The sequence below is a fragment of the Eublepharis macularius genome, chromosome 19, assembly GCF_028583425.1.
Source record: "Eublepharis macularius isolate TG4126 chromosome 19, MPM_Emac_v1.0, whole genome shotgun sequence".
NCBI lineage: Eukaryota > Metazoa > Chordata > Lepidosauria > Squamata > Eublepharidae > Eublepharis > Eublepharis macularius.
Window position 1 is genome coordinate 5,168,635 of NC_072808.1, and position 144,179 is coordinate 5,312,813.

Below are 144,179 nucleotides of genomic sequence, written 5' to 3' on the forward strand. Positions count from 1 at the left end.
TGGAGTTGGTGGCAAGTGGCCGCTCAACAAGGAATAAGTGGCCCTTTGAGAAGATAAAAACCACTCTGCTGATTCCAAGTCTCTCTAATACTAAGTGGAATACACACGGTCCTTAAAAGGTTGAGATCGGAGGGAAAAAATAGAGTGGTTATTGTATAAATAAAACCGGAAGACAACTGAGAAATTTGGTTGTTGTGGGTTTTCCGGGCTGTATTGCCGTGGTCTTGGCATTGTAGTTCCTGACGTTTCGCCAGCAGCTGTGGCTGGCATCTTCAGAGGTGTAGCACCAGAGGTGTACTGTGACACTGAGAGATCTCTGTCTTTTGGTGCTACACCTCTGAAGATGCCAGCCACAGCTGCTGGCGAAACGTCAGGAACTACAATGCCAAGACCATGGCAATACAGCCCGGAAAACCCACAACAACCATTGTTCTCCGGCCGTGAAAGCCTTCGACAATACAACTTAGAAATTGCACTAGGTAAAGAGTTGAAAGAAGTCAAATTAGGTAGTATTGGATGGGTGGACAAGAAACCTCTGAAGCACAGCCGCGGATGCCAAGAGCCCCTATAGGGTCTCCAAAGACCCAACATCACAGGAAGAGAAATCACTTGACTTGCCCAGTTCCAGGGAGCCCCTTCCTCAGAGTATTGTCCCCATCTGGGCACCCCTGAGAGCAAAGTCTCTTTCCAGGCCATCTTTCTCCACTAAAGAGAATCCCTCTCTTTAGTGGCTAAATTTGGGTCTCTTTGGAATGGATCGAGGTTGCAGGGAGCCACACTGGAAACCCGCAAAACTGTTTCACTGTTGAATTCTCAGACGGTAGTGGTGGCTCACAGTGCCTTTTTCTTGCACCGGCTACTTCACCCGCTACTAGAAGACAGCAGGGATAGGCAAGCAGACCCTTTTCTCATCGAGATTTGGACTCCGGCCCACACCCATTCGTGAAACAACACAAATGCTTTGCATTTGGACGGAACGATTCCTGGCATTTGTGGTCACAACCTCCAGGTTCCAGGTGGGCTCTGACGGCGCATTGGATTCCTCCAGGATCTGCCCCCGAGCCGCCAAGTTCTAGCTCCTCAGAGAGACGGTCCATTTTAAAGCACAATGTGTGTGGGGTGGGTGGGTGGGAAGGGGGTTAATGAAGCAACTATGCAAGGGAGGGTCCAGATGGCTGCTCCCTTTGCAATAAGGCACCAGGCCTGCCTCTGGGGAAAGAGGATACTGAACTGGCAAGACTCTTTCTTTTAAGGCCTTAGAGCTCTAGTGAGGGGCAAAGAACCAGCCACAGAGGGGCTTTGGTGCATTATCCCAGGCGGCTGCTTTGGTCGGTCCCTGTCCGAGGAGCAGCCCATGAATAGCGTGGTGAATCGGCAGGACACCTGAGGGAAAAAACAAGCCTTCAAGGTTGAAGCAGTTAAGGCTGATTCATTTGATTAGTCAGCCCTTCATGCACATCGAGTCCCTCGTGGGAATGAGCAGCTTGAAGGAGCAGAGGAGGAAGTCGTGCTGCAGGGAGTCAAAACCGGAGGAGACAAAGCAGACATCCCAGCAGAAGGGGGGGCCGGAAACCTGTGGGGTCTGCAGGGACACCAAGACAGAGGCAGCAGCAAGTCGACATCTGGAACCCCATCAGCAGTTGGAACAGGACGAGGTGGATCACGGAAAACCGGAGCTGAGATCTGGAGGAGCCAAAGCTGGCTGGAGCGGGTTCACATATTTCCCCTAGCTTTGGAAGCTCGCTAAGCTTTCTAACGTCCTTCTCTTGACTCAAGGGAAGGGCCAGGGAACAAAAACCAGAGGCAAGGATGTAATGGAAAATATGCAGAATGGGGTGGGTGGGTGTTGGGCAAACACCAGTCTGATGTAGCAGTCTGGGAGACCGAGGTTCGAATCCCCACTTTGCCATGGAGGAATGCTGGACGGCCTTGGGCAAGTCACACACGCACAGCCAAAACGCATCATAGGGTTGTGGTAAGGATAAAATGGAGGTGCGTTCTCCCACTGGGGATAAATGAAGCAAGTGAACATGCAGTAATAGAGGGTTTGGCGGGCAGGGAGCTTGCGCTGGTTATGGAAATGAAGGGGCATCTGTGCAAAGCTCTTGGGGAGGGACTTCGCAGGGAGAGGAAAGTTGCAACAGCCCAAGAGGGAAGACACAACCACACTGGGAACCAGAGCACTGGTGGAAATTTTTAGCACCGGATCCTACAGAGCTCCACCTACGAAGGGCGTGGGTGTTGTTGCTATTCCTAGGGGCAGCAGCTGCCAGAGCTGGGGGTAGAGATGCCAACCTCCAGATGAGGCCTGGCAATCTCCCAGAATTGCAACTGGTCTCCAGACCACAGGAGAAAATGGCTACTTTGGAGGGTGGACTCTGTAGCATTAGGCCCCCTCTCCCCAAACCCCACCCTCTGCTCCCAAATCTCCACGAAATAACCCTAGCAGGGGCCATGGTAGAGCTGCTGCTTTGTATCCCAAAGGTTCCAGGTTCAATCCCCAGCATCTCATGTTAGAAGGTATTGTGAAACACCTCCGCCGGAGACGCTGGAAAGCCACCGGCAGGCACAACAGACAATACTGACTTCGAGAGACCAATCCCGAATAAGGCAGTTTCTCTTATTCTCTGCATTGAGTTTTAGCTTCTAGCTATTGAGCACGCACGCCGTTTGGAGGGAAGGCAGCTTTTAAATCTTCAATTCTGCAATACTTTTGGGGTACGTCGGAGGAAAGAGAACATCAGTAAGCCATGGTGTGCGCTTACTCGGTTGGTTATGGGTCCCTGCGCTCAAAAAGGCAGAGAAAAGCTCTACGGGTCCTGGACAATCCGGTTTGGATATTGATGGAGCAACACTGCCATCGTGTGGCTAGCTATAGAAAATGCAGGTTATTGTACATTGCTACAGAAAACATGCGAGAGCTTCATGCATTTTAACGAAGAGGACTCTAGCCGGCGAAAGTTCATGCTAACAGTAAACCTTTGTCTTTTTAAAAGTACTGTATTATTGCTTGATGATTTTATATTTTAAGCTGCCGAGTTTTATTATTGTAATTATTATATTGTTGTGCTCTAAGCTCGCTTGCGGGAAGACTGGAATATAAATTGAATTAAATAAATAGAATAAATGTAAGGAGTCCCATAAGACTTATTTAGAGTTCGCTGCAAGCTTAAAGAATCTGATTTCCGAAAGCAAGGAATATGCTGAAATTCCACGCGTTCCCACCAGGGGTCCTTCAAACTGTCAATCATCTCAGACTATACAGCAAATATAAAAAAATTGTTTGGTGGTTGCGTGTTCCTGCAAATCAAAGAGATACCATCTGGAGTTTTCTATCAATATGTTTAATCAGTTCCCGGCTTCACTGATTTAAATACATTTGCGTGTTATCAGAAACCTCATCACGAGTGCCTTAAGATTAACTGTAATTTAGCAAAAACTACAGTGGTTAGAAGGAAAAGATCTTCTTTAATATTGACTTTCTCATTCCTTATTTAAGGAACAACCCACAATCCAAATACCGCCCCCTTACACTATAAAACTCTTCCTTAAATTGCAGCATAACCAAAATTGCCACCAACTAAACAATACAAACTTATTAAAATTATTTCATCCCAAGAGAAGGGCCTCCAAAGATATCTTGGTGAATGGGAAGGGCTGTATGGGGTCAGTTGGTCCCTTCACAGTCCTTTGGCCTAAACCATCAAGGGGCTTTTCTAAAGGTAAAAACCAGCACTTTGAATTGCATTCACAAACCAGAAAGAGGCCAATGTGGTTCTTGCAATACATAAGCCCACTGTTTAGTGTGAGTTTGTCAGGGATCTCGCTGTAGGATTTTGGTCCAGCTGAAGTTTCTAACAAATGCTACAAAAGCAGCCATGCACAGAGGGCAATACAGCAACCAAACCCTGATGTGGCTCCAGGAGGAGAATAACTATGCCAAGATCATTACTTTCCAATAGGAGGAAGCCGGCGTACCAGCCCAAAGTGGTGCAAAATGCGGTCCAGAGTGGTGCAGAAATCCACTTGAGCCTCTAGAGATGAGGCTAGATTCCAAAGGACCCCCTTTGGGATTGATCAACGTTGCGACTGCAACCTTGTTTGCTGGCGATGAAGGTAGGGTGGAGAACAACTCGGGAGGGATTACCTTTGGATGTGAAGGTCGCACCCATTCGGGAACAGCTATTTCCATCTTACAAAGATGCTTGGCTTGGAATTGTCCACCATTCTGTGATCAGCCCCTTGGCAGTCATTTTGTGGTTATCCTCTCACATAATTCCAGAAGAGCCACAGGGGTCTTGTGAACCTAGAGAAAAGCCCTTACAATACATCCATTCTCACCGGCAGCTGTGCATTCCTGGCTCCATCACTACTGACCTGTTTCACGAACTCTTGCAAAGCCTCTGAAGCAGCTTGGGCTGCCCTAGCAAATGGGCCTGACAACCAACGACTCAGGCTTCACCGGAGCTCAGTGGCAGACGGGCAGAGTCTTCCCGCTCAGCCACTGGGCAGCAGGCCTTGCATGTGAGCTTCTCTACGGCAGCTGACTAGCCATTGTTGGAAACAAAAGGCCAGACTAGATGGGGTAGTGGTTTGACCCAGCCTGGATACTCTTATGGTTATAGATCCAGAGGAGTTAGCCGTGTTAGTCTGTTGCTGCAAAATAGTAAAGAGTCCAGTAGCTCCTTTAAGAATAACCAACTTTACTGTAGCATAAGCTTTCGAGAACCACAGCTCTCTTTGTCAGATGCATCTTAACCAAGTTTATTGTAGCATAAGCTTTTGAAAACCACAGCTCTCTTCGTCAGATGCATCGAAAACCACAGCTCTCTTCGTCAGACGAAGAGAGCTGTGATTCTCAAAAGCTTATGCTACAATAAACTTGGTTAAGATGCATTTGATGAAGAGCTGCAGTTCTCAAAAGCTTATGCCTCAATAAAGTCAGTTTTAAAAGTGCTACTGGACTCTTTTCTATTTTGCAGCAACAGACTAACACTGGACTCTTTACTATTTTGCAGCAACAGACTAACACAGACTAACATCTGATGAAGAGAGCTGTGGTTCTCGAAAGCTTATGCTACAATAAAGTTGGTTAGTCTTAAAGGTGCTACTGGACTCTTTACTCTTATGGTTATAGGGCCTTGAAACATAGTACTAATATGAACCACCGCCTGGGTTGGAAGCTGTAAGGCAGTACAGACCATGACAACAGTCACCCTGGAGGGAATAAAAAAAGAGCAATCTCCTTGAGTTTAGGAAGCTGTAATCTCTAAAAGGGTTTTAAGAGCTGCTGTAGCACAGTGGTTAAGTGATTAGGCTGCGAATCAGCACTCTATTGGTTTGAATCCCACTACTGCCATCTGGGCATCTGATGAAGAGAACTATGATTCTCAAAAGCTTATGCTACCAGTAAAGTTGGTTAGTCTTAAAGGTGCTAGTGGACTCTTTTCTATTTTGCTACTACTGCCATGAGCTCAGTAGGTGGCCTTGGGTAAGCCACTCCTCAGCCCCAGCTGTACTGTGGGGATAATAATAACACTAACTTGTTCACCACTCTGGGTGAGCACTAATCTGTCTAGAAGAGTGGTATATAAGCAGTTATCATCATCATCATCATCAACAAGCCCATTGGAAAAACACCAACCACAAGTCCCAAGGAGGAAAATTTGCAATTTGCAATCACATCAAGCAGAAAGGGAAAGCGTAATTCAGCAATGCTCCAGCATTCCGTAGATGCATTCTAAGAACCACACCAAAGCAAAGAGAGAGAGAAAGAAGAAGAAAAAGAACCGCTTGTTTTTGTTAATATTTTAATGTTACATTTTTGCAGCATAAATAAAAGGCACATTATATGTTTGGTAAGAACAGTGGCTGAAAGAACAAGTTGGTAAGTGCCAGGAATTTTTTTTTATGGTATTTAATTTTATTTTTTTTAAAATTGCAGAATACAAAGATGAAATGCCACAGCTCGCTCAGGCCTGTGGTAACAAACACAGGTCCACGGGAACCACGGGACAGGCAAAATGCTAGCGTGTGAGGACCTGCTCACAGACAGAAGCACTTGGGTGAATCATTAGGTCGGCTTGCCGGTTTCAACAGACACATCTCTTCGCCTTCTCCCCACAACACTCAGCTACCAAAGGCAGAAGAATCCACCGCCCCAGCTCCGTATACATTTCAGGAAGTGATACGTAAATGTCATTGCATAAAGAATCGCAGCCATTGAGGAGGAAAGAGCCGATATATGCCTCTATATTTCTATATATATATTCATAGATACGTATTTCATTTTATGAGATACTAAACCCACTTTTGTGGAAGCATTCAGGGATCTTTTTTTCCTCTCTCCCCCACCCTCCTAACCCTCAATTTATTGATCGTAAAAGCTCTCCATATATTTATTTTTTAAAAAAGAAAAACACACCAGACAGCTATTTATGGAAAAGGAAGGTGGTTGTATGGAGTCTTGCATCACTAGGGTTTTGTGGCGACAACAGAAGGGTGTGGGGACATTGGGTGGCATCTGCAACGGGGCTGTGTACTGGAGCGCCTTTGTAAACTAAGAACGCATCTATGTGCTCTGTACAACCGAGGACAATTTCCAGACACAGAGGGCTTGGAGAGAAGAGGTGGATTTGCAAGGCGCCTCATAAATGCATGAAGCTTCTTTATAACCGTGCCAGAGCGCTCCTTTGTCAACATCAGTACAGTCTACTTAAAGGGTTCAGATAGAGATCTTCCACATCACCTACTGGGGACTGAGCATGTTTGATGTAAAGCAGGTGCTCTCCCACGGAGCCATACCCCTCCACAGAAAAGGCAACATCATTACGTTTGCACACGATTTCTCAAACTGCTACCCCTTTTGCTTCCCTGACAAAGTCCATTGGAATTCCTAGCTAAGGCAAAGCGGCAAAAGAACACAAAACATTCTCTTCCGGCAAGAGACGGAAAAGGAAAATGGGTCGGACCCAGCAATCCGTCAAGCGGAAGGCAACAACATTTGCAGATCTTCCAATTCCCCCTCCCTACTCCGATCCACCTCGACCTCAGGAAGGCGACGGGACCGATGGACTGCTAGCCACTGGCAGAAGACGCCAAGGGAGTCCCCCTGGCCCCAAGAATAAATTTATCCGGGGTTGGAAAGGGATGCTAGAAGGAAGATTTCTAATCCTTGCGTGGCTACAACCCAGTGCAACTGGAAACATTTCTCAATGATGTCTGTTTCAGAGGAGACACAAAGACCGGCTTGAACTATGGGATAAAAATCAGCACAATTTCCCAGTTGCTGCACTGGCTAGTTCGACAGGACTCAAACCCCGAACAATAGTTAAGCATAGTCCAAAACAAGAGGGGGAATGAATGCCTCTCCCCCATTTGGTCGTTCCATTATTGCCTTCCACTTTTAGTTTTTCAGAGTGGGCTGGCTCTCCTTGTCACTCACAATGAAAAGGTTTTCTTCCAATATTTCTGGAGAAGTGCATTGTACCCCAAGGGAATCTGGCACAGTTACGTAGCTTGTAATCGTCCAACACACAGTCTCCTGGTATATGTCCAACTATTACCAAAATTCTCTAGTTGCCCATCACACTACAAGCTTTCCCTTGCACAATTGGAGAAGAAAGGGGGCCGCCTTAACGCCATCTGAAACAAAAGTTTTAGTCCTGCAAGACTGCAACCTCCCTCCAGCACAAAACAGAGTGCCGAGCAAGGCCTTCAGCAACAGTTGGAAGTCAAGAAATCGGCAGGAATGGCTGGGACATTACTGCCTGCCGCCATGATGTCCAGCAGAACCCGTTTCATCCCTCAAAAAGGACAGCCAGCCTGGGGCATTCCATACCTGGCCCCCATCTCAGAGCTGCGATGTGGTCTTGCCCGTTGCCCCAAGGCAGCCGTGCAATTTCTGCAATTCCATTCAGGAAACAGCGCTGCTGGCAGAACAGGGCCTGGGATTCCCAGTGCGCTTTCTGCGACACGCTTCACCCCTCTGCCCTTACCCTTCAGAGTCAGTCCCTACTCCCCCAGAGGACACACCCCTTTAAAAGTGGTTTTTAAACACAGGTCCCACAGTCTTTTTGGCTGGAAAGTGTTGTTCTCACCGTTTGTACAAAGAGAATATGCAGAACAAATCGAGCCTCAAAATTGGGAGGATCATTTCAAAGCAAAGTTGGGAGAGGCGCACTGTTTTGCTGCAGCTTGGGAATTATTTGAAATATGCTAGTGATGGGAAAAAATGTAACATCTGAAACTGCTCTGAGGATCTATCTGTAAGTGCATGCACACACGCACACAATAAAAAAAACCCTACATTTCAGCATAAGAGGCATTCAAATTTTGACCTGAATAAAGGGGCTACGAGTGATGCTTACTGGATCCTTGCTTGCTGCAATCGAGAAAGCTACCTGCTTCAGAATACAATGTGGAGTGCCACATGAATGCTATGCCTTTTAAAGTAAGTACACAGCACTGAAACTTAAGTGACCATTAAACCTGTTCTCTGGATGCCTCTTTGCAGGTGGACAGCAAGTTTTGGAGCAACGCAAGGAGATTAAAATGTTGGCCCATCAGAATAATTTTTTAAAAAAACCCACAAAGGTAGTGGAATACCTTTTATCAGAACTAATTATCACCGGTGTTTATATTTTCAAAGGGACAGATGCCAGTGTGGTGTGTGCCACAAGCGTGGTGCAACCAGAAGCACTGGGAAACCTAATTAAGAAGGCTGCATCATTCTTTTTCAGCCTTCTATCTGGAGACGGTTGCAACCTCAGGATTAGATACTGAGAGTTTCTTTGCACTAGCCAAGGGTACTTCTGCTAGTGGACACTTGATTTTTGCAAATTCCCCTCTTGTGTTGTGGAGCCTATGTCACACACAGCACTGTTCCTGGAGTCCCCTAAACACCAGGGTCACTGTGTTGTGTAGATCCAGAGGAGTTAGCTGTGTTAGTCTGCGGTAGCGAAATAGAAAAGAGTCCGGTAGCACCTTGAAGACTAACCAACTTTACTGTAGCATAAGCTTTCGAGAACCACAGTTATCTTCGGAGAAAAGAACTGCCTCTGACAAAGAGAACTGTGGTTCTTGAAAGCTTATGCTACAGTAAAGTTGGTTAGTTTTCAAGGTGCTACCGGACTCTTTTCTGTGTTGTGTAGGTAGCAGTAAAGAGGAGCAGGCAGGAAAATTGTAAAGCAGAGTTTTTCTTGCAGGTCATAAGAACCAAGATGAGACGGAAGGTCTTTATCCAATATCCCAACACCATTATTTTCTTACCATGCCCCCCCCCACCCGCTGCCTCATCCTGTTTGGTCCAGCATTCAGCCTGGGGAACTTTTTGCTTACTAAATTATGACATCTTTGCTGATCCTAATAAAAGGTATTAGACTGCAGTTGCCAAGGAAGGAGAGTTTGTTCAGTTCAGACATGGGCTCTATTTTAAGTGACTGGAACTTGGATTCAGAACGAAGGCTCAACTCCTGCGCCCAAATTATGGCCTGAATGCTGCCCCTTTACATACAAACCAGAGGCAGAATTGGGGGACAAACCTTTAGCACCAAAGGGTCGCTTATGTCGTTCTGGCACTTTTCAGCACTGAAAAGAAAATCCCAGTATGACACAGAGAAAGCCTCTTGTCATGCAAACTGCTTTCCACTTGGCCCACGTTCCATTTCAAACTGCAACTGCACCGCAGTTCGGAACTGACAAATGGACCAGGGGTTCAAAATCCAGCCTGACAAAACAGCTGTTGTGCTAGTAGTAGTGGTGAGAACAAAGCATTCCTTGTGCCTGCGTGTTTGTGTGTGGGAGGGACGACGACATCAAGATGCAGTGTTATGCATCAATTTCACCTGCTTCAAGTATGGCTGCTGACGGGAAGAAACGGGAAAAACAGAAAAAACAGAAGCAGCCCTACATCTTTTATGATTACTACTGTATCTGTGCAGCTTACACCTGGTCACATCCAAATGATGCATCTACAGGGTGCAACCAAATGGTTGGTTGACCTAAACCACTGAAGCCCAACATTTCCCCCCCCCCCCCGAACATGCAAAACTGCACTAGAGGCATCCGAATGGAAGAAGAAACATTAGTCCCCCCCCCAGGAGTGGAGCAGCCCTTTCACCTCCTGGCAAAGTTCTTGATGGGACATTATAGAGGGTGACTGGCAGCCAGGAGGACTTTGAGCCACACGGGCTCCTTCATTTGAGCAACTCTGACTACAGATGTCGTTTTTCTTGGTCGGGAACTGTTTTAACATCCACCCTTAGTTCTCACGCTGGGTTCAGTTCCAGTTGTTCACTCAAATAACATCAAAAACATTTACTATCTCTCTGCAGTATCGCCCACTTCACATTTTAAAACTTCTGCTTCTTTTTGGTGTATGCATACCATACGGGAGGGAGGAGGGGCAGAAAGTGAAACTAAAAAACCAAGAAGGATGAGAACACCAAACGGGTACTGTGCAAACTCAACAGCAGGACGTGCGTTCTGAGTCTTAGTGCCAAAGGAAATGCAAACCGTGTAGGATTTGGGTCTGAAATAAAAGCTTCAAGTCAACTTTCACATGGATCGAGGATAAAACTGACACCCCCACCCCCCGGCGAAGTTCTCCACTTTATTGGGCCCATCTGCCTCTCACCCCTTAATGCACTTACTTTTAATGCAGTCAATCCACATACCACAAAGTCCAAGGCACTGTGAACCCAATTCAGTGAACTCTAAGAAGGTGGCTAGACATTTCGCAACCCAGCCCAGGGCAGCTATGGAGCTTCCTGCCGATAAAGTGACTGGTTCCTGGGTAGTAAAAAGCAAAAACCACGAACGGCAAAAGCAGCATCCAGGAATTAAGGAGTGATTACTGAGGCCTTGGAACAGGGGCAAGGCAGTGGGTCCTGGGCTGAGACCCACATTGAAGCAGTAAAGGCAAGGAGGAGGGCCTCATTCTGCTTGGGCATTTTAGAAAGGCTGAGAGCAGAACCACAAGTGACAAAAGGCACAGATTGGACACTTGTCAGCTTCCCTCAAGTTTTGATGGGAAATGTAGGCGTCCTGGTCTTGCAGCTTGGCTCTCCGACTGCTGTCCAATGGACTTTTCAACTGTCACTTGTCCAACACTCCGCCAAGCTGCCTACATTTCCCATCAAAACTTGAGGGAAGCTGACAAGTGTCCAATCTGTGCCTTTTGTCACTTGTGGTTCTGCTCTGAGACTTCCAATTATTTGAGTTCTTTTTTTCCCCCAGTCTAAACTGAACCTGAAGTTGTGAAAAGTCTGGAGTCGTGGATTAGGGCTGGAGCGGCCAGGTTCAAATCCCTGTTCAGCAATGGAACTCACGAGGTGACCTTGGGCCAGTCACTCTTATCTCATCTTTTCTTGCAGGAGGATTGGGAGAACAGCAACTGTGGGGCTTATGTACACCCCCCCACCCGAGTTTCTTCAAAGGATGAAAACGAGATCTAGAAAATGGAGCTGGATTTTACTGCTCTAAACACATTATCAAGCTAGCTCAGAACGTAATACATTATTTGCGTTAGGTATTTACATTATTTCCAAGTCGTAATACATTATTTGCAGTCAGAAGTGCCTAGCAGTTTTCCCAATGAAATGCAGATCGAAGGCCAACCCCCCCCCCCCCGGCCCCCAGCCAAAACTTCCTATCAAGGAAAAAAGCCTTGTGGAAAGGGTGTGTGCCTGTAAATTAGCAAATGGAACAAGCCACCAAGAGGGGGCTCGGAGTTTCTTCCAGGACCTTGTGCAGAGGTTGCAATGGGACAGACGGGAGTGGGAGTTTGGCAGGCAGCCGAGATGGGGGTGGCAAAGCGTGGAGAAGGATTTATTGTTCAATAGAAGCAGAACGATCTGCAGATTTCACTGGCGGGGGGGGGGGGGGGAGGAAAACTCCAAGGAATGGAAAGGGAGTAAAAATATTTTAGAAAGTACCTAGAATTTCTTTAAGTTGGGAAAGTACCTTTCACAGAGAGGACAAAGAGACGCAAAGGGAACCGGGGGGGGGTGGGGGGGAGGGATGATGGAGTCTCCAGTTGGACACTTGAAATGGGAGCTCCAAATCGGCACAGAGACCATCCAGAGGATGGACCCGAGAGTCTGTCTTCTCAAAAGTATGCACAGCACACAAAAGCAAAAAAGAGAAAGAGGCCCCTTTGAGGCTGTAGTTTCAAACTACGTATTTAATTTCAAAAATATCTCTCCAGGGGGCAAAAAAAGAGCATTAGTTAAGATTTTACACTTTTAAAATCTGTGGCCTTACCTGAAGATTTCATGTGCTACAAAATGAGGCTGAGGAGGGGGTATAGCGCTTGCTGCACCAATGCAAAACAAGCCCAAAAGCTGTACCACGGGCCTATTTACAAACGGGTCCACCACGTGCCGTAAGCTTTGAAGGCTGGTGCTCTGGAACCTTTCCTCATTTTGTGTTGTACCATCCTAGGAATCGTCTTTCTACTCTACTTATACTGCAATATCTTCTCGCATGTATGTTCTTCTCAACATAAGCATGCAGCCTGGCAGAGCTAAGGCAGTTATGGCATTGGGAATACAGACACATGACATTTCGGGAAGGAGACAAACAGCTCCCACAGTAAGGGGCAGCCTGACTTGGTAGGCTGCTCAGCGCCACAGAATGGACACTTCCTCTTACAAAGAAATGGTTTTATCTCTATCCCTGGCTGTGACAAAGTGCACTCAGGTCTTTGGTAGAAAACATCACCCATAGCAGCCCCGCACCCTTGCAAAGTACGTGGAGAAGTCCTGGCTGTGCTGTGCTTAAAGCCACTGATTTAAACGCACACTGGAGAAAGAGTTTGCTTAGCTAGAGTTCACTAAGGAACTACTAGCAGCGTTTTCAGAAATGAAATGCAAAGATCGGTGTCTCTTGGGATGCCGTAGGGACCCTCTTGTCTCTGTACAGTACACACATGAACACACAACTGGATCCTGAAAATCTCAATGGGCCAAGTTCTGTGAACCCAAAGGAACTTTAATTCATTTTTCTTCAACAGAAACTTCCATCCACTACATGCCATATGGTCAACTGAGAGGCGTTTCAAAAACACCTGGGTATGTGTGGGAGAGTGTGAGAAAAGTAAAAAACTCTACCAAGCCCCTCACCACAACCCTTACGCAGTTCTTTGGATCCCTGGCATAAATCCTAGGATTGCTTTCTGTAAAGGTTGGAATAGATCTCCCCCAAGGGTGAGGCTACTTGCCCACTGAAATGATTTGAGAAGGAGTTGAGTTTCATCATCAATTAAAGCCCGTCTACAAGTTAAAATGCAACAACATGACAAACACCTAGCCTCCACAATTTAGGCAGAAGATCAAATGTTGATGCTCCTGCCGCAATAAGCTTCTTAATTGCAGAATGCTCACACACTGAGAAGCCCAGAATACTTTCCCAACAACCTAACATTCCATAAGAAAGGAATTTGGGGGTATTTGGGGTGAGGGGAAGCAAGCACCACCCTCTGAACACTTCGAAGTGGCACACATGCTTTGAGCAGAAACTCCATTTCCACCGTCTAAAGCAATTTTTATTACAGTCGGAGAACGGTTTGGTGGGCAACTGTTAGCGGCACCCGAATTCACCAATCTGTCGTGGCGCCTCTGCACATGACGCAGTGTCAAGACGGCACTCATTGCTAGACCTCTCTGACGCGAGAGCTGTAATCTTGCAGTCAATTCATGGTAGACCCTTGCTTAGTGCAAAGGGATTATTTTTAGAAGACGACTGGCAGCTCAGCAGTGTAAATCTGTGGGCCAGTCAGAACAGCAACCAAGGATACTGTGAGAAAGGCCCTCGGCCATCTTAAGTCCCTCCTGTAGACAGCCTGAGATAGGCTTTTGTCAGCTGGCTTTAGGAGCAGGAGGCGCAGCGTGAATTACTCTCCCCTGCTTACAAACTCGGCTTAATATTGGCAAAACCAAATGGTCTGGGCTGTTACCACATCTTCAGAATCTAGTATGGCAACCTTCGTACACACCTGTAGCAGTGTGTGAGTTACTCCCCCTTGGGGCAATCCCATTCTGTCATTTTGTGCGCGTAAATCCTGGAACTGTATGAGTGAAGGAAAGAGCATGGGTTCCCGCCACGGACTGTGACTTCTTCATCCTGGTAGGACAACGGTAGGGTGGCGAATATTGATCCAATCGCCCCTGTCTCCCTGTTGCTTCATTCACACATTCCCTTAGTGTGAAACTGTGCCTAGGAAAACAGATTCCCACACTGCTACAAGTGCATGCGAAGGGGGAACACAACAGCAAAATTCAAGTTAAGCGGATTGGCAAAACTACTTCTTGCAAACTTACGAGAGACTGAGTTTTACTCACATCCCAAGTCTTATTGTAATTGGGAAGCACAAATGATTCTAAACACGGTGGATGGTAAGCAAGAGGTAGAGGATGGTAAATAATATCCCCCCAAAATACTTCTATATAAAGATGTATAGCATCTGACAAAGAGAGCTGTGGTTCTCAAAAGCTTATGCTACAATAAAGTGGGTTAGTCTTCAAGGTGCTACTGGACTCTTTACTATTTCGCTAGTAACTATGAAAGCACAACGCAGAGCCAAGTTTTTCGAAGTGGCACTCAAAGCTCACAGGGTCCATAAAAGTGTCTTAAGACCCACTGGTTGCCAAAACATAGGCTGCTTTCACACATGCTGCTTGCAAGTGGATTTTGCCACTTCACGCAGTAAAATCCAATCGCAAAGTGTGTGTGAAAACAGCCTTACTCTAGCACGCCACACAAATGCATAATGGGCACTATACAATATTTTGTAAGGTTATGATCCAACTTCTCCCCAACTCGTGCTGGGCAACATGACAGTCTAGTCATAGGAAACTGGTTATATCTAGCCAGTACCAACTCTGCATTTATCGTCTTCTCCCTACAATGTATACTTTTATATTTAGAAGCCAAATCTCCTTGTCAACTCAACAACAACAACAACAACAACAAAACACAGCGATTTGTGTCACGGCCCTGTGTCAAGCTACTGTTTATACACAGCTGGACTGCACTAACCTTACAATCAAGATGGACTGACAGGATCAGGAGCTCATATGCTACTGTAAAAAAGCTGGGACATACCAAGTAACTCTGTTTCCCGACCAACAATGTTTGTCCTTAAACTGCCCTCACAAGCAACGGCTTGTGGACCACATCAAACCCCGCCAAACCTCTCCAATGGCATCAACCAAGCCAGCCTCTTCTCCTCCAACAGCTATTGACTCTATGGCTTTTCCCATTTATGTGGCAATCAATACCTCAAGTCCCAGCTGTCGTACTACCTTACGACTTTCCACGTACTCACTGCAAAAGCACAAAGGCACATGGCAACCAGGATTCCCAGAGCCAGAAAGATGAGGGACAAGCAGTGGCAGTAACTACCCAGAAATGGGCAGTGCTGTCCTAAAATTATTTTTTAAAAACAACTCTTGACACATTTGTTACAGCAAGTGTTCCGATGGGCACAGCATACAGGGACTGAACCCAGGCAAATTTGCAAATTGAAATCTGATATACAAACTGACAGCTACAGGGGCTATAATTCAGAGGTGTTGGGCGCACGCTCTGCATTCAGAATTTTCCAAGACGAGTCCCTGGAATCTCCTGTTAAACTATTCTCAGGCAGCAGGACTGGGAAAGAGCCTGGAGAGTCTTTCTAAGGCACAACTGTTTGACTCAGACTGGTCCGACTCAGTATAAGATAGGTTAATACATTCTCCTCTTACGATCATTGCAAATTCAGCACCAACTCAAATTCCCAGGTTAGCCCCATCGCAATCCTCTTTTTCTCTGGATGCTTCAACCCGAACAACCAAACTCTCTCTGCTTGCTCTCCGTCCCCCATTGCGGCAGCCACCCAACAACAAAAAGGATTATAAAGCGTTTTGAATTAAAAGCAAACAATACGATCAGGCTTTGGAAGGTATAAGAAGAGCAGAATCCTTAGACGCTGAAAGGTAAAGAGAGAAAGAGAAACAGACAGAAAGATGCCCGCTGTTGAAATCTCTAGGGCTGCTTCCGTACAAGTTGGATAATGCGGAAAACCCAGTTGCAAACGTAATCATGAATACAAGTCGAATAATGTGGAAAACCCAGTTGCAAACAATTGCTAAAGCGCACCGGAAGTGCATTATCCAACATGAGTGGCAGCAGTTTAGAAATCAAGCTGCTTCCCCCGTTTTATTATCCTTAGAGGATTCAGACTGCACCTGCTATGTGTTGTTATTGAAGCTGTCACTAAGGAAACAGATACTCTGTTGGGAGAAGTTATATTCACAGCACTCGCCTATGTGCTTTTTCATCCTATCAAATGAGCAAGGGCAGGGGGGGGGGACAAGTGATAGGAAACCTGAAGATGTTTAGAATAAAGTTTCTTGCTGGTTTTAAAGAAAGGGGAAAGGCTCCGAAGAATAGAAGGGAAGGGTGGGGGGAGTCACAAAAGAAAATGGCGAGATAATGCAAAGGAAAGGAAACAGGTCAAGAAACAATGACGCCGATGCCCTGAGATCCCCAGAACAGTGGTAGGAAGAGATTCCATCCCCCCTCCACAACCACCGGGTAAACCTGTACAAGTTTTTAACATGTCCACACCATCCTGTCGACAATGCCTAGCCCTGAATAGACTGGAGAGGGAGTGTGTTTGCAGACACCCGTATGCCAATAAATAAAAAGCGAATAGTGAACGTCACATGGTTTGGCTGCATGGATAAACAAAATCCCTCAAATGGAAATGGGTATGAGGAGGAAGAAACGGCATTTGATGGGCTCCAAAAGGGCTAACAGCGACGATACAAAATAAGAGAATCTCTCCCACCCGTGGCCCACTCACTGATTGAGATTCAAGCTGAAAAGCCAGCACACTAACCCAGCAAGGAAGAGGGCAAGACATACCTTAAGGACACACACACACACACAGAGGCTTTGGCAATAAGAAGCAACAATTCCAAATGCCTTTTAAAATGTCAAGGTTGTTTTTAAACCTCCCTTGAGACACCGAAGCTCTGAGCATCCTAGTTTTGTTCTGAAAGGGGTACATGGGAAAATAGGCAAGAGAAACACTAGAAAGGAAGAAACGAGATAAGAGGGAAGGATTGTCCGAGCCTCTTGTCCTGGGAAACAGACAGTCTGTGATTTAAGGCCACCGTCTCGATAAATTCATTGGGCTCGATGTGACTGATGATTCCTTGAAATGTGCAGGGTTTTAAAAAGGGGTTTCAAAGGCCTTTCAGATCCGTGACTCACAGAGAGGCTTTTTGCAGCAAACCAGTTTCCGTATCGTCTCGGCTCAAATTTGTATGAGCCGTAAGCACAGTAGCCAGGTGCCTGGCCAAGGCAATGTTCTGAGTAGGATGCTTTATATTCTGCACATAATGCATGCAACTGAGCACATACACACAAATTTTGCAGCCTGCTGGGTGTGGGGTGCAAGGAACTCTGCAGGATGCTCTAGGTCTATCCTCTCCCCACCGGAAATACTGCTCACCCCTCCTCCTCCTCTTGCATCTGGGAGAGCTCCCTAGCCACAAGGACTAGAGCCTTTATTGAAGAAAGCAGCGGTTCTCAGGATGCGGTGCCAGACAAAGGGCGATCAAGGAAGGAGAACACACTCAGCCCTGATAACATGCATTGCTACAGGCGATGCAATCAGAGACACATGCAAAAGGTTTGCCATTTTTACCACAGCCACTGCAAACACCCACATATTGCAGCAGCTAAAGATGAAATCTCTTACTTGGTTCGCAAAATAATTTGGAGAACTTTTTTTTTTTGGGGAGGCGAGGGGGTAAGAAATTAGAAGAGGAGATCAAACCCACACAAACATGGCGCTTACCACCTTCAGAGCCATGGAGTCCTGTGTAAAAGTGCAGAACTGAAGGCCAGCTACAGCGGCGACGGACACACCAGAGAGGGCTGAAAGCGGTGGGATGCCAAAAAAAAAAAATTAAAACGGACAGCACCAGCAAAAAATTCGCAGCCTCTCCAAAAGGCTTTCGTTTTGCTTTGCTTTAGGGGGCCAACTCAAGAAAGCACCACGAGTAACTAAGCTAAGGGAGGCTTAGTGTTGACATAACTTATACTTGAACCATAACCGTTTAAGACGACACTGAGCACTCTGGATTCTACCCGACGGATCCTCCCTGAAGGAAGGTGACGTTGCTCAGTCCGAAGCCATCCTTTAGAAACAGATGGTCATGTGACAACAGCTTGGGGGCCAGATCCCCCCCAGCTTGGGGGACCTGCATGGGATATGTTGCGTTAGAAGCTCCATAGCTGCCCGTAACTCACTTTAACAAAAAAACAAAAGCAAAAAAAACAAAAACAAAATGGTATCCACCCCATATTGATCGAGGGGCTTAGTTATGACCAGTCTCTCCGGCTGCAAGTTCTTAATGGTTAGTTCTATGTCGCATGATTTGAGACATCATCTGCCAGCAGACTGGGACTGGGGAGCCATAATGACGTGCGGCTGCAGCGGCACGTTCAGTTCTGTCCTTTGGCTTGCCATCTGAGTGAGCACCGAAGTGGCGACGGCTTCGGCTGCAGAGCGGACGTTCAGCCCGTTGGAGGAGGTGGTCAGTGAACTGTGCTGGATGACGGGAGCTGGGGAACCTGTAGGCTCGGAGCTCTCCTTCGGGCTTTCTGAAAGAAAGAAAAGAAGTCAGAGTCAGAAGGCTGCCCACCATACGCTAACATGGTAGAATTCTACAGGTCGTGATTCCTAGGCAAGCGTTCTGTTCCCTCCCACCACACATATTCTCCTGCAACTTTTAATTTTTTTTTTTAAATTATTAATAAGATTAAAAGCCCAATAAAGGGGCAGAGAAAAGATGTTTTTTAACAAAAAGGGAATAAAAGAAAGAGAAAAAAAGAGAAAAAAATGAAATTAAAAGAAAAACAAAGAAAAATAATACATATTTCATTTTCCATTTTCCTCTACAACACCTATTTTATCTTTACACACATTATACTTGTAGTTTTAATACCTCTAAAATTTACCTATCCAATATTGCGCCCCTTCTGTTTATTTTTCCCAAGTTTATCTTCTTAGAAATCAAATCCACAAATCATCAATTCATTTTTTTCTCGACTCACGCAGGAAGTCAACCATGAAAGCAGACCGTGTTTTATCTTTGTAAAGCTCCTGCAATTTTAGATGAACCCCAAACAACAAATTCTTTACAATTTTTTCTTTAAAAGGAGCTCCCCCAGCTGCTGACTTGACCTAAAACATGGTATGCTTTGATATTGTTTAATTAAACTCATCTAGACCAACAGTTTGGGTACAATCTTCCAGAACAGCAATTCTCAAACTTCAGCAGCCTGGAGACTGCTTTTCTGATGGTTCTGGAATCCATGGCTGCTCTTTATGGGTGTGGAATTGGACCTGTGGAATACTCGTGAACAGATCTATTAATGAGAGGACGCCAGCGGACTCGGGTGAAACAGCTTGCCTTAACTGGCAGGCTGTTTTGTTGCTTGAAATGTGGTTCCCATCAACGGGCAAATCTGAAATCTGCTTCAAGAGGAAGACTGGACCTTATTCAGCCTGCAGAATAATGTGGTATTTGATCAGACGTTGTCCAGAACGTGTGGTGCGGAAATGTGCTTCTTTCTAAAGAGAAACGTACTTATGCTAGAACTGACCTGTAAGTGGGAGTACGGATTGACTACTCCACTGGGGATCTGATGTTATAAGCAGCAACTTATTCATGGGATACATCAGAAAACGCAAGCGGGAGAAAACGCTTCCTTAATAACACAATCACAATCAACAGCAAAACTACTACTGAGTCTTTGTTTTACTTCAAGAACGCACACGTGCAACCAAAAACCAAGATGAAAAAGCCCAGCTTTGAAAAAAAGATAATGTTATAGTTCTATTTTGAACCAATACTCAAAAGTCATATTGTACTATTCCCCTCCAAATTGTAAGTGAATCTCTGGCTTAGCTTTTTAGAAACAACTTTGGGGGGGGGGGGGAATCCTCTAGCATGGTAGACGGCGACAACCGTGTTCGTCATTCTCTCCTTACAGAATGAGACACCCTGACATCACTCTTTCCCCTTCACACCCCCCTGCCCCTGGCAAATGATTTACAAGGTATTATAAATAAAACAACCCAACTGCGAATGAAGAACCTGTAATTCCATCCATGAGCTCTGGCATTTTTGGTTTAAAAAATTGTTCAGTCACAAATCTCCGTAATAACAACATAAAAGTCTCTCTGTGTGTGCGCGCGCATGCACACACACACAATTCCTCACTCAGAGAAAAGGAAGAATCTCTTTATTTTTCAGACGTTAAAACCAATTTCTACTACTGCCGCTAGCAGGCTCAAGGACTAGCAGCGTGATACATAAACCCCCAAAGTTAAGAGCGGGGGAAATATGCCTTTCTGCATTGTGCACAAAGGAACAGCGTTTGGAGGAGCCGAGAGGGAGGAGATTCGGTTTCATTGCCCCATTTCTCACACTGCAAGTCGCTGTCGTGAATCAAAAGAAACTGCAAATGCCGAGAGCTCCGTAAAGCGCGTACTTGTGTTCATTACATGCAACTGACGTATCCGAACACTCACAACAGTAATGCCACCTGCAACATGAATGATCCTTCCGGTTCTTCGGGGATATTTTTTTTTTGGCGTCTCTAACAGCTACCCTGCAGTATTATGAGATGAAAGGAAACAGCCGGTCCCGAGTACAAAAGGATCACACAGATTTCAGATCTTACTAACAGAACTGAGATGTGGGAGACCCGAGCTGAGAATAGGGCAGGGCAGGGTGGTTATGATAAAGGGAGAGCAACAATTTAAATTAGAGGAATGGGAGATGAGGAAGAAGAGGGAGTCTTGGCTGTCCCGGCAGCTGTCCTGTGCTTTCCTTCAAATTGCTGCTATTTCTAGAAAATGGGAAGACAGCAGCTTATGTTTGAGCTGTAAACCCATTCCGATGCGAACCCTGTTTTTGCTCTCCCCACTTTCAGACCTAACCCCATGGAACAGTCCGGAGGCCTCCAATGACTTGCTAGCAACAAAGCACTTTTGGGTCTTGCCGTGAGGACAGAGCACAAGGTGCCGTTGAACATGTACATGTCTCTGGCAAAGGATGCTGCAGCCTCTGTGGTTACTTACATGCCACTCTAGTACGTGTAAAGACTCTTCTAGACAGCGTTTTTAAGTAACTTAGCGTCGCCCAGCTCCTTGGGAAGGGATGTGCTATAAAAAACATGCTGCCAGGACAAACCAGATGGGTGGAAATTTTTACACATACCACGAATGGCATAACAGCAAATACATGGATGCGAGAGCAGAGGAGGGGGACAGATTTATTTAGTTTCATTTATATCTCGCTTTTCTCCTCAGTGGAGATACAAAGGAGCCGGCATTCTCCCTCTTGCCTCCATTTTATGCTAACAATCCTGTAAAGTAAGCTCGGTTGAAAGAATGCGTGACCGGCTCAAGGCCACTCAAGCAAGCTTCCCTGGAAGAGTGGAGATCTGAACTCGGGTCTCCCAGATTCTGTTCCGGCACTCCATCCATTACAGCATGTTGGCACTGCATCGTCCAGGACTACTACCATTTTTCTACCCATATTGAAACCGAAAACGTATGCCGTCCCATAAGCAGTTTTGCTCTGAGCAAACTGTACAGCATGGCTGCGTAGCACCATTAATGCATGCCCTGCAGAGGATGAGATGAGATCTCCCATGAGCAGGAGAGCAACTAAGGGAGGGGAGGATAAGGAGAAGAGTGGGTGCTTGTTCCAATCACATATGCTTTTGCTCAGTTTTGGTAGGGAAGAGGTGTGTTGTGCCAAAGACTTCACAGAGAAAAAAAGAGTTTGCGAGGAGGAGGGGTTTGAAGGAAATGAGCAAGGCAGCATCACGCAGGTGGCTCAAGAATTCTAGCGTTCTGGGAGTAAGGGTAGCGTTGGCCTGTGTTTACATCCCAATATATCACTGAAAGATGAGCCCGCACGATTCTTTCCAATTGCTCAGACCAATGAGATCACCTTCCGTTGTATGCAGCAGCACACACAGTTGTCCCCACGTGGCAGAGGGGACTGATCAGGTTTGGTTTTCTGACATATGTACCTGGGAGTCAAGTACGGTGAGGAAATACGTATTTGCACATGGTACGGTTTTGCAGATACAAAACACTTTTGATCACTGGAAAAGAAATATTATATGACGACCTTTGTTAGCAGGGTCAAGTAGGAGTTTAGGTCTCAAACCCAATCCCAGATGCCAGTGCAGCAAAGGGTTTGCACGAGAGATGAGCACCAACAGAAATATGAACCAAAGCTCGTCACGAACCGGGCTTTTTTGGGGGGGCGGGGTGTTCATGAACCGGCGGTTTGTCGGGGCACATTTTTGATGAACCGCGACGAGCCGCTACGATGTTTAGGCAGGTTCATTTGGTTTGTTTTTCAGGTTCGTCACTGCAGGCAGCCTGGTGCTGATCAATCAGTTTCCTAGGCAACGAGGATGGGCTTTCTGCAGACCTTCTGCTGCCCTGGAAGTGAGGTATTCACGAACCAAACGAACTGGTTCATGAACCCGGCAATTTCATGCCAGTTCGTGAAACACAATGAACTGCAACAAACTGTCATTTCCCCGGTTCGTGCCCATCTCTAGTCTGCACTGGTCACAGGTGCACTTTTAGGTTGGATGTCGAACATCTATTTCACTAATGGATTCAGCTGAAGAACCTCAAACCATGAAGGGAAAGCTCCTTGTGCCAGAGGAACGTGGATATGTTAGGGGAAAGGACTTGCAGGATCTAACACGTTGTGCTGAGGAATGTTACAAGGTAAATATCTACAGATGGCAATGGTGGGTTGGATCCTGCTATTCTATTGTAGAAGAAGTTTTATTTAACTTAGTCCCACTTGCATATAAAATTGTGCAAGAGCTACTGTAAGATAAAGGGTTGATTTTTTTTCCCCATCTACAATCAGTGTTACTGTGTACAAAAATCAAAAAGCTGTTTAATGCAGTCATCACAGCTCAGTTTGGATATGTGATATGATCTGATCAAAAGAGGTCACTGAGAGAGAAGTGGCTGAAATACACCTTGCACTATGTTTTGTGCAAATACGTCGCTGACTCACCACTAAGACTACTTCTGAGGATTATGCGCTTCTGCTTGTGCAACAGCTTTTGTGTGAGTGGAAGTGTTGCGTGGACCCCAGCCCAGGGATATGTATAGGACTTTACAGAAACGCTTATTTCATACACAGGGACACACAGTAATCTTTAGAACAAGCCTATAAAAGTAAGGCGGCATTTTTATCCGTGTATTGCTGGAAGTGAATGGGGCTTAGGCTGAAAAGACAGTGGCTGGCCTGGGGCCACGGTGTGAATTCATGGCAGAGACAAGATTCGAATCAGGGACTTTCCCAGCAGATACTCTTAGCAGCTACCACCAGAGCTATGTTCTAAGGTAAACGGATATCCATCCAATACAGTCATCATGGGACTTACATGAGTGCTCAATTACTCTAAAATCCTATCTCATGCAATACTTAGATTCAAGATTGACAAGCTTTAGCCACCTTGACCCCTTTGCACGTTATGTTCAAAGTCTGCACCTTACCGAGATAACCTTGTGTTTTCTTCTGTAATGCGGTGACTGGGCAGTCCTTGTGAGCCAACAGTAGCTGTTTGAGTTGAGCAACTTCGTTCCTTAATAGCGTAACTTCATTCTGTGGGGAAGGAAACATTTACTTTTCCTGCATGTGTTTGCACATCCAGTTCTGTTTCAGACAGAGGAAGCATTTGGAACGGGCCAAATGACAACTGATGCACATAGCTGAGGCTCTGTGGATTGCAGGTGACTGCCTGCCCGAAAGACTTTTACAGGTTACTGAAGGCTTCATTTCTCTCTCTCTCTCTCTCTCTCTCTCTCTGGTATTTAAACTGTTCTGATCACGATGACTTAACACTTAGATGAAGCTTTGAGCCACTGACATTTTATCTCGGCTGACTTTTAATGACAAGGGTCAAGCTCCAAAAACAAAACGGATGGGATTTTTATGTAATTAAATTATGCTGGAAGGGAAAAAAATGAAGTACAAAAATGCCCTCGATTTTCAAACGTACTTGTTATCTACATGTGCTTTTATTTATAATACTTTTGTTTTAAATTCTTAGCTGCCTTTGTGGTCCTTATTGGGAAGAAAGGCGGGATATAAATTTTGGAAGTGATAATAAGAACAACAGTACTTCAGCCCATTGGACAGATGCATTGAAAATTAAGTGCCTCCCATGGCTTGGTGGAAGATTTAGGATTCAAATATATTTCTCGCTGAAATACAGTGAAGGTCAAAATTCACTTAAGCCATGCGGCAGAGGAAAAGCAACGTAAGGGGATGTCGAATGCAGCCACTGAAGAGTCACTGTACCAGCTGGGAAGGGTCCAAAAATGCCTCCTGCTATTCTTAGCTTCTAACAAGCAGGAGAGGTAACCAGCAGGGGTTACGGGCCACGGCCTGTTAAAACAAATGAGCAGAACCTGCTTGGACTTGTAACTCTGCCACAGCGGGTCTGCGGGAAGCATTCCAAAGTTTAACTCCCTTTAAAAAAAGGATGAGGAAATTTAAGTCAACGCACACAGGGAATTCTTTTAAGAAGAGGGACTTTGAGTGGCCACAGAAGCAGCTGCCTTCACGCCTGCAATGACATCCTCGGGAAATGCACAGAAACTCTATGAGGAGAAGGATATATTCTCATTCTACTCCGTTTCTTGACTGTGATTTTAAAGGAAAGGGACAAAGAGTCCCACTGCTGGCGCTGGAGAGGGAAAAAAACATCAGGTCTACTTCAGCCTCTAACCTAAAAGGACTATACAGCAACAATAGGCTACCGTGTAGTGACAAACTCTGCAGCTACTGGGCTCTGCGAAACAAAAGCAAAACTCACAAGCCAAGCTGGTCCCCCATTTGGGCCACGCTGTCAGGATCCAATAGTAGCCATACAGCTCATCTTCCAGTACAATATAGGCCGCTACATGCCAACAGCGACCTCCTGTTCTGTCTATCAGGCCACTCTACCCACAAGCCTGGCAACTTTCAGAAACCTGTGGGATAAGACTGATTCTCCTAGGACCTTCTGCTGCTCATCTGCAAGTTGCCCATGATTCAACAACGCATTTGATGAATTTAAATGAATCAGAAAGTTGAATTCGGCCTCAAAAAGTATCACTGTTTCTTCATACACTACAGGTGATTACATCTATTAAGAGAACTTAACAGAGAGTGTTGTCATCATTACTGGTGCTTTGAAGGGACAATGTGGCCATTTTTTAAACTTCTAAGCATCGCATGCAAAGAAATATATATTGTTTATTTATTGTATTTTTATGCCGGACGGTACCTCTTGCCTTTCACTGGCCTTTTGACCCACAGTGGTTACAATTCCCCCCCCCCTCTATGTCCATTTATCCATGTATCTGATGAGGAGGGCTCTACTCCATGAAAGCTTATGCTACAATAAATCCGTTACAGCAAAACAACCAACCAACAAAGGGAGTCTTGTGGCACGTTAAAAGATGGACACAGCTATCCCTCTGGAACGTTTGTCAAGTGGAACCACCTGCAACATAAACCATCGCTGCTGGGAACACTGGCGCCGTGCTTACGCTTAGCTGGATGTTCTGTGTTGTGAGCTCCTCGGCCTTCTTCTCCAAGGAAGATACCCAGAGCTTCCGTTTCTGACGGCAGCGGGAGGCTGCAGCACGGTTCCTCTCCAAGAAACGTTGCCGGCGTTCGTCTGGATCTTCATCCATTGTGCGTCTCCGTCTGCCGCCTGTGCTAGGTGTGGGCTGAGCTGGGGAGACCTAGGGTTAAACAGCAGAAGGAGAAACAGGCAATAATAACAACAACAACATTTGCTTTATATACCGCCCTTCAGGATGACTTAACATCCACTCAGAGCGGTTTATAGAGTATGTTATTATTATCCCCACAACAAAACACCCTGTGAGGTGGGTGCGGCTGAGAGAGCTCTGAGAGAGCTGTGACCGACCCAAGGTCACCCAGCTGGCTTCAAGTGAAGGAGTGAGGAATCAAACCCGGTTCTCCAGATTAGAGTTCCGCGCTCTTAGCCACTACTCCAAACTGCCCCCCCCAATCATATTCTGTCTTAACTACTTTACACAGAATCTAGAATAAAATTTCTTGCAGCGCTTCTGAAGGGCTTAAACTCCTCCTTGGAAACAGAGAGGCTGGTTTGTCTTCTCTCAGATACTATCTAGCTTGTGTTATACTGAGTGTTGTTTGCTCTGGCAGCCAAGAGAATATGACTGAAAGCTGTATCTGAAGGGCGAAATATTTTAACATAAATACTTCATTTTAGTGATGTTATTTATGATTTCTGTTCTTTGTGACTGATTGAAACACCCTTTGGCTATGTGCAATAAATCCTAACATTCATTCATTCATTCATCTTGTGCATCTCTCAGCAACCAGTTAGCACCAGTTAGGCTTTGTCAGTAGAATGACACTTTCAAAAATCAGTTGCGTATATGCTGTCTTTGATCGTACCTATTAAAAATATTCAACCATCAGTAGCACTTCCCAGCAACATCCTATTCACTCTTGTGATTAGGATTCTGCAAGGCCAGCGCAGATCTATTGTGTTATTCTGAAAGAAGGAGATGAACTGCCAAGAAAAGCACAGATCTACAGGTTCTTACCTTAACTGAGCCTCTAAATTACGTGGACTCACTGTCAGGCACATATGGATAGTAAACTTTTGGAAGCCTGTCTAGCTGACAGAGCAGGTGGCGATTTTGATGGAAAGCTGGCAGTTGGTGTCTTGGCAGGAGAAAATGGGGTGGTGTTTAAACCCAAGTAATTAAAACAGGGAGAGAGGGAGAAGATCTCAAAATATTGCTTCTGTATTCCAGACGGTGTCTCTACTGGCAACAACGTCTAACTGATAAACGTCTGGTAGCAAATGGTGACAGAAGCAGTGGAGTCTATACAGGGCAAAAGGCTTCCTATATCTATTTCAGAGGACTCAGGAGGAACAATGTCCAAACCGCCCAGATTCTGCAACCAGAGAACTCAGATATGGCAACGGGGAAGAACTGCGTGAGATAAGTAAACGTGTACATAACATTTTGCCTTTTTAAAATTTCAGTTTGCAGAATCTGAATATTTGGACGCTGTGTTTTTGGAAAAACGGAAGAACAGGCCAGAGGGGCAGAGTAAGGTGTTGTTAGATGGGTTACAGGAACAGATTCCGAGCTGTACTCTTCTTCACGCCTGGAAACCTTCACTAGAAATAAACAACTTCTCTCCCCCACAAAGCTGAAGATGGTATGACAGAAGGGACACCATTGCCTGTGCTGTGCATTCTTATCGCAGTATCAAATGCCACACTGTGCTCTAGGATACAACTGCAGCAAAAAAAGACTTCCAAATGATTTTTGCATACCCCCTCCCACCCCTAAATTATGCAGCTCTTTCTTCAAACGCACTGTCACGTCAAGCAGACCTGTGGTTGTGCTGGAGAAGGTGCATCGGGGTGCTGGATGAGTATTTGACCTTGTTCGGGGCGAGATGTCACCATTGTACTTGCCGATCCTACCATCATGTTGCTGCCGTTTAGGGAGGAAGTAACTCCTTGTGTCAGGCTGGCTTTCAGCCTCTGTAATGGAAGGAAAAACATTCCGCAGAGGCTCAATGGTTTCTTCTGTGTTCCCAGCAGGGATACTAGCTTTGGAAGTTATTTTAAATTAAGGATGGGTGGAAGTTCTTAGTCCGCTGCAAAGAGCACACAATAAACCTGCCCTCAGTTTAAGAACTTGTAATGGGGTCTTCTAGGGCCATACCGCCCTGAGCATGCCTGATTTTGTCTAATCTCAGAAGCTAAGCAGGGTCAGGCCTAGTTAGTACTTGGGTGGGAGACCACCTGGGAATACTGGGTGCTGTATGCTTTGGGGAGGGGCTGAGGCTTAGTGGTAATAATAATAACAACATTCAATTTATATACCACCCTTCAGGATGACTTAACACCCACTCAGAGCGGTTTGCAAAGTATGTTATTATTATCCTCACAATAAAACACCCTGTGAGGTGGGTGGGGCTAAGAGAAGCTGTGACTGACCCAAGGTCACCCAGCTGGCTTCAAGCAGAGGAGTGGGGAATCAAACCTCCAGATCAGAGTCCCAAGCTCTTAAGGTCCCAAGTTCAATTCCTGGCATTTCCAGTGCCAAATGACAAAGCTTTCATTGTACTAAAAAAAATTGTTTGTACTAAAAAAAAAATTCTCATTGTTTGGGGGTAAATACTGAAATACTTAACAGACAAGAGATTAAGATCATTCCTATAAGGTTAGTTTGCTTATGGGGCAAGGGTTTTTTTTTCTCTCCCCCAACACATTTCTCAAACCCGCACCCACAGGTTGCTGAGCCTACTGTTATTTTAATTTTGTTTTACGAAATGTACGCCCCACTTTTCTGTCCTCGTAAGGGCCATTAAGGTGGCTAACGTAATGTAATGGAACTCACCATTTTAGCTTCTGAATGCATTGGAAGTCCTGATGGTGAGATGGAGCCACTGCCGACTATTGGAGGACCCGGAATACCAGGAATGTTTGGCACCACAGACATTGGCCTTGCGAGCTACATGCAGAAAGGGAACCTTGTTTTAAGCGAGGCAATCTTTATGATATTCTCTTCACACAACTCTCTCCTTGGGGGAAAATGTTTTACTGATGAACTGTGTATGTTATAGCAAGATCTGAGTCCAGTAGCACCTTAAAGACCGAACAGGTTTTCTAGGGTATAAGGCATTTGAGAATCAAGGCTCCCGTGCTTTAAAAAGCAGCATTATAGCAGCTTTAGGTCACAGCTCTATCAACGGCAGTTCTGAAAAGGTAGAAACTGGAGGCAAAAGAGATGGCTTTGACTTTTTCTTCCCTTTTCTCAGGCAGCCATTTTTGAGATGCCTTGGTTGTAGCTGTCCAAACACAAGACAACCACATTTATCTTAACCCACTAGTCTAGCAGAATTTATAGCCTCCACTCCCCCAACACATGGCAGCATCTTCTGGAACACTTAAATGGATTAACAGTACACCCATGAAGAAATGGACACTGAATTTGCCCGTGGTACAGTCGGCAGCTGAAGCAATGCAGACTGCACCAGAAGGTACTCAAGTTTGTTAATCACGTATCCTGAGAAAATTCATACGCAGAAATAAAAGCTAAATAACCATTTCATGCCCTGAAGAGGCCAGGGAGAGAGGTTTTTTTCTGGCTTGGAAAAGCCAACATGTTCTCTGCAAGCTTGAATGATTTCAGCATGGAGCTGGCTAATCAGAGAGCCCGCAGTTCTCAGCCCTGGAACCAACAGCGAAAGCCATCTGCTCTGATGGAGGCTTCAGCTTTGAGCCTTAATGCCCTGCAATGTGTTTGGCAGGCACTGCTACCTTGCAGGCAACGGGTCCCTCTGCCTCCTCCCCTCCAGCCAAGGCTAATCTCACACAGTGGGGTAGAGAGAGATGTCAGTTTTGCAAATTAAAGTGCCCACATATGCTCTGCAAAGGGAAAAGCTGTCCCTTCCTATATTAAATGCGGCCATGCTGGAAACCTCTATTACCGATATGACAGAAGGCATCTGAACAGGAGGGCCAGGAAGGACAGGCATGGTCTGTCCGTTCACAAGTTGCATGACAAGCGGTACGGAGCTGGTTGGAGATCTGGAAGAAAAACAAACAAACCACACGCAGCCCTCAGTTCAGCTAACGGGTGTTATCAGACATTCCTGGTCCACCCATTACCAGGGGCAGGTGATTCTGTACGGTACACAGAGCCTTCCCTGTGCTAAGCCACTCATGGAACAGGCTAGACATCTTTGCAGGAGCAGAAATATCTGTTAGGAGAAACATCAAGTTTCCTAACCTAACTCCTTAACTGCCAGATCGTTGGCTTCCTTGTCTGTGAGCATATGGGCTGCAGAAGAGCAGGTGCTCCTAGCTTGCTTTCATCCGCTCAAGTTTTAAACACGGTACGCAAGGCTGTCTGACTCTTCTATAACTGCTCCTATGCAGTTTTTATATACAATCGCCGTAACCTGCAAGACTAGAGACAATGACACTGCAGAGAAAGCTACTGACTAGAGATGGGCACGAACCGGGAAAAAACCAAACCATGTGGTTCATCAAATTTCACGAACCACGAACTTTCACGAACCTGCCCCTGGTTCGCGAACCGGTTTATTTGGTTTGTGAAAACGTCACATCCAGGTCAAAAAATCATCACTTCCGGGCCAGCAGAAGGTCTGCAGGAAGTCCATCTCCTGCTGCTTAGGAAACTGACTGACTGGCACCAGGCTGTCTGCAGTGACGAACTAAAAAACGAACCAGCCTAAAGTTTGTGGCGGTTCGTCAGAAATGGGATCTGAAGAACCGCTGGTTCGTGAACCATGAACCGGCCCTGGTTCGTGCTTAATTTTGGTTCGTATTTCGGTTCGTGCCCATCTCTACTACTGACCATGAGTAACTGAAGGCCCAGTTAAGACTTGTTAAGATCCCATCTTGCCAGACACTTATATGCAAAGTGTTACTTACCCAAGCTGTCTGTTGGAAGGTGGAGCCTGGGTGATGACAGAAGTTGGAGAAGGGAGAGTGGGATGTAGAGGATCATACCCCAAGTGCAGCGGCAGTGAGCCAGGGCGCACGATGGTTGGAGTAGGAGTGGAAATGATAACTGGCTTGGAAGCATTTTCCTGAGAAACATGCACATATTCAAAGTCAGATATTATCGCTTCATGAAAATAACTGTGTGTGATCCTCCTCAATGAATAAAAATCTTAACGGGAAAATGGATACACAAAACAGATTAATGACTAATTCAGCTTCACATATAGTTCCTAACAGGGAAGAGGGCCTTTTCCTGTGGATGTATCCTTTTTATGGGGCTCCCCACCTTAATGGATGTCCACCAGGTGTCCATGAGATATCTGCCAAAGTCTGTCCTATTAATTCAAGTTTTGGTTGGCTAAGTTTAGCCTTGCCCTGTGACAATCTGCTCGGGCCTTTGTCATTTGGGAAAGTGTACAGTTTTAGTGACTTTGGGATATTTTACTGTTTAGTGACGCTTTTATGATGTTATGATTTTGAGTACCAATTTGAGGTGCTATTGGTAGAAAGATGGTATAGGCATCTTTTAGATGAACATTAAATAGTTGAAGATAAATAAGCTTTCTCTGGAAACTCTGATCAGGCTAAGATTCACAAAGAAGCACAGAAACATCAGCCTACTTAAACATAGTATCTACACTATCATAATGAACGGACGGCTACATGTAATTACGAGAGAGAATGTCTCAGTCCCAGGAACCCAAATATTTCACCACATCATCACGAGTAGAATTAATCAGGCAAACGTGACTCAGTTTAATAAAAAGCTCAAACTCTTTCGCCTTCTTTCATATGAACTTGCCCGTTGGTACATTTTCTTCCTCTGCACAGGTAAGGCGGGACTAAAAGTCTCCCTACACGAGACCTCTTGCACGAGGACACTCAAATGTAGGGAGACACGATGTTAGCCGGGAAGCATAGTTTAAAAAGACAGAGCCTTTCTCTGTCACCTCTCTACAGGAGGGTAGTTTAAAAGGACAGAGCCTGCAGAGATCGCTCCTCAGAGGGTTTGTTCATTTAATCTTCTCCCCCAAGAGGAATTGCTTGCCAACTGACTCACCTTCTCCATGGTCTGTGGTGTCCGTGGACTGGCAATTGGACTGTCAGATGGAGATGAATCTACTTCCACTGTCTCTTCTTCTTTTATTTTGATGTCTGGGGAAGAGGGGGCAGAGGACAGAGACATATCCAGGGGTCCAGAACACTACAGAAAAAAAAGCAACAAACTGTGAATTCTATATACATCTTCATTGTTTCCAAAGGCTTTTGTGTTCCACCCTCTAGCAAACTCAGGCAAAAAGCTATGGTCACTCATCCAGAGTGCCACTTGTCTACATTTGTCAACCCATCTATCTCTTCCATAGGTACCACTGTGGCTGCATACTCTTCCCCATTCCCAAAAGGCTACTGGTAGCCTGTTAAGGCTACGAGAGGACAAATGCACAAGGCAATGCTACTGATGTCGCACGTACAGCTCTCCAAGAGCAGAAGCGCATATTGGGCATCATGGGGGAGCTGTTTGCCAGTTGCACGCTCACCAAGAAATACTGCTACTCACAGCAGATGAATGCCAAGCTGCATGGCTGTTCTAGAAACTCGTACAAAGAATCTTGTTAGCTCAGGAATGCAGTATTCTATGATTCTGCAAACACCTATACGAGCAATTCTTTCCAAAGGTCTTTTTTTCAAAAAGGCTTTGCTAAAATAAAAAAAAGGCTGAAATGCCTGCAGATTATAGAAAGCACTTTCATTCACAGAAGCACTGTAAGCTGCTATATAAGTCATTTTTGAATTATTACTTGATTTAAGCAAAAGCCAACAAGAGAGCCATACGAGTTATTACAAATCTATGACCAGTCCATTGTAATAAAATCTAACCATATGCCTGAACCTGGCAACGTGCCACCACACCTATTTTCAACAGCACTGCATGGCCTTTTCCAATTTTGTTAACAGCAATTTTGTTACTGCCTTCTTCAATCAATGAGTCAGAACAGAACACCAGCAAAAAAGCAAATGGCAAAACTAGGAGCATGGGATGCCCACAGTAAAGTAAAACTGCAAAGAGCGACGACCGGTTCAAAGCAGCAATCTATCACATAAAAATGTGGGCGATAGAGACGCAATCCTCAGATCAGAGGTCATTGACCAGGGACCCCTGGAGCAAATCCAGCCCATGAAGATACGTGTGGTGGAGAAAGTGGCGACGACATGAAAGTGGGTCATTTTAAGAAACGGAGGTCAAGAAAGTGGCCCACCGTACTTCTCTCCTCAAGAGAAGTAGTTGTCAACCAGGGCTTTAGATTGCATGGAAGGGGAACGATATAACTTCACAACATTAAACTTGTTAGAACAGGATATTCAAACACCAGCAACGTAGTAGACAAAAGGAGATGACAGACTTCAGCTAAGTGTTATGCCTTCTAAACAGGTGCGACCCATTGATCTGCCAAATCCAGGGAAGGTGAACTAATCAGAGTTGACAGCGTTCAGGAACATGGTTCGAACTCTTCCAGAGCTCTATGTGAGAGCCAATATACAGCAAACAGAACAACGACTAGCACTGGGAAGACCTGGATTCAAATCCCCTGTCAGCCAAGCTTAATCTCTCAGCCTAACCCATTTTACAGGTTTGTTGCGAGGGTAAGGTGGGAGTGGCGGTGGGAGAGGACATTTACGCCATTCAACTTAAAAGTAAGGAGGGGACAATAAACAACAACAACAACACACACCTCGCGTGTGCCTCCTGGCATCGTACAAGTTGTGCTTCCTATTCCGTGCTACTGAAAGCACCACAAACCTTACCAGTGAATGGCAGGAGGGCTGGAATCCTGAATGGGCGAGACATGACTAGAGCTCCGGTCAAGAATGCCCATCACCCTCAAAGCAGTAAGCGCCTGGAAATACCCTCTTCCTTTGCCTTTAATTACTGCAAACACTGTGCCTGGAATTGCCCAAGACAAAAAAGGACCCCCCACAAAAGTCAAACTAGCACCAGCAACCAAGCTCAACTTAGCCAAATGTGCAAAGCATCTCATGAATGCGCCTGGCAACGCCTGCCAAGTTTTCTGAATAGTAAACCAGCTGTATCCAACAGTCCAGGCAATTCTAGCAAGAGTAATTCCTTCGAGCCTGCCTGAAACTAGCCCAAGCTTTGAACTGCTGCTGTCTCCTCCCGGAGGTCAGAAATATTTGGACCGAAATCATATTTAATATGAAAAACTCTCATCATTCTAGGAATCCCAGTGGTAGCGATTAAACAATACAACAACAGGACTATGGGTGGTCTTCACATATAAAATGCCTGACTAGATAAGGAGTTCTACACCACTTGTAAAGGAAAATACTTGTTTTGCAGTTCTAAACTGCAACAAGAAGGGAGGGGGCGGGGAAAGGAGCAAAGAACCTGTGGGACAGCACTTCAGCAGAGGCAGCAAAACAAAAATAAGTCAGTTTAAAAAATGGATAGCACTAGCATGGCAAAGAGCCAACAGGTTTTAGCAATGCCCTTCTGAATTCCCCCAAGTCACGGTCTTTGGCAAGAGATCCACGTGGACCGAGTTCCACAGCAATTCAGCTCAGAAACAAGCTGACTGCATGTGGGCGACGGTTATCAATTTAGTAAGCAGAATATTCAATCTAGGGAATTTTTAAAAATTGCACAATATATTTGCCAACCGAGTTTTAGAATGCTTTGAAAAAAATAAATGGGTGATAACGTGTTACTTTGACTTCACTATTCCATTTATTCCTTACAAGGATGCTGTGAAAACTGACTAACGTCTATGGCTGGGGTGAGTTTCAATTTGCTTGCAACAACTAACTGGGACAACCTCCTCCCTTCTAGCCATCTTGTATCCTAAAAGACACAGGGGGGGAAATCCCTTTATAGAGCCCATGGCATCAGTGTTCTGATCTCCTTGAGAAGGATATGTCATTCCCATGGATTAAAAAAAGCCAGCACTGAAATGGCCAAACGTTTAATAAACTCATTTACAACCAAAAAAGAAAGAATTCACATTGATAAGCTGTTCTTATTCAAGACCCCTTTAAACCTTTTAATTGCCAGAAGCAAGAACTAACACAATGAGAAAATCCAAAACTCAGTGGAGAGAAGGAAGTTCTTCTCATATAGTTACCATCTTCCGCTCAGGAAATACAGCCAGAGCTCTGAAAGTCATCAACAGAGAGACAGACGTAGTGGTGTGCACCTGAGAAATATTTGGTTTCCTGCTTCGGGTTTACCTGATGTGGGAAAACAGTTCGGGATAACCCGAATCCCAAAACAGCAAGCTGCTTTGGCATTTGGGTGTTTAAATGCTTTGTTATGCTCTGTAAAAATTCGGGAATCTTTACAGAGCACACTGAAGCTCAAAGCAGCACTTTTCTTGCCATTTGCAAACGTCAAAAAAAGTGTTGCTTTCAAATGCCAGCTGCTTTACAGCCAATGGGAGGGGAATCCCCCTCCTGTCAGCTGAAAAAGCAGGCAGCCTTCAAAAGGCTTTTTTCAGCTGATAAGAGGGGAATCCCCTCCCATCAGCTGTAAAGCCAGCTGGCATTTTGAAAGCAACACTTTTCTTGCTGCTTGCAAGTGGCAAGAAAAGTGTTGCTCTTTGCCCAAACTTTGCTTTGGGATCCCTGAATCGGCTCAGCAATGCTGGGACCAATTCGGGAACCCCTGAATCTTTCCAAATCCAGCCGATTTGGGTTAAAAACCCGAATGGGAAACCCAAAGTGCACACCCCTTGACAGACAGACTAGAAGGGGTACTGGTATGATGGCCTCACTCAACAACAAACTCTATGCAACATCTTATACACTAAGTACAAGCCATTGCTGGATGTAAGATACATAGACCAGTGGGGCTGATAAAGGCTGGCCATGCATCTTGAACAAGCACTACTTTTGGACACTAAAGAAAATCTCCTTCCAGCTCCCAAAGTTTTAGATCAATGACAACAAAAAGCTTTCCCCCTCTTGCCTTTTTCTCATCATCTTCTGAGGCTTTCTTGAAGTCATGCTCAAATGAGCTTGCCAACTCATTGAAGAGGCCAACTTCATCGCAATTCTTCAGAAAACGGGTTGGTGTTGGAGTCTGATCTGTTTTTTGAAGAAATAAAAGCTTTGATTAAATTATTCGTAGAGCGAAGAACATGGAATGTTTATTCAAAAATGATATCAGTAAACCATGCAGTTTCCAGCATTTGTTTATTTCGGAAAGTTCAGATTCCTTACTTGGCACATTGACACTGATTTTGGTGGAAATTTCTGGATCAGTAGCATGGTTTGGGATAAAGGAATCCACAATACATTCTGTCTCAGTGGCAGCTGGGCAGGATAAGGGCTGAACAGGACGAGGAAAAGGAATTCCTAGTTAAGAAGTCATTACAAGTTTGGAGGGAAAGTTTAGTTTAAGTATGACTGAGTGTGGGAGTGGATCAGATGGCATGTTCAAAAGATAGAGCCGAATAGGTTAGGAACAGAGAAAATAGGGCACTTATTGTAATGCAAGAGAAGAAGAGGCAAGCCAAAGATGTGATGCTGCCTTAGGTGGCCTTGGCACATAATCTAAAAGATGCAAACTCCACGATCCCAGGAAATGTCACAGGGTGTGCCTCAGAGAGCAGGAACTTAAAATCATCCTGTAAAAATACGGACACTAACAGTGCAATCCTATGAAGAGTTACTCCAGTCTAAGCCCATCGACGGCAATGGGCTTAGACTGGAGTAACTCTGCATAGGATTGCACTGTAAGTGGCTACTCTCTGCTTGGGTTCTTTGTGTAATTGGTCTGAGCTCCACGCTTTTTCTTTCCCCCTCGCACATGGGAGGGAACACTGTCTGCTCAGCTTGGCTTTTCACGCAGGGATTCTGTTCAATTCACCTCTATAACCATTGCCTGATCATTTCCTGACCCCCTGCCACCATGTTCATTAAAAAGACACTTGGCAAACAGGTTCAGCATTTTTCCAGTTGCCAAACTAGCATCCGTTAAATACAGTGACAATGAACCTTAGTGGGGTTTTTTACTAGACCTGCTAAGACATACCCATTTTAGTTATTTGTGGCAAATCAATGGTTCAAAAGAAAACCAATTCTCTTTCAATTTTTTTTTAAAAAAAGCTTCACTGCTTGGTTCTCTGAAGAAATTCCAGTCATGGGTGAGTAACTAAAAGCATAAAGCTAATATAACTTTCCCTAATTTGGCAGGGAAATGACTATTCCTAACTACTGCATGATGGTAACTGTTTGTAGATAGATAGGCTCTGAATTTAAAAAATTAAGGACGAGTGTGTGTGTGTGTGTTTTATGTGCTGTCAAGTCGCCTTCAACTTATGGCGACCCTATGAAGGAAAGACCTTCAAAACATCTTATCATAAGAGGATGACATGGATTCTCTAGAGGGCTTTATAAAGACATGGCGGCTTCTCTAGAGGAAACTTGAATCTTAAACAGATTTTCAACAAAGAGATATCCATTTCATTCAATGGCTAACTCTGCTCCCCCGCCCCCTCCTCTGGCTTTTTGGTTTAGAAACAGGATGCCGAATGAAGAATTGAGAGGGTGGGAAAAGACCTCTTAAATGGCAATCATATACTGCCGGACAGCCAAATTCAGTTTGCTCAAATCTTATGAAGGGTTGCATTGACTGTGAGTGTTTTGATAGAGCCTCATCTGGGCTTCGCAAATATAGCCTTTGCCTCAGCCAATTCACAAGATGGAGTTTCAGATTTATGGACTGTCAGCCTAAAAGCTTGAGAAAATTGACACCTGGGCCGAGGAGGGGAAGCCAGGCTTGTCAGCATTTGTTCATCACCCTGAAAAGGGCATGAAGAACCGGGGAAAGACTTTTTTGGCCTGTAAATCTTTCACTGTTAAGTCTCAAAACCCAACGCTACAATCAAATATATCAAGAGGCAGAAATCCGGAAGCCTCTCGCTTCCCCCCCCCCCCTCCAACTCCTGCCCAATTAAAATGAGGGTCACAAGATATTAACATGGCTGAAAGTGATATTATTCAGGGCATCCGGCTGCTGGTATCCGCATTACAACCAGGCTGTAATAATGCGCAGCGTTTCAAGTTGATGTGGATCGCGACATGTACCTGCTATGATGACTGAATCTGTTCTGGCGGGACCAAACTTCAGTGTCATCTCATGCTTCAGTTTATGAACTGCCAGGTGGTCCTCATTTGTAAACCTCTGAAATGAAACATTGGGAGGGGGAGAACTTGAATAAATGCCTTTTATGTTATACTGTACATCCTACACCAGGATTTGGGGTGGGGTGGGAATACCCCAGGACAGAAGCTGTAATATAATCACTACACAGTGCTAGGCAAAAAACAGAATAGGACAGATTGTGGGAGAAGTGCTGAGTGAACTCAATTGCTCCAAATGGAAGCGAAATGCTGTAACGTGCTGAGCTGCTGGCAAATAGAGGGAAATAAGTTTAATAACCAACGTTTAAAAGGGAAGAAGGCAATCGCATGTGGTCGCTTGCAACTAAAACTAGCAAACGCGAATCACTTCTCTGTGGTGTTCTGTAAAATGTGCCACTTTATTATTGACTAATGGAGAGAGAAATTATTTACTATTGGCATTGCTGGGGGTGGGGGGAGAGAAGGGAAGAGAATTTGTTAGTGCCTTAGATTGTGCCAAAAGAGCTGGCATCCGTAAGGCAATTTGGCCCCGCAGTTTATGAAACAGGATAGAGCTAGGCTGGCCCAAGATCAGCATCCAATGGCTACGGACACAGAAAAATGCAAGCACTTAATCATCATTCCCAATGAGCAAGGGGTCTGTGCATCGCATGTGCCAAAATGTGCTATATTCCACCTGCAGTGCAATTCTAGGAGGGAACAAAGCGTAGCCTAAATAACTTCAATCAGTTAAAGAGGTGTCTCAATTAATTGGAGAGCATGTGTATTAATTATATCTCATTTTCAATAAAAGGACTTATAAAAATTGCAAATGGTAAGCACCATCTTTATTCCTCTTCTCACACCCAGGAAGGAATGCCTCTTCTGAAATGATGAATGCCTGCACACATCACAGGAAATAAGAGATTGCTGCTATATACATCACTGCACCCCCCCCTTTTTTTTTTTACTTCTCCTCTCTCTTGATTGGAAAGGTTATTCAATTCTCAGTGCCAAACACTGAGGAAGTGCTCCCTCTGAGTAATGGAAGCTCGTGCTGGAATAAATACTGTTAGTCTTTAGGATGCCACTGGACTAGCAGACTAACATAGCCACACCTCTGGCATTGTACAGATGAGACAAGGATGGCAGTTTTGATTGACTGGATTTTTTAGCCCACCCTCCCCGCAAGCAGGCTCAGGGCGGGTTACCATCATAAATAAATTACAACAGTTAAAAACAATAAAATGACATCTCAGTACAAACATGAATTTCAGCATTCCAGACGGGGCCCCCTTCCCCTGCCCACCATTCACAGGGTGTGGGCTGGTGAAACTCTAACTCCCCAAGCATGGGGGGGGGGTGCAGTTGGACCATATGGCCCCCCTCACTGGTAGGAGACCAGCAGGGAGGTTATCAGTCTGTTCTGTTCAATACTGTTCAAAAAGCAAGGTGGAGTTTAAGATGTTGGCAACCTGACAATTGCCTTTTCGTGGGTAACTTTCTCAAGCTCCTCTGTCAGGGCTGTGTTCAATGCTGCAAGTAATGCTGGGGTTGCAGAACTTTGCACACTTCTGTTTTAAGATGTTTCTATCTTAAGCCCTTGGGTGGGGGGTGAATTTTCCAGACATTATTTTAATCCTTTTTAAAATGCCTCCATGTACTCTGCTGCAAGCCATACTTTCTAGCCCGTACCTCTGTCTCCATATTTTTGCCCCAACAACTCAAGCAATGTTGACAAGAACTTCAAAAATAAAAGATAGATGAGTAAAAGCAAAATATAGCAAATTATTTCCCCCGGTTGATGTGGAATAATAGCGGTATCAAGCAAGCCATTTAGCAGCAAATCTGCCACTATTTCAGCAACAGCAGCAGCTTTAGAAATAAAATATTTGATGAGGAAAATAAAATTAAAGCCCACATCTACAAGTCCTGTTTCTTTGACATCACAATCTGCCACTAGGTAAGCAAGTGAAGGGAATTCTTACTTTAGGAGGGCAGCAAGCAGTGGCAGCAGGACTATAAAGCATTGCAATTGGGAGTCGAGCTCATTTATTTGCCATCAAGGAAGGATTTGTGGTATCGAGATTCTAAAGGAAGTGCAGGGACAGTGTGCTATATTTCAGCAGCACTTGGTAATGAGAATGCTGCCGCCGCCGCCGCCATATAGTCATGGCACATCCAGATGTAAACCGAGCTGATCACTAAACTACAGTTCAGGGGACTGCAGCTTCTACATCAGCTACACTTTGTTCAGACTCAAACTCTTCTCACGCCATGTCCCAAACTCCACATGCCTCAGGCAGCAGTCCTGAAGCAAGAGACCTCTACAGCAGTGTCTTCCGGGGTGACTCTGACCCAGGGATTCCTGAGGCCCTAAGCTGACCTGAGGCCTAGCACGCTGTGGGCGGAAGATTCAATATGTGCTTGCTGTTCTGGAGCCCGGGGATCAGACCGTTTAAATGAGAGAATAGAATCTACAGCTCCTGAAAGCCTACAGCTGCTCAAGACTCCGCACTTCCCTCTTTAAGATCAAAGCAGAGAAGGTGGAAGATGAGTTAGAAGCCAAATAGAAGCCGGCGTGTGATTCTCCAAGCCAGAACACCCATCCTTTAAATGCCTGGTTTTATTAGTCTTAAGCTTGAATATGACTTTCGGAATTTAAGTAATCAGTTGAGCTCAGATCACTGTTGAAACTACTTTAATTGACCTTAGGCAATCCGCCATGGCTGCTTATAAGTTACTGGGCCTCATTCAAAGTGCTGGTATTTACCTTTAACGCTCTAAATGGCTTCAGACTGAGGCAGCTGAAGATTCATCACTCGTCTGCCAGATAACATCCTAACCTCAAGCAGTAATCCTGCCCCCCAAATCCAGTCATTTTTTTTAATTTTAGATTTATTTTATGTTAACTGCCCCCTTGCAAATTCTGAAGAGGATGGGTTACAAATCTCTTAAATAAATGAAGAAAAACGCAGAACATTACCTGATTCCACAACACACCACAGAGATCAGCGAGGATCCATACGATCTGATCCAATGGACAGATTGAATGTAACTTGTTGCTACTGACAACATTTGAAACCATTGACCCCTTCCCATCTCTATTTGTAGACATGCTTTCTGAATCTAAAAATTAGCCAAACTTTTTTCCTGTAACCAATACACAATCTCTAATTACATAATAAATGTTCAAATGACCTGCAGTATGGGACTTTGTCAAAGCAAACCACTAGTTTTCCAGGTTTTCGTTAATTTCTTAAGAGTTTTGAACTTCGAAGATTCCTGTTTCTTACCTTCCCCAAGCCCACACAAATGAAAATTCTTGCCTGTCTTCTAAGTCCTATGCATGTATAGATAAGAAAGGGTTAGCGTGACAGCCACGACCGATGGCTGCCTAAACAAAGGTGACAAAGACCACCAGGGTGCAGTGTTGCTAAGAATGGAATTTCTCACCCTCTCCCTTATCTGTAATTTATCATCGTAATTACGATCTCACAGATTTAGGTTTATGTCCTGCATTACCCTACTTTTCCAAGAATAGTCACCGTAATGAATGAAATTTAATATGTCTGCTATTCTCTGTCCCTTATACTACTCCCAATTTTGCCTACTCTCAGGAGGAATAGTTGAGCAAATCCCGTAATAATTCAATGCCCATCCAACAATCATATGCTCAGACAAAAGGCAGAAAAGGAAGAGAGAAAGACAGTTCTCCAGTCCTTACTTCCTTTGGGCAGAGAAGAAACATCACATTTCTCTGTCTCTGCCACACGACTGTCCAAAAGAACACTATTCAGGATTTGCAAGACCTATTCTAGTCAGTACTGGTAAGGCGTTCTGAAATTATGTAACTGAGCAAGACGACTTCAGGGAGAACCAAACCACAATTAAACCACATATTTCATTTGAACAAGCTTGCAAGTTTAGCGAGCGGGCCAATATGGTTCTTCTATGACGATTATCTGGACTGGGAGAATTTATTAAAACAGCTCTTTTGTTTTCCCTCCAAGCCAGTCATTTTCATCTCTATTGCAACAGGTTATCTGTATCAGAAAACATGTATAAAATACATGGTGCCTTTCAATCAGATCAACATTGCGGGGTGTGTGTGTGTGTGTGTGTACTTTTCCTTCAATTTTATTAGCAGCTTGCTGAAATCAGGAAACCCACAAGTAGATATTCTCTCCGGGGAAACTAGGTGTTCAATGCATTTATGTACACTACACAGTCTCTGAAAGTTGCCTCACACTTAAATTCTAAAATGTTGTTTTTGGCTCTGACAGAACCTGGGACCCATGTGGATATGCCTTTTACTTTAAGAATGTGCTTACATCCTGAACTGTGATTAATCCATGTTCTTTTGTTTTTATAAACTAAATCAGAAATACAGGCTACATTCTTGGGCAACACTTATTTATGTTACAAGCAAGCCAAGTCTCGCTATCTGACAATGTAGGCAACTTTAAACACTGCCCACTGCTTAACTTTGAGCCAGGAATAACAAAAGTATAAATAGCTAGATTTAAAAAAAAAAAAACTTGGAAAAATACATTCATTCTCCTCCTTCACAAGCCAGGTTTAAAACTGCTTGACCTATTTTTCAAACTTCATTATTTGTATTATGAAAACCATTCATCCACCTACTAGAAAAGTCATCTTTTGTTGCCTGACATGACAAGCCATAGTAATATTAGTGGTAGGTCTGAACAAATGTTGGTCTTGTTCCACAACATCTGAGGGCTTCTCCTTCACTGAGGTTCTCCTTTTTCTCTGTGGCACCTTGTGTGAAAATTCATGTTGTCCACACTTTGTTATGGAGCACATGTAAGGAAGAGATGTAGGTAAAGGTAAAGGTAGTCCCCTGTGCAAGCACCGAGTCATTACTGACCCATGGGGGGACATTGCATCATGACGTTTTCTTGGTAGACTTTTTGTTACGGGGTGGTTTGCCATTGCCTTTCCCAGTCATCTACACTTGACCCCCAGGAAACGGGGTACTCATTTTACCGACCTCGGAAGGATGGAAGGCTGAGTTAACCTTGAGCTGGCTACTTGAACCCGGCTTCTGCCAGGATCGAACTCAGGTCTCGTGAACAGAGCTTGGACTGCAGTACTGCAGCTTACCACTCTGTGCCACAGGGCCCAAGGAAGAGATGTGTATTCTATATCTTCAATAGTTGTGTCAAAGAGAGAATTTGAACAGAGCTTCTCCTGTTCTAGTACTGCAGTGGGGAACTGCTGAAATTCTCCCCTTCTATTTCAACTCACAAAAGCCTTGCCCCAAAGGGGCATAAAGTGACTCACCTGTGTGCCAGATCCAATAAAATGGCAGGCCAGCCAGGTTAAGAATGAAAGCAGGTGTCTGCCTGCGATGAAGGAAGCAGTAAGTTGTAGATGCTTCCCTTCAGGGCAGATACCTGAGACAAGTATCCTATCCCTCTAATGGGCAACTCATAGAGGGTTTCAGTGCATGCCATGGAATTCTTTTTAGAGAGAAATGCAAATAAATGTGCATCAAAGTGGAAAATGTCTTATCAAATGGGGGTGACTAATAATGACTCTAAAAATAGACAAAAGCACAACTTCTTCACACCCACAGTAGCTCTGTCACATAAGGATATGAAGGGCCAGGGACAAAAGTGTGTGTGCGCCCGCTGGGGGAGATCTGGGGGAACTCCTCAATGGGCCTTTTGGAATCTTTTCAAGGCAAAAATTGGGGTATTTTGGGGAGGTTCAGAACTTCTGACATTTTTCCTTTAAAAGAAGTGAAACGCTTCTAAAGACAAGGCTTTGTTAAAAATCCATAGCACGGAAGTATGAAGACTTTCCCCCCACATTGCCTGTGAATTTTTTTTCTTAGTTTGAAATCATTGAAACGCTTTTTAAGGCAAAATTTGGCTTACTCAAAATGTGTCGTGAAAAAATTCAAGGATGCTGTCAAGTTTTTCCAGTGGAAAAATTGAAGAACTTGGGGGAACGCAGAAAAAAAAAATTCCGACAAAATATTCTCCCCACCTTTTTGGAATGAGGTAAATGTGCTAAGATAGCCTAGGCTGCAAGTGTATGCATCTCTCTCTCGTTTTGGTATTGGATATATTTTCACTTTTGCTTGTACAAAACTATGGTATTCATACTTTTAAGTACCAGAAACATTAATACAATTTTATCTGCTACGTTATATATGATGAATTTGATGTTGTCAGAACAGCAAAATGGTTTAGGTTTAATAGTAAATATTGCACTTTTTATTCCCCCCTGCCCCCCAAAGTAAAAACCTTTCCCCCCATAGTGTCTGGAAATTTTACATCTATAGTTGCTGGGTATTGTAATTGCTGGTAACACTGATGTTTATCTGTAGTCTAGGGCTGGGATTAGTGTGGTTTTATGTATTTTGTATTTTGTCTTGTTTGGATTTTATTGGATTTTTATTATGTTTTGCTGTTTTTAACTGATGTAATTAACGCAAGCTGCTTTGAGTTTCTAACCAAAGAGAAGCAGTATAAAAATCAAACAAAAAATAAACAAATAAAATAGTTGCATGAGGGGCAGAAAGACTTATGCACTATGCTAGAGGTGAAACGTGGAAATCAACAGTATAGCTCCCTTTCTACTACAACATTTTCTCTACAAAAGCAAAATGAAAGGTTTTTCTCCAGTAGTTGAAGCAAAGTTTTCCCCCTCCTCTTCTTCCAAGTTGTTAGGAATTCAGAAGGACTTGTGACTCAGAACCTGGTACGTGGTGCCAGGGACAAGAAGCAAAAAAATAGCCTTACATCGTTGTGTTCTCAAATGGCATGTTGTGCAGGATACAGAAATCAGATCTTTCATTGGGAGACTAATTAGGGCCCTGACTCAGTCACTAACTAGTTGCATCACCTTGAGCAAGTCAGTAATTCTCAAAATTAAGCCAGATGTGGCTTGTACAAAGAGGAACTTTAACATTAAAAGGGGCACATGGGTCCCCTTCCTCTTTACAGCCCCTTGCCCCAGGCACTCCCCCCCCTCCATCTTTCAGTATCGTAGCCAAGCAGGGGGCAATGTTTGGGTGACGTAAGACAAGTAAGGATCTGGCTCACCTCTCTTAGCAGACATTAAAATCAATGTATCTATTCCTCAGCGTGGTCAAAGCTGTGGAACTAGGGCTGCCGTCCCCCCCTTACCTGCAAAGCAGGGGATAGGTGGTCAGTAGGCAAGAAGTGACCTTTGATAATGCACTTCTGAGTGAAAAATGGAAGCTATGGGGTCTCAGTGGGGCCAAAACAGGCCCCAAACATAGTTTTTTGGCTATGTTTGGGGCCAATTTGGCCCTGCTGGGACCCCATAGTTTCCAGTTTTCAACTAAAGTGCACCATCAGGTTGTCTGGAGCATGTGCCATTTTGCCACGTGCTCCGGTGGCTCCTGGCTTGACTCCCTCCTCCATTCCCTTTGCTGGACAGATGAGCGGGGCTGGAGGGCAAAAGGTGGGGGCATTGGGTTCCCAGGTGCCCAGAAGTGGTGGGAAACTCCATGGGGTTTGCCCCGGTGCTTGTCAAGCAATCGGTGGGAGGTGGCAAGCTGCCTGGTGACCACACACTACGTGCGGGCAACTCCAGCAAGCAAGCAGCAGGCACATTCCCAGCCAGGTGCTATGATGTCACTTCCTTAAGTGACATCATTGTGCTGGCTGGGGGAGTGCTCCCATGTTTTGGCCTCAAGCAGCTTGACAGCCCTCTCGCAGGCGGAGTAATGACATGATGTCATCACGCTGAGGCTGGGAGCCTCCAGCAAGTACCGGACCTCCCACCCTCCTGCCAGGAGCCTATAGGGACCTGGTAACCCTGTGGGGAAGGGGCGTCCTCCGACCGTGCTGGAGGGGTGGCATTACACCCTAAGTGGAAGCCATGAACAGAGATGGCAGATCTTTCTACAAATTTAAGAAAAGCCCCAGGTTTGTGGTAAAATCTAAAAACAAACAACCCCTTTTAAAACAATACAAACAGCAACGTAGCTTTAAGAAATGGATGTGGTTGCCAAGCAACAGCATTCATATTGCCCGCTGAAGCACTGGTTTCTGTCAGTAAAGGGCTGGGGAGGGGGCAGGGCTCTTTACAGGCTTGTTTTGGCCTTCAAGGGAGATTCAGGGCGAGGTTCGGCAGCAACCACTGACTTGATACCACACGACTTCCATGACTCACCTGGGCCTGGCTGCTCACTCTTGTTCAATGGCAGCCACCTCATTAAAGCCAATGTGATTTAGAGGTTAGCATTTCACAGAATTGTAGAGTTGGAGGGGACCTCCAGGGTCATCTAGTCCAACCTCCTGCACAATACAGGAAATTCACAATTATCCCCTCTCCCACACACACACCCAGACACACTCCATGCCCAGAAGATGGCAAAACGTTTTGCGCAGAGTGCAATTCATGTAACTGCATCCGATTGCAATAATTGTTGTGTATGAGCTGGAGAAAAGAACCAGAAAAAAAAATCCTTCAGATCAGTCCCAGAAACGTAACACTGGATTTTGGCTTTCTTGCAAGATTCTGCTGTTTGCCGGATGAATCATACTTCCTGATGCTCCACGGCATTTGAATGCCTAATTCTAAACGCAAGACGCAAGCGAGGCACATGTTTCTGCAGGGCGGCAAAAAGAGAGGACAAAAGCAAAAACTCTTCCACAAGTTACCCAGAATAAATTTGAACAAAATTAGTTCATTCATCCCCAGCGATAAGCATTTGTGCTTTGGGAGGCTATATGGGGCTCTTAAAACATCTCTGGCATACAGCCTGGTCTTGTCAATTATAGGCAGGCAAATAAAGATTTGCCAGCAGGTGGTAACGTAAGCAGTTGAGACTACTGACTGGTGCAAGCCATCTTGACTTTGAAGTTCTCTGTCAAGCAGCGCATTTCAGCTGAAGAGCAGACATTTGTTCTTTACGTGAAACACTGAACCACTGGCAACAACGTAAGTGTGGGCCAAACGAGACATGACAGCATCCTTACGGCTGCCGCCGCCATTTTCAAGTGATTTAAAAATGCCACGAGGGTCCGATCCTGATCAGGCCTGCAGCGCAGCACTCTAGTCCCCTCCCCTCGTGCCTTTTCAAGTGCCGAAACAGCTGTGGCTATTTTGGCACTTAATAAGGTGTGCGGGGAGGGAGGGAGAAAACGCATGCCTCAGCCCAACCTCACTGCCTGGCCAAACAGTGGAAAAGCACACCTAAGGGACGAAGGCGATCGAAAAAAGCTTATTAGACATAGATTTTTATCAATACATTTTTGAATTTTAAGGTGCCAAAGTGCACCTTAAGAGGATTTCATTTTGAGTGGAACATTGTTATACTGAATATTGTTTGGCCGTTTGCCTCTTAGGTATTTAAGTGTCATCCCTGCAAGCAGCGTTTTGTATTGAGATTTTGTATGACGCTTATATGAAAAGAGATTTCTGTTATTTGTATTTTTATTCATATTTATTAGCACTTTGCACTTTGGCACTGTTACACCAACGGGTGCTTTCCTGCTCCTACCCAATTCTTCAGAGCAAGAATGAGACAGACTAAGGGCTTACTTCAAAGAAAATGTATTCAGATACTGCACCATCGGGTACACGAGCAGGAAAGCACCTGTTGGTGTTAACAGCACCTTAAAATTCAAAAATATATTTATAAAAATCTTTATCTTATAAGCTTTTTTTGATTGTCTTAGTCCCTTAGGTGTGGTTCTCCACTGTTTAAAATGGTGGCTGTCCCCCCATAGCAGCCACAAGGGTTCCATCGCGTCTACTTTGGCCCTAAGTGTGATATCTATACCTGCCCGGTGGGAGTGAACATACACAGTCGATTTTGAAAGACACAGCCATTGGCTGATTCCGCACACGTTGGATAATGCACTTTCAATGCATTTCATCAATCGTTTGAGGTGGATTTTTTGTTCCGCACATGAAAAAATCCATTCCAAATGATCTATAAAGAGGATTGGAAGTGCATTATCCAACGTGTGCGGAATCACTCATTAGTCCCAAGAGTACAGCTATTCAGAGTCGATTGTGGATTCTGCACACGGGCACGACAATGACACAGCTGCACTGCCTGCCTCTCTCTGCAAACCTGTGTTTTCAAAGTCAGAACTGTTTCTGCAGCCATGCGGAACCCCTAAACCTTTGTACTTTTGAGCCTGCAGATGTATCCTGGCAGAGTCCAGTACTGACAACATTCTAGTTCAGGAGACGTGTACACTCTAAAACTGCTTTTCAAGAACGAGGGGGGGAAATTTTAGCCACTGCTACAGATGAATTTGAACCATTTCCTTCAACAAACCATCTCTTTCATATCAGGGGCTATGAAACAGAGATCAAAGTATGCCTGAACTAGTACAATTGCCACTGCCAGCTATACGCAGGCTAAGCATGTCATTGCATAAGCAACCTGAATGTCAGGTCTCTAAGTAAGCAGAGATAAACTTATGGCTTCTGCAGACATTTTGTGATTTATCCCCTAACTGCTCTACAGGAAGGGGATTCCACAATTACATCGATTTCAAAGAAATATTTTACCTGAGAAGTGAGCAAAGCAACATTAGAACTCTCTATTGAGGCTCTTTTAGTCATTTGGCACCATTTATTTATTCGTTGATTCAGAAGTCTCTACCTTTGGATTCACAAAAGTAATTCCATAAAATTAATTTTTACATACCTAAATAAAGCCAAGGCTATATTTATCCTGCAAAGTGTTAAGAATTAACAGGAAATTTAAGTCTTTTGTTTGCTTCATTTCTAAATTCTAAAACAGAGCTGCCAGCACTGGGTTGGGAAATTCCTGGAGATTTTTTTTTGGGGGGGGGGGAGTATTTGGAGGGTGCGGTTTTGGGGAGGGGAGGGCATGCACACATACGCACGCATGTGCACAAAGACATGCACACACACACACCCCAAAGAAGAATTGGGCAGCTCTGGGGTTAGCTTTCCAAGTCGCCAACTAACAGACAATGGACTTCAGAAACATCTGTTTTGAACAAAACACTTGGTAAGTGAGAGAGAACCTGGACAATTCAAGAAATGAGGGGAAATACTCAAGATTTTAAAAGAAAGAAAAAGATATCATACAGCTCCAAGAGCTGAAATTCTCATTCCAAATCAAGAGCTACTCTACTCTAGAGTCACTGAGCGATGTATTCTGCTTATCTCATGAATATATGGAATGCCATTTGATCTTTGGCAACTTTAACATTTGCTTTTTTAAAATTCTCAAGTCAGGGTTCATTCTGAATAATGTCATGTTTATGTATTTACTTTATTTATAGTCCACCTTCCTCACCAACACTCAGGGGGAATTACAGGATTTAAATGGTGCAAGCAGACAGCAAAAAACAACCAATGAGCAATGCAAAAGGACTAGGACCCTCTCAACCTCCGGGCGGGGGATAGGGGCTTGGCACTTATCTTGGGGGGGAGGGGCCTCTCCCCTGCACGCGTGCCCCCACAGGCGTAATGACATCACTTCAGAAGTGATGTCATCACGCAGCCCCTGGGAGCACGTCCAGGCTCCGCAGGGGCTCAAAACAGGCCCAATCCATGCTGAAACGGGCCTGTTTTGAGGTGCTGTGGAGCGAGGAGCGCTCCTGAGCTCCACAGCGCCTGAAAATGGGGCCATTTCGGCACAGATCGGGCCCGTTTTTGAGGCGCTGCGGAGCGCATGAACGCTCCCGTGCTCCGCAGTGGCCCCGATCCGGGCCAAAACGGGCCCGATCCTGGTGGCTGCTGCGCACGGGAGCACACAGTGCCGCAGGGGAGCGTGCAGGGAAGGTGTGCGCTGCTCCACCCTGCTGGTCAGGTAAGTGGGGGCAGGGCAGGGGAGTGGGGGCAGGGGAACCCCCGCCCCACCGGGGGTCTAGGATCTCTATAAAGATATATGTAATGTACAGCATGCTACTTCATTTTAAAACTTCTCTTCGTGAACAGGTACCTGGGCAGAGGCCTTGCACTGAAGTCTCTTTGAGCAAGAAGGGTATTAATTCCTTCAGTTGGTAGAGCACCTTTCGCACTGTTAGCACAAACATTCAGCAGCAGCCATCACCAAGGGAAGCTTAGCTCACAACACACAACTGTTTCAGCATTCCTGGAAGCCAGGCACTAACGCAATTCATTCACATGGCAGAGTATGGAAAACATTATTCGACTCCCCAACAACAAAAACCCACCATCTCGCCACTTAACGTCACAACTTGTACGACAATCTACCACTTCTTCAACCACAATAACCTCAATTTGTAACAAACTGCAACAGTTATAGCCTCATCTAATAAAAAAAAATGCTTCACTACAAATCCAGACAGGAATAAGCAAGTGTTAACTGCTTCCTAGTTCTTTTCTTAAATCCTCATGTTTGCAGCACTCATGATTCACAACCTGGGGAAGGGGGCACACTGGGGGAGATTTCGACTGCAAGAGAATTAAGCCTGGCAAGTCCATTAGCAAACCCCCCAACGCACCCGTACTAACTGCAGTGGGCTGAAAAAGGTCTCTCTCCACACTCAATACTTCAGTATTCCCAGATGCAATCTGTCTGTACCTGGTGCTTCTCTAATTTACAGTTCTAATTGCTTTCTGAAACTAGTCCTGAGCAGTGGCCAAAGCTTTTAAGCATTTTACTTTCCAGCTGCAACCTCTTAATAAAAAAGAATTAGGGGTGAAGGAACCTTCAACGCAAACAAGCTTCTCAGATGCTTTCCTCCACATCATTTTGTCCGTGCACCTATGTTTTGATCTTCTGGTGACCTCCATCTCTTCTACAAACCTTGCCAGGTCACACTAAAATATACCAAGCTTGATATAGCAAATCAATGAAGGGATTTTGGAAGTTCTGTAAAAAGAGAGTGCTGAGAATACAGTTTATCTGTATAAAGTGGGAATAATAAAATGGGTTAAAATGGGTTAGCTCTATTTGTAGGAGGAGCTAAATTTCCCTAGGGTTTATGTTGTCTTGTTTACAAGTTATGGATATAAACGTAGATGCCAGTCTGTCTGCTAAAATATAAACTCAGATAAAGGTAGGGCTGTCCCACTCTTTTCTGAAATGCTGACAAATTGCAATTTGGCTTATTCTAAATAGCTATTTGGTGAGTACAGAAGAATCTACAGATTCCCTTCCTTCCCCCTGAAAAAGGGACTAAAACAACGAAGGGCTAAATTAAGTTGATAAACCTTTTAATCACATTTTAAACGAATTATCTAACAACCCATGTGCACCCACTTAAGCCTGGTGCCAGCTGGATAATTTCCCAGACGACGTGGTCTCTTCCTCCTATTGCTAGTGCGAGGCTTTGGATCCGTGGCCCATTGCAGAATCCATTCATAACAGACTCCACACCCAGTTAACATTAAGGGCAGAGGTGTTTTTCTTGTGCCGTGCCTTGGGCCATACTTTCCACCTATGAACTGTTTCCCCCCTAAACAATCCCTTGGATGTATCCCCAGAAACTGTGAAGGCCGCTACTTGTGCATTTCGATCCTCGCCCGCCAGACCTACACAGGAAGCTCGTTTAGGAAACTCATCTAGGCAACACGATCCATCCTTACCATCTTTTAAAGCAGGGGTGAGCAATTGTTTTGGCTCGGGGGCCACTTTGTGGGAGCGGAGGTTAGCGGAGGGCCGCACCTTTTAAAATGATTGCATTCATTAGTTAACTTTGCATTTCAGAAAAGGTATAAATTGTATCATAAAAATCAATAAATATAAATTAAATAAAATAGTGGTAGTTTTATTCAATTTATTTATTGTGCTAATTTCATATCATCTATAGCTGCAAGCACATTTAATTTTAGAAGGAAATCTCGGTTCAAGGCGGATTTTTCTGACTGTCTTGGCGGGCCACAAAAAACTCTGTAGCGGGCCGCATGTGGCCCGCAGGCCGCAATTTGCCCACCCCTGTTTTAAAGGAACACCAGGGTGTTTCAGAACACAATTTGGAAGTGGCTTAAAGGGCTTGGTATGAAGGCAAAACTGGAGGGAATTGTTACTATGGAGTTTGTTCTACTGCACTTTGCTCTTATGGTCCCTGGACAGCAGCAACCTAAAAACTTGAATCTCTTTTGTCTGCCCAAATTTCTACTATGTTCTGGCAGAAGGAGGTCTTAAGATCAAGGTGATCTGAAAAATCTGGTCCCCTCCTTTTTATTTTTTAACGTCTGGCCTGATGAAAGGTTCTGGGGATTTTGAAAGCTTGAACACTGATGTTTTACTAGCTTGGTCCTAATAAATGGATTGTGTTCTTTGCTTTTCGGAACTTGGTATGAAAATAGCCATACAGCCTTCACCTGTCTGAACCCAAGGTAAAACCCAGCCCAAGATAAACTAGGTCCAGTTTTCAACCACCCCTTACTATCCCCCGCAGCCAATTACTGCAGGAGCCAACATTTTTTATTTCTAGTGAAGAACTACCATGCTTTACAATTTCCTATGAGTTGTTTTTCCTTTAGGCAAGTGTATCTATACACTCAGAAGGGACAGAAACACAACTTAGTGTTTCTAACTAACGCTGAAGCACAGGAGTTCAAATCTCAGGAACCACAACAATTTTAGGAAAATCAACTATTTTACATGCCTTTCCCAAACTCTACATCACAAAGTGGTTTTATTTAACAAGGTTTTACTTACAAAGGTTAATTTATAGCTTTGTTTTGTTGTGCTTTTTGAGACACTTCCCCCCCTTCCTCACTTTACACAAACGATTTGTAGATGTTGACTCTTAAAGGAATCTTTTAAAAAACTGCTTTTGCGCAAACATGTAAAAATTATTCAAGAGAAACAGCTGGTAGCTCTAAACTATAAGGGCTTGCTTTGCCAGCATGCATCATTAAGACAGTGTTAGATGCAAACAAGATGCCCGTATTCCTCAAGAGATTTACTTTCAAATACTCCTCTGGGACTGCTTTTAGAACAGTCAGATCTACCGAATCCCTCTTGCCCGATACGTTACACAGGTCTACCAATGTCCCAATATGATTGTTTACTATGACAATGTCAATTCCCACTTGCATAGCCACCAGCATTTAGTGGCTCCGTTTCCATGATTCTCCTGGAAACCCTGGTACACATTTGGGGCTCACAGTGTGCACACAGCGGCTGTCTAATTCTCTTCAGAAATGCAGTGGCTATTAATCAAATCTCATGTCATCAATACAAGCCTTCGAACCTATACATCGTTGGTATCTCATCCCACACAAACTCTCTAGGATAACATCAAAGAATTCATTACAACGTTGGGAAAACTGTGGTAGAATAGGTACTGTTGCACACTGTTGGTGGCAATGCCCACATATTGCAGAATTCTAGGATAAGCTATTAGCATACATAATGAAATATGATATACCCTTAAAACCCGAACTGATCTTCCTGGACTTATGGCTAAATGTGCCAATCCCACAAATAAGGCGAGACCTGATTACTTCACTTTTAGTTGCTGCTAAAACAGCTATCGCCTCTTGCTGGAAAACTTCATATCCACCTAACCTGAACTTATGGTTTAACGAAGTTTGGGAGCATACGGCAATGGAGAAAATAACTGACAAACTAAATCAGGCACTACACTATCCCAAACTCTCAAATTTTGCAGAAAAGTGGCAACCAGTTATAGATTACCTTATACTTAACAACACACAACCAACAACATCACTGTACCTGAACTGCCTTGATTTAGATCTTTAAAGTGGAAAAGGTAAAACTAATTAATACCATACTAAATTTTTCCAAGGTCTTTATCACTCTTAAATCAGTGTGTCTAGTATGTCTATACGTTACATAATTGCTTAACCTACTCTGACCTATGTATATTATTATATCAACAATTCTTCTATATTATGTATATATTATCTTCTTCGTATAAAGTTTGAATTTGTATTTGAAATTATGTTCTAAAAAATTTAATTCAATAATAATAATAATAATAAAAGAAATGTGGTGCTATGGGTTTGTTCGGATACAATAAAACCATAGTTTGTTTTCAATTAGTTTGTGAAAGCAGGATTCACTTGCAGAAGTCAGTCAATTCAGATTTGTCTCAACAAATGCTGGTTCCAGCGCCTTCTACTTTTCTACCCACCGTCCAGCTGGTATCCCAGTCTGAACTCCAATGCTTAACTACGGGCAAAGCCTTGGTGCACCACAAACTCCATTATCTGCCAAAAGGCACTGAGGGTAGGAAAGCTGATCGCTCAGCATGTCAAGACTCTTTGGCTGTTCCTACCACAGCAACTAGCCAGAGAACCAGGCCTCCTTCCTCAAGCATTCACAAAGAAAGTTGCTGGTCTTCTCTCGTTCATCACAGAAAACTGAAGGGAACCACCCTCCCCACACCAGCACCACACACACACACACACTTTCCCAGAGGATTAATACAGTCATCTTCCTTGGAGTATCATCACACCACTTGCCACCTTCTTTCACTCAATAGCCAATCTGCTCCTTGCCACAGCAGGCGCTTGCAGAAGCCACTGCATAACCGTGTTTTTCATCTAAAGAGGCAGGGTTTTTTTTCTTCTTCTTCATGAACACCACCTGTCAACCACACGCCACATGCTTATACATGTCTCCACTCATTCAAACACCCACTGATTCAAACATACGAGTGAACCCTATTCTACGCACTTAAATAAACTGAGCTAGCAAATAATGGATATGAACAGCTGAGAAAGCTAACTTGGATACGCTGTAATGCAAAGACTTACGGGGTGGGGGGCATAGCCTTAACTACCTGGCAGGATGTGAACCTTTGAAGAGCTCCTGGAGATATTCCGGCTGGTGGCTTTGCCTTTATTTCTTGTGAGGTGCCTGCTTGAGCAGGGGAACTGAAGGGCTGACCAAACTGTGGAGGCTGCATCTGGGCTCACAAACTTCGGGTTTACACAGCACTGAAAGTCCAGGTGATCCTCCAGAAGCACATCTTTTCTGGATGTGGAACATACAACCAACGGGTCCACCACCAGGCCTTCCTTGACAGCCAACAAGTACACAGTTCTCCAGTGCTGCATCAGATGGCCAAATGCCCACTCTACTAACATCTGGGGCCTACTGTGATACTGTCCAGAGCACGGTACCACTGCATGGTAGGGGGGCATGAACGATGACTGAATAGCGTAGGCTTGGTTCCCTCATGATTCCTCCCTTCATTGGCAGTTCACTGATCAGCCATTCAGGGCCTGCGAAGGCGCCTAAGATTTTTCAGTCACCAAAGACATGCAAAAGATGGTCATGCAGGGACTCCTCACATCACGGGGTGTGTGTGTGAGCAGCTGAACCCTCCCCTCCAATCTACAACTCTCTACATCCAATGTCAAGTCAACATCTGGGTTCACTCTGAAATGGAAAATAAGGTCCTTCCTCTGTGAAGACTGTCAGAGCTGGTGGGAGACCTGGAAACACAGATCTAGGTCTCACAAACCAACATGTGAGATGATAAATCTATATTTGAACAGTACCACTTGAGGCTCCAGGCAGGGGCTCACAAAACTGTTTGAGGATTTCTGTTTTGCAGAGAAGTGCCCAGGTATGCAATCAGGAACATCACATTCCAGGCAGGTCTGACATCTCCTCTTTGTGAGAACTAGGCTGTGGCCATCATTTCCATCTAGAAAGAAAGGGCAACAGTGCCAGAAGGGCATTATGGGCTCCAATCTGGGAACTCACCTCTGAAATCATGGAGGCTAAAAAAGACCTTGATGTAATACCTGGGGATTTTCAAAAGCGTGCCTCAGTTATATCTTGCTCTAAAAACCAAAGCTATATGGGTGAATTTCACTATTTATTGTTTAAATCTAAATTTAAGTTTAGATAAATTTAAGTTTATCTACTGCAAGCCTTTTCATAACAGAGCAGTTCTCTCAAGGCAAACAGAAAGGGGGACAATTTGAAAGCCGTGTTTGTTCCAGTGTAACATGAGATTTTTTTAAGCAAATGGAAACCTAAATAGCAGATTGTTTGTGGACATTTTTGGCATCAGCTTAAGTGTATTGAAATGTGAGATCTTACACACTTTTTTCCTTATGTTTGAAAGTGAGAAATCCCAATTTCTCCCCTTTCCAATGGTACTACCTTTGCCATTATTTCTTGCGTTATATAAATAGGCTCTTACAACATCGAAGACCCTTTCCGCATTGGCATTCTTAACAACAAAGTGTTAACCTCACAGTGGTCAGAAGTCATGAATCAGTTTTTCACAAGACTTGAGAACAGGCTTTAAAAAAAGATTCTGACACCTGTTTCCCCTCTTTGTTCAAGCATACTGCAGTGATACTTGCGGGAACCACAAGAAACACTCGAATATAGGTGAAATTATTGTTTAAAAAAGCATTGTGATTCCAGACAAAATCACCAGCTACGTGATAGAAAAGCAAGAACCTGTTAGGATTCATACTGAACAGAAAAATACCCTAACTTTCATGATTTTACCCACTGGAGTAATGCCCTATATTCCTACGTTCTAGACAGCACAGTGAAGATACCATCTGTGCCAAAGAACTGGGGGTTAAGTTCATACCACACCTTACATAAGCCAGTGGTTTTGGCAAGTGGAACCAGTTTTGATTGGGCCAGTCCTGATCCAATACACAGCGTGTCAAACCTTGCTTCTAGTCAGCTCTGAAGATTTCAAGCTGTTGTAAATCCACCACCGGCCCCCAAATCCTCTAATGTTAAAGAAACACCAATCACCTATTTTAAAAAGTCAACTAAGCATTGGTAGGAACAGAACGGTGGGAAGAAACCTAACAACTCTTTGAGGAATATATGTCCCTCTCCCAAATTTTATTTATTTGTTTATTTTTATTTATGTCATTTATAGTTGTCCGGCGACGCCGGCCTTTTGTCCACCCTCACCACCAGCCCTGCAGCAGCAGGCACCCCCTTTAGGTCCTGCAGCACAGCCTCTGGCAGTACCTCAGTTGCAGGAGCCCCTACAGGCCTCCAGGCCTCTCCCACCCTTAGGCCAGTTGCAGCCGACGCCCAGGCACAACTCTGGGGAACAGCCTGCAGCCACTCAGCAGACTCACCTGTCTCCTGCAGTTGCCCAGATGGCTACATTTCATCCAAGCTCACAGGAGGTTGCCATCAGCACAAGGCAGGCAGGCGCAGGCTCCAAGATGCCAAGGGAGCCACTGGGGAAGGTTCAGAAGCAGCAGGGGCGAGCCAGGCAGAGAGCAGACCAAATGCCACACCCTAGGTGGGGATGGAGGGGGTGGAGCCAGGAGACTACAGAGTCTACCCAGCCCTCCTATCAGATAGGCTGGGAGCAGGGCCAGTCAGGGAGACGGGGTGATGATTGGGGCCAGAGCCAGGGAGGTGGGGCCAGGGGAGGCCTTTAAATTCAGGTTCCTGTGAAGGCCGAGGAGGATTTTGCAGGGAGAGACAGCTGGAGCGTGCTGCTACTCCCAGGGCAGGAGAAGGAACAAGGTGGTGCAACCCCCTTCCCTGCCCATCTGAGGCCGGAGGACACCTGCCTGGAGAGTTGGTAGGATGGCAGGCCATCAGGAGAGGGTGCCAGTGAGGGAGGATCCTCACACAGTGGTGGAGAATGCAGGCACTGATCCTGTTATGAGGCATCCACTCCACGGCAGGCCTGTGCCGGTGCCTACTCGTGCCTTGACAACCCTGACTCACGAGGAGACTGCAACTCACGAGGAGGCTGCAACTCACGAGGAGACCGCGACTCATGAGGAGACCGCGACTCACGAGGAGACCGCAACTCACGAGGAGACCATGACTCGCGAGGAGACTGCGACTGGCGGTCTTTCGGCGGCAACATTTACACAGTTTGGCCAGTGGCTGGTGGAGCACCAGAACCAGTTCCTCCGGGATGTTACCCAGCAGATTATGGGGACCCAAGCTGCCCTGGTCCAGGACCTTTGGCAAGTCTTCAGGTCTGGAACAGTTGGGCTCACCACAATAGGGGCTGCAATTAGGGCAGCTGGAACCCCCTGGTTCTCCTTGAGAAAGCTAGGACCTGATGATGACATTGATGCCTACCTGGAAATATTCGAGAGAACAGCGGACGCAGCCCAATGGCCCAAAGAGAAGTGGGCCTTTATCATAGGACCCTATTTGACAGGGCATGCTCAGGCAGCCCTCAAGGCACTCCCAAAAGCAGAGGGGGGCAATTATGAAACCTTGAAAGCTGCCATTTTGGACCGGTACGAGGTCTCACCGGAAACATACAGGCAGAAATTCAGGTCCATGACTTACCAAAAGGGGGACCGGCCACGGGCCTTAGTCACTGCCTTGCGAGATGCTGCGACTCGGTGGCTACAGCCAGCTACGGAAAATGAGAAAACGATTGTGGACCAGGTTGTGTTGGAGCAACTGATGGTGATCATTCCACCCCAGGCCCAGCATTGGCTGGCTTGTAACAAGCCAGGGGGCCTGCCAGAGGCCACGAAGCTGCTAGAAAACTTCCTAGCAGCTGAGGTCAGGGATGGCCCCTGGGAGGGAGGACGGCCCGAGAGGAGGGAAGAGCCAAACCTCCAGAAGAGAAAGGCTAGAAGGCCCACAAATGGCTGGGCAAGTAAGCAGCCTCAAGGGCCCCTACCTAGGCCAGCCCCAAAGAGGACACCCCAACAGATAAGAACGTGCTCACAACTGCCCAGGCCTCTACGTTCTGGCCTGGGGGAGTTGGGGCCCAGTTCACAAAGCTCCCTTTTCACCTGCAACCCGGAGGGCCACATGCAGCCTGAACACATGCTGACTGGAGGGGGTACCAGAGAGGGGGCCAAAATACACCTTACCACAAGCCCTCCACGTCCTCTTCCCTTGTTAGCAATGGTGACAGTTGCGGGGCGCAAGCTGAAGGCTATGGTAGACAGTGGGAGCTCTGTATCAATGATTCGCACCCGACTGCTGCCACCTCGGTTGCCTATAATCCGGACTGTGGTGATCACCTGCCTTCACCGGCACACCGAAGAGTACCCGGTGGTCCGGGTGCCAATGAAATGCCAGGGCACAACCCGAGAGGTAGAGTTGGCCCGGGTGGCAGAGCTCCCCTACCCAGTCCTCCTCGGGCGGGATGCCCCGGGATTTCTCCAGATCCTGCACTCATTGACGGCTTCGCAGGAGGCAATGGCTGGCGAGGAGGTGGCAGGGCATCCTGGCCCATCAACGGAGCCCCAGTTGGACCAGCCCCCTCAATGTCCCCCGACATGGGACACTGACCCTGGATTCCTGGCAGCTCAAGGGAATGATGAAACCCTGGAGGCTCTGCGCCTTGCAGTGGCAGTGAGGGAAGGCGAGATCCAGGATGAGCGCCGGGCACGCCGGCTCCCCCGAATTGTGCAGCAGAGAGGTGTGTGGTATAGGATAGCTCAGGGACGGGGGAAGGAAGTACAGCAGTTGCTAGTTCCCCAGCAGTTCCGGAAGGAAGTTCTAGCCTTTGCTCATGACCATGCCTGGGCAGGCCACCAAGGTGTCAAGAACACTCTGGCACGTCTATTGGACCATTTCTTTTGGCCCTCGATGGCAGGAGATGTGAAAGAATTCTGCAAGACATGTGCAGTGTGCCAGCGGACCTCGACTCGACCTCCTCCCCGAGCACCCTTGGCTCCCTTACCAATCATTCAAACACCCTTTGAGAGGGTGGCCATGGACTTTGTGGGGCCCTTGCCACGGACACCAAGGGGTTGCCGCTACCTCCTGGTTCTCATGGACTACTCCACTCGATACCCGGAAGCCATTCCCCTCCGCAACATGAAAACTGCAGGGGTAGCTCGGGCACTACTCCGGTTCTTCGCTCATGTGGGGCTACCCAGGGAGATTTTGACAGACCGGGGCACCCCATTCACATCTGCCCTGATGAAGCAACTGTGCCAGACTCTGGGCATCCAACAGATCCACACGTCTGCCTACCATCCACAAACAGATGGGCTAGTTGAACGTTTCAACCAGACCTTGAAGTCCATGCTGCGTAAACTAGCACATGACAGGCCAAGCCAGTGGGACTTGTATGTGGATCCCTTGCTGTTTGCTGTGCGGGAGACCCCACAGGCCTCAACGGGGTTCGCTCCCTTTGAACTGCTGTACGGCCGGAAGCCCCGAGGGATCCTGGACCTAGTGGAGTCCCGATGGGTCGACCCCGTTCCAGTGGAGGGTATAGATCCGCCTGAGTATGTAAGACGACTACGGGACCAGTTGGACCGGGCTCAGGAAGCAGCTCGGCAGAACCTCCAGGCGGCCCAACAGGCGCAGAAGGAGCAGTATGACCGGGGAACCCGGCTACGGACTCTGACTGTTGGCAGCAAAGTTCTGGTAAGCCGACGGGTCTTACCGCAAGGCCACAGTGACCCCTGGCAGGGACCGTTTCTAATTACCCGGGTTGTGAGCCCCTTGTCATATGAGGTACAGTGTGGACCCCATCGCCAGCATAAAAAGAGGCTGCACATCAATGACCTTAGGGAATGGAGGGAGCGGGAGCCTGCCACATGCCAGTTGGCTGATGATCCTCATGCCCTCCCTGAAGGAGATCTCCCATGGGGAAGTCATGAATCCACTGACACTATGCCCCAACTGGACAAGGACCTGACGTCGGCCCAGCAGCAGCAAGTTCTTCAGCTGGTGGAGCAGGTGCCTGGCATCTTCTCCTGCAAGCCAGGACGAACGTCCTGGGTGACACATGCAGTTACCACTCCCCCAGGGCAAGCAGCCCGAGCTGTCTGGCGCCCTATCCCCCGGAAGCAATGGGAAACGGTAGCCCGGGAAGTTGACGATATGTTGCGCATGGACATAATAGAACCCTCCAACAGCGCCTGGCGCAGCCCAATAGTTTTAGTGCCTAAACCGGATGGAAGCACCAGGTTCTGTGTGGACTACAGAGAGGTGAACAAGGTGGCCCAATTTGACGCCTATCCTATGCCTAGGGCTGATCTCTTGATTGACCAGTTGGGCACAGCCCAATACCTGTCTGCCCTGGATCTTACTAAGGGCTACTGGCAGATCCCCATGAAGACATCCGATAAGGAGAAGACAGCCTTTGCCACTCCACAAGGCCTGTTCCAATTTAAAGTGATGCCATTTGGGCTCCATGGGGCTGCCGCTACGTTTCAGAGGTTGGTTGATCGGGCATTAGCTCAATGTCAGGGCTTTGCCCTGGCATATATTGATGACATAATAATTTTCAGCCCAGACTGGCCATCACACCTACAGCATCTACAGGCTGTTCTCCAGGCACTGCAGGTAGCGGGCCTGAAAGTCAACCCCAAGAAAAGCCGAGTGGGGTTTCGGGAGCTCAAGTACCTGGGGTTCCTCGTTGGCCGGGGACAGCTAAAGCCACTGCCAGAAAAAGTGGCTACATTGGAACAAACTCCTCCTCCCACGACCAAGAAGCAGATGAGACGCTTTCTGGGCCTGGTGGGATATTACAGTAAATTTATCCCCCAGTTTGCGAGCCAGGCGAGTCCTTTATCCGACTGCCTTCGAAAGGGTCAGCCCAACACCATCCAGTGGGACCCCATCCGGCAGAGGGCCTTTGACACCCTGAAAACCGCCCTGTCCCAGGCCCCCGTCCTTCGGAATCCAGACTTTGAGAGACCATTCACAGTCCACACTGATGCCTCGGGAACAGGGCTGGGAGCTGTCCTGTCTCAGGAGGTCGACGGACAGGAACACCCCATCCTGTTTATTAGCCGGAAACTGCAACAGGCAGAGCAGAAGTATGCAACAATAGAAAAGGAGGCCTTGGCGGTGAAATGGGCTGTTGGGGCCTTACAATACTACCTCTCTAACAACCCCTTTATCTTAGTGACCGATCATGCTCCATTGCAATGGATGGCTCGCATGAAAAACCATAACAACAGGGTCCTGAGATGGTATCTCTCACTACTACCATTCAGCTATTCAATCCAGCATCGCCCTGGCCGGCTACATGCCAATGCTGACTTCATGTCCCGGATGTTTGAAGACCTACCTGGACCAGGTCCAGCAACCCCACCGGAGGGGGTGTGTCCGGCGACGCCGGCCTTTTGTCCACCCTCACCACCAGCCCTGCAGCAGCAGGCACCCCCTTTAGGTCCTGCAGCACAGCCTCTGGCAGTACCTCAGTTGCAGGAGCCCCTACAGGCCTCCAGGCCTCTCCCACCCTTAGGCCAGTTGCAGCCGACGCCCAGGCACAACTCTGGGGAACAGCCTGCAGCCACTCAGCAGACTCACCTGTCTCCTGCAGTTGCCCAGATGGCTACATTTCATCCAAGCTCACAGGAGGTTGCCATCAGCACAAGGCAGGCAGGCGCAGGCTCCAAGATGCCAAGGGAGCCACTGGGGAAGGTTCAGAAGCAGCAGGGGCGAGCCAGGCAGAGAGCAGACCAAATGCCACACCCTAGGTGGGGATGGAGGGGGTGGAGCCAGGAGACTACAGAGTCTACCCAGCCCTCCTATCAGATAGGCTGGGAGCAGGGCCAGTCAGGGAGACGGGGTGATGATTGGGGCCAGAGCCAGGGAGGTGGGGCCAGGGGAGGCCTTTAAATTCAGGTTCCTGTGAAGGCCGAGGAGGATTTTGCAGGGAGAGACAGCTGGAGCGTGCTGCTACTCCCAGGGCAGGAGAAGGAACAAGGTGGTGCAACCCCCTTCCCTGCCCATCTGAGGCCGGAGGACACCTGCCTGGAGAGTTGGTAGGATGGCAGGCCATCAGGAGAGGGTGCCAGTGAGGGAGGATCCTCACAATAGTCAAATGTTCATCTCCAATAGGTGTGATCAAGTTACTTTTCTGCCTTAGGCCTAAAACTCAGCAGCTCAGTTAAGCTGCCCTTTCCAGAGCAGACAGATGGCAAATGGAAATGAAGTTAGAATTCAAACTGATAATTCTCATCTCCTACTGCTCATTTTACAAAGGCGGCAGATTAAAAGTTACACGCACACATTTTTATTCGTAAATAAACCAAGACGACAGGGAAGAGATAAGCACGGGCCACTGACAGACATGAGAAGTTGTCTCAGAACAAGAACAGCAGCATGAATTGCAATGGGAAGTACACAGGTTTAAGGTGGAGATTTCGGCGGGGAGAATGCACACAACCCCCAAATACGTCAAAAATAAAAAGGGGGGGACTCCCCCAATGGTAGTTACATGCACAGACATGGGGGGGGGGCGGCTCTTTGGATAGTATTTTGGGTTGTCAAAGGCAGCACAAAATGGAGCCTGAAAACCTGTGCTGCAAAAATGAGGTAGAATTTGGTTGGGGGGGGGCGATAGTAGCAGTGAGCGGAAGGGAAGGGGACACTGCAGGGGCTGTGGGAGAGGGAGGAAGAAAAGAACGGGTATGGAGGGAAAGAGCAAGCAGGTAGGCAGGAGAAAAGACCAAGCCAGTAGATAACTGGATTGAGGGAGGATAAAAAGCAAGCATATGTAAGGGAAGAAAGAAAATCCACAGAAGAAAGAATGGGACTTCCTTCCCCCTGTAAGCCCATGTGTGTCCAACTAGTATGTAATAATATTAATTGTTCTCAGATCATTTATAAAACGCAGGAGTGAAATAGAGGATGACTTGCTCCTGTAAAGATGAAAAAAGAAGAAAACAGGCAAGATGAGAGAGGGCCAAAGAATGTTTTCCAAAGAATCCCACAGAAACAACATTGCCAATGGAAAAACCTGTGAAAAAACAGCCCAATGAAAAAATAGTCACAGGTTTGGAGGCGTGCTATATCTGAAACAAGGTACTCTCTTGATATGTCAATAAAAGACGACAGCTTAATTTTTTTTTTCCTGAGGTCATTAAAAACTTGGCAGAAACATGAACAAAATCCAAGCTTCTGATCATGAGCCACTCTGTCCTATCGGTACTCTTCTAATAGCCCAACCAACTGCCACCACAGGTGTGAAATGTGCGTGGTGAGATTCCTCTCATTCAAAGCCCTTTTGCAGGAGTAATATTAATAGCTTTTTTAAAATGTTGAGTAAAGCATATCTACTAGCCAATATAGCTTCAATGCTTCCATCCCAGTTTATTTTAGCATACTTAGTTTGGGATTGCTGGCCGGTGGAGTAAAAAGGTAACGCACCAAGTCATTACTGACCCACGGGGGACGTCGCATCACAACGTTTTCTTGGTAGACTTTTTTTACAGGGTGGTTTGCCATTGCCTTCCCCAGTCATCTACACTGTACCCCCAGGAAACTGGGTACTGATTTTACCGACCTCGGAAGGGTGGAAGGCTGAGTCAACCTTGAGCCAGCTATGTGAAACCGGCTTCCGCCAGGATCGAACTCGGCTCGTGAGCAGAGCTTGGGCTGCAGTAGTGCAGCTTACCACTCTGTGCCATGGGGCCGGTGGAATGAAAGCAATCAATTTAATCAACTTCAAAACATAACAAGGCATCAGAAGTAGCTCCTACATGACCTCACAAATCAGCAGTTGTAGTCAGGATACAGTTCTACCTCCCCACCCTCAACCCAAACCTATAGGGAAGGGGGCTCACTGCAAAATGGGAAAGGAATGTTTAAACAGTTCATATGCACATATCCATAGAAGACATTTCAAACCCAATCTGCACTGACCTATGAACCAAATTCTTTCTCATCCCTGTACAAATAAAGATCTCATTGAACTTTTCACTCATGGGGGTTTTGACTTGGTATGCATGGCCAAAAATATCTCAGAGGCCCTTCTATGTTGTTACATGCTTTAGAGAAGTTGGCTGCATTTCAGAGGTCTTGTACAGATGCAGTTGGTGAAGGGGTTCTGAATCCTTTCAGAGAAGAGACGGGAATGCAAAAGGTGTTCTTTGCCAGTCACGATCTGTGTATGGCACCATAACTTTATACGAACCTATTAAACTGGAGTATCTCTTCTGTTTACTTCTCATGCCTGAAATAAAACTGAAACTTTTAAGAAAGCACTTTCAAGACTGCAGCCTTGGTCATAGCGGTCCGCAGCAGAGCAGTATGTATACAACTAACCAAGCGTAGGTCTTATGAGGAGGTTGAAGCAGCAGCCATCTATCTTGGTCCCAAGCCATTCTGGACCTTATACGATTTCTGGAATTGGTTAGAGAAGAACAGAACCACCAACGTATGGTGCAGCACACTCCCACCCATCCTGCCTCCCAGGAAGGAAACCGTGGCTAACGGAATCCAAAGCCACGGAAAGGTCCAGGAGATTCAACAGGGACACTCTCTTGGCAAAGACCAAGAGAAATGGAAGTTGCTTTGACCAAGCACATGTAGTGCAGGTCTCAATATGTTTAGAGCCTCACAAAACCTTCACCTGAGAATTGTTCATTCAGAGTATCTCAGCAAAGAATACCATCTTGCAGAGGAGAAAGACTAATTGAATAGAGGCTAGTATACCATTTTTAATAATTGTGTTTTACAAAACACCATTTTATTTATTTTTGGTGCAGAGGCTGGGATTTTTCAACAAGAAATATGGCTTCTTTAATATAATATACTACACATCCTTCCTATAAACAGCCGCAATGTATTTCTTTAGACTAGGGCGTTGGCTGTAGCAGCAAAAGGTCACCATTGTGCCACCAAGCTTGTTGCAACAGGCAATGCTCAGACTTTCGTATGCTTGTTTGAGCATTCCACATCCTTTCACTAGATAGGGCTTAGAATAAAGACAACATTTGCATTTTTCAGTTTGCAAATAGCAGTATAGGGAACCAGAGGGATATGTCCACGGGAGCTACTGACTGTGTTTAAAGCTCCTTGCAACTGTTTGCATAGACAATACTAATTAAATTGCTCTGAATTTCTGAAGGATAGCTAGCAAAAAAGGTCCTCCGTTATGTTGTCAAACGGGATCGATTTAGAATAGCAGTTCGCAAGAATGGATGGCCATATTATAAAATAAAAACGGCGTTACTGCAGTCGTCAGTCACCTTCACACTCTTGCCTCCGTAGTGAAAAATCAGTAATGAGATTACATGCCATTTAGACATTTCTGACGATATTCTCTGCACCAATAAACTAGATAGGAACAGAAGTACTTTTCTTTAAAAAAAAAAATTAAACTCATGTGCTATTAATCATTCATACTGCCAACAGAAGGAGGTGGTTACAGAATCGATTTCCAGTTCAAAAGGGGCCTGTTTGAATTAAGTGCATTTAAAAAAAAAAATTGTGGCTCTAGAATGAGTGTGGACTTGACATCGGGGATATATCTGCAGCAGTCAAGAACAGTTCACATTTGAAATCATCAAAAAGTACTGTGTCCAAATAGGACAGCTTTACAGAATTAGTTATTGTGTATTCGAGGAATGTGCAAACTAAGCTATGTCTAATTATATATTTTGTAAAACATCCTTGAGGATAAGCGATCTTCGCAGTTACAATTAGAACAGAATGCCACCTTCCTGTACACTAGCATCCGCTTAATACGACTGTCAGCCCCAATGCCTACAGGGTTTCATAAGCCATCAAAATGAGCGCGTTCTCACTTGCTATCCATGGTGTATAGAGTTTGCGGTGCCTGTTTTCAGTATGCGGGTTAGCTTGCAGTGCTACTTCAGACATTTGGAGGTAGCACTTCTGCAAATGTTTTTTTGTCTTCTTCAGTTTTCAAACTTTCTACTTTCAGAGATACTGCCGAAGAACCCTGTGTATATAGAAATGAAACTCCCGCACATACTGAGTATGCATACTCAGTTCACACAAGGCACTGCTATTGGGCCTTGCCTGCCCTACAGAGCACATAATATTCTCCCTGAAACTGAGATTTATTGTGGTAAGACAGAGGTCTTGCAATGAGCCCGGTTTACCACTCTTGCCTGGAAGCTTACAATGTTTTCTCAATAATCTACGGTTCCCTGGAATTTTGCTTGAAATATGCCCATGTTATAGCTAGAAAATGGAAGCTGGGGGCAATTTCCTGGAACCTACACAATTTTTCAAAAGTTCAAACTCACCAGTTATCAGCTGGAGCCCCACATCCATTAGACCACCACAACCGGCTGCCTAACATTGCTCAAAAGCTAAGCAGATGCTTTAAAAAAAAAAAAAAGATGATTACCAAGCAAGAGCACATCCTGAAAATTTTATTCGGTAAACACCACATAATAGAAGTGCATCATCTATTTCTGTAATGTGTCACCCATTGTGTTATTTTTCTGGATGACTATGGTCATTCTAATGCCTTCCGGCAGAAATGGAGATTCAACTATTGCGACGTTCCCACCGAGGAGATGCACTGACTCTTATCGCTGGACTTTGGGGGGGGGGGGTTCAAATGAAGACGACCCTGTCATCCCTTGCTCTAATACCATTATGGTAGGGATGTACATAGCACTCACCATGTGTGTCTGTTTTAGATTATTATAGTCTATATAACACTTGCATACGAGCAGTGAGTTGCAACCTACCACTGCATCATGAGAATGCTTAGAAGTTAAACCAGCAGAGAGCTGCAACCATCAACTAGAAAAGCATTAAAGAAGACAGGCAGAAGGGTTGCAGATCTAAATAAACCTAGAAAAGTGGTTCCTGTGTTCTATCAAATCCTAGAAGGACTGAGGGTCAAATATCCATTGTATCAGTTTCCGTGTTCAACCCAGATTAAATATTAAATGCCATTTATCGGTTTCAAGCATGTCCACAAAAACTCTGAAATTGTGATAGAGCTGGGAGTGCTAAGCTTTGTCATTTGATTAACACACAGCTGGCAGTGACTTGCCTAAGGATGATTACGAATCACGCTCACTGCTGGGCCTCCTTCAACTGACTATTTGCCCCACGCTAAGGATAATTATTCAAATACAGGGCCATTTGATTTTACAGTCTTTTGGTGGTTTCCCGCTCTGATAGTGAACAATGAATAATAAGCACTGCAATCACAGAACTGGAAGAGACACCATAAGGTCATAGAGTCAAACAAACCACTCGATCTATTGGTAACATGCTTTCTCCTGCCACCCCTGGATCCCGTGTGCTTTAGAGGGCAAACAGCCCATCACTCTGAACAAGCAACCCAAGCCATGTATGTCAAAAAAGAAGGTGTATTCCAAGTTCATCAATGCCCCAAGCGCCACAAAAGGAGAATTCCTGGAAAAAGCAGGCTCTTCTATTCAATGCAGGTAGGTCTGAGTTCTGAATTGTGCCTGCTACACAAACGGTGTTTCAATCCCAGAAATTGGACTCAATTTCTAATCGTGGCACCAGGTTTCTTACACTGCAAAGGAAGGCGTTTGTACAGACACTGATTTAATTTGTTTTTGTAAGTAAAGCAGCCAGAGTGTGTCTTGAGCTCTAAAGAGAAGTGGTATATTGCATAACACATTGCCTCTCACAGTTAACTTACCAGGCTGTAGTTATGCCAAGAGTAAAAAAAAACCTGTCCCATTGCAGCAATCTCAGAACTATCCACAAAAACCACACAATGACTTAAATAATTATTGCTGGAACCCTACAAGTCATGAAGCAAAGACAAGCAATGGAGGAAAACAAACCTCTCCTGTTAAAAGACAGTGATTTTATTATATTAACAGCCATTAATACAACAATTGTGAACCAAGCTTGCATTGCCGGCTTAAGCTTCTCTAGCAACTCTCGGGAAGTTTAGGTTGGGGAACACGTTCTAGGGCTCCCGTTTGGGTACAGCTGGGCATAGCCCCAGCCTGGCTATGACACTGGTGTCTTGGGATGAAAGGATGCAGCCTTACATCAGAATCCCATGTTTTCTTGAAGATTAACAGGCTTCTTATTCTGCATCAGTGCCTATCCTGTGAGATGACCATGCTAAGGAGATGTACTAGGAGGCATCTTGTCACTGATTGAAAACCTACATGAACCACAAGGCGGGTGGGGCACGGTTTCCACGCAGGAAGTCCCGGGTTTAATCACTGTTATCTCCAGTTAAAATTTTTAAAGTTACAGGAGATGTGAAAGACGTCCACCTGAGATTCCGAAGAGTAATTTTCCAGAATCTTCAGGTAAAACAATCAGTTTATATATCAAGGGTGGCCAAACTTGCTTAATGTAAGAGCCACATAGAATAAACGTCAGCTGTTTGAGAGCCACAAGACATGATGCATTGAAGTGACTTCAGATGAGGAGGTGGGTTTGGGCGAGTGTCCTGAAAGTGACATCACAGAAAGGGGTGGGGTTTTGGTGCAGTATGCTGGAAGTGATGGAGCTTGGGAAGAGCCATCACCTGACCTCTGATTTGGAAGTGACATCACAAAAGCGACATCACATCCTTGCTAGGCTTCACCCCAAAAGTCCCCAGATATTTCCGGAGTCAGACCTGGCAACCCCGACATTTTTATTGAAAATATGAAAGACATGGGAAGGAAGGAAGGAAGGAAGGAAGGAAGGAAGGGAAAAAGGAAAAGGGAGGGAAAGACACGGAAAGAAATGAAGAAAGGGAGGGAAATAAACTAGACTAAAATAAAATGTATAGCCACAGCAATACTCGGAGACATCTGGGAGCCGCACAATATGTCTAGAAGAGCCACATGTGGCTCCCGAGCCGCAGTTTGGCCACCCCTGTTATATATAATGTGAAAGACCTTTTACCAGAAACCCTGGAGAACTGCTGCCCGTCAGTTGCTGACCTTGATAAACCAATGGCACTGTACTACTGCTGTACTATACTTGGAATTTTAATCTGTTTTGCCCTTTTTAGTGTCACAATCGACACATTTACATTTATAAGTGTCTTTGGGAATACTGCATGTAAGGAGCACAGTGTTTCGTATCCGTGGAAAAACCATACATGGAGTGATTAGTGTAAGTCAATGTCAAGGTGTGAAAGGGCCCAAAGGTCTGTGCCAAACCCTTCTATCTGGTCTTCAGTATCAGTCACAATAGACTGCTCAGCCTCCTCGATTAACAAAACGCTTGCAAAATGCTCACACGGTATGGATGAACAGTGTCTGCCCTCTTGGGTAAAAGGTGAAGGTTTAAGCGTGTCGTTGTCACACCTGAAATCAAGCACACAGCCTGCAGTCTACATACATTTGTCAATCTGGTGTGGGTTTTCGAATAGCTGCCAAGGGCAAACACCCAGGGCAGGCCTCATCTAACCAGTCTGTATGCATATATTTATATTTCCATTTCATCAGAATGACAGGCTTCCAACAACATTTGGAAGGTTTATTGGACTTCATGGAACAGTATTTAGCCTGAAAGTATGAAATGTTTTAAACACTTGGGCCCATTCTTGAGCCGCGAACTCAGAAGTTGCGAGCTGTGAAAACCCAAAATGTTTAGTTGCTTTTCTTACTCTGATGAAAATTATGGGAAGTGCAGAATGCTGCTAAAGCAACCCTTAGATATTTTAAAAATAATCCCAGGACTTCACAGATGTTATCCCCAGAGGAACAAAACAAAGATACATGTAGAGTTTTTATTTTCTTTATTTATATCATTTATAATCCACCTTTTTCACTGGGACTCAAGGTGGATTACATCGTGTGAGATTAGTACAGTCAGTATCAAGGATATTTCCAAACACTATCAAGGACATTTCCATAAACAATGTCATAGGATTTTACAAAGACATAGCATTAGCAAGGATCCCATACAGAGTTGAAAAATTGCTGAAAACAGAATCAATTCTAGGACTGACATTAGATTACATGAAGCACAGGTAATATATAGGAGTACATATTCAAAGCAACAGATAATACGCAAGGAACCATAGTGGTGAAGTCTATGGTCCCTAACTCATTAGTAAAACATCTGAGACCCCCTCCCTACAATACTTCCCTCCTATTTGAGTAATTCAGTTTTGCATCGATGGCGCAAAGCCAGGAGAGTGGGGGCTCTCCTGATCTCCTCAGGCAGGCCGTTCCATAGGGTGGGGGCCATCACAGAGAAAGCCAGTCTATGGGCTGCTGTTGATTTCACCCATGTGCAGGCTGGCACCTGCAAGAGACTCTGTTCAGATGAGTGAAGCTGCCGTGCAGGGACATAGGGAGAGAGACAGTTCCGTAGGGATGCTGGGCCAAGGCTGTCAAGAGCTTTGTATGTAATAACCAATACCTTGAATTGAGCACGGTAACTGATAGGTAGCCAATGGAGTGACTGTAGGATGGGAGTGATGTTCATGCTCCTGCTTGCGAGCCGCAGCATTTTGCACCAATTGGAGCCTACTAGTTAACTTAGATGGGAGACCAATGTATAGTGCATTACAATAGTCAAGTTTCGATGTTACCATAGCATGAATCCAGGTAGCCAGGTTGGCTGTGTAGAGGTAAGAAGCCATCTTCCAGGCTACTGTGAGATTGTAGTAAGCATTTTTTGTGGCTGCCTTAACTTGTTTTTCTAGTAGCAGTGCTGGATCCAGTATAGCCCCTAGGCTCTTAACCCAGTCTGCAAGGGCCAGACGAACTCCATTGTAAGTGGAGTTATGACTGACAAGCACAGAATGGAGGGGACAAGAAGGTTGCCTGATGTGTCTCTGGTAAAAGTCAGAACAAGAGCAGTGATTCATGCCAACACAACAGGCATTGTCTTCACATCTAAAGCTCTCTTGTATATTCAGAGATCCTCTGATATGTAGTAGTAACCTTTATAAGCCAGGCTGGTATTATCATCCCCATATAGTAGGTGTAAAAACTGAAGCAGAGTGACTAAAGCGAGCGTCATACTGGCGACTTTAAACCTCAGAGACTCTTAGTCACCGCTATAACCAGCACAGTACAGGAACCTGCTTTACAGCCGCTATAAGTGTGTGCTCTGCATCTCTGGATCAGGGCCTATAGGTTTTAAGATTTCATGACACATCCAGAGCAGAATGTTATCAAATGGGTTGGCTCTTATTCAGAAAGGATTTGGAAAGCTGTCCGGAGTAATTTACATTTGACAGACAAGCGCTCGTGCGGACACAGCAGAGCATGTGAGGGCTCAACTGGTTCTTAAAGGCTGTAATGAATTCTCGCTGTAAGAATGATTAAGCTTCCAGGTTACTGGAAATGCTGCTATTAAACAATATTTAAGCCTTTAATTATATTTTAGAGCACAGAACACGTTATAGTGCTTTTGTAGTTAAAGGTCTGTCAACATTTCCATTTTAAACCTTCATTTCTAAGGGGTTTATAATTTGGCCATAAAAATTCATTCTAGGCTGGAACTTGGCATACAGGAGTTCGGCTCAGGAGCTTTTTTCTTTATTATCCAATTTGGTTTAAATTGGTTTGGCCATTTTTAAGTTATAGGCGTGTTAAAAAATAAATGTTCACTGGCTCCAGATGACTTTTCAAGCTTATTATTTTTTTAAAAATTAGCTTTATACACAGAGTGACCCCACTTTTGACTGAAATACAAAAGGGGGGGGGAATGCTGTTGCAGTATATTGCAAATACAGGACAACAGCCCACAGTAACATATGATTGAAGGGTTAAGATTTAAGACAGCAGGCTTCTTCCACTCTAAGGTTTCAGGATATGGATGTTGATGTAAAACAAAAGATCTATTCTAGACTTTGCAGACAGGTTCCTCAGCAGTGGAGCCCGCTAAAGCAGATCCATGTGTTAAAACCTATACCTTTTCTTTCAGAGATGAAGACTAACGTCTACAGCTGTGTTTCTGCCAACCCGGCACTTGAATCTTAAAAAGTGTCAGAACCAGCCTCAAGAATGACTCTGTAGAGTAGCTTGATGCCTACTGGTTCTGCTCCACATCTCACTTCTCCTCTGCGCCACAAGCATCCTTCCTGAACAGCCATTACCACCCCTATCGTGATTGCAGGGCTAGGTGCCGGCAAATTCACAAAAAACTATTAGCACACAAAAATGTTCCTTAGCCCATCCTTATTTAAACCCATATTAGTAATCTGTGGCACATCAACAGAAAGTGTGTTGGGAGAAGGAACAAAGAAACCCAAACCATGTTTTCTTTCCAAATAACGAATGCTTCCCGTTTGCTTAGATGGGGTTGAGTTCACACACTGCATGAAACCATAGTGTAATTTAACTGTGGTTAATTAGGGTTCTTCAAGCCAGGAAAAGTGACGGGTGCTCTGCTGGTTTATTAAAAACAGTCTTCACTACATTTACATGTCACGTATGAATACAGAAATCCTGGCTTGTCCCCCGGCAACACTCTCCCAGGTCTTGGGGAAAATATAACAAAACCAGCACTTGTTAAAGCATGCCAGCTATGAGTTTAAATTTAGTATTACTAACTAACCATAGATCCAGAGGAGTTAGCCGTGTTAGTCTGTAGTAGCAAAATAGAAAAGAGTCCGGTAGCACCTTTAAGACTAACCAACTTTACTGTAGCATAAGCTTCCGAGAACCACAGTTCTGACTTGCATCTGACGAAGAGAACTGTGATTCTCGAAAGCTTATGCTACAGTAAAGTTGGTTAGTCTTAAAGGTGCTACTGGACTCTTTTCTATTTAACTAACCATAGTTTCATGTGATATTGGAAATGAGCCACAGACTACTAACTAAGCAGAAATATACAAGTCTGGGCTATATGTTACATTTATTTTTTGTTTTATTTATGTCATTTATAGTCCATCTTTCTCACAGAAACTCAAGGCAGATTATGCAGTGAGATTAGTACAGTCAATATCAAGGACATTTCCATAAACAATGCCATAGAGTAAACAAACACAAGTTTACATAGACATGGCATTAGCAAGAATCCAATACAGAGTTGAAGAAATGCTGAAACAGAACAGAAGCAATTCTAGGGCTGACATCGGACCACATGAAGCAGACAGAGGCTGAGACGACAAGATGCCTTCACATGCTGGCTCACATATGAGTTAGATATTGGATAAACGTCCACTTTTTAAAGTACTAGAGAGTCACGCCATATGGAGGAGGAAGGACTAGTAGCATCTACTTGGTAGCATCTACTCACATTGAAAAGCAGGAATGACAGAGCAGCACAATCCTACGGGGAAGGAATACTGGCAAAAAGGACTACACAGGCAACTGCAAACACTTCGCTGAGTGGAAGGGGATTCTGGGTAGAACCAGCGCTCTTCCTTTCGGCTTAGTCAAGTTATCCGCTGGAAAAGACTATGGAAGAATCTGCCTCCTCCTCCTCCTCCACTTCTGTTCAGTCTGCCTAGGGAAGGAACACTGAAGTACACTGCAGGGAGACGCTAAACAAAGACAAAGATTTGTTTAGTAATAAAGGATACATGCAGAGGGCTTAAAGGGACGTGCAGGAGGAGGCGTCTCATTTAACCCTATTTCCTCTTTTCCTTCCTTTGGAGCCCCCATCGCCTGCTCCCCTTCCCTGCTTCCTTCTCTCCACCCCACTCACCAATTACAACTTCATCTGCCCCGTCTTTAGCTTCCTCCCTCTTGTTGCCTCTACACAGGAGAACTGTGTCCCAGTTGTGAAGCGGCAGCCACCAGGCTGAGTTGCTTGGTTGGGAACCTGCAAAGACTTTGCAGGGCATACCTTACTTTCCCCATATTGCCCTCCCCATACTATTTTCTCTTTTCTTCCTCCTGGCTACCCCCCATATTCTCACTTTCCTCTGCTTCGCCTGAAGCAACAAACCCACCTTTTATCTGCTCCCCATCTTGGGCTATACTGATAATTATTTACATCATTTAAACCCCACCTTCCTCCTCCACAATGGGGACCCAAAGCTACTTATATAATTCTCGTCTCAATTTTATCCTCACAACAACCCTGTGAGGTAGGTCTGCAAACATGTGACTGACCCAAAGTCAACCAATTATCCCTAACGGCAGAGAGGGGAGTCGAACCTGGGTCTTCCAGATCCTGTCCTGAAACTCTAACCACTACACCACGCTGGCTTTTGTATGGTGGCGTATGCTGAACAGGAGGAAGCAGCCAGGCCTGGATGAGTCATGCAAGCTGCATGATAGCAAGTCACCTCGGGGTTGCTGCGGGGCCTGGCCCCAGTGAGTCCCCCCGATAAGCTAAAACAGCCTTGGGAATAGTCTTTGCAAGATACTGGATGGGGAAAAAAAACATGTTCAAACATCCAAGAATGGCTTGAGAAAATTACAGAAACATTTATTATGATTAAGGTTTTTTGTTTTTTTTACAAAGTGGAAAAAACATAACTATTTGAATCACTACGAAGATTCTTTATAGTCTGCACTGGAGCAAAGGTGTAGTAATGGGTATTTGGGGTTTTTTTACATTATAATTTTTCTTTATTTAAATCACAAAGAACAACACAAAAACGATAGACAACAAACACAGAGGACAAAAAACATTCTAAAAAGAAAACACAGCAGTGGTATTTGGAATGTTATTCAGGCATGTGGTATTAATACTTTGTAAAAAAATGCTCTCTCTTCTTTTTCTCACTAGTGTATGTTATAATTTAAATTTTAAAAAGAGATAGCTATACATAAGCAACAGGGATTGGAAATCAGAGCCACTTTATAAATGGCTACGTGCTTGGGCATACCCAGGGTTTTTGTGTGTATCTACCCTTAATATTTTTTTTGCCATACAGGAGACACATACACACCTCAAGAAGTATTATAGTCTGCTTTTTAAAAGGCTCTTCCATTTTCTAAAGCAATTTACCCACAAGGCACAGATAGAAGCCTAAAGCCCATTTGGGCACGCACTAATAGATGTTCATCTTGGGAGAGGGGAATCCCACCCATCTATGTTTGAAGAATGACGAGAAGAAGTGGGTAGGGGGAGGAATGGCTTTTACAGCCAAAGTAGACATGATAGTAAGAGATTCATGAACAGATCTGCCACTTTTAAAATTGTTAACAGCAGCCGTAGGAGGGCTCGAATTACATCGGTTTGGGGAGGGGGGGATTTTCCACCCTCAGCTTTTCAAATTGACACCCTCTAGCTTATACCTGGCCATAGCAAGTTTTCTTTGGCTCTAGGGGCCAAAATTTTAGGCACCAGACTCATTTTTCAAACTTTAGGGTTTTGTATCTTAATGACAAAGATTTCTCATTATTACTACCACAAAATCTACTACTAAGCAATTCACAGCTTCTCGTAATTTTATTCAAGCTGTAGTACATAAATAAATATGGCGTACGCCTCGGTGCCATCATCAAGAAAACCCCATAATAGAACCATTGCTGAAAATACAAGGCACTGCAATGAAACTTCTAGGTGCCAGGGATTTGTCAAATCTAGCGTATACACTTTCCCCTATGGGACAAAGTGCTTGGGGGCGGGGCAGGGAGAATTAAAATGAGGCAAATTATACGTAAACCCCTGCAGCACCAATCTGGTCCCACCACCAACACTTACTATTAACATGGAGGTCCAATCACAGACTTTCTATGGCAGTGTGTAAGTCCCTAAGCCAATGATGGCTTTTTCGTAAGGCTTTTAAGTACTAGCTGCCATGATGTTACAGGCTTTTGACAGATACCTAATATTTGGCAGGCCTCAATTCAATGTGTCAACAACTGCATATTAGTCTTAAAACTCTTCTTTTGCCAAGCCAATGGCATGAATGTACCCCTAATTTCAACCTCCAGTAACCAGTCTCCTCCCACCCCTTAATTCAGTGCAGATGGGACCGGATGAGGGCTTCCCTACGATCACATGTTTTGCCACTAAAAGTCAAAGACAACAAGGGCAGACCACCACTGGAAAGCCGACTGAAGGAAGGAGAGGGCACCTTCCCCCTCTCTCAATCTTTTAATACAAGAGCTTGTGTAACAGGAATAATCTATATTGGTTTGTATTATACTGGCTATAAAACACACCTTGGCTTCAGTGCCATGTTTAACCAATCACAGAAGCCATTTGTTGGCTCATATATTACAAAGCAATAGAGATTTAAGGGATAATGGTTATAGTGGCAGAGTATACAAAGCAATAAACTACTTTTGAGGTTGGTTAAATGCCAAGTGATGCTGAGGGCTTCAGTGCCATAAACATTATTTCTATTATATGACAAGATAAGAGGATACAATAAAGCACAAAGAAAGGGAGTCATTTTCTGGCCACATAGAGGTTCTGAGCTTTTGATTTCTTGGACTTTCTACAGATGACAGTCTTAGCAGCATAGGCTTAAGGGGAATAAATTGTCCAAGAGGTAGGTTTAAAAAGCAGACAATTGTTTGAGGAAATGGCTTGTATAAAAGTAGTGATGCGATCAGACTCTAAGTGGTGATTTGTGGTAAGTATTAAAAACTGAAATGTTCCCTTTTTTTTTTTCTTGGTAGCTGTCTAAATTCTCTACCTTGCAGCATATAGTCAGTGTTACTGCACCACCCATAAAAATTTCTCTACTACACAGCAGCTGTACTGGATAAGGCATACTAATGACAGCCTTCTACTTTAAATACTTTATAATGCTATCTACAAATGCCATATGTTTGGGATTTAATAAAGTGAGTGGAAATAAGAGGGGAATGCATACCATTAACAATGAGCCACTATATTTTGCAACAGCTAGAGAAGGATTGAATTGCACCTTTCGACGGGGAACTTATAACATCTCTTTTTTGAAACGATTTGAAGTTGGAGTTTAATGATACTGCGGCATGTGCAGTATCACTCAGTAAGCCTGTGGCAGAATTCTGAAAACACGCCAAAACATCAGGGCCGTATCAGCGGCCTCCACTGAGAGTTATCTAGGCTGAACTTCTACTCTTGGCAAAATGACTGTACAATTGCCAAAACCCCGGTGTCCAGTGCTTCAGTTCACTTGGCCAATCATTTTGGTCATTCGTATAAAAAGCTTCTGCCAATAGACTGGCAGCTGTACCCTGAAAGACAGTGGGCTGAGCTGTGAACTGGCCATATGATATTTCACTGTGAGCAAAAACCAGACTGAATCCATATCTCTGATGTGGCCATTTGGTTGGGTGAAGTGGCTATTTTTCCTCTTCCCCGGTGAGAGCAATTTTATGCCTCAGACTGTTAATACAGGAGTGTATTTCAGTAGTCTAATGAGAAGGTTGCATCATTATACAATTTTAGTCAATACTTTTCCTGCTTTAACCACATCAGTAAAGTTTACTGCTCACATTCAGCTCAAGTGAGGGTGTGTTTTATTATCCCTGTATTTTAAATAGCTTTAGAAAATCATTTGAAGAACTCACAAGGGAATGCCCAGTACCTTTATCAACAGGACTATTCTAATCTGACACTTTCAGTCAAAGCCTAGAACTGCTTTTCATAAGATGTTGTGCTCTGTGCTGTAAACACCACAGCATAAGATACACATTATTGCATCAGTGATATTAAACTGTGACGTCTCCTTACAAAGTATGTGTAACTGAAGGCTCATTATTACCATCTACAGCCAGTTATTGAAGAGGTAATCCCATCAGAATTACAGTCGCAAGTAAAAAAAAATCTGCAATACGTTTGCATATTTTTGATGGAATTTATGTAGCCTACATATTATTGTCACAGACACTCCGAACGGCGAAGCACAGCTGATCGATGTACACATTTATCCCGCAGTGTTCTTATTTCAGAAATTGTTAGAGTCATAGCTTTTAAGTTAAACATTAGGAAAAAGCTTCCTACCTATCATCACGGGCTAGAAAGAAACAATCTAGGGTATATCCTTTCTTGGAGGTCTTCAAGGCAAGAGTTGCTGGGCGACACATGTCTTAAGTTTAAAACACTTGGTAAGCACTTAAAATATTCCTGAAAGACAATGGTCTAGGAACACCATCTCATTTGCTTCTTTGGTTGGATTCAGCAAGTTCCCACCTCATTACCAGACATTTATCATCACAGGAAGATGGGAAATAACTATAAACAGATTCTAAGGAACGAACAAGTGCAGCATGTACTTGCACTGCCACCCTCACTCTAGATTTCTGCAGCTTACCTAGAAAGATGGAAGCCTTCAAGTCTACTGCTTGCTTATTGAAAAACTCTAGTTCTGCTCTTACTGCTTGGTATCTGAACAACTCCAACTGGGAACAGAGAGAGAGTTTGCGGGCCTCTTCCAACATAATACTTCAAAAGTGTTTTCCTTCTACGGAAGTGCTTTTGGAGCGACTTCCATATAGAATTTTACAAGACAAAAATGTTAACTGATGCAGCTATATGGATCTTTTAAAAAGATGCCGTGGTCAGGGTACCGGAGTTTTACTAGCGTCTACTCAGAGATCTTTCCTGCAAAACTCCAACATGCAATGGGCTCTAATGTGAGGTTTCCCATGTACATGCCTTCCTCAGAAATGTTCAAAAGTAAATCCCACTAAGGAAATAGTATTAGAAAACCTGCACCCTTTGGTTCTATTGTGCGTCTATAACACTGTATTTTAACTAGGTAAGTCACAGTACCGTATTTATTCTTATATTAAAGAAACTCTTGGGATGGATAGTAGCTCTGGTTAACTACTGACTGATGTCCTACAGTTGGACAAGCAGCTTTTGACTAGGCAGCTCAGCGCTAGAGGGTGACACGGGAAATTCTGAAGCCAGCCAAAAATCATTAAATTAAACCACATATATTGATTCAGCCATTTTGAAGCCTTTTAAAGGCAAGAAACATTTGCTGTTTAATAAGATTTCTCCGAACCATAAAGTTAGACACTTATCTTTAAAAAAACGAAGCTAGGATCGCTCAAATTCTACAAGAAGGGTGCAGGCCACACTCAGTATTGAACGAAATCCCTGGCATAGGATCATTCCTCTCCACTCCCTTTTCACAGAGACATTCTTGTTAAGCAACCAGTTTAGCACAGAGGTGGGGGAGGAATGGAAAGACTTGTCACCTGTCCCTCTTAGAAAAGAAACCAGATAAACGACCTTCAGCAGAATCTCGGTATATGCAGCACATTTAGAACTCAGCTGTGTCACACCAGGCTTACTGCTGGGAAGCGATCATGTACAGAATCCAAAAATAACAGCCATTAAAGACCTAGCAACCAAAAACATGTTTACAGGCCCATTAAAAGCCCAGTAGTTTGGATTATAGAGCAGAGGGGACAACCAAATCGGTTTTAGATTTTCACCTAATTGCCACAGCACTTTTTGGAAAAATCAAAAAATGGAAGGAATTTGTAATGAAACAGTCAAGTGGCAATGTAGTACATACCCCCCCCGCCCTTTACCAAACATCACAATAGCGAACAGCTATATCATATCTGGAACAGTTTTTCAAGACAAAAGGAATGGCAGCAATACTTTTCAATTTGTATTTCAAACTTACTCTTATACCAGTAAAACAAGCCAACAGCTCGTGTGCGGCTGCATACCACAGTGTTTCACAAATTGCAAATCAAGATTTTTATTATGTCCGATTTTCAGGAAAAGTGAGAGCGGAACACAGTGAGCTCTTTTTTTGTCAGAGCTAGGATCTATTACAGGATCCAACTTCAGTCTATTCTTCTTAATCCAAAGTTAATATCTTAAGCAAAAATATATTGATATAGATACGGAAACCATCTACATCTTCAAAATATTATGCACAGTCCGGAGTGCTGGCTTCCAAAGTGTCATACACTGGTAAGCAGCAAATTAGATTCCAATTAAAGACATACTGTACATTAAAGGATTTACAAACTCCATTACAATGAGTTTTCTTCTGCCTTTCTCACTATAGGAAAGAAGGGGGAAATGAAGGGCTCGTCACTAAATGCAGACAGGAATGCTCCAACTTGATCACACCATTTTGAAGGCTGCTAAATGCTCCATGCTGCAAATGTGTTTCCAGGAGGCTGACCAAGTGAGTGCCATAACATTAAAGAAGTTCACATACATTTGCAAATGCATAGAGACACGTGCTGATGAGCGGTATTTTATCTATCTGCAGGTGTGCATCTTCTCTTCATACATGTGCTGGGAAACTGTCCCGAGGGGCATGCTGGAAATGCTCTTGCTGCACCAAGTGTAAAGCGCCCTGACTTTTCTGCAATATCTTGTTGCAACAGAACAGAGAGTCCGTCAAGCCAAATGTTAGCTGTTGCAGTTTAGTCAGTTCATCCATGTAATAATTTTGTCATGTTTCTTAACGTGGATGGAACCATTTACATCTCCTGCCCCTAAAATCATCCTGGTGTAGGCAAGTCCCTATGTAAAGAGGGCGGTCATATTTTATACGTTAGCCAATAGCCTCCATGAGTGTGGAAGCTAGGAGCGGGAAGCACGGAAATTTCTACCGTTCAGCAAATGATTGTCTGAGGATTCAGATATCAGATTTATACATGCAACTACACAGAATGGCTGATGCAAATAATGACATGTAATGGTCGAACTGACTCAGCTGTCTGAATGCCTATGAGGTGTACCGATTAGAAGGGAACCAATCCATTAAATTTCTGCACCGTACTGTATTGGCAGGGCCCTCTAACTGTTTCAAATACAGACAAACTGAGCCCTTGCAAAATGAACACAATCCTGCAATTTTTTGTTTTTTAATTCTGTGGTAAAAAAGTAGCTGAGGAAACAAGTAAGTTTTGAGAGGGGTTCAACATTGCAGCAGAGGAAAAGGAACTGAGCAAGAAGATACAATCCCTCATCCAGGGCTTTTTTTCTGGGAAAAGAGGTGGTGGAACTCAGGACTGCACAATGACGTCACTTTGGGTCAGCTGGAACAAGGGGGGAGTTTTTTAAAGTTTAAATCGCCCTTGGCGAAAATGATCACGTGGCCGGTGGCCCCGCCCCCTGATCTCCAGACAGAGGGGAGTTTAGATTGCCCTCCACACCGCACCACGGAGGGCAATCTAAACTCCCCTCTGTCTGGAGATCAGGGGGCAGGGCCACCGGCCATGTGACCATTTGTAAGAGGTGCCGGAACTCTGTTCCACCACGTTCCCGCTGAAAAAAAGCCCTGCCCCCACCCCTTTAAGACATGCACAGTCCAGAGCTAGTGTCCTGTGGAAGAGGTCTTTCCACCAAAAAGCTAGCTCTACAAGTTTCCAAACTGCTGCCTTGCACAGGCACAAAGCCCATTAATGTGGCATACAGAAACAACAAAATAAAGACTGCTTTGGCATTCGTGGCTGGGAGATTTTGTGGGGCAGCAGCTATAAAGAAGGGGATTTTATAGATAGAGGAGCTCGAATGGAGGAGATTTCACTAATGCAGTTAAGGAAGGAAAGAACACTTGCTGGATGCTTGCTTGAAAAAGTTTTTGTATTACAGATTTGGAAGAGGAAAGTCATCAGCAGGGCACCTTTATCCTTCAAACAGTTTTTGTCTTTCACAGATCGGTATACTATGATATTTAATAAGCATTTACTCAAGAACAGACCTGACGGATTTCAGTGGAACTTTATGTACACAGAGAGCTGCAGCCTAAGAGCTGCTTCGGCTGTGCACTTACTATACTGAGGGCCACGTTGCTGTTTCTAAATGCATGGTGCTCTCCATTATTCAAACACAAAGAAGAATCATTTCTGGCATGGCAACATGCTCTTTCGTACTTGTGTTCCACACATACAAGACATCACAAACTTCAGTGTATTAAAATGCCCAGCTGATCGCCAAGATACTTTTTAAAAAATCCATTACCCTACGGCAAAAAGGTTACTTATCCCCCTTGCGTCAGATTTCTCCATCGGACAATGAAAACACTCCCAGGCAAAATGACAATGCAATTTGTGTCCATAAATTATTAAAACGGACAAAAGAAAAGAAACGCTTTCTCTGTAACTCTAGTTTAAAGACTCACAGCGTCCCATCGCAATCCAGGTGAACTTTAAAAACAAGAGACACGGCATGGTGCAGTTGACAGACCTGAAGCTGACAGACACCAGTTCAAAGCACCTCTCGGCCGTGAACCTTGCTGTGAGCCAGTTTCAAGCTGACCTACTTCATAGGTTTGTTGTAAGGATAGAATGGAGGAAGGGAATACGAAGAATGCGGTCCTCAGCTCCTTGGACAAAGGGTAGGATAAAGATGTACAAAACAAATACACGTGACATGCTACCTAGCTGGGTAACTTCTTTGGTTAAATAAGCCCTGAAAGAGACGCACATGGTTGTTACCAGACAACAACAGGTATGAGGTTTGTTCCTTCTGAACTCTGTGTATATTATGGGGTGGGGGAAGGAATCAGGAGGAAAATCAGTCGAATACCAACATAGCTCAGAAGCCAGGCGAATTTCATTACTTCAGAGCTCCTGCACTTGCTCGTAACCTGGATTTACACACTGAGAATCATCCGATCTGATTACCTCCAGTGATCACGTAAAACACTGGCTTTAAACTCTTTGCCTTAGTGATAAAACAGCCACTTTGATTCACAATGACACACTTGCAATAAAGTATACTGTAAACATACCTGTCCACAGCCTGGGGCACTGCACACAAACGGTCTGTCGTCTCCCATATTTCTCACAGTTAAGCTACATAGGACAAAAAAAAGAGAAAGAAAATATTAAATAAGCCAAAGAGGAAGGTGGAAAAAATTAGATTATCAGTTGTGTAGGGCTTTCCAGGAACGCATTTCATCAGTTGGGACAATGTAGGCATTTAGGCAAATCATTCCTTGAGGGGCAGGGAAGGTAAAGAGACTTCTTGGGCCCACCTACTCAAAGAATTTGAGGGGGGTGGGTTGCAGGTGAAATCTCAAAGCTCTCTCCTCCCTGATTTTCCAAAGCAGTAGCCAGAAAAGAGAAGTTCCTGTCTGCCAACCATGATGTGTAATCATACATGCAGACACCATTGTGGGGATACTTCTTTTACTGCAGATGGCAAAGAACAAGAAACAGAAAAGATGACGGGGAAAACCGGGGCCAATGATGGTTGGCTTTCCCAGGCCCCTGTAAGCACAGTGGTTAAGTGGTTCAACGGCTGCGAATCAGCACTCCACTGGTTCAAATCTCACTACTGCCACGAGCTCAGAGGGTTGCCTTGTGTAAGCCCCTCCTCTCAGCCCCAGCTCCTCAGCTGTATTGTGGGGATAATAACACTAACTTGTTCACCACTCTGGGTGGGGCACTAATCTGTCTAGAAGAGCGGTATATAAGCACAGTTATCATCATAATCTAGCACCTTCCCATGTTCTCTGTTGCTGCTTTAACACGAGCATTGACTTGCATGAAAATATTTCTGGAAAAGGGCAAGTACCCCTTGCCAGGGACGGTCTTTTAATACTGAGAAACAGGCTGCTGTAGACAGCCCAATCTGCTCTGTTCCAGCACTTGATGCCAGCCACAACTTGAGTAGCAAATGACCAGAGCAGATTGAAGCCACTTTCACATTTAGACCAGAATGATCCTGAATAGATCCAGTCCCTAAAACAATAACTTTGAACAGAAAACTTATTAATGAAGTAGAAATAACCCGTTCCCTCTTTGTCTTCACCCTCACTCCCTAAGTAACCTTTTCTAAAATGAGGGTAAACTGGGTTATTTAATAACAAGCACTTTATCACCATCATGCAGAAAGGTAGGTAAAAATATTAGCCCGTTTTGCAATTCCCTTCAACCTCACAAAAGTGACATACGCATTTATAAAGTGAGTCTATACAACAAGAGGCAGCACGTACAGCTAAGACGGAGGGAGATAAATCCAACTGTTCTTGATGCAGGACTGATATTTTCAGTGGGAGCGGGCTAAAAATTTGTAATTAATTAAGGGATTATAGGAGTAGTGCTCCACTTTACAAGACCATAATCTAGCTCCCTGGTGGATAAACTACAAGACTGATGGCAAGAGTAGTTTATTACCGGCTATAGTCAAGATAACAAAGCCTCAGTCTTATTACGCTGTAATTGAAGCTATTCTTATTAATAAAAAAGGAAGAGTAAATAAAGAAAACCCCTGGCATGTAAATTCTAAAAATGATGGTACCATCCACACGAGTTTTTTTTTTTTAATAGATGGATTCTAAAGGCTACAGTAAAGCGAACGTTATCTCTTCGGAGAATTTGCTGTGCAGACGTATTGCAATTGTTTATGTCGCTTTCAATAATCTCTCCATTTGAGTTCAGGACTTGGCAACGGCATGCTGGAAGCTGAGCAGTGGTCTCACGAATGCAGCCACTGTCATGGCGTTGGGGGGCAGGATTGGTTTAGAAACACAGATTCTTCTAAGACTGCTTTACATACAACCAGGGCTTTTTTTCAGGGGGAACGTGGGGGAACGGAGTTCCGGAACCTCTTGGAAATGGTCACATGGCTAGTGGCCCCGCCCCCTGATCTCCAGACAGAGGGGAGTTTAGATTGCCCTCCGCGCCGCTTACCATTTTCTCCAAGGGCAACCCACTGAGTTCTGCCACCTCTTTTTCCAGAAAAAAAGCCCTGCGTACAACGTGTTTAATACAAGCAAATTAAAGACTGAACACACTCACTTGTACCCAAGTACATGAAAGACAAATGTTTGTTTATTTTGATATCTGGGCCCAAGTACTGGAGGGAAGGGAGAGAATGGCCTAGGTTTTGACCATACTGCTACGCTGTAGTCTACTTGCATCACTTCAAAAGTAAAATACATTTTTTTCTTTTGTATCATGAAACTGAGCCTGGAGAAATTATGCCCAGTCCATCATGTGTACACTATAAACGTACACAGTAAACTAGCTATGTTCCTGTACACGCATTCACTTCCTGTATTACTAGTAAGTACCTGCTACATTTTGAGCATGTGCCCAAACACAGCATGTGTAAACATACCTGTATTTAGCAAACGGAACACAGCTATAAATCCAAAATACAGGGCTAATAAGAAACAGACATTTTTGAGGATTTACAAAAGTCCCCTAGAACAAGGATGGGGCAACGATCTTGCCAATGCTTTATATCTTTATGTGAGGACTGTGCAATCTGGATCACAACACAAATGAGAAGTGCCTTAACTAGTAAGAGAATGCATTCCATCGAAGCATGGCAACGTACTACACGGATCTAAGTGCGTAAAAATGTAAATATAATATTGAATTTTGACCCTATAGCTAAATAGGGGATGTGTTATGCAGCAGCAAGCATTTACAGTTATAGCAAATTAATACAGAAAGAGACCTATAGGGCTCATTAGAATGGAACACACAAATTACCTCTCTCAAAGAGAAGATTGGCTGAAAATTAAGAACTTAAAATTTGGTAACACCTCGCAAGCATTAGACAGTGATCCAAATCCTATCCATTTCTATTTTACCAAACAGGGACAGAAGGCCTCAAGTCTAGAATGTGGACTACATTCATATTTATTTAACATATAAATGTTAAACCTGTAACATACCAGGGCTAGAAAAACATTTTAAAAACATTTTACATTCTCAGCACTGCCTTATAAAACCAAAAATTCAAAGTATAGAAAACCTTTATACTAACATACAGTGGACTGAAATCCAAACTGCTTTTACATCACATGGATTGTGCATCTCAAAACATGACACAGACCTCCATAAGCAGAGATTTCAGGAGCTACAAGCTGGGCCAAGGGAAAGTACCAGTGTAACAGTTTACAATGGGCCAAGCTACAAGTGACGAATGACACTTGAACAGCAAGTGTATTCCTCCCTGTTCACTTGCCCTCCATTTGCTCTCCATTCAATCCACTTGCCGTTCAAGTGTCATTCGCCACTTGTAGCTTGGCCCTGAAATACACTGCCCACACTACTGATTATATTAATTACCATAGTTGATGTTTTCTTAAATAGTTCTGTAAGAAACAACACTGCAGAAAGTCCCCTCTAACAGGGAATTCAAAGCATACTGCAGCCTAGTTTTACAAGAAACCATTTTGATTCCTGTGATATGCTCATCAGGCCCAGGCTGAGGGCAAGCAAGGGCACTAAGAGAGAAGCCACCAGACTTATGCTATCCCACTCAGGGAGGCTCAAATAATTCCTTGCCTTGGCATCGTTCACTCATAGTTTGAAAATTCCCATTGCATATCACAATATAATTCAGTGAAGAATGTTTACACATTAAAAAAAATGTGAAGAACTGAAATTCCCACTTGAGTATAGGGGGCCCAGAAAGAGCCTTGGAAAAAGTAATGGCTTGTGATAAATTATATTTTATAAACAGAGCAAGCCCCATGCATACAAGACGTTCCATGCTTTTATAGTGAAAACGAAGGAAGCTTATCACAGTTCATTTAAACCTCACCTGTCAGTTTATCTTAAGCAAGCAGAGAAGTGTAATGTACTTCCCTATGGGAAGCAACTATTTGTGAAAGGTCTTCAGCTACAGCCTTACTGAGGCTAGCAGAGGGTCAATGTTCATAAGTCACAAGCTTTAAGAAGTACTGTGGGATTTACAAAAATTGCAGGGATGTTTTATTACCCCCACCCCACCCCCCGGCACTCAGAACACTTTGGGGATTTTCTGAAGGTCTTACATGACAGCATAAACCTCACTACAAAAATGATTATTAGGTGACTTTGTACATTATGAAGAAAACACTACCATCTGAATGCACAGAAACTAATGTATTTAGCCTGCAGCTTTTCAAATGCTATCTGAAGGTATATAACATAGGATCTAGAAGCACATACTTGTGCATATCCCCTCTGTGTAGCTCCCTCATATATTGCAAAGTAGTATTTGGCTAAAAATGCTTCGCAACACCTCCTATTGAGCAAGGATATGAATTTATCATTAAACGCACGTGGCTGTACTTCGGCCAGAAAGCATCTAACAGAAGTTTTATAGACAAGCAGCATTGACTCAAACCCATAATTATAACAAAGTCAAAACAACACAAACAGCTAAGATCACAGCAAGGAATGGGCAGGAAGATTAGATAGGTTTACAATACAGCAGCGTCTAGGTCAAACACTATTTATTTCACTTATACACCACCTTTCTCCCCAATAGGGACTGAAAGCAGCTTGTCATCAACTCTCTTCCATTTTAGCCAAATACAAATTAAATACAAAATTACAAATATATCCAGTACTAAAGGAGCTGCAAATTGCTGCACACGTATCTTGAGGGGGGGGGGGAGTTGAAAACAGTAGCTACAAGTTTGTAGTAAAGAAAAGAAAATGTAGTATTTGGACAGAAACAGTCTTATACATTCATAACAGGGATAGCAGCATATTTGGATACTGAGTTAAACTTTTAAATACTGAAAACATTGACATACTTAATAGTGTATCATCTATAGCATATTAACTGCTGTCAAAATTAGTCAAATTTAAATAGTAAACATATCCTTGAAAGTATGACGTCTGTATATACAAGAACTATTATGCTTTCCATTTTTACATGAAGTGTTCACAGTACATATTCCGAGTAAATAAAACTTAGTCTCAAAAACAAAAACAAGAAAAACGTAATAATTTTTAGTGCGCCTCTGAATTTCCAATTTTTCATCAGAGAAACAGAAAACAGCCCTCTAAAAACAGCTCCCAACTCTTCACATCTGACTCAATACGCAAAACTAATCAAATCAACTTGCATAGTTGAGGGACAGCAGGAAAAAATTAACCAAAACTTGAGAGTAATGTTCTTAAATACACTATCACAACTCTGAACGGTCAGAAGCGGCAAGGCCTTCCCAACTTCTCAGGGCCCTAGGGCGGCCAGCATGCGAGGTTTCAGGTTGTATAGTGAAGAGAACACACACAGTATACAGGTCTTATTATGTATTTACCCCAGCAGGGCAAATCGTATCTCTGTAGAGCCATTTCTGGTCAAGAAAACAGCATAGGGGGGAAAGGGTTAAACCCATTATCTTCCCCACGATACGTAACCAAATTGTGGCTCTTGCATACCTGTTAACAAAGAAGAAATGTTTGGGAGCTATACATGCAGAACTCCCAGCATTGTGCCTGTCTCAGCATTCGCTCACAAGCACCTCTACCGATTAAAGACAGCGGTAGTGGGAGAACACCGCAGCTCCAAGACAAGCAACACAACTCCCCAAGCACGCATGAATTACACCTCCTGTCCTGCAGCTGCAGCAGTCTTCTCATTTACTACCACATGCTTTTTTGTGTGTGCTGTAACTGACAGGGCAGGCGCTCCCCAAAACCTTTACTGGCAGTGGCTGAAAATCCCCTTGCTTTCGCCATCACTGCTTCCCTTCATTCACATTTGCAGCAACTGGGGAACCATTTCTTTGCAGTTAACGCTCCTTATACTGAAGCGACGCAGGCTAGCTAGCTATAGTTATTTTACACCTATTTTACACTGCTCCTCAACTTCTTACCATTCCACACACAAAACCCGCAGGGGCAGACGACTCAGCTGTATTTTAGACTGCCTCTGCAAGAAGTCATTCTAACGGCAGCTTGATTTAAGAGCGAGATTTAAAAAGGAATTACTGCGCACTTTTCCCATCATGCTGGGTGGTTTCAATTCGAATGCCAAAAATATGGGTACATGAACTGTATGTACTCATTTGCACAAGCAATCGGATTATACCACATTTAATCCGCATGAATATGCTTCAATCAGGATAACAGTAACTGAAAACACAAGCCAATGATTGGATACTTAGGGGTACAACATTTTTCCCTCAAAGCTGAAGGTTAACACTTAAAAAAAAAAACACCTGCTTTCATATAGCCAGTATATTTGAAACTAAGCAAACTAGATATGCCTCAATCGTGAGTGATCTTTCAGGGATATATTTGGTGGACAGTTGCCACTTCATGTAAAGTTATTAAAAAGGTTCTGCTTTGAAGAAACAAAGAATACCTGTGGGATTTTAGTTGGAACACAAGTACCATATATATTACAGGGACAAATCAGAAAAGATTTTTTTCCTCAGTCTGTATTTGTTTTATTTAATCAATTTTTATCCTTGCCTTCTTAAACTCAAGAAGTACCTTAAAGTTACCTGGATGCAAAACCTTTCTCTGATACTGGCAGGTTAAACTCTTCCATACAAAAAGGAAGATTTCCAGGTTCCAGTATCTACAGTATCTATTGTGCTTACTCGCCCCTCCCCATGATAAAAGCGAGCAAGCAAGGAAAAGCTCAAGAATAATTCCTTCTCTATTCCCAAAAAACAATCACGGGAGAAATATAGGGTCCAAACAAGCCCGAGATGAAAATGTAGCCCGTTTTATTACAGACTGCAGTATGGGATATGGAAAAGGCACGTGAAGCATTTGAGACTGCATATGGATTCCTACAAAGGAATGAAAAGTTGTCGCTAGTCAGGACAGGAAAAGGAAAGAAGAAAAATGGATCTCCTTGGCTGAAGGTAGGTTGTTTCTGGGACTGTCTGGTTTGCTTACATAGCCAATGGATGATTCAGAGGCCGAAGTGAAAGCAGCAAATGCTCCTAGTAAAGTTAATTTCTTCCTTTAATCTCTGGTGAAGCGATTGAGTAAACAATAACTGAGTCAACAACCTCAGGCTTCCCCCAATAGCACACCACACACATTCTTTGCAAATACTACGCATTCTTTGGGAACCACAACCTTTCTAAAGCATCAAGGATGGCCACACACTGAAGTCAGGGGTAGCATCCATGAGGCACAGCTCTTGCTCTGACACAGCTCTGGGGAGCAATATTCAGCTACAGAAAACATGAAATGAAGATTTCTTTAACAGAAAGTCAACATTTTCTTTGTTGCTGCATTTTATCATCGATATCCCAAGCAGAATACATTCATCTCTATATTACTATTTTCAGGATACTGTCAAGAGAGTTCATTCTAGTCATGACAGATAATCAAAACAAAAGACTAACCCAGGAAATGCTTTCTAGTCGGGATTTTTCCATATTTGCCTTATTAAAAGCATATAATTAAGTATCCAATTAAGGCTCTCTGAAGGATGCCCTATAACAGCCAAGTTATAGGACTAAAGAGAATATCCTCAAATCAGTTGCCTAGATTACCACCACTTACGAATTTTCACTTCTACAGCTTTTCTTGTTCTTGCCTTGGATATTAAACTATTAATATTAAACTATTATTTCCTAATATTTAACAAAAGATTACACAAAGCTACTCACCTGTGCTTCATCCCCTGGAGACCAAGTCGGGCCTAGTAGGCAAAACAAACCTTGGGAACATTTAAACAGAGATGATTCTGAGTTTCAAGACAGTCCTGACCAATGTCTGAAGCTTATCAATTTTTACATGAAAGGTTTATATCCAGTCTTTTGGCCAGAACTGTTCACAACATTTGTAAAATATGACCATTTATAGAAGACAATTAAATGTAAAGTACCCGTATGTTTAAAAATTAAAATCTTGGGAAGCCAGGGCAGTGTAGTGATTAGTATCAGACTGTCACTGGGTATACCTGGGTTCAAATTCCCACTCTGCCAGGAATCTTACCAGGTGAGTTTGGGCCAGTCATTCACATACAGCTTAATCCTGTTCACATGTAAGGTTATACGGGGAAAGGAAGGAATCATATATTCTGCCTTGAGCTCCACAGAAGCAAAGTAAAAATGTGAGAGACGTAACAGATAAGCTATGATGAGAGGTGGGACTGAAGAAAGAAAATGAACGACGAAGTTAAAATTAAAAATAAAAAAAGATTTTCAAAAAAGGATTAATTTGCTGTGGTTGTGTGAGCAAACAGACAAATCCTGCTGCTTGCAGAGTAAATATGTTGCAGGGGAAGGCCTTTTCCACATGCTCACAGCAGATTTTCTGGGTATTCGGACTGCGAGGATAGGATCCACTTTGAGCTACTATAATTCTGCACTTGAGGGAGCTAAACCGAAGTGGGGTCCGGTTTTTATTTCTGCATTTAGAAAAATGCCTAATTTCTGCTGCAGGCTTTCTGGGGAGAGACGTCAGTGTGGAGGGGCTTTTTGCACATGTGTCATAATGTTATAACATCTGACCATTAGAGGGGAGACTGCGGTTAACCTCTACCTTCACCCTGTTTGTGCTGCAGATAAAAAATTCTGTATGTTGACTGGTTGAGGTGTTCTGGAAGGAAAGTTTAAAATATTAACTGGGATTTTTAAAACTTTTTAAAAACAGCAACATTACAACATTGTTTTGAGAAAACTTGGATTAAAAAAAAATACAGGAAACACAACACATTCCCACACAAGCTCACGTTAGTAAAAAGACAATTTCACTGCCGAGGTTAGCCTAAACACACAACACATAACAGCAACAATGCTGACTTTCTTTTAAACAATGAGGGCAGAGAGTGGCGGGGGAAGAAAGGTAAGAAAAAGGTATGGTTACACATTTGGTATTTTGGGGGGGGAGGCAATCAGTGGGAGGGCTTCTAGTGTCCCTTCCCCACTGGCAGACCTTCTGATGACACCTGGTTTTTTGGCCACTGTGTGACACAGAGTGTGGGACTGGATGGGCCATTGGCCTGATCCAACATGGCTTCTCTTACGTTCTTATTGCTGTTCATCCAATCAGGGTGCAGGGGGATGAAGGGGAGGGCGAAAAGCAAGGCCCGGGCTGACACCAGAGAAAATATTCTGCACTTTAAAAAAAGCTGTCTTAACTTCAGTGTAAAAAAAAATATGGGGGTATATGTGCAGGGAGAAAAACCATGGAAAACCTGGGGGAAAAGCCGATTCTGCAGCAGATGCAAACTTTCACTGTGCAGAAAGCAAAAAAGTATGAAAAGCAGCTTGGAGTCTGAACCGAGGTATTTTTGCTGTGCTTGCAGAAACTTGGGGAATACATTGAAGCTGAATGGGATCAGGACCGACAAATACCCCCAGTGTAGAAAAGGCCGTGGTGTGCAAACATTTGTGTTTCTCTTGTACATCTATTAACTGGTTCAGAGAACTGCAGCCAGAGATATAGTTACCTCATAAATCTATGAGAAAATAGCCTTTTTTTGTTATGGCTTTTTAAAATAGCTTTAAAAAATAAATGTGAAACAAAGTAAATCTATCTTCTATAAAAATGAAACACATTAGTGAGTGAAACTGTACTTGCATTGTTTGGGATACCTACAGCATGCTATTTATTGACAAGGTTAATCTGTGGCCAGATGTCACCCTTCTAAACATTACACGTTCAAGAGAAGGAATTCAAGAAACAGGAGTGGAAAATTCTTGGGATTCTGGGTTCAGAATTTATTCCACCAATATCCATTTAATTACACCAGCCGGGGAGGAAAACTGTTCATAAAATTTTAAGGACAGACAGTTCTTGAAGGCACTTGAAACCCAACCTCTAAACCAAGACAGAAGTCCATTTCAGATTTGAAAATATAATTTAGGCTGCCCAAAATAAGTAGAAGAGAGCAGTCTGCTAAACCAAGAGTTGGCTGCTGAAAATACATCATATGAAAAAGTAATCAAGGTGGCTCAAGAAGGTAATCAAGAAAGTGAGCTATCAAATCAAAGAAAATACACCAAGTTAATGAAACAAATTTGATTTCAGAGACTATTCTTCCTGACCAACTACTGCATTCAGACAGTAAAAATAAATGTCACATTTACTCCTACCGCGGAGATCTCCAACAGGCAGCTATTAGAACAGCAAGTTAACACACAGAGAGGTAGTTTTAACCGGAAGGCGTAGTTAAGTATCTAATACTAGAGAACTTGCATGTCTGTAAGGGAATGGGGCTTTTCTATCACAGCCAGTATCTGTGTCTCCCCTATTGCATAACTCTACTTCTCCAGGCCAGGAATCATCACCAACCAAGCATACCATTCAAGTGGGAAAGAACATACAGTTCATTTTCACCTACTACCTTAGAGCAGACAACTTCCTCGCTGAAGGAGTATGGCCTCTAGCCAGTACCTAAAAAGCACAGCGCTCCCCCCAAAAGAGGCTAACGGAAGGCAAAAGCAAACTTAACACCACAGACTAAGACATGAGTCCCCAATTTTGTTAAGCCTATGGGCATCCTTGGAACTGAAGATGGTAAGTGGGCATGGCCACAAAACAGATGCCAAAAGGCCAATCACAAAAGGGCTGCCACGGGGTGCTGCAGCCAATCACAAAAAGTTGGGAGGTTGCAAGCCAAGCTTCCTCATGGGATGAGGGCAGCTATTTCTGAATGGATGGTTCCACCAGACACAGAGGTTGTGCTCCTGAGTTCTTCTCAAATACCTCCTTGCTTCTAAGGACAAGGAAGGCAGGCCAGGGAAGAGACGCTTTGCTGAAGAAACAAATGAGTGCCAGGAAAGTCAATGGGCACCACATCACCTAAGGGTACCACACCGGGGATCGCTGGACTAACAGACGGAAGCACCACATTCAGGTAACTCTGAGATGACCAAAGCAGAAGTACCAGATCATGAGGGTGCCATAAGAGAACAGCATGGTTAGCAGCCAGTCATTGGAAAATCAAAGGGTTCACGAAGACTACCTTGGACAACCAAAGACAAAACCAACTTTTAAAAAAGTCTATATAAGCCTTCATAAAAGCATTGTCATGCATCTCTCTCTGCAGCTGAAAAGGATATGGACAATAGTTAGCATCAATGACAACCTTCCGAGTTCATTTCCAGTCAGCTGCAAGCCAGAGGCTTCATTCTAAATTAGACTAGGGATAACAGATGTCTTCCTTGAATTCTCGCCTTGCACCGAGCAGGGGTACCAATTTGCACCTTCAGTACTGATGAAAAGCAGCTTTCAGTGTCCTAGGTATGCGCATTAATTGACATGAACTCTCATTGTAAGAGCTTTGTTTAGAATTATGTATTGTATCCTTTAAAATACATAGATAGCAAATAAACGTTTTAAAGGGAGATGGGGATGGACCTTCATTTCAGTAAGGTTAAGTTCTTTCAGAAAATCTAAATAATTTTTCTATAAAGAAACTCGGGGGATACCTAGCTCATATTCCCTTTCACACACACAACTCAGTGAATGAAGTTGGCCAATCGCAACATGGCTGTGCTACCTCACAGGGTTGCTGTGAGGAAAATCATGTATTCTACATTCACCTCCTTGGAAGAAAAACAGCATATATGTAAACAAGGTAAGATACATTACAGGTATCACATATGTAGCCAGCACATTTTCCCCTGTACTCCCAAACTATTATTTATATCACACAAAGGCCAACAGCTTTAGCACACACCTGAATGATACTGATTGGGCTGTGGCAGGATGAGAAACAAAGTAACGACAACAAGAGGAAATAAAATGAATGACCCGTGAATAATGCCCTTGTTTTTTCCCCCCTCAACTAACACCATACTGGAGATAACAGCAAATGCTCACATTGAGCTGTACTTCAAAGGAGCTTGCACTTAAGAAACAGAACTGCGCTTTTAAATACCAGACTTTCAAACCTACATCATGTTTTACAGCAAGAAAGGCCAATTTTCCATTCCAATAAAAACAATGTGAAAATAAACAAGACTCCCTACTTCAAAGAACTGCATACAATGCCCTTCTCAGAAACTTCAACTGCTGCCTATGGTTGGGTTGAGATGTGACCCAAGAATTCCTCATGAATCCATTCCATCGAAGAATTGCTCTTTGGCTCGCCAGCTATACAGAGTAATTGGTGGCCACGGCAGAAAGCTCCACTATGTAAGATTATCAGAACACACTCCAAACCGTTGCCAGTTGTCAGCAATTCCATTTACAGCTACAGGGGCCTATGTGCTTTTCTTTATATGAGACTGGATTTTGTAGTTCTTAATATAGATTTCATAATACTTGCAGGGAAGATCTTACAAAGTCTCTTTCAAGTACTTTTCTCTCAAGAGGTTTCAAACTTTTTTATATAGTTACAGTCCTGCAGAAAAACAAGCAAACTGAACCAGTTATTTGCATGCCTCATTTACAACACTTCCAGTTAAGGTCATTACAATTAATAATCACTCAAACGATAGATGTTTTAAGGGAGGGGCACATAAGAACAGAGAGAGTGAAATAAGTCACTTTGGGTCTCCATTTATACCCCGTGTTTCTCCCCAACGAAGTAAATAAATGGTTGTTGTGGGTTTTCCGGGCTGTATTGCCGTGGTCTTGGCGTTGTAGTTCCTGACGTTTCGCCAGCAGCTGTGGCTGGCATCTTCAGAGGTGTAGCACCAAAAGACAGAGATCTCTCAGTGTCTCTCAGATCTCTGTCTTTTGGTGCTACACCTCTGAAGATGCCAGCCACAGCTGCTGGCGAAACGTCAGGAACTACAATGCCAAGACCACGGCAATACAGCCCGGAAAACCCAAAACAACCATCGTTCTCCGGCCATGAAAGCCTTCGACAATACAACGAAGTAAATAAATGTTTTTCAAATCTCAAAAATGCAACACATCCTATAATTTACACTTGTTATTCAATTATCATATATATTTAATATTGCTGTCCTAAAATACAGTACTGAAATGCAAGCCCATGTCATACAAGCACGTTCTGCCATTCTGCTCTCCACAACTCCACCGAACTGCCCAAATATTCATGACCTCTGTTAATAAGATTATGGCTGTGTAATTTGTTTTATACGGATTTTAATTCTTGGTTTTCATGCAACTTATTTTTGCCACACATTGGGCAGCCATCTTGCAGGCTCATAGGAAACCAAAAGCAGGATGGAAATATGAAAAAAAAATAAGCATGTCTCGGATTAGCCTGAAGACTCTCAACCAACACTTTAATATTTATTTTATTTATTTATATTTAATTTATATTCTGCCCTCCCCACATCAGCAGGCTCAGGGCGGATCACAACCAAGTTTAAAAACATATTTCATCATATATACAATTTAAAATCATAAAACATCCTAATACATAGATTAAAATACATGTAAACATTCACACACATACACACACACATATGTGTGTGTGTATGTCTGTATGTAAACACACAATATTGCCACTAAACCTTGATTGTGATGTAAATAAACTGCTTGGTGTACATTCTTTATTGGACAGGAACTCTGAGGTGGCTAACAGTGAATGTATCAAATGACCTTTGACTGTCAGCTTTTCAATAAAATTCATATTACGTTCATCTTCCCTTTACTTGATAGGTACCCTGGCCATTAGGAATCAGTGTATATCAGAATGTTGTCAATGGTTACAGATTGCAGCATGGCAGCTTATAAAATTCGTCAGCTATTAAAGGTATCATAATTTTACTGGAAGAAATGTTAAAATTGCACCTTCGTATTATATTTATTGATGTGCGAGTTAAAATCTACAGTTTTAGAATTTCCAAGTATATAGATGCTACTACATTTTACACTGGACCAATTATAATAAAGACTGAAACTTTTCGATAACTTCCCTAGCATATTAACTTTTTTTTCAATTATCCCTTTCCCCTCAACAAAGTACCACTGTAGGATCCTTCAGGGACCAACAGACAATACATATACATTTACGAAGTTTTCCAAGGATCACATCCCTCCCACCCCTATAGAACTGTGATTCTCGAAAGCTTCTGCTACAATAAAGTTGGTTTGTCTTAAAGGTGCTACTGGGCTCTTTTTGATTTCGCTACTACAGACTAACACAGCTAACTCCTCTGGATCTATGAACCCTATTATGGTTAGTTTTAGTAGCTGTCTTTCTTTAAAAAAATATCAATATCTAAGGTTACACACATAAATATACAAAACAAAAAAAGAGCTGAAAACGTAAGCAAAATGGTGAGGTCAAATGATAGGAAAGCTTAGGAACAAAGACAGGATTTAGAAGGAATGTAGTGATGTTTCTTGGAAAGTCTCTTCAAATCTATGAAGTGGGTGCCAATCCTGAATCTACTTCTCTTCAACTTCACTGAATGCACTCAAGTTCTAGTATTTGTCCCTTTCCTCTACCACATGTATAGTTTTTAAACCCCTACCATGTCCCCTCCCTTAGATTATCTCTTTTTTAAAACTGTAAAGTTCCAGACTCTTCAGACTTTCTTCATAGGAAAGGTGCTCCAACTCCTTAATCATCTTGATTGCTCTCTTCTGTTCTTTCTCCAGCTCTGCAATGTCCTTTCTGAGATACGGTGACCAGAACCGCTCACGTTATTCCAAATGAGGCTGTGTCATAGATCTACATAGTGGCATTGTAACATTGGCTGCATTAGTTTCAACTCCATCCTAATAACGGGCAGCACAGAGTTTGCCTGCTGCGGCACACAAAGTTGACAGTTTCATTGAGTTATCCACTACAATTCCAGGTCGCTTTCCCTCTACATGAGACATCTGACACATGAAGAACACATGTTGGGAGATCAATTTTAGCCAGGAAGGGTAGTTTAAAAAGACAGAGCCGGCGGCAAGGCAAAGGCTTTGCTATACATGGGAGCTGTGTGAAGGGGCTGTGAAATGCCAGAAGGGAAGCTTCAGCCCATGAGAACCTCTCCAGGTCCAAGTGTGGCTCTGGAAGGCAGCTCCAGCTCCTTTCCATGCCTCTTTGCCCTCTGGTTGCAATCCCACACAGTTTTAGATGGAAAGGTGAAACTGACAGAGCCTTTCAGGGGGAGAAGATGAAATTAACAAACCCTCCGAAGAGCAATCTCCGCCTGTCTTTTTAAACTACGCTTCCCGGCCAATATTGCATCTCCCTACACTTGACAAACACGCGCCGAGGTGTCTCATGTAGACAGACTCTCAGTCTCTGCAAGTTCAGACCCCATTAGCATGTGCTTGTAGTTGGGATTTTGTCACTATCCGCCTAACCTACCTCAAAGTTGTTGTGAAGGGAGGGGGATAGTATTTCCCTGTCCACGTACACTACCCTGAGCTCCTTGAAAAAAGGAAGAGATATAAATGTGATTAGCAAAGGAAGAAACTACAAGTATGATTCAGCTAAAATTCAAGTCTCACTGACTTCAATAAATATGAACATATTTATGTCTTCCCCACTGGAAACAACGCAGTTTAAGTTTGCATGGACTCTACTCCTCATTTTTAATGGGTAAATTCTCATTTGTTGCAAGTTTATATATAGTTTTTATATTAGTGAAACCCCACTAACACCTTTGAACATGGTTAGTACCCAGCCCCATGATGACAGTAAGTCTGCTCTTCAATTATCTACATAGTAGGCCAAATCATAAGTAGACGGTGCAACGCTTCAACAAAACATCCAAAACAGAAGCAGCTACGACAAGTAGTCAGGCTACTGAAATCAAGTACAGACTCTTCATTCTAGTAGATTACCTTAGCGCTAAGGCAGAGCCCCATAGGATATGCTACTGCTGAAGAAAAAAATGCAAGTCACCAGCACAGGAAAAAGTTCTTTACAAGCCAAGAAAGCATCAACTACAATCAGTCATAAAAATATTCCTTCCTACTTTATTGTCAGAAATGGAAGTACAATGCCGGCACAGCCGCTGCCTTGCGAAAGCAAGTAAAATCTCTCCCAGCAAAATGCAAGGAAGGAAATGTGCACTTTGAAACTGTTCCAAAAGAATACCACTCCTTAACAATGTTTCAGAGGAAAGTCAGTTAAATGGAAGGTTCAGTGAACCCTTCTGATGTGCGTAGGGAAAAATGTCTACCAGAAGCAACTAAACCATAAAGACAACTATTGTTTAGAACTGACCTACAGAGGAGCCCCCGCTTTCAAGACTTCCCTCTGGCCAAGAGTACATATCACTTTGGAATCAGTACTAAATCTCAAAAGACTGGTGCATCTTGCGCTCTGCCATGCAACCAGCGTTTCCCTCATATAATCAATGAATTAACTACCGTCTCAATCCTATTTCACAGGGCAGAACAGAAAATTCACAAAATGTGGAAATAACACGCACACCCATCTTCCAACGTTGCAAGAGCTAGACGTTTGGTGGCAAAAGCCAATATTCTCAAGACTCAAGACAATCACATCAGATTGTATTTTTGGCTAGTGTTCTCATGGCTACCCAAACAACCAGATATAAGTATTCAAAATAAGGGGTTGGCAATAGCGCTAGCTTGTAATTCTGATAAAAGCTTGTTATTTCCATTTTGCTACATCTCTGCTATCCACCCCTCAACAAACTGTAAAGTGATAAAACATAGCAACAAGCAGTATTTAAGACTAACACGCTTTTAGCCTAGTTATCTCCATCTTTTTTTTTTTTTTAAGAAGAGCCATGAGGAAGGACCTGGAGTCTCTCTTGGGTCATAAAAACCAAGAACCACCAAATGGGAAGGCACTACTTGTTGTAAATGCAAGATTACCTCTCATAATAATAAAACCCACCTCATTACCAGGCCTTGCCGTTGAGGAAGACAGGATGCAAACCTTGTTACAAGCATTCGTGATAATGTTTTTGTTTACATGAAACCTACTGAAAAGTCTTGAAGATCATCCGCCAGGAAGGGTTTTGTGACTTGCACACGCTCTGTATTGGGGTGCGGGGCATATCCCTGGTATTGTACAGATGTATCCTCCCGATGGCTTATCTAAAAACCTTTTATCCATTCAGAGTGGCTATGTAGATATTTCCCTCATCATTCATTCACCCAATGAATGATTACAGGGGAAACAGGGATTCTAATCCATTGTGCACAGGGTACAAAACCAAGCATTAGTATGTATTTTTGGCTAGTATGGATTCAGTATAGACACTATGCCATATGCTTGCGCTAAACATATTCACCACAATCTATTGCTGCCTGTCTGCTAACATTTTTTGTATCTGCTCAGCATCCTCATCTCAAGGTACAACAGCCATAACTACAGGCCCAACTATGTATACATGTCCCATCCCTTCACATCTGAAGCAGGGTGGTGAGAACTACTTTTTTAAAAAATGGGGACACGGGGCGGTAGGGGAGGTAAAATTTGTGTCCTCCCCCATATTAAATTTACTGATCTCTGGTGCTTTCAGCATTTTTATTCCAGCCTGGTTCCAATACCAAATGAGCATGGATGGAGGACGAATGATTGAAGCAATGGTGGTGTAGCAAAGTAAGGTAAAAAAGGGGACACGGTTGAGCTCCCCTCACCGGCAAAAAAAAGACCCATGCCCTTTCCACTTTAGGGATGAAAGACTGGGTACATGAATAAATATACATGGATGCCACACCGTCATGTCAAGGTTGGTGCTATGCGAACAGCCTGAGTTCAAGGGAAATAGACACACTTAAAGCAATAGTGTGACCTCGTTCAGAAATAAAGAAACTTCAATGTAAGTTTTAGTCAATTACAAAAATATCTATTAAACAACTTAATTTTGGTATGCATTCAAGTACCCTTACATAAATACTTCTAAAGACCGTATACACAAGTGTTCTCCCCCCAGCTTACAAATTTCAACACAGTAAGGTGGAACATTATGTTTTGTTGAACAGCAAAGGTTTCAGCTGTTGTGGCAAACTACAACGTACTGTTTCAATTATCTTACTGCTTCAATGACAGATTCGTTTCATGTAGTTGAGTTTTTGGACAACTGAGGAAAATTTCTGTGGCAAGAGGCATGAGAAGTGCATTACTGCCATTGCTAATTTAGCTCCCTAAGTTATTTTCAGAAACAAAGATGCAATTCTTAGAATGAATTCAGATGAACTGTATAATCGCCGCATGATAGACATTAGGAATCACATTGGTCCAGCACATGAAAGGTTCCACTTTTGGCAAGCTTTGGAATCCCTGGCTTACGAAAGTATGTTGGGCCACTACCTATCATATAGCAGGTTTGGGATGACTCAACCTAACACATGGCAAAACATTACATATATACACCATTCAAAACTGTTTGCTCGACTAACATGTTCGGAAACGCGATAGAGAATGGGAATTTTAAAGAGTCAGCGGTGAGAAGATAAAGGTACAAAATCACACACAACTAACAACAAAATAGGGGATAAAGTACACAATTCTTACCCGAGCTTGAAAAATCATCAATATATGATTACTGTGGTTATTGCCATCCAGCCTTTGCAGAACAGTTGGCAAAATTTGAAATCAGCCACAGGAAATTAAGCTTTCTTCGATCCACTTAAAGATCAAGTGAGAAGGTTAAACAAGGCTAGCACCCTTTAACTCTTGATTCTCCGGCTTTGCTACTTCTCACCACAGCCATGCCATTCAGCCAAGCTTCCTTTTGCCATTCTGGAGGGGGAAATAGACAGGGTGCATGGTTGTTGTCCAGTGCCTATACAAATTAGAAGATAAATTTTGAATGTACAGCCTTCTTCCAGTTCCGTTGCCAGTAATATTCGGATAGCACACTTTAAATATTCAACCGCAGCGTTCAAAGAATATTACTAAACTTTAGTTACTGACATTCAGCTGAGGTATCCTCATAGATAAAAGATGCAGAACTGCAGATGGATGTTGTATTCTACAACATTCCTGCTTTAACAGTGCTACCCAAAAGTGAAAAACATTATTCAGCTCTGCCTTCAACCAATCTTGACACAAAGAAGAAGAAAAAAAGACCACCCAATGAACACTTCTAAAAAATGCTCAGGCTTGGCATTTGATGAAATTATTCTGCGTATGCCCTTGCTGTTCAAAGATGGTGTTCTGAAAACACAGGCAAGACGGTACTCTCAGCTAATCTTAAAGAGAGCAACAGAGTGTTAAGAAATCAGGCAGACTCCAAAGCATGTAAGATATGCAACTCAAGGGCCCGCTTTTTTAAAAAAATAGGCATGCAGTGAGGATTTATATTCAGCGTGATTCCTTCAAGCCTTAAGACTTCTGTAAACTAGAATATATCTAGAATGATGTCCAGTGTGTGTGTGGGGGGGGGGCGTTAAATACTTTGTATAGGCTGCTGTGGCTTTATTTCAACCTGGCTGTCAACTCCATTTTTTAATAAATCCCCATCCTGGTGCAAGCCCAAAGTTCAAAACAGGAAGTCAATATTGTTTGACCAGAAATAAATTTAGTCTTTGTTCATACATGGGGGAAAAGGGAACTTCTTATACTCGCTTCAGATAATTCTGCCATACAAACTAACATTTTGGGCAACTATTCCTCCCTCTAAAGCAACTATATCAGGCTTAAGCAGTCCCTTTGTAAAAATAAACTTACTTCAAAATTCAGTACTGGCTTTTTAAAAGTAAGAACTAAGCTATTGTCTATTGAGACGACAAGTTGCTTTTACTTTATGCAACATCTAGAGTGGAAACTAGGAAAACAGAAGACGTTCAGAAATTGTTCAGAGAATTTCAGGAGGTTTAAAAAGTTAAATTATAGCAAAAAAAAAGTACTCCTCTTGAATGCAGAGATAATCATCTTGTTTGGCATTAAGGTCTGTCCAGTAAATCTACCATGACAGTTCAAGTCACCTGCATGCCTTGACTACGCCTAAAGTTATATGAAAGACTGGTGGATCAATGTGCTTCTCAATTTTCTTATCCTCACACAGTGAGATGCATCTCACTGCTACATGCGAGAATTGCAGATTAGGGCAAATGGACACCAGAGTCTTTAGAAGGAAGTACTGTCCTCCGCTTTCCCCTCAACCCCAACAGGGTCTTTTCTATGCAACAGCCTAAATGCCGGCAGCTGGTAATTTTTTCCTCAAGCTGCAGTTTGCCATCCACAGAGGCTCAAGGTGTGTGGGTGGGGGGGGGGGAATTCCCCAGCCACACCATTTGTCTTCCAGCAACAGCTTGCAGGGTATCAGCATCCACTACCCTCTGCAGGCAATCCCCGAAGAGTCACAATCCAAGAACCTAGTACTTAAGCTGAACTAATTGTCCTCAGCTGTATACCCAATCTTTTGGGAAACAAAAAACAATATACGGACAAGGAATCCATGCTTTTTAACCAGTTAAACTAGATTTCTTGTATACTTTGAATCTCTTGTTTTGCTACTGCATTTCAAGTATATCTGTAACTGTGAGAACTAGAAAAGAATCTAGACAAATGAAAACATGCGTCCCCAGGGTTCTAAGACAATTCTGTAGGCAACCTTATTTACCTGAAAGGGAGATTGTTTTTTCCCCCAGGAGCAGTGCCAAGAAAAAACAGGGAATTATTTTAAACTGGAGTACAAGTTAAAGGTATGTACAGTTATAAACTTCGTATAATCTCTTTTACGTGGACGAAGCTGTCTTCCTTTCAGGTAAATACAGTACCAGTGCCTAGCAGGGCAAGCATGGAGTCCACAGATTCTCCCATATGTGCCCTCCAACGAAGTGCACTCTCTCAAAGTTACCACACAGAAGTACCTCTGTAGTCAGCCACAACAAATTTTGGTTTGGTAGCTTATTTCAATTTTAACTTAAAGTTAACTCCAAAACAACATGTCAAAACCAACACAAGAAGCAATCTGAACTAAACCATATTTACAATTATGCTTTTAATTTCCTGTAGTTCTGCGGAAAGAGAAGCCCAAGTTATTTCAGCAATATGAAAAGCTAAAGAGGGGGAAAGAAGCAGCAACACAAAACCCCGCACAGATTATCTGAAATCTCAGCAACACCCATGAAAAACTAAAACCAGAGGGTAATAATTAATTCAAATGGGAAGGATAGTCTTCAACGCTAATTGTTCCCTAAAGGCAGCTACCTGAATCCACCCTGAGTAATACTGTTTCTGAATGAGAGTCTTCACTGTTATTATTCTAGATGTTGGTATCTTCAAAATCCCAAATCCAAATGAAAATGATGCAGGACTCAATGAGTCGGAGTCGAAAGAAAGCCTTCCATGAGTTCTTCCATGAGAAGGGCACACCTGCGTCCAACATGGAAGTGTGGGCCACATCCACAAGGCCATACTTCCCCCTTTACGGTTTATCAGGGAAGGTTTGAATATCTGATCACTCACTTCTAGTCAGTAGTATGCAGGACCCTAGAAGTATACAACTGAAAATTCACAGTGTGGATTAGTTGCTCATCGTAGCTATCTGTAGCCCAATGGTAAGGAGTAAAAAAATAAGGCTCCTATTTTTAAAAAGAAGAGGCAGCATCACATTTTCAGATGCACCTGGGGCAACAATTATGATCAGGCAACATAACAATGGGCCCTTCCTTCTGTAGGTCATATTGACGCAGGCTACAATATAATACTTTCTCCCACAGTCTTATGCTATGATAAGTGAATACATGTCTGTAAAAACAAGACTTTAAATATATCCTTGGTGGTGCACCACTGGTATCGTTATCATCTGCAGCCTGATGACAGTAAACTTTTGATTTATCAATAACTATGTTAACAGAGTTCATACGAGCAAATGCTAAACCTTCAAGGGGTGGTATAAATGGGACCAAACAGCATTCTAGGTCCAACCTTGGATGAAGCACCTATTGGCAGACACAATTCAGTAAGAGCACGGCACACAAGACAACAAAACGCTCTTTTGCCTTGTGACCTGAATAACTCTCAGCCAAATCCTAAACAAGTTCACTCAGAAGTCACACTGAAGTCAAAGGTACTTAACTTGCTAATGTATATATATACCCTAGTACATTCTGCACCATCAGTTAACATGATCCAGAGGTGTACCATGTTATGCTCATGCATCAATAACTATGGACACACAATGAACAGGCACGGAAGTACTGCCTTCTCGTACATGTTCCACCACACCTGGATTCCAGATGTCAAAACCAACCAGCATTGGATAGAGGTGGGCCTATTGATAAATAGCCTTACTGCCATTCAAAAAAAAAGAAACCCATATAAAATGAATTATAGTTGTGTTACACTGAATTGGACAGCTCTCTCAATGGCAGTCTCTGGTAAACACAACATCCGCAGTCAACGACACAGAGACACTGGGCATTTTAATAAAGTTAGGAAATTTGAGCTTATGAGGCAGCAAGCATTACCTGACCAAACTGAGCTTCAGTCAGTTAAGCAGATAGCCTTGTAACATGATGGCTTTGTCCCCCAAGCCTCTGTGTGTGTGTGTGTGTGTGTGTGTGTGTGTGTGTGTGTGTGTGTGTGCGCGAGAGAGAGAGAGAGAGAGAGAGAGAGAGATCTGCAGGAGAAGAAAATGGGGAATACTATGCTGGATTTCTTTCAGATCCCCAGGCGCCAGATAACTGAATGGAATGATAGAAGCTGGATAGTTTCCCACAAGAGAAGAAATTATTTCAACACCCAATTAAATCTCAGTGATCAACAGCATTCATTAGGTAACTGCTACTTCACCCATGAATGCTCTGACACATTCATAAGAACTATTAGTATTTGAAAAGACATGAGCAACTCTACCGCTAGTAGCTCCACATGAAGCAAGCGGGACCTGTAATATTACTAAGCATTTACACATTCTTATACCTGATTTGGGAACTGTTACCAAAAAATCAGGCTAAAAAGAGTTTCAGTGAATAGCAGTATAATCCTAAACCGAGTTCCTCTTAAGACCACTGGCTTCAGTGTCCTTAGAAGGGTGTAATAACCCTCACACAGAACTCTGGCAAAACAGAACAGATTACCCCCACGCTGCAAATGCAGGGCCAAGAGAAAATAGCTACCAAATGTGTTCATGACTAAGATGACATCTGAACTACAGTTTTCTGGCTTGCTGCTCATACTTGTAGTCACTATGCAACACCAGCTTCGTAAGATCAGTCTCTGTGGCCCATGCATGTATGAAAATAGCCAACTTTAGCTTCACTTTTTAAAAGTCGCCAAAGTCAATCAGAGCTATCACTGTCAAACTGACAGAAGCACACGTTCTGTGTGGTTTATTGCACCGTGCCTCACACATCACATTCTGTTACAATCTGTATAATACGTGCATATGAGTAGGGGGGCTACGTACAAGTGCCACATCAGGCTTGTCAATAGTCACAGCCCATTACTTACTTACCCATGTGTATTAAGAACTGCTTGTAGGAAACCACCAAGGCAGGTTTTGTAATTGGGAAAAAGAGTTGTTCTCCCTCCCCACCCCCCCTTATGGCTTTTGATGTGTACGAAATTTCACAAGTATATGAAGGTCAGCACAAAGGCTACCGAGTTTTGTAGATTTATGCAGCTATAGAATCAAATTGACATGGCTCAGGATTATCAGACAGAATATTTTTGATGATTTTTTTAAAAAGGAACTATTCTTCCATACAATCTCTTAAGGGGTCAGTATTTTTTTTTATAAACAGTTCAAATGTACTGTTTAGGAAAAGAGCTTAATGCAACCAGGGTCCAGCTATGTCCTCCTTGTTTTTCACCTGCTGTAAAAGATCCTGGGAGACATACAGTCCAACAAAACACTCAGCACTTCTAGACCACAGGTCAAGTCATTAGTCTAACCAGGAAAGCTGGTGTTTTAATATCCTTAGTTATAACTCCAGATGCAAACATCCAAATAAGAACCTGAAAGATTTTATTGGCAAACTAGCATCATTACTCTGGACAATGAAAAGCAAACAAGCTAGATCCGACAGGCAAACACAACACTGGGCACCTAAGCTATGTTCTGATGAAATCTGTTTCATGTACCACAGTGGACACCAAAGGCATTCTATTTTTTGGCCTAGTCATCTCTAAAGAATAGCTCTTGTCAGGCAACCGGTGAGGCTCAGCGCATTTACCAATGTTTGCCACACAGATGGTCTTCAGGGTTTGTCACTGGCACCCTACTTTTCCAGTTGAGGATTAGCCAGTTTGGTGTAATGGTTAAGAGCGTGGGACTCTAATTTGGAGAACCGGAGTTGATTCCCTACTCCTCCACTTGAAGCCAGCTGGGTGACCTTGGGCTAGTCACAGCTCTCTCAGAACTCTCTCATTCTCACCCACCTCACAGGGTGTTTGTTGTGGGGTAATAATAACATACTTTGTAAACCGCTCTGAGCGGGCGTTAAGTTGTCCTGAAGGGCAGTATATAAATCAAATGTTGTTGTTGTTATTACAATTAAAACTACAGAGATATAAAGATTCAGCTAGTCATAGAACACATTATTAGCAACTCTGGACAAATGACAGGAATAAAAAATATTTTGCAAACTTTGTGTAGAATGAAGAAAATTTGATTCCTGTACTGATGTTGAATATTTAGGTACATAGGCAACTATGCACCTGGGATTTCTCCAACTCTGGTAAGAAACCCTACCGCAAGTTCACTAGTATTCTCAAGTGCACAGCATCTTTACAAATCAGGCTTTCAAGTCTTTATAACCAGTCACCAGACCTGTGATTTTCAGTAACAAAGACAGCTGCACAAACAATTGTTAGGGAACCGGTATTTCTGTGTCACTCTCAGCTCTGTTTGAAGTCTTCTGATTTAGTGGGACAGGATGTTATCTCCCCCTTTGTCCTGCTGATTGTTCTTAACCAGTACTACTAGGTATCACCTAACTTGCTGAGTAGATAGCCATGAGGGCTGGGGAAATTTTCAATCTTTCTAAAAACCTGGCTTCCTGATTTAAAGATTAGAAAGATTCCTGTGGATAAACAGCCTTGTTCCCTTCCTTTTTCTTGTATGTACACATCACCAGGCCTGCTATGAAGAGAAGAATCTCCAGCCAAACCACCTGTCTTTGTCCATCTCTTTTGCATCGGGGAAGCTTTGAACAATTTCTTCTTGACTTAACAAGACTCAGCGCAGCAAATAACAGCACAAGAGCCATTTATATAATATGTGAACACCAATTCCCAAAAGCAGAATTTTAGCAGTTGGGGGAAATAACTGCAGCTGGTTATTACTGGTTTACATGAACATTTTCCAAACCACAGGTAAAGAATTAACCAGAACCTGCATGAAACAGCTTAACCTTACTTTAAAAGCCCCCCCCCTGCCCCCCAGTTCAGAATGCCCGTGTTTATTCTGAAGGACACAAGACTTCACATCTCATATGCTGTTTTGGTATCCATTCACTTTCCCATATGGACAAGTAACGAGGAATGCACGTAGCCATGTGTATGCATTAAAATGTCTATGCTGTAACAGTTGGAAATACATATACGAGTTATATAGCTCATTTTGAGTATTCCAAGTTTTTCACATATATGATCCTTACAACAAGCTTGCAAGCTGGTATTCTTGTCCTCCCTATAGCAGAGCCAAAGCACCACTAACGGTGGTGTTCCACAGTGGCCAAGAGTGACAACCAGGAAGGCCCCGGTTCAAGTCATAGCACAGGGCCACTAACTGACTAGGCAATCTTAGGAAACTCTCAACCTTGCCTCTGCTATAGGCAGGACAAGAATACCAGTTTGCAATGCTGTTGGTAAGGATAATACATGTGAAGCTCTTAAAACGCTCAAAAGGAGCTATATAAATGCTAAGTGTCTATTACAATGCAGCGTGCATATACAGCTAACAGTGCTGGCAGTGTGTTAAGGCACTTTCAAGCATGTTGGGAGAGCCGGTAGGTGTAGTGTAGAACCCACATCATTCTAATATAAGAGCTTCCGTGACACTGCCAGGAACCCATGTTGCTAAATCATGCATATATATAATCAACATCATCACATTATAAAATAAAGACCAGTGTTTATTTACACTAACAATTAAAACACAGGGAAAAGAGATTGGCTGCCTTTTGCCAACAGTTGTTACCTGATCTCTCCCTCTGCCCAATATAAATAAGCCAGTCGACTTGAAATCCCATCACCCATTCCAATACAGCATGGAAATGAAGGAAACAGATGTTCAGAAGAGAATAAACCTCTCTATGTTGCAAAGGGCTCTCGTAGAAGCCAATCCACAGCTCTTTAAATGTAGACAAAAGGCTGCATTGAAGTTTACATCAAAGTAAAGGAGGCTGCAAAGGTGGGCTCAGTATCAACAACCTGCATTCAGTTTGTAGTCAGTTTGCATATGAAGATGTTTACCTTGACATCTCCCTAGGTTCAGATACACACACACACGCCCCGCAAAACCTTCCTAGCACATGACAGGCCTCAGCATAAGAAATCTTTCATCCCCACCCACTGTAAATTCAGAAACCTCAGTCAGCCTGTACTAAGGGCCTGAAGAAAGGGCTTCTGACTCTGTAAAACTTACACCAAGAACATCTTATCGGTCTCTTAAGGTGCCACTGTACTCAAATCCTGCTCTTCTACTCCCATACTCTTCTGCTTACACTACTGCCATGGGCTCAATAAGGTGGCCTTCAGTAAGCCTCTCCTCTCAGCCCCAGCTGTATTGTGGGGATAATAATAACACTAACATGTTCACCACTATGGATGGGGCACTAATCTGTCTAGAAGAGCAGTATATAAGCACAGTTATTATAATTATTATTACTCCAGATCACCCTGATACCCTCTCTTGTAACACCCCACCCACCTTTTGATTGGGATATAAAGGCTCAGGGATCTCCATTCCTACACCTGACTCAAGAAGGAAGTTTTGACTCTTGAAAGCTTACACCCTGAAAACCTTGTTGGTCTGTAAGGTGCTCCCGGACTCCAATCTTGCTGCAACCCTTACCTAGACACCCAAGAGCCTGCTTTTACATAGCAGCCTCCCTGACGGTCAAAGCTATTCCACTGAAACATCACTTCAGGCAACAGATGCAGGGAAGTTAGCCGTGTTAGTCTGTAGTTGCAAAACAGTAAAGAGTCCAGTAGCCCCTTTAAGACTAACCCACTTTATTGGAGCATAAGCTTTCGAGAACCTCAGATCTCTGTGATTCTATGCATCTGACAAAGATGCACAGATGCATCTTTGCACATCTAGGGAGATGTCAAGGAGTAGAAGGAGTATAAGCTTTCAAGAACCACAGATCTCTGTGGTTCTGTGCATCTGACGAAGAGAGCTGTGGTTCTCAAAAGCTTATGCTACAGGAAAGTTGGTTAGTCTTAAAGGTACTACTGGACTCTTTACTATTTTGCAACGATAGCCTAACACAGCTAACTCCTCTGGACCTATTGGGACATAGCAGCCCCCATGACAATTAAAGCTATTCCACTGGGACGTCAGTTCAGGCATGTCCTCTCGCCTATCTTGACACGGACCAGGAGCTCTTCGGGTGCTCCACTACACCGGGCTTCCCCCAACTATTCCACAGTAGGGTTGCCAGCCTCCGGGTAGTGGCTGGAGATCTCCCGGAATTACAGCTGGTCTCCAGGCCACAGAGACCAGTTCACCTGGAGAAAATGGCTACTTTTGGGGGTGGACTCTATGGAATTATGCCATGCCAAGGTCCTTTCCCTCCCCAAACAACACTTTCTCTAGGTTTCTCCCTCCAGATCTCCAGGAATTTCCCAACTTGGAGCTGGCAACCCTATTCCACAGCCAGCTTCTGTCTTACAGCCCATTCAAGGTCCCCCACTGGCCTCCTCCATGTCTGCCCCTGGGGTGCCCCTCGCAGCTCCCTTCGCTGCCTCTTCGCCCAGGCCCACCACCGGAGCCCCCGGGCCGGCTGACTCACCCTTCCCCTCCCCCGGCCACCGCCCGGGCCCCTCCGAGCTTCCTCGCAGCCTCCTTAAGCCCCGCCCCTCCGCCACAGACGGGCGGTGCCTCGGGCGAAACCCCGCCACGGATTGGCTGCCGCACCCGCCACTCGCCCCCGCCGACCCCGCCGATTGGCGCAGCGGCCCTGCCCATCACCCCCGCCTCGCCAGGCTTGGAGGAGTTGCGCTTTTCTGGGTGGGGAGGGTGGGTTGAGAGGAGCCAGAGGCAACGGCCGGACTCACCTCACGGCCGGAGAAACGGGGCTGGCCGCGAAGGGGCCGCCGACTCGTCTTTGCGGGTTTTCTCGCCCTCCCCTCAGCCGGCGACCCGTGTCGCTCCGCCTGGCGCCGCCACCCCTGCGGGGTCTTCCCCTCAGCCTCGAGCTTCGGCCCCCAAAATCTCGCTGTGGTGTGGCCCGGCCCCGCCCCCTCGTCCTCTTCTGCGCGCGCGGGACTCTCGCGAGACCTAAAGGGGAGGCGGGGGACCCCGAAGGGCTGAGCCAATGGCAGGGGAAAGGGGCGGGGTTGCGGAGAGGAGGGGGCGTGGCTTTCGAGGAGAGATCCGCCTTTGATCTCCCGTGCGCTTTTCTTGCTCCGATTTCTGTTCCGGGGCGAGCGCGGTGCCTTGCTGTAGCTGCCTGGGCAATTAGTAAAGAGCCCGGTGAGTAGCCCCTTTGAGACTAACCCTCTTTATTGAAGCATAGGCTTTCGAGAACCACAGCTCTCTTCGTCAGATGCATCCCGCATCCTGCGTCTGATGAAGAGAGCTATGGTTCTCGAAAGCTTATGCTCCAATAAAGTGGGTTAGTTTTAAAGGGGCTACTGGACTCTTAACTATGTTGCATCTGACGAAGAGAGCTGTGGTTCTTGAAAGCTTAGGCTACAATAAAGTTTGATAAGCTTTCGAGAACCACAGCTCTCTTCATCAGAGGCATAAGCTTTCCAGAACCACAGCTATCTTCGTCAGAGGCCTCTCTGTCGAAGAGAGCTGTGGTTCTGGAAAGCTTAGGCACCTATAAAGTGGGTTAGTCTTAAAGGTGCTACTGGACTCTTTACCGTTTTGCAACTACAGACGGCTAACTCCTCTGGATCTAGGGGCAGTTTTATGGAACTCAAGTAAAGAGAATGTTTTAAGGAAGGACTCTCACTTGGCTTGAGGCAAGATATTCCAGCAATATTTTTTCCTTGGAGCGTGACATTCGAAACACTAGTTTGTGAATAAAGTTTTTAATCACTTTAGGGATCACTTGGTAAATTTGCTGCTCATATTGCTGTTCGTAAGCTAGATCCCGTTTTGGATTTCCTGTGCGCATCTCATAGACACCTGGATAAGAACAGGGATCATAGAAGCCTGAGAATATAGTTGAATAGATTGCAGTAGTTGTAGTAACATTAAAATCTTTGTTCCAAGGATGGACCACCACTGACTTTAGCATAGATGTGCCTATAATACAGTTCTTTGTACAAAATCAAAAAGACTGCAGTCTTTATTATTTATTTATTAAGCTTTTATCCCGCCCTCCCCGCAAACGAGCTCAGGGCAAGTTACAATAATAAAACATAATTTACAATAAAATCATAACATTCCATAAAACCACCCTCAGACAACGACCCTATAACCCGCCCCTGCCAATCATACACGATAATGGGAAGAAGATGGGGAAACAGGCTATACAATTTGCAAGATAACTAGTGCCCCAGTGGCAAAGCAACTAGGTCCACACTAGGGTTGCCAGCCTCCAGGTAGTGGCTGGAGATCTCCCGGAATTACAACTGGTCTCCAGGTCACCGAGACCAGTTCACCTGGAGAAAATGGCTACTTTTGGGGGTGGACTCTATTGAATTATGCTATGCCAAGGTCCTTTCCCTCCCCAAACCCCACTTTCTCCAGGTTTCACACCCCAGATCTCCAGGAATTTCCCAACTTGGAGCTGGCAACCCTAGCCCACATCCCCTTGCATCTAGAAGTATATTCCCATCTGTGCATGGTAGATGTCCTTCCTCTGCCCCACCTTACTTTCAGTCGGATGCACCTCCCAAAATAAGTGGGTGTTAGCTCACTTGCTTCAGCAGTAGAGATGCATGCACTCCTATGGGGACCCGAAATGGTTTACAACGTTCTCCTCTCCTGACTTTTATCCCTCAACCAACACACTAAGAGGTGGTGCAGACAACGACCAACGTATCTGCGGGACCGCCTCTCCCTATATGGGCCCCAGAGGACACTTCGATCAGGTGACAAACAGCTGCAAGTGGTCTAGGGTTGCCAGCTCCAAGTTGGGAAATTCCTGGAGATCTGGGGGATGAAACCTGGAGAAACCTGGAGAAAGTGGGGTTTGGGAAGGGAAAGGACCTTAGCATGGCATAATTTCAGAGAGTCCACTCCCCAAAGTAGCCATTTTCTCCAGGTGAACTGATCTCTGTGGCCTGGAGACCGGTTGTAATTCCGGGAGATCTCCAGCCACTATCTGGAGGCTGGCAACCCTATAGTGGTCCCTGGCCCCAGGGAGGCCTGCTCAGCCTCGACCAGGGCCAGGGCCTTTTTAGTCCTGGCTCCAACCTGGTGGAACGCTCTGTCCAATGAGACCAGGGCCCTGCAGGATTTATTATCTTTCTGCTGTGCCTGTAAGACAGAGCTGTTCTGCCAGGCGTATGGTGGAGGCTGAGCTGGGCCCCTACCGGCCAAATAGAGGCGAACGCCCTCCCTGCTAGAGGCATCCACCTCTGACCTTTCTTTCAACCAGCTATGCAAGGAATCTTAACATGGTGGATTAGTGGCGGACTGAAATTGATAAACTGATTATTCCTGCACGTCCTTCCTTGTACTTTTAAATACTTGTACTGTTTTAATATTGTTGTTTAATTGTAAAAAATTTTAAATCGCTGTTATTAATGTGCTGTTTTATCGAATGTAATCCGCCCTGAGCCTGCCAGTTCAGGGAAGGTAAATAAATAGAAATAAAATAAATAAAAGGTAAGTCCGAGAGAGAGACCCAAGGTCACGCAAAGAATCTTCATAGAATAGTGGAGGTTTCAACCCGAAACTCCCAGATTCTACTCCAGCATTCTAACCACTACACTGCACTACCCTGGCTCTGTTTTATATTTTATATCTTCCATTTTATTTATTTTATTTGTTTTTCTTTATGTCATTTATAGTCTGCCTTTCTCACTGAGACTCAAGGCAGATTACACAGTGTGAAACCAGTTCAGTCAATTTTAAGGACATTTCCATAAACAACGCCATAGGGTGAATAAACTCAAGATTACAAAGACATGGCATTAGCAAGAATCCAATACAGAGTTGAAGAAATACTGAAACAAAACAGAAGCAATTCTAGGGCTGACATTAGACCACATGAAGCACAGGTAGCTCATAGGAACACATATTTAAGACAACAGGTAGTACATAAGGCAACACAGGGGTGAAGTCTATGGTTCCTAACTCATTAGCAAAGCATCAGAGCCCCTCCCAACAATACAAAAGCCTTTTTGAATAATTTGGTTTTGCATCGTTTGCAGGACTTAAATACTCAAATTATTTTTTCTGTTAAATGGAAGCAATACCCTTTGTGACTCTTTAGTTGCTTCATTCACCATCCAAGTTGGACAGAACTTTGATTAAGGCTTACATAATGGGGACGGGGGCTCCACTTTGTGAGGCTTGTTTGGCAGTGTTTTAATTCTGTATCTTGCGGCGTGATTTTGCATGTTAACAACCATGCGATCGGAGGATTATCGCTCGTTTGTTTTGGGCTAGGCTGAAATGACTGACATGATTCATAACCGGCTGGCTGGCTGGCTTCTTGCTAATTATTGTGCAATTTGCTATGGCCTATGGCTTAAATAATAAACTTGTCATGTTAATGCTTCATTGGTCCTGGGGATACCAAACCCAAGGAAACTGAAATCATTATCTACACCCACACATAGCAATGAAGAACTAAATACATTTTTATCATATTGTCAATGGTTTCACTAGTGAGGGGGGTGGGTTGGGGAAATGCCATCTCTAAATATGGGGTTTGAGTCCAGTGACACTTTCGAAACCCACAAGTTTTTCAGAGTGTCTGAAGCTGTGACTCTCGAAAGCTTGCATTCTCAAAATCTTGTTGGTCTCTAAGGTACCACTGGACTCAAATCCTGCTGTTCTACTGCAGACCAACACGGCTACCTATCTATAAATATGGGGTGTTATTCTAGTGAATTTGTATACCTGTAATTTTAATAATAATAATAATAACAACAACAACATTTGATTTATATACCACCCTTCAGGACAACTTAATGCCCACTCAGAGTGGTTTACAAAGTATGTCATTATTATCCCCACAACAAAACACCTTGTGAGGGCGGTGGGGCTGAGAGAACTCTGAGAGAGCTGTGACTGACCCAAGGTCACCCAGCTGGCTTCAAGCAGAGGAGTGGGGAATCAAACCCAGCTCTCCAGATCAGAGTCCCGTGCTCTTAACCACTACAGCAAACTGGCTCTCTTTTATATATGCAGGACCCATGATGATGAAGATAACAACTGCACTTATATACCGCTCTTCTAGACAGATTAGTGCCTCACCCAGAGCAGTGAACAAATTAGTATTATTATTATGCCCACAATGCAGCTGGAGAGTTGGGGTTGAGAGGAGGGGCTTACCCAAGGCCGCCTACCGAGCTCATGGCAGTCGTAGGATTCGAACCAGCAGAGTGCTGATTCGCAACCGAACCACTTAACCACTGTGCTACAGCAGCTCCCAGCATAGACTTTTTTGGTTGACCAAGGGGATCTTCTCTCTTTTTCACCAGCAGAAAAGTTGGATTCAGCCCAATGCAATTAAATCTGAAAGTGTTTTAAACTTAGTCTTTTCTCCGTTCCACTCCATCGTTCTTTCTTGCTTCAGTATTAGTTTGGGTTAATGCTTGTCCATTTTTAAGGTTGTGGTCAGTGGATCAGTTATGGTTTTTTGTTCTACACAGTACCATGGTAGTATGGTTTTAGTTAGAAACAACTATCATTCTTGGAACATTACAAATATACACAAATGTAGACCCTACTAATACTGATTGTTGCCTCAAACTCAGGTGTTCTGTGTCAGTGTGTCTTTCAGTCTGTTACTTTCAAGGATTATTATTATTATTATTATTATTATTATTAGATTTATAAACCGCCCATCCTCAGGGGTGGTAAACAATGTCTACATCTTCCTTGACTTTGAGAACTGAGCCTATTCGATTTCCGTATTTGGCATCCCAAACATGAGGAAAAGAACTTGAGTGAAACAATGGCTGAATTAACTAAGGTAAAAAAAATAATTAAAATATAACGGAAGGGGATCTCCAACATCGCTTGTTCTTTCTACACAAAATAATATTTCCTCTTCCAGGTGTTTGCCTGATCTTTCCTAAAACTCAGATTCTAGTTTCATTTGGCACTAAGCGCTTTACTAGATGAGACATACAATATCTATGACCAGAACTCCTGTCCTGACACCTTGAATGTCATTTAAAAGCAGGGAAGGGGCTGACCTGGATCAAAGCCATTGTGGTAGTGGTAGTCTTCACCATTCTGCTCCATGCCTTCTCCCAAATAAATATCCACCCCTATACAATTATTAGTTCCAGTAAAGGAGACGTTCCAGTTTCAGTGGAACTTTCTTGCCAATAATTGTGCTTTTGGATCAATCTTAAATTAGAAGGCTTTCGAGAAAGCAGCTGGTGTAGTATACATACCCTGGGAAGGCCTCCGATTCTCGCTCACTCATTCCCATTGGCTGAGAAAGTGGAATGCCAGCAATGGAACACTAATGAACAGTGCGTATTCTGTGAGAGGCATGAAAGGTTAGCTTTTTTTGGTAGAACAGGTTGAAATGGAGCTGTATGTTACTGGAACGTAACTGACAACACAGAGGTTAGGAAAGCTAAGAGGAAGCATAGAAAAAGGATGGCTTATTAAGGTAGAGGGAGAGAGGAAGGCTGAAGAAAAGAGGTGGAAGAAGCCAGGGAACAATAATCTAGTGGGAAAGGAAGACTGGGGAAAGTCTTCATGAAGGCCACGAGTAGACATGCACTGTTGTGATGAAGAGGGAAAACAGAAGCAAAGGGGCAGGCAGGGGGTCAGCGTCACATCAGCTGAGAAGATTTCCCATGCTGATTTGAGTTTTAGCCAGCCTGTTCTTTGGTTACAGTCTTTTACAGCATGACTACCAGAGATCTTTAAATTGGAAGTCCCTGGGACTGCATCTGGGTCTAGCTGACCTTGGAAAGACCCCCCCCCCCCCAAAACCAAAATTAGCACACACATTCTACTCCCTACTATTCCCACTCTGCAAAAAGGCTCCCTTTGTACAATGGTTGTTTAACACAGCAGAACTCAAAGCTGCCCTACAGTGCTGGGAGGGCCTAGTGGTTAAAAAAGAAAGAAAAACTCGTATTTGGCTGGAGTGGGGGCGGTAGAAAGAAGAAACAAAAAGGTAGGAGCGGCTGATTAACCCGGCACTAACTGTAAAAAAGTGTAATTGCCTTGTTAACAATAATGTGTCATTGGGAGTAATAGACTCAAAACTGACACAGATTAAGCAAATGATATGTAAGTGAGCTAGATACTATTTGCTGCCGTTTCCATTAATTAAATTTATGAGCCATGGTGCTATTTAAACTATAGTGCTCTGTTCTTCCAGCATGCTGGGGGAATGAGCTGTGGACTACCCTTGGGTTTGGACAGATGGAGAAAAGTCAACTGGAAGAAAGAGGAGGGAGATGGTGCACCCCCCCCTCCAAAAAAAAGCCCCGGCCAAACCCTTTGCCTTAAAACTGTGCTGCTCTACTGATGCTTGCCAGGAAAGGAGGTTGTTCTTTTATATCCAAAGTCTTCAAAGGGTGGGCAAAAGCCCCGTGGCGCAGAGTGGTATGCTGCAGTACTGCAGCCCAAACTCTGCTCACAACCTGAGTTCGATTCCAGCGGAAGCCAGGTTCAGGTCGCCGGCTCAAGGATGACTCAGCCTTCCATCCATCCGAGGTAACGTTCCCCCATGGGTCAGTAATGACTCGGTGCTTGCACAGAGGACTACCTTTACCTTTACCAAAGGGTGGGCAGATCATCTCTAAAAAATCCAAGCTAGTAGAAGTGAATGTTTCTCCCCCTAATTCCCTGCTCAGTCCTCTAGCACTCACTTGTATCTCAGTTGGGCTCCCAAGCCAAAGGTGAATCCAGCATTTATAATCTTTCAGTCCTACAAAAGGTGAGGTTCAACATCCGAGTTTGTGGATGGTGCAAGGGGAAGACAGGGAAGCTACGAGAAAATGAATAACAGCAGGAGTTTACCATGGTCATAGAGCCAGAGGGGTTAGCCGTGTTAGTCTGCAGTAGCAAAAAAAGTAAAGAGCCCAGTAGCACCTTTAAGACTAACCAACTTTACTGTAGGATAAGCTTTCGAGAACCACAGCTCTCTTCGTCAGATGCAGATGCTAGTCTTAAAGGAGCTACTGGGCTCTTTACTATTTAGCAGGAGCTCAATCATCGTTGTCTTTAGGGTCACACCCGCCCTCCACCCTGGAACTGCTCCTGTTCTTTTAAAGATACAGGTTTTTGCTACATGGAAGTACACCTGTTGAAACTGTGAGTCAGGCATCTAGTAAAGGACGGGGTGTGGGGGAGAAACCTAAAGTCAATTAGCTGTCATTCATTAGCATAGGAAAGAACCTGGGGAAATGTGTTTATTTCATTTATACCATACTTTTCTCCTCAATGGGGAACCAAAGTGGCTTACGGCCTTCCCCTCTCCTCCGTTATATCTTCACAGGTAGGTTAGGCTAAGGTTGTTCTGTCCCAAGGCCACCCAGTGACAGAGCTGGTCTTTGATCCTCAGCCTCCCAGATCCCATTAGGATCTAACTCTGCCATACAGTAAGGCGTGAATGTGTCACGTAGCGTTGCCTTTCTCAAGCAGGCTGGCTCCTGTTCCTTTAACATGGAAAGATGCACCAGCCATTTCTTATCTCCTGCTGCAGCCCCAAATAGCCCCCAATGGTGCTCCAGGGACTCCCTGGCAGGGAGGGACAGCGGACCTCTGGGGGCAACCTGTCAAGGGGTATTTTCTGCTGCAGTGGGAAGGAAAAGGCAAGAAAGTTGTGCTCTGCAGACTTTCTTCTATCCATGGGGAGACACTGGTGGATCCAACCCAGTAACAGGTGCAACATCATGGTGTGACCGTACATGGATTTGAACAGAGATCTCCCCAGCATAAATACCAACATTCCACAGTGCCTCTTAAATAACAGCCTTGCTAGCAGTACCTCAGATGCAAAATAGGATGCACAGCTGTTGGAAGGATGTCCAAGCTAGAACAGCCCACTTCCAAGGAGGCTTTCAGAAGGTTATATCATAAAGGTGTGCCCATTTTCCTCAAGAGAGTGAGAACCAAGCTACAAGTGACGCCTGACACAGGTTGGACACTTGTCAGCTTCCCTCAAGTTTTGATGGGAAATGTAGGCCTCCTGGTCTTGCAGCTGTAATGGAGAGCCAAGCTGTAAAGCCAGGACGCCTACATTTCCCATCAAAACTTGAGGGAAGCTGACAAGTGTCCAACCTGTGTCAGGCGTCACTTGTAGCTTGGCTCTCAGAGAGGTACAGACGAGGACTGAGGAAATCAAATTCCCACTCAGCCACAAAGCTGACCAGCTGACTTTGGTCCAGTCATTCTTTCTTTGCTTACATGCTTCATAGGGTTGTGGCACGGATAAAATGGAGAAGAGAGTCACGTGCATCTTCCAAAGACCACACGGCAAAGGGATTAAAAAAAACAACCAGTGATTGATAGATAACCTTGACCTATGGCCTCCCAGAATTTGAAAGTGCAATAGTATCGTAATTGCCAACACCAAGAAAATTATGAACAACCAAGTCCTTACTTCTCCACTGTTGAGCTAGAAAACACTTTCAAGAAACAAGAGCAAGAAAGAAAAACGTAACTTGCTAACTGCTCCAAGGAAAACAGGGTGGATCTAAAACTTGGATCCCTTCCCAGATCCACAGAAAGTGCTACCTTCACGTATCACCCTTGGCAGGTTTGGCATTTAACATGGAAGTCAAATGACCATAAAACCAAAAGAGCTATTTGGGAAGTTATCTTGCCCCCTCACCCGAAATATGTTGCTGATTATCGTGTTCTTGGTGTATGGAAGTTTAAACAGGGATTTTTCTTGAAGAGAGTTTAGGACCACCAAGTATAGCTAGCGAATACATAAGATTTTCAATTATAGTAAAGGTTGCCAACTGACCAGAACACTGTAGTTTTTTCTGTACCATCACCAGCAGATAGATCTGCAGAAATCAGCAGGCGAAGCTTTACAGGGGATCCATCAACACCTGGTTCTTGAGAGCTTACTTCAAAGCAAGAGCTCCATTAGAACAGACCTCTCGGAACTTTCAATGTCATCTCTGATTGGTGAACTTGTTTTAACCTGGTAGAGCAAAGCATTATGGTTTGGTCTAGTAAAGGATCTCTTCGCATCGTTTTTCTGTTTCTTTCTTTCTTGCTGGCTGCAGAGAGGCCACTGTGGCTCTATGCCCAAATTCTTTTTCCTGGCTTGTGTTTGAGAACAGGCCAGCTCTCAAGTTTTTTCTGCCAAGCAGAGAGGGAACCTTCCTTTTTTCCCTGCCGACCCAAAGATAGCACAGAAAACAGGTCCGGGAACTAGGATGAGGCATCCCTCTCTTCCAAAATCCTTATGGATGGTGTTTTGTTAATTGCATGCAGAGCAAGCCTTGAAATCCAAAAGTAAAAGCCAAAAAAAATGGCATTGCAAAACTTGACTTTACCACTACCAGCCCCTCCTTCTCGACTCCTTTCTAATGCCTTCCTCTGGGCCTGGGAGGCAGAACTGCTTACATTACATTCGGTTTATTTATGCAGTCTTCAACTCCATGGCACTTACTTTACTGGAAAGTAGGAAAAAAGTGAAGCCCCAGAGGCTACTTTGATGCCTGGCTGGTGGACCAAAGCCGTGTTCACAGCCATCAGAAGTACAAGCATACAAAATATAGTTTGTAGGAAAAAAGAGCATGACAAAGTTTAAGAGTCAAAGAACCATTTTGCTGAGCAGGGGCAATTGGCTCTGGTGGTTGTTCAGGTGGAAGAAATATCGGTCTACATAGTGAACATACCACCTCTCTTTAAAGTCACCACAATCTTCCAGAGGAGTTAGCCGTGTTAGTCTGTAGTAGCAAAATAGAAAAGAGTCCAGTAGCACCTTTAAGACTAACCAACTTTACAGTAGCATAAGCTTTTGAGAATCACAGTTCATTGCATCTGACGAAGAGAACTGTGATTCTCAAAAGCTTATGCTACAGTAAAGTTGGTTAGTTTTAAAGGTGCTACTGGACTCTTTTCTATTTCAGTCTTCCAGGTTAATCCTTTGAAGTTTATTCCTTAAATTGTATTCACAGCCAACCCCATTGCATGATCTGGTAATCAAGTTGGGTGTGGAATTAACACAAAGACACACACACACATATTCAGAACTGTAGGAGTTAGCAATTCCTTTCTTTCGTATTGTATATACAGGAGTGATTCAGCCACATTCTTTATCAGAGTTCCTCATTAATCATACTGTTTTGTTAAGTGAGAAAAGGCTGTGACCGATGAGAAGGCAACACTGCAGCTGTATTTCCAACACTGGTGTACCACTGCATGCGTATTTCTGACAGTCCCTCCCAGTGCTTTCCACAGAAGAAAAGCAAGGATGCCTCTGTCTTCTGCCCTAACATCAAGTGCTGCAAAACACCTGAAACGCAAGGGAAGCAATGCCCGGTGTGGATACCAAGCCCAGATTTGGTGTTCTACATAGCTAGCAGGAACATGTACAGTTGCATGGCAAGTGCTGGCCGCGTTGCCATGATGGAGTTCCCTGATAGTGACTGGCCCAAGGTCACACGGTAAGCTCCCATGACGGAGTGGAGATTCCAACCTGGGTCTCCTAGACCCTAGGCCAACACTCTCAACCACCACACACCCTACTGGCCGGCACCAATTACTTCTCCCCAGTGCCTTTTATATGAATCATTCAGACAGTAAAAGGGTCCAGTAGCACCTTTAAGACTAACCAACTTTATTGCAGCATAAGCTTTCAAGAACCACAGCTCTCTTCGTCAGATGCAATAGTAAAGAGTCCAGTAGCACCTTTAAGACTAACCAACTTTATTGCAGCATAAGCTTTCAAGAACCACAGCTCTCTTCGTCAGATGCAATAGTAAAGAGTCCAGTAGCACCTTTAAGACTAACCAACTTTATCGTAGCATAAGCTTTCGAGAACCACAGCTCTCTTCGTCAGATGCACAGCACCACAGAGAGCTGCGGTTCTCGAAAGCTTATGCTACGATAAAGTGTGTTAGTCTTAAAGGTGCTACTGGACTCTACAATTTTGCAACTACAGACTAACATAGCTAACTCCTCTGGATCTCTCAGACAGGACACTGACTATGCAGTTCAGATACAAAGTAGGTAGCCCTCCCTTGGTTTTTTTAACACCCTTCCCTCACTCAGCTCATTTTATCGTTGGCCTGGCTGGTTCAGAATGTTAGCAGGTTTCCAAAACACAGACACACACAACTGTAACAAACACCAACCCAGCTGGTTCCCTAGCAACACCAAGAGGAGCAGATTGCTAGGGCCAGCTGTGGGTCTTCGAACAAGCTGCAACGTGTATGGATACAGGTTAAGCCCCGTTAGGAATCCCTAAAGCACTTTTGAGCCGGCTGTTTACACACAGAGTCATATTTGGGTCAGATGAATGGCGTAGCACAGGGGTTTTGCTAGGACAGTTTGGCACAAAGTATTGAAAAGGGAACGAGAATAATTGTACGGGTTGGAATACATTTGCTGTGAAGAAATGTTTTAACTTTTGGAGGCTTAAGATCAGGAAGGAAGAGGAAGGGAAGACGTTAAGAGTTTTTTTCTGAAATTATGAATGATTTGAAGACGGGGAAATTTTTTCTCCCACCCTAATGCTAGAACGTACCCTGACCTGGATAGCCCAGACAAACCCAATCTCGTCGGATCTTGGAAGCTAAGCAGGGTCGTCTTAGAAAGTAATTGGATGGGAGACCTCCAAAGAAGATTGGGGTTGCAGAAGTAGACAATATCAAAACTACCTTTGTTAATCTCTTGCCTTGAAAACCCCCAGCAGGGGTCGCCACAAGCCAGCTATGACTTGACGGCACTTTCCACCACCAATGCTAGAACTTAGGGGGAATGATGCTGATCAGCGCGGTGGCTAGAGGGTTGGGTGTGAGGTTTCACCCAACACCTTGGTTTTAGCCAGTTCAGTGTTAGGCACCCCTTCAAACCACAGTGGGAGAACTAATCAAAACACTGTGTTGTTGAAAACATCTTAGATGTGCTGATGGTCTCCGTGGATTTAAATTTCTTAAATGGATTAGAATCAATTCACGGAGGTCTAGCAATGGCTGATGACAATAGCTTAAATGGACCCTCCAAATTCAGAGGCAGTGTTCAGCTGAAGATAAAGGTGTTAGAGATAAAAAACATGGGCAGACCATTCCTTTATTTATATTTAATATTTATTTATTTAAACCAGTGCTGATCTTTGTATTCACTTCTGCTGAGACGCTACTATCTGGAAACGCTACGTGGCAGGCCCCAGAGAAACTGAGCTGGGAGAAGCCTCGGTTTTAAATGTGGGCAGCTGTCCACACAGGTCAGCGGATAGCACCGCATGACCTGTGATGGCCCAAAGGAGCATCAACATATGTGGGCTGCACAGACTATTCTGGGAGCCTGTCTGTGCTTTGCTAGGAGCGCTCTTTGGGTATCGACTTGGTTGGGTTTAAGACAGAACACCGCACCTGCAGAAGACGTATCAGTTCGTCAGACGTGTCCTATTAACTCGCGCAAGGTTACCTTAGCAGAGCAGGACCTATCAGGTTCATAATCACCATAAATGGGACAGGGTAACAGAGTGGTCAGCGTACTGGATTCAAATTCATCCCTTCTATGAAGCTCACCAGGTGACCTTACACCAGTCATTTTCTCTTCGCCTAACCAAGCTCATGAGATTTTCATGATGGGGACAGTATGGGTTGAATCCAGACCAACTTGGTGCAAGTTTGGTGTAGTGGTTAACGGCGCGGGACTCTAATTTGGAGAGCCAGGTTTGATTCCCCACTCCTCCACTTGAAGCCAGCTGGGTGACCTTGGGTCAGTCACAGCTCTCTTAGAGCTCTCTCAGCCCCACCCACCTCACAAGGTGTTTTGTTGTGGGGATAATAATGACATACTTTGTAAACCGCTCTGAGTGGGCATTAAGTTGCCCTGAAGGGTGGTATATAAATCGAATGTTGTTGTTATTGTTAACTTTACTCCTAACAGAAATTTTTGCTGAGTCCTTCTTGCTGCACCCTCCCTGCTTCATGTTGTTCCTCAGGACTGGAGATTCATGAAGATAAAGGGCTTCACTGGAAGAGGGAAGGCAGGAAAGTTCCATCCTGCTGATGGAAAATTTAGTTTGGCTCCAACCCCATGGGCTGGATCCGTGCATTCCTTGTGCACGTGGAAACACTGTGTTGGATCCAACTCTATATGTCTTTGCCAATTACAGTCCTTCAGTTGGCACCTTCTGGCTGTTGCCCCACTCAAGACAGCCCCCTTGGCATCTCCCACAGCCTGGTCTTTACCAGTAGCGGCTTCTATTTTGTACATCAGACTCCTGGAGTAGGTGAATGGGCCTCATCTTCAGAAATTTGGGGGCAGCAATGTAAGGCCATCTTATTTGCTAGGACTTTTAATGGGCTTTGAGCTGCAGCTGTTTCTTTGGAATGGTTTTTAAAGTATCATGTATGGTTTTAATTTGGAACTGTAAGCTGCCTTGAGCCACAAGGAAAAGATGGGTTATAAATATTTGTATAAATAAACATACAATACCCTGAGCTCCTAGAGGAAGGGCGGGTTAAAATGCAATAGAAACGTAATAGATCTTACATAACAATTACAGCCAAGTCCAAAAGAAAAGCAAAACATTTTTTAAGGGGGAAACCCCACCCTAAAATCCTCAAGAATTCTCATACTGAAACTGAAGTTTTAGGCTTTGAAAGTTCAGTTTCTTGTTTACATGTCTGGCATGAACATCACATCATGGATGAAAAGCAGAGGTCTGAAATACTCAGATCTGGATTTGAGCTACAAAGATTACGTAATCGAGGCCAGCCACCCATCAGCGGCCAGATTGGTAGAGCTGTGCGTTCACGGTTGAAGAAAGATACCGGGGTTCAGCCGCTAGCCAAGAAACCACCAAGAAGAGCAAGAAAATGTATATCAATACAGTATTTATTCTCTTTCCCCCTCTGAGCCAGACGGATTCAGTTAACGGACAGGCTCTCCCGATCTGCCGCAGAACATCAGGCTGGAGTACACACGGGACTAAACACAGAGGAATGAGTGGGAAGCGCACGGCAGGCGGCCACGTCGGGATCCTTCACATGGCAAAGAGAATGAGGAAAGCCACCATCAGGCAAAACAGGCCCATGGCCTCGGAGAGTGCAAAACCCAGGATGGCATAGGAGAAGAGCTGCTGCTTCAAGGAAGGGTTTCTGCAATGGAAAGAGAGAGGCCAGTGAGTGAGGCAAACAGCACAGTGCTCCCGTGGTGCTAGCATCTCTCTCCTGCTGCGAGGCACTGTGAGGGAGGGACAGGGCTACAGGGACATCCCTCCAAACAGCATGATTTTAGAACAGGAGAAAGTCCTCACTGCCTAACCTAACACAGCCTTGCAATAAACGGATTATGTTTACCCCATTTTCTGCATAAAAGGAAGGCCGTATTGATAACAATGCACTTCTTATCCTGGTGCACCAGGATAAAAAGTGTGTCATGGCCAATACGGCCTCCAGAGGGTGCTGCCGCCGGCGCCGTGGGATGGCCAGCGTTCCTGGATTTTCTAGGGCCCGGTTTTTAAAAAACGGGCTCTGTTGCTAGTTCTACATAATGAGCAAACCAGAAGTGGTTTAAGAAGGTAATTTTTATAATGGAATTAGAAGTGCAGTGGAACAAAACAGTCCCGGAAAATGCCTTTATAATGGCTCTACTGCAATGATTATTGTAGATTATCACCTTACCTTTACTGCATTTTAGTTCCATACCAGGGTTAGTCCAGTACATGGCCTGAGTTTGATATCATACACTGGGTGCCGCCGTTCCAGGGAACCCCGATCTTCACTGAAATTTATCAAGGGTTCCCCAACAATGGGAGACAACTCTGTAACTCCACTTTTTGCACTGTTTATAGTCAACCTTGCCTTGGGTAGTTTGCGGTTTGCATTGTTCTCTAATTCTGTAATCCTAGTCCTATTCATTGGTTATCTTATGCTGTATGATTAGACTGTTTTAGAATCTGCAATCTGTCTGGAGTTTCAGAGATACAGGTAGGGTATAAATATAGTAAATGCAATAAAATAAAAGTTTACCTGCCCACACATGCACATTCAAGCCATATGGGACAAGAAAGAAAGAAAAAAGAAAGAAAGAAAAACAAAACCCAAAACACTATTCTACAGCATGCATTCTTACAAAGAAGCCACTATGAGAACCAGCTTTAGAAATCCAGATTTTAAACAGTTCACCACGGTGGGCTCATGGCATGGATGTAGTCAGATTCCCAAATACCTAGAAATTCCTACTTACAGACATCAGCTAGTGACCAACACACAAATTAAGTCTCTGGCTTACTGAGCCAGGATGTGTGCCTCCTTCCAAACCCGCTGGGTGGTCTTCCCAGACCTGTGTGGCTTTCGACTGTGGTTCAAAAATTCTACATACCTGGCATAACCAATGATGAGACTGCCAAATACGGTCCCAATGCCAGCACCAGAGCCAGCCACACCCACGGTGGCAGCGCCAGCACCGATAAACTTGGCGGCAGTGTCAATGTCCCTGGAGACAGCGCTGGTTTGGAACTCCCGGCGCAACACCGGCAAGAGCTCATTCTGCGTAGCAGAGATGCAGCGGGGCTGGGAGGAAGAAACAGGAAAGGAGAGAAAAGTTTGCAGCCCAACATGATGCTCCATGGCTTTGAAATAGCCCACAAATGCATCGATGGCCCCACAGAACACTACAGTAGCTATTAACACACCTTGCTTCTGATTGAGGGCTGCCAATACATGGCTTGAGCTTGACATCATATGACAGTTACCAAATCCTTCCAGGGAACCACAAGCCTCCCTGAATGCTTATCAGGGGTTCTTCAATAATGGCAAGACAACACACCCCTGAAGACATCATCTTTCAGAGAGGTAAGCTCTTCAACTCTGCAAGCTCAGGTTGAAATAAACGTTACTCTTGAAGGTGCTTCACTGGGATGATGTTTTGATTTTACACCTTTTTGCAAAGACGGCACCTGTTGCCTCACGATGCCCCCCTAATGACAACACTGTAATTCAGCAACCCAACTTCTCTCCTTTCTTACTCAGTTAAAGCAACTACACAGCATTTCCTAGCCGAGTTCCTGCTAGCTTCCCGCGCAGCATCCCTTCCACAGGCCAAGTTACTTCGCGCTTACACAACAGAGCCTAGAAGCGACACTGATTTACCTCGCTCGTCCTGCCTTCAAACCGATTCAGTAGAGAGGCAGAAATGGGCCTGCAGAGCAGCTGGGAGCTGTTCCTCACCTGCACAGAGAAAAAGTAAACTGAAGACACACAACCGAGGGCAATTCCCAACAGTATGAACTTTTTTTTTTGCAAGCACACACAAGTTTAGTTATTAGAAGCAGTCTACAGTTATCAGGAACAACCATGACGCAGGGGCTCGAGTAAGGCCTCCTTGGCTGGTCTACAAAGAGTTCTGACTGGCAATTAGTCCAATTCTGTTTCTACTCCAAATTTCCCTTATGGAGAGGAATGTGTAGGAACCATAAACCAGCCCAGCAGATTTTATCCCTGTGCCTCTTCCCGGACAGGTGTGGATGCTGGCTGTTCGCCTACTACAGTTCTATCCCGCTCTTTCTCTTAGAAGCAGAAAAGAGCAAGAGTCCAGTAGCACTTCTAAGACTAAGAAAATTTGCGGTAGGGTATAAGCTTTTGTGAGCCACAACTCACTTCTTTATCTGAAGATAAAGAAGGTATCAGGGGGAAGGGGAAGAGAACATCCCCGACTGTACTACAGTCAGTCCTCTGCAGCAGCCCTGGGAAAGAGCATTACATCCCCATTACAGTAAAAGTTCTGCCCTGGAGGTAGGTAGCGTGCACAAGAGGCAACTGAATCATTTCACTAAAAGTGCAACTTAAGAAATTTGGTATTATGCGTTCAAGTTTTTGGCAGGAGGGTTGACTGATGGAAGACAAGCAAAAGAAAATGAATGAGCGTCTAAGGGCAGAGGGACAGGAACTAACAGCCCCAACCAAACTGAAAGCAAGTGTGGCATACTAGTCGGACTACAATCTGGGAAACTTAGGATATGGGAAACCCAGGTTCAAATCTTCACTATGTTATGGAAGCTCACTTAGTGACCTTGGTTGACTCTCTCAGCCTAACCTACTCATAGGAGTGTGACTTAGTTAGCTGTTTGCGGTCCACACTGGGGAGAAAAGTGGAGTATAAAGATCCAAAGAATGAGCTAAGTCCCAACCACTGAACTCCAGGCGTCAAGCTAACACATTTAGATTCATAAAAGCACCCAGTTGTTTTCAGATTTTTTTTCTTGGCCATCATGAGGACTAGAAACACGCTCCTTTCCTTTGTAAGGAAAGGGAAATGAAAAAGGAAAGGAAAAAAAATTCACAGAAGCAATTATATTGCAAATCAGAGGCCATGCTCCATGCTTGATGGCACAATTAGAATTATGCAGACTGCTAATCTTCTGAGCCTGTTTGCCAAGGTGGGCAGAAATGCTGAAAAAGAGGGTAATTTTTAAAAACAGCATCCCAGATAAGATCCATCTTTGGTACTCACAAGGGCGGGAGCGGAGACGAACTTTGCACAGGTATACATATTCAGGGACGTTGGGGAGCGGCCACACTCAACAGCTGGAAAAGAACCAAACATCACAACATTAGGAGAAGAGTGCCCCAAACGTCCTATTGCTTGCTGCCAACAGAAAGCCATCATAGAAGGAAGGTTCATGGCAGAACTGATTCATGGAAAACAACACGGTCCAAGGCTCACATTCATAAAGACCACCACGAGAGAAAAATGCAACTTGGAAATCTTGCAACCCCCCACCCCCACCACGAAGAGGACACAACACAGTACAATACCTACAGGGCAGGAAAACGTAAATGTTAGCGGAAGGAGGGCTCAGGAAGGAGGGAGCCTATAGGTTTGACCACCCAGCCATCCAAGAATTTTGGCACTGACTTCATTCCAGCGCTTCAAGGTTTGGTCCTGTCATTGCCAGACTGGATTCTATCCTTTTAAAACAAAAGCCCTAAAGTACAACAGGCCGGTGTGTTCCTCTGGTGTTTCTGTCCTATCCATTCCCCAAAGGTTCAGCACGGATAAATGGAACCAATACGACAAAAGTCTGAAGATAGTACTAAAATTGTAATTTTTAAAGGTTGGCCTGATAGGCTTTGTATCATCTCTAGAAAAGGGTCAGGCTGGGCATTTGGGGAGCCCTCGCAGAGAACCCCAAAGAACTGGGGAAGAGCTATCAAGAAAGCCTACCCAGATTCTTGCTAATGAAACCAGCACATGAATGGCACAGTTCAGGATTTAGGCTGACTCTCCACTGCCACAGATTTGCCGCACGTCAAAAACTGAAGCATGAAATTCACCTGGAGAGGCCATGCCAATATTTACGTACTTCGTTTGTACCTTCCACCCCCTTTTCTCCCCAAGGGGAATCCTAAGTGGCTTACAGCATTCTCCCCTTCTCTAAAACTGCTCAGTAACTGCCTGAAGCAGCACTGGCCCTAGTTTTTCACCATGCCACGCCACTTCCTTTTTTTTAAACAAAGCATCATCTGGGAAAACGATTGCCCCAGAAGCTCACATAACTCTTCTTATGGGGATGAGACATAAGAAGAAGCACATTTGGTCCCAAAGGTTCATATGCAGAGGATAAGAAAGCTCAAACTGGTTTCCAAACTGATCTCAAGTCAACAATAGCCACTAATTGAGTAGTACAACGAGTAGTGAACTGCAACAAGATTAAGATGACAGCACTAGCTAGACAAGCTTTTAAAAAGGAAAGAAAGTAAAGTAAGTCTCTAAAGTGGCCCTGGACTCCTAACAAAACTGATTCCATCATAAGTTTGTGAGTCAGACCTAACTAAAAGAGCTCTGACTTGTGAAAGCATATGTTGGAATAAATTTTGTTAGCTTCTGGAGTACTACAAGACTCCTATTTTATTTTGCAGCTATAGGCCAACATGGGCCGTTTCCACACATCTTCTCCCCCTCCCGAAAAATGTGCAAAACTTACGGAATGACGCACATTCATGGTGCAATTTTCCATCATGACTATGCTTCGTGGTGCGTTTTCTCATGCACACGCCATACTGGCCTACAGATGCTCATTTAGCAAAGTGGGTAGCTCGTAGAATCTATGATCCTTTTCAGCCTCTATTAATATCTGTTTCATGGACAGTGTTCTACAGATCTCACAAATTTAATGGATCAAAAAACAAAAGCCAGATAATACTTCTTTGAATTACATTCTACTTTTAACATACTTTTACAATACTTATACTACTTTTTTTGAATATTTTTCAAATTATACTTTTTAAAAGGGGAGGAGGAAGTATATGTCTCAGCAAAGACATTCTCATGACTTCTGTTTCCCCAACCCTTTTTATAGCATTTGGTCTGATTAGGCGTTCTGCAGAACTGAAAAACCTGCACATAATTGTGACATTTTGTTAGTCTTATAGGTGCTACTAGACTCTTTTCTACGGCTACAGACAGACTAAATGAAGAAGGGAGCTGTGGCTCATGAAAGCTCACATCCTATCACAAATTTTGTGTCTTATGAGGTGCTACTGGACTCTTGCTCTTTTCTACTGCTACAGACAAATATGGCTACTAGTGTTGCCAGGTCCTGGTTGAGAAATTCTTGGAAATTTGGGGGATGGACCCTGGAGAGGGTGGGGTTTGTGGAAGTGAGGGGCCTCAGAATAGCACGATGCCATAGACGCCACCCTCAAAAGCAGACCTCTATCACCTGGAGATCAACTGTAATTCTGGGAGATCTCCAGCCACCACCTGGAGGCTGGCAACCCTAACAGCTACCCATCTTGATTTTTTTTTTCTCCAGGGGAACTGATTTCTATCGTCTGGAGATCAATAATAGATCTGGGGGGGATGGGGTATCTCCAGGTTCCACCTGGAGGTTGGCAACCATAAAAGAGGTCTCCCTGGAATCCTAGGTAAGCCGCCTTAAATTCCAGGAGAGAAGGCGGGATATAAACGCACGGGGTCGACAGAATAAATGATGCATTTTCTTAAAGGTGACCTTCTGCATAAGCAAAGGACCGCTCCCCTAGATGCATCAGCCTGGCCAGGCAGTAACAGAACAGAGCGAACTGGACCTCATGGGCCTCCGTCGGGGAAAAAAAAGAACCTTCATCTTTGGCTCCGCCCACCGGCCAAGAACGTTCCCAAGGTTGGCCACGCCCACCCCCGGCTCCTTCTCAGCCCGCTGACACGGGGCTTGTCCTTCTCGGCCCCGCCGTTTGTCCCTTTTGTGACAGGAAGCGCCCGAAGGGAAGGGACCGGCGGAGAAGCTCGAGGCTGCGGAAGGGAGGAAGCGAAACCTCCCTCCGCGTCTCCGGCCCGGACTCCGCGACCCTACCTGCTGCTCAGGGGGAAGCCAGCGAGAGGAGGGCCACCGTTTTGCGCAGGCGCGAGCGGAAGGACGAATGACGCGCATCCGCAGGGCTACCCGGAAGGCTGTACCATAGATAGTCAGGTGGCTAGAGCGCCTGCCACCAAAAATGGGGCGTTTCGTGTGCCGCGGCGCCCTCTGCATGACGCGGTGATGGCGCTGCCGGGGGGGGGGGGGGGAGTCTGAGCTTAGTAAGAAAAACCCAGAATGGAAAAATTCAGCCTTTATTCCCTCAGGGCTTCTTGGATGGAAAAGCAGTGATGTCCTTCATGCTTCCTGTACCCAAAGGCCTTGCAGAGTGGCTCAAAGAGGCCAACATTTTGGCGCTCCCAAATTTCTCTGCCAATTTTCAGCTGTCTGTTACCAGCATGACATATTGAAACTGCGCTATAGTTTGGATCATCTATCTATCTATCTATCTATCTATCTATCTATCTATCTATCTATCTATCTATCTATCTATCTATCTATCTATCTATCTATCTATCTATCTATCATCTTCTTACTGCAGCTCAAAGTTCCCTCCTCCTCAAATGCATCCACATGAACCTGGTGTGTGTGTGGGCGGGGATATACGGTTGCCAACTCCACACTGGAAAATCCCTGTAGATTTGGGGGTGGAGCCCGGGGAAGGGAGGGACAAGAAAGAGGAAGGCGTGATTGAGCACAGCCCAGCCCCCACCCCCTCACTGCAGCCCCTTCGGCCGCATGGCTTTTTATCTACCGTAGTCCTATCACTATCACTTCTAGCAGCAGCTTTTGGGGCGTCTCCGAGTAGGTTTCCCTGCTCAAGGTTGGGAAATTCCTCAAAATATAGAGCTGGAGCCTGGGCAAGGGCCTCAGCCGGGTATGATGCCAACAGGGGTGTCCGCCTCCAGGTGGTGGTGGCTGGAGATCCCCCCGGAATTACAACTCATCTCCAGGCAACAGAGCTCAGTTTCCCTGGCTCCACCTGCCAGCTCTCCAGGAATTTCCCAACCTAGAGCTGGGGTGAGCTTTGTTGCCTGGAGACGAGTTGTAATTCCGGGGGATCTCCAGCCACCACCTGGAGGCTGGCAAACATAACTCATGCCAGGGAGCTCACCCCCCCCCCCGCCCAACAGCTGTTTTCTCCACAGCAACTGATTCTTGCCTTGCAGAGACCAGTTGCCATTCCAGTAGCTCTCCGGGTTCCTCCCCCCCCCCGAAAGTTGGCAACCCTTAGCTCCGTGCGGGCCAGTGCTACCTGTGTGCTTGCTGCTGCGGCCTTCCGCAGGCGTGCATTTGCAAACCAACCCAACGAGTCTCCCCACCCAGCGGAGCTCCCTTTTGCAAAAGCCGCCCTGAACTTCCTTCTGTTCAGGGGAAGGGGGAGCAAGACACCAAGGAAGGCTGGGATGACCAGCGAGCCTGCAGCGGCTGTAAATCAGGCGTCCCGCTCGGGGCTCTTTGCCTGCCTGCTTGCATTCGCACCCTGCTTTGTCCTGGGGCTCAGCCCAGCCCGGAATCGGCTCGGGGAGAAGCGGGCTGTAAATCAGGCCGGAGGGAAGCAGCTCCACCGCCGAGCAGGCACCCCCGGGTGGGCGATAAAGCGCCACGGACAAGCAGGGGAGCGATTTGCGGGGCCCCGAGCCCGGGCGCGCCACCCCATTCTCCGCATGGTCGTAATTTACGCGCCGGGGCCGCGCACGCTTTAATTATTGCTGCATTGCAATAATTGCAAAGGGGGGGGGAGGTCCCCTCTTGCGCCTTGCCAGGGAGCGATTTATTCGCCCCCATCTGCATTTTTATGGGCCGGCTTGGAGCTGAGTTTCCTCCGCAGTGGTCTTGCTGGGGGGCGAGTGCGACAATCTGCGGTTACCAGCTTCTAGGTAATTGCTGGAGGTCTCCAGGAATGACAACTGATCTCCAGGCTACAGAGATCAGTTCCCTTGGAGGAGAGTCCAGTAGCACCTTTGAGACTAACCATCTTTATTGTAGCATAAGCTTTCGAGAACCACAGCTTGCTTTGTCAGGTGCATGGAAGACGAAGAGAGCTGTGGTTCTCAAAAGCTTATGCTACAATAAAGCGGGTTAGTCTTAAAGGTGCTACTGGACTCTTTAATATTTTGCAACTACAAACATGGCTAACTTCTCTGGCTCTATGACTTTGGAGGAAAGGGCAGCTTTGGAGGGTGGGCGCTATGGCGTGATGCCATGCCGAGGTTCCTTCCCGCCTCAAACTCTGCCATCCTCAGGCTCTACCATCAAATCGCCAGGAATTTTCCGGCCTAGAGCTGGCAACCGCAACACACACACGATTTCAAAGCTTGGCCATAGCACCAAGCTTAAAATAAAAGCAGGTGTGTGTGTAAGATGGAGCCCGTACCCCATCTTTTCACATTACGGTTGCAGTTACTGGGGTGCAAGGGATATGATGAACCTAGTACTCTGCTGCAAACTGTGGCTTCCCTTCCACCTGGTTAGCCATGAGTTCAGCTGTCCCCAGCTTGTGTTTTATAATGTCAGCTACTTCTTGAGGATAAATAGAAAAGAGTCCAGTAGCAGTCTAGCCGTCCAGTCCTGGACTCTTTTCTATTTTTGCTACTACAGACTAACACGGCTAACTCCTCCGGATCTTCTTGAGGATAAAATCTGAAGGGTAGGGTTCTCAACCCTCCAGATGAGACCTGGAGATCCCTCAGAATTATTATTCATCTCCAGCCTACCGAGATCAGCCCCCCTGGAGAAAATGGCTGCTTTGAGGGTGGACTGTGTGGCCTTATGCCCTGGAGGTCGCTCTCAGGGCCGTATTATTCCTAAGGCTGATTAGGCCAAAGCCTAGAGGCCCCACAGGGACTAGGGGCCCGTCATTTTTTTTTGCTGAGGCACACCCCTACATAAATTACAATTAATTGATTCTCTTATATAACCCCTGTTAATAAGATAATTAACTGCTTCCTTATTGAAGTGAAACAAATGGTCTTTTATATTAAAACAATTATCCGTAAATTATATATATATTTAATAAATAATAAAAAAATGTATTCACTTCAAAATATTACAGTATTGAACAATTATACTCCCAAAATGTGCTTTCCTGAAGAGTTCTACCCGCACAATAAAAATATTTTTTAAATTGTGAATCGAATTCTTCAGGAGACCCTCCAAATGGATCTAGGGCTACGTACTGCAGTCTGGTATCTTGTTTTTTATTGATTTTAACTTGTTCACCGCCCAGAGCCCCTGAGGATGGGCGGTTTATAAATTGAAATATAAATAAAATATAAAATACCAGGCTCAGGCTGTCAGCTGCAGTGGTGTGAAAGATTGAAGTGCTGGAGGGGCCTCAGAACCTGAAAGCCTAGGGGCCTGGCTGTGGGTTAATACGGCCCTGGTCCCTTTCCTTCACCAACCCCATTTGCCACAAAGTTCCCCACTCCAATCTTTAGGGATTTCCCAACCTGGAGTTGACAATTGTAGTCTTGACTGTAATTAAAGTGTTTGTGTGTGCGGGGGCGTGTTTCAAAGTAAACCCTAACAAGTAAAGTTACAAACTCATCCTGGACAGACAAATCACAGCCAGGGTTAGCAACTTCAAGGTGTGGCCTGGAGGTCCCCTAGATTTACAACTGATCTCCAGACTTCACAGATCAGTTTGCTTGCAGAAAGTGGCAGCTTTGGAAGGGGGTCTCTATGATATACCAAAGAGTCTAGGAAAAACAGAAGTTCTAGAGTGGCATCACGTCCCTGCAGAGCTCCCTCCGCATCACACATCCTTTGAGTTCTGCCTCCTCTGGCAGCCTTGAACACTCTCAGCCCTTTTCTCCTTGGCTGGCTCTGTTGATCCTAGATGGAAAACTAACTTGTTTTCTGGAAAGCAGAATGGGGAGAATATCTGAAATACGCTCTGTGCAGTGTCACTCAATGTGCTCCTCCTTTTGTGTGGGAAAAGAAGAGGCTGTATTCTTATGACTTCGCATTTACTGGACTCTTGTCTTTTCTACTGCTTCAGACAGACTAACTGAAGAAATGAGCTGTGGTTCACGAAAGCTTATACCCTACCATCAATTTTGTTAGTCTTAGAGGTGCCACAGGACTCCTGCTCTTTTCTGCTGCTACAGACAGACTAACACAGCTACCCATCTTGATCTACCTCATTTATGTAGTATTATCCGTTTACATAGTAGTCTATAATTTTTATTGTATTCGCCTCTGCTGCAACCTTAGGGTGCAAGTCACTGACATTTTTGTTATACAGATGGGGAAACTGAGGGCTTAACGACACATTGTGGTTTCTTCCAAGTTTATTTTAAACAACTCTGTTTTCTTTTTGCAAATTTAGCTGCTGGGGTTGTTTTATGAAGGAGAATTGCTCCCCACCCCCACCCCCTTTGGAATAAATAATCCTCCAAGCTTTTATCCTTACTGGAGAGTGGGTGGAATACAGATATCCAGGGCTTTTTTTCTGGGAAAAGAGGTGGTGGAACTCAGTGGGTTGCCAGCACAGGGGGCTTGGCAGGAGGTAGTACCCCTTATACCAGATGCATGTGCGCAAAGTGCGCGCATGCTCCCAGGACCGCACAATGACCTCACTTTGGGTCAGCTGGAACAAGGGGGAAGTTTTTAAAAGTTTAAATCGCCCTCGGCGAAAATGGTCACATGGCTGGTGGCCCCGCCCCCTGGTCTTCAGACAGAGGAGAGTTTAGGTTGCCCTCCACGCTGCTCCAGCGGCATGGAGGGCAATCTAAACTCCCCTCTGTCTGGAGAGCAGGGGGCGGGGCCACCAGCCATGTGACCATTTTCAAGCGGTGCCGGAACTCCGTTCCACCGCGTTCCTGCTGAAAAAAAGCCATGCAGATATCTGTAAGTTTTCCCTAATAAAGGTAAGAGTAGCTCAATGATGGCTATTTCCAGTGAGAAAAGAAAGGTTTAACGTCCCCTCCCCTAGGCGCAGAGTGGTAAGCTGCAGTACTGCTGCCCAAGCTCTTCACACAACCTGAGTTCGATCCTGGTGGATGTCGGGTTCAAGTAGCCAGCTCAAGGTCGACTCAGCCTTCCATCCTTCCAAGGTCGGTAGAATGAGTCCCCAGTTTCCTGGGGGTAAAGTGTAGATGACTGGGGAAGGCAATGCCAAACCACCCCGTAACAAAAAAAAGTCTGCCAAGAAAACGTCGTGATGCGCGATGCGTGATCCGCCCCATGGGTCAGTAATGACTGGGTGCTTGCACAGGGGACTACTTTTACATTTTTACCACCATATAAAGCAAAGCAAGAGCCTGTATTTGCAAAAGGGAAAAACAATCCTTTATATAAATGTAAAAGGACCAGTTATGAATAGCTGCACCTGTGACTAAAACTTGTTCTATGAGTTTATGGCAATAGGTAAGACTAGAATTTGGAATGTCTGGTGTAGCCGGGGATTAGTCTTTTACTCCCTGAGTTACCTCTACAAAACCTCATGCCGCTTATTTTCTTACCTGCAAATATTGCTGGAATCTATACAAAAAAACCCCAAACAAACAACCTCCTACTAAAGATACTCGGGCACACACACGCAAGCAGTAAATTCTCCCTAAACACATGCACACACACACGCGCGCTGGTGCCAGCAGACAGAGTAAACACTCTCGCCCTGGATACACAGGCGCAGATCTCCAATAAACCATTCATTCTCTCTCTGAGCACACCTTCCATTAACTTTGCACCCCCTCCCCCTTTCTCCTTGCCGTGGCCGAGCAGCTCTACTCCCCAAGGAGGAGGCTGAGAGCCAACCTTCATAGCAAGTTATCTTTGCTTAACCCAAGGTTTCTGCGATTGTAATTTATACACCTGCTCTTTGGGCCAAGAAAAGCTGTTAACTCATCTTTACTGCTGAGAGGGAAAACCCAGGATGCAGCTTAAAGTATTTCATCCCTTGCGGGGTCAAGTTTTCTGGGATAATTGGTTTGCGATCAGGTGAAATGTGTGTGTGGTTCACAGGGGGGGGACATTGCTGTTTTGTAGCCGGTGGCAGTGAGCGATTGGCTGCACTCCTCTGGCACTGAGGCCCCAAAAACAGCCCCTTCTTGCTGTGTGCCTTAACTAGTAGCATGGCACGTCTGTTTGTCCTTGTTATTTATCCCTCTCTTTCTGGGTTTGTCTGTTTGTCTCCCCGCCTGTCTCTGCTGGCGTGTTTCTGTCAGCCAATGATGAAACCACATCTTAGCCACACAGCCTTGTCAGGGACTCATGGTGGCAGTTTTTGTATTATATTTAGCTTTTACATTTTTTGTGCTGTTTTTAGATATTTGTATATGGTTTTAATGTGTTGTAGGATGTATTTTTTATGTTGTTAGCTGCCCTGAGCCCGTTCGCAGGGAGGGCGGGGTATAAATCTAAAAAATAAAATGAATGTATTTATTTTATTTATTTTATTCAACTTATACCTCGCCCTGCCCTCAAGCAGACACAGGGCGGCTTCCAACAAATACACTGTTAAAATCAGGGCTCATTTCGAGGGGGAATGCGCAGGAACGCAGTTCCGGCAGTTGTCCAAAGAGGTCACATGTCAAGTGGCCCCACACACCTGACTTTCAGCCATTTTGGGCCAATTTCAGCCTAGATTGGGGCCGAAACAGCCTGGATTGGATTGGTGCCCGGCAGGGGAACCCTCCCCTGCCCAGCCTGGATTGGATTGGTGCCCGGCAGGGGAACCCTCCCCTGCCCAGCCTGGATTGGATTGGTGCCCGGCAGGGGAACCCTCCCCTGCCCAGCCTGGATTGGATTGGTGCCCGGCAGGGGAACCCTCCCCTGCCCAGCCTGGATTGGATTGGTGCCCGGCAGGGGAACCCTCCCCTGCCCAGCCTGGATTGGATTGGTGCCCGGCAGGGGAACCCTCCCCTGCCCAGCCTGGATTGGATTGGTGCCAGGCAGGGGAACCCTCCCCTGCCCAGCACTGACCTTATCCGTCTTGCAGGCTCTGCGGAACTGTAAAAGTTCCCTCAGGGCCTGGATCTCCATTGGGAGAGTGTTCCACCAGGCTGGGGCCAGGGCAGAAAATAAATAAATAAATTTATGACTTGCATCTTGTCAGTCAGTTGTGCACCTCCGTGGGATGGGGCAAGGCTGCCACCAACAGATCTATCTCAAACCACAAGAGACAAATGACACGTGTCTAATGCGAGTGAATATAATCATGTCTGTTCCTACCCGCTCGTGTCCATCTTCTCCAAGGTGAACACGTGTCCTGTAGCCCTAGTCTGAGCACTCATGGTGTCTACCGTGAGTGTCTACAGTATGACTTGATGGCATTTTCCACTACATACTTTTATCTATATGATACACCGCAGGGCCACCTACATCTTTCTCTACTCAGGGGACTTCCCAGGTATGCAGCGAGTGATTCGTCGCTGTAGAGCGGCCACTTTTATCTGCTTCCACTTCCCGACCAGGAGAAAAGGAGGCGGGGAGAAAGAGGGGAAAGGGATACTGGGTGGGAGGTCTGAAGAGAAATGCAAAGGCGGGGGCGGGGGGAGAGAAGAGGGTGCAACTAGTAGAACCTTCTCTCTTAAAATCATCAGTGCAGCCCATATCCGGACCAGGAGAAAGTGGGGTGGCGGATAGGGACCGGGGGGGGGGGAAGAGAGAAAAGGGATATTTGGCAAAGTAAAGGTGCATGATGGGATAGCATCCCACATCATGGAGGAATGCTGAAGAAACCCGTGCCAGCCTGAGCCAGAATGAACACGGGGATGTGTGCAGTGTGGCCGTGCTGTGCGAGTGGACAGAAGAGCGACGGGGAAACACTTGTAAGTGCATTAAAGAGTCATTCACTGCGTGTAGTTCCACCCTCATTCATTTATCTGGCGTGATCTGGATAGCCCAGGCAAGCCCAATCTTGGGGAAGCTCAGCAGGGTCAGCCTTGGTTAGTAATTGGATGGGAGACCTCCAAAGAAGACCAGGGTTGCAGAGGCAGGCAATGGCAAACCACCTCTGTCAGTCTCTTGCCTTGAAAACCCCACCAGGGGTTGCCATAAATCAGCTATATATGACTTGATGGCACTTTCCACTACATACTTTATTCTATATGATATACCACAGGGCCACCCACATCTTTCTCTACTCAGGGGACTTCCCAGGTATGCAGAAAGGCATGACTTTATCTGAAAGAAGAATTCCCCATCCCCCCCAATTCCTCCCCCCAGCCCAATTGGATCTGATTATGTCCCAGGAGGATGGAGTGCTGAGAAGAGCTGAGAATCGTTGAAAAAGAAAGGAGGGACAATTTTATTTATTTTTATTTATGTCATTTATGGTCCGCCTTTCTCACTGAGACTCAAGGCAGATCACACAGTGTGAGACTAGGACAATCAGTATCAAGGACAATTTCATAAACTATGCCGTAGGGTAAATAAACACAAGTTTACAAAGACATGGCATTAGCGAGAATCCAATACAGAGTTCATGAAATGCTGAAACAAAGCACAAGCAATTCTAGGGCTGACGTAAGAGCACATATTTAAAGCAACAGATAGTACGTAAGGCAACATAGTGGTGAAGTCTGTGGTCCCTAACTCATTAGCAGAGCATCTGAGACCCCTCCCTACAATACAAAAGACTTTTTGAACAATTCGGTTTTGTATTATTTTGCAATAGCCCCTGAGAGCATAATGAATCCTGCAGGAACAGATCGGGGCAACGAGATTTCCACATCATTTTCCCCACCTAGGATTTCTTGTAGGTCCCCAGCTTGAAAGTGAAGAAGAGAAGGGAATCCACAGAGGGCTTTTACAGTCCTGAAATCGATTAAGTGGATATACGTTGATGTTCTGCCACATTTCGCCATATGCCCCCCGATTTCACCTGGTGGCCCCGGGCTGAGCCTGCGTCTCGACCTCAGTCCGGATTTTTTAAAATTAAAAACGGGGTACAGTTATCTCCTTCATCAAGAACGTCCTTCCTCCAGAAAGGTATTTGCATCGCTGGCCCCGGATTGGACTGCACACAAGAACAGAACAACCCAATCATTTTTAATCAACCGGAAAGGACTTCAGACAGTGTCTGTCGATGGAGACAGGATAATGGGCACCCATCAGACCATTCAAATGAAACAACCACATTCATAGGGACTTAAAGGAGAGATGATTTTTTGGGGTGGGTGGGGTTGGACGTGTGTATTGTAGGCCACACTAACCACGGTCGTGTATACTTCGTAAAAAAGCAATGAAGGCTTATGCCACTTGTGCAAGCAGCCAGGGTCTCTCTGTGTGCCTCTTTCTCTCTTTTCAGACACCTACCTGACTACCCCCCCATATCCATCCATCCTCCTTCGTCTGGATTTTATCACCTGCCACAAACCTCTCCCTCCCTCCCTCCCTCCCTCCCTCCAAGAGGCTTCATCAAGCACCGATTAGAGGGCACGGCGTCCCTTCTTCTTGGATGATCGCAGATTCACCTGTGTCTGCTGCTTCCCAAAACAAAGCCTGCAGTGGAGCTGTATTCACAAAAAGGAAAGAGGGAGGGGAGGACAGAGTGTCCATCCGGGTAGAAATGCCCCCAGCGATCCATCTCCGCTTGTCGGCAGGAGAATGGTGTTTGATCGTTATGATGTGTTCGGCTCTCGGGCCTACTCGTCTTGAGTTATGAGGATCATAGTAAAAATCAGTTTGAATTAGCCTCTGCAGATAAACAGCATCCGTTCGCTGCCCAGAGAGGCGGAGAGTCCTAGTTTGGAAAGGACAGTGAGTCCTAATAGACAGAGCTGAAATGTGGATCTATAGCTTGTGTTCTACGTATGACCTTGGCCTGTATCTTTTTGGAAACATTCCTCTCGTCCCCTCTTCCAGTTAGTGCTTTTGTTCTCCAAGCAGGTAAAAAGGTAAAGGTAGTCCCCTGTGCAAGCACCAAGTCATTACTGACCCACGGGGGGATGTCACATCATGACGTTTTCTTGGCAGACTTTTTGTTACGGGGTGGTTTGCCAGTGCCTTCTCCAGTCATCTGCACTTTACCCCCAGGAAACTGGGTACTCATTTTACCGACCTCGGAAGGATGGAAGGCTGAGTCAACCTTGAGCAGGATGGAAGGCTGAGTCAGCCTTGAGCCGGCTACCTGAACCTACTTCTCTCCAAGCAGAGAGTTCACAAAAGCCTGACGCCTTCCTTCAAAACCAGAGGCCACTTTCCAAGCTATTCTGGTCCTATTCTCTCTCTCGTAGTCCAGCCCTGGACTTTCACATCTCACTCCTGTAGGAAACTGCAGAGGTATGCAGTGATTGCGCATCAGAAGTAATGAGAATAGACACACACTCCAGTGTAGCTCTGTAAGAATACTTTACTAGAGGGTAAAAATAAGGTTACATTTGGATAAAAATAATAAACGGCAAGCTGACTACATCTTGATAGAAAAGTAACTGAGACAGAGCGAGAAAGCAACTGAACAAAGAGGAACAAAACTTCAGTATATAGCATTACTTAATTGTCCCCCCCCCCAATAAACAAGTTGTCCAATAGAAAATCTTAATTCTACTTCATTCTGCTCAGAGACTCCCATTTCTATGGTAGGAATCCAAATTCGAGGCCTAAGTGGTTACCTGCAAAGTAAGTTTACTAATTAAGTAAGTGACACAAACAGTTTAACTCTTTCATGACTGAAATGGAAACACTTGCTAAATCCCAACAACTCCGTACGGTTCTGTCAATATCAGTGTCGAGGTGGTGGCATTTGAAGGGCAGGCAGGATGGAACAAGGTGATCCACCAACGGGGAGGCTTCCAGATGTGAAGAGCAAGAGGGGTGAGACAGGTGTAGGGTTGCCAGCTCCAAGTTGGGAAATTCCTGGAGATTTGGGGAGTGAAACCAGGAGAAACCTGGAGAAAGTGGGGTTTGGGGAGGGAAAAGACCTTGGCATGGCATAATTCCATAGAGTCCACCCTCCAAAGTGGCCATTTTCTCCAGCTGAACTGATCTCTGTGGCCTGGAGACGAGTTGTAATTCCGGGAGATCTCCAGCCACTACCTGGAGGCTTGCAACCCTAAACAGGTGAGTTCTCAGACTGAATGTCGGCACGGTTCCCCTTGCCAAATGATCCTGAATTGAATGATGGACAGCTGTTTTGCACCAGTCACAGCTGTCAGCGCCTTCTGTGTATGTATGCAGGGGGAATAGGACAAACCAGGAGGCTGGTGAATCTCAGTGCCTCTGCTCTCCATGTTTCCCTGCTGCTTCTTGGTCTATAGCCACCGTCTGCCTAAGAGCAAGGGGAAAGGGGGGGGCAGCTGTAAATCCAGCCGAGCGCCTAATCGCTGCCATAAATAACCATCTGAAATAGCCATTAAGAGGGTCAGAGTTCAGGTTGGTATGACAACAGCCGGCTGGTGGTGACTCAGACGTTGCAGAAGCAAGAAGCGGAGTTGGCAAAGCAGGGGCAAGAATGCTGCGTGGGTGGGCAGGAGCCAGGCTTGCATGCCAGCAAGGAAGGCCTGAGTTTATGCCTTGTGCAGGGAGGGACCACTGCTCTGATGGAGAAAAACAAACACCTTTCACATTAAATACGTACGGGATTAGAGCATTGTTGCGAACATGCCAAAGGAACGAGCCGTTTGCACAGGAAACAGTAGCGTGGCTTGCCAAAGAGTTCTTTTAACTTGTTCACTTCTCAGCACACATTTCCCTGAAGCCAGAAAATTTCATTCATATGTTGCTGGCATACAGTCTCACAACTTTCAAATCTCTGGGTTTACCTGCTCTCCCCTGCTGAGTGGTGGAAGAAACCAGGGAGCAGGGAGGAGATGATGGTGCAGATGTGGTGATGGTACTTCTGGTCATGACACTCTGGGAATTTTCCATATCTCTATGGTCTTTACCATAGAGATCGGGAGGCATTCCTAGAGCGTCACTGATGAGGCAATGCTCCTTTTGGGAAATGGCATTACTGTATCAATGGCGCTCCCCCTCTCCATGCTCCAATTCCCAAAAGCTCCTGAACATTTCTTTATGGCTGATTGTTTATAATGTGGATTCTTCGCATTGCTTTCATCTGTGAATGCAGAGATAGGCACATCAGCAGTGGAGTTTCTGCATATAGGAGTTTCTGCTTGCTTTTCGCTGTCTTTTCCCCAAATTATCCCTTTTGCGCATGCTCTGCATTGGGTCTCAGAGGTGTGGTGGTCAGGTCTGCTATAGCAACTCACCAACCTTTTTTTCTTTCTTCTAGCATGTGCTAAAGCACTATAACAAACTTGAAATAGATGGAGCAGCAATTGATCATTATACTGCTATAGTGCTACATTGATTGACTGATTGTATTGATCTCATTTACAACCAGCAGCTTACGTTGTTCTCCTGACCTCCATTTTATCCTCACAACAACCCTGTCAGGTAGGTAAGGTTGAGTATGTGTGACTGAACCAAGGTCACGTAGCAAGCTTTCACAGCTTGAGACTGCTTTTTTTTAAAAAAAAAATCAAAGTTTTAAGCAAGTATGAGAAAGAGCCTATTGAGGAGGGGGGAAACCTGGCAACAGGACAATTACAACATGATGTATGGACTCCCCCCGCCCCCCACCCGCAGGCAAAAGCTTGCTCTTAAAAATCCTGTTTCAACACATTCTGATTCAGACCCCACCTGTAGTTTCTCTGTGCATACCTACGTTTAGTTTTTACTGTGAGCAGAAGATCAGTAGGTTATGAACCCCTTGGATGAGTTTGTGGAGACTGGGTGTGGTGTGTGTGCACACAGACCCAGCTGTATGCAAATATCTTCAGATATATGCATGTGTTTAAATGTGTTTTTTGGTGGGGAGG

At 44.6% G+C, this 144,179-nt stretch overlaps 2 protein-coding genes and 1 pseudogene across 2 annotated transcripts; 1 reads left to right on the forward strand and 2 right to left on the reverse strand.

Annotated features, from left to right (window-relative positions):
- Positions 1-17,776: 17,776 nt before the first annotated feature.
- ATF7 (activating transcription factor 7) lies at positions 17,777-110,987 on the reverse strand. Its single transcript, XM_055003358.1, has 12 exons — positions 110,855-110,987; positions 82,896-82,959; positions 37,777-37,873; positions 35,633-35,772; positions 31,733-31,876; positions 30,601-30,758; positions 29,631-29,730; positions 28,538-28,651; positions 27,523-27,675; positions 25,661-25,858; positions 23,618-23,726; positions 17,777-18,663 (listed from the first exon to the last, which is right to left on the reverse strand). The coding sequence occupies exons 2-12, from the start codon at positions 82,941-82,943 to the stop codon at positions 18,446-18,448; spliced, it is 1,479 nt and encodes a 492-aa protein (XP_054859333.1). The 5' UTR covers positions 82,944-82,959; positions 110,855-110,987; the 3' UTR covers positions 17,777-18,445.
- LOC129346643 (5S ribosomal RNA) lies at positions 27,846-27,964 on the forward strand (annotated as a pseudogene).
- A 13,938-nt stretch (positions 110,988-124,925) lies between the features above and the next one.
- On the reverse strand, positions 124,926-131,486 carry ATP5MC2 (ATP synthase membrane subunit c locus 2). The gene is made up of 5 exons (XM_055003975.1): positions 131,404-131,486; positions 128,562-128,635; positions 127,202-127,279; positions 126,432-126,622; positions 124,926-125,206 (listed from the first exon to the last, which is right to left on the reverse strand). Exons 2-5 carry the CDS (start codon positions 128,598-128,600, stop codon positions 125,092-125,094), a joined length of 423 nt encoding a protein of 140 aa, XP_054859950.1. The 5' UTR covers positions 128,601-128,635; positions 131,404-131,486; the 3' UTR covers positions 124,926-125,091.
- Positions 131,487-144,179: the final 12,693 nt, after the last annotated feature.

Bases quoted from the DNA above. Each gene is read 5' to 3' on its own strand.
- ATF7 (XM_055003358.1), bottom strand. From the start codon at position 82,943: ATGGGAGACGACAGACCGTTTGTGTGCAGTGCCCCAGGCTGTGGACAG. The intron at 30,759-31,732 runs GTGAGTCAGTTG...CATGTTTCTCAG, and splicing joins CACCACAGACCATGGAGAAG to GAAAATGCTTCCAAGCCAGT. The intron at 27,676-28,537 runs GTGAGTTCCATT...CTTCCATTACAG, and splicing joins TGCATTCAGAAGCTAAAATG to AGGCTGAAAGCCAGCCTGAC.
- ATP5MC2 (XM_055003975.1), bottom strand. From the start codon at position 128,600: ATGTATACCTGTGCAAAGTTCGTCTCCGCTCCCGCCCTT. The intron at 127,280-128,561 runs GTGAGTACCAAA...TTCTCTGTGCAG, and splicing joins TCGTCTCCGCTCCCGCCCTT to GTGAGGAACAGCTCCCAGCT. The intron at 126,623-127,201 runs GTAAATCAGTGT...TCTTCCTCCCAG, and splicing joins TTGAAGGCAGGACGAGCGAG to CCCCGCTGCATCTCTGCTAC.